Source organism: Xenopus laevis, chromosome 8S (genome assembly GCF_017654675.1).
Source record: "Xenopus laevis strain J_2021 chromosome 8S, Xenopus_laevis_v10.1, whole genome shotgun sequence".
In the NCBI taxonomy this organism is placed as follows: Eukaryota; Metazoa; Chordata; class Amphibia; order Anura; family Pipidae; genus Xenopus; species Xenopus laevis.
In genome coordinates, this window is record NC_054386.1 from 84,203,405 (window position 1) to 84,347,583 (window position 144,179).

Below are 144,179 nucleotides of genomic sequence, written 5' to 3' on the forward strand. Positions count from 1 at the left end.
AAAATATGCTGGTGAATTTTCACAGAATATTTACAGCAACAAAATTTCAGCACTAGGCTTGGGCAAATTTAACCCGCTGCGTTTCGCCGAAAAATCACCTCCGGCGAAATGTCCCCGACACCCATTAAAGTCTATGGGGTATATTTATCAAAGAGTGAAGTTAATAGTGAAGTTCCGCCACTAGAGTGAAATTCCGCCACTCTCCATTCATTTCTATGGGATTTTTATAGGCGTATTTATCAAAGGGTGAACTTTCACTTTCACCCATAGATAAATATGACTTTCAAAATCCCATAGAAATGAATGGAGAGTGGCGGAATTTCACTCCAGTGGCGGAACTTCACTCTTTGATAAATTTACCCCTATGGACATCAAAATATATTTGACGCGCGTCATTTTTTTTGGACGCACAACGAGATACAAGTCTATGGGCATAATTTCCGTGGTGAAGCAAGGGGAAAAATTTGGCCATCCCTATTCAGCACATTATGCTAATGTAGGAGTCTGGTAAATTAGCCACCCTTGATCATATTGGCAGACAAATTCCCGGTGTTATAGATGCCTAATGGGGGACCTATTTCATTATTCTGCCTAGAGCTATGCCTCTTGGTTTCCAAACAGTGACCAGTAGGTGGCACTGTGCTATAGTATAATGGTCTGGGTAACCATGTGCTCAGGGTCCATTGCTTTAGCCCTTACCAAGCAGGCAGGAAGGGAATGGGTAGTGGAACCTAGGTACATTAGGCCTAGTAAAGGATAAGCTATACTCTGTAATAGGTCACTCTAAGAGTGACAGACAGGTTATTTAGTTGAGCAGCCTAAAGCCCAGAAGAGGAGAGTCAGAGGGATTAAGATCCTGGGTACTAATTGCTCAGAAGAGGGGACTATACAGAAGTGTACTAAGGGATTTAGAGATTCCCCTGGATTCCACTTAGGGAAAAGGCTGAAAGCTGACTGTACCTTCAATTGCTGCTGTGCATGTTCCCTTGCCTGTAGGGACTAAGCTTATCATTTGTGCTTGTGAGTATATGCTATCCTCTGTTGCTCTATGTTCTTGATGATTTCTGTGAATTCCTATGTCGAAGAAGTTGTTGAATAAACTATGTTCTCTGCAATTATTGTGCATAGCACTTTTTTACAGTTCCACTACACCCTGCCTCTACACTGTTGTGAGGGCTTCACCCTGAGAGAAAGGTAATATATATTGCTAAACTCTTAGTAGAAACAGTGCCACTCATTTTACTATGGCGCAACACTAGCAACAGCATCCTTTCAATCTTGAGTAAATATGCAGTCATTGTAAAAATTTCCCTGAAGTAGTAAGGCAAGCTTTGGCGGAGCTAGATGAGGAGTAACTGTGCCCCTAAGGCTCAATTTATCAATGGTCATTTCAAAATATATATAGGGTTTTTACTAAATGTGTCCCAAGGAAATTATAGACAGGTAAAGTGTGCTGTTAGTTATCATTGTACCGCCTATGGAACCATGGGCAACTTAGTGATTTTAGGAAGAATAGGATATTGTATTATGATAAGGAAAATATATTAATTCAACCACAGCAGAGCAATATTAATGACAAAGTCCTATTTGACCACACAAGAGCATAACTTAGTGATATCAGGGAATAGAGCACAGTTTAGTAATACAAGTCCGTTATATCTCTGGGTTAATGAGTTATAATGTAGGACTGTGGACTCATGATATATTTTTAAATGACTCAGGGTTAGAATACTGCACTGCTCTTGTTATCTCACAGGGCCAAGATGATAAATTGTCTGGCCACACTTGCATTATTGGAAGGCATTTTGATGGGGTTCCTCATTGGGTTTATTTAGATCTCCAGAGAAATCAAAGGCAAAGAATGAGATGAGAAAGAAAGTGAAGTAAACATTAGAGCTGTAGATGGTTGGGAAGGTCATTGAGTAAAAGCCATAGACCAGAGCAGAAAATAAACAGCCTGACAGTCCTCTGTTTTATTTTGACATTAGAACAGGTTTTTTTCTTTTAGTTAGACCTCTGCTCTTCTTTTCAGAGTGAAGGACATGGCCCATCTTTGACCAATAACTTTCGATTGAAACATATAGCATACTCCATATTGTGATGATGTGGATGAGCACTTCAGTGAAGTTCATCACAATGGCACAGGATGGCACCCTCTGTGATTAAGATGGAACCTATGTGTACATAGCACCTTCAGGCCAGCTAATCTTAGTCCAGTCTTATGTTCTAGATTGAAAATGCATAAATCAGACATTGCATGGATGGGTTAAATGAAACGTTTTATTTGAAATATAATTATTCATTAATGACTTATCATATGGTTGGGTGAGAAGAGGGATATGCTGGGTGGGTGGCACAAGTGGGATCTTTGCCTTGTGCCCACTAACACAAATGTGGAATTATTACTAGGGCAATAAGGCCCACACACCTTTACACCTTTACCTTTATGTTTAGTTTCTCAGTTACAGTAATATTATGTTTCAGGAAATATATATATATATATTTACATAGTTAAATTGGGTTTAAAAAAATTCAAAGTCCATCAGGTTCAACCCCTCCAAATAAAAACCCAGCATCCATACACACACCTCTCCATACTTTCATGTAAATTCTATATACCCATACCTATACTAACTATAGAGTTTAGTATCACAATAGCATTTGATATTATGTCTGTCCAAGAAATCATCCAAGTCATTCTTATAGTCATTAACTGAATCAGAATCTCAATAATTTCTCCAAGACATGCTATTCAATAAAAAATATATATTTTATTCACATCAGTAGTTAAAAAACATGTATAGTATTCCCTCTAATGCCTAACGCGTTTCATGCTTACCCAGCACTTAGTCATAGGCAGATTCTGCTCATTAATAGTATTTACTGATTCTGCTCCCAATTTGATTTAAATAATTAACTGAATCAGCATCACAACATCACCCGGCAGTGCATTCCACAACCTCACTGTCCTGACTGTGAAGAACCCCCTACGTTGCTTCAAATGAAAGTTCTTTTCTTCTAGTCTAAAGGGGAGGCCTCTGGTACGGTGATCCACTTTATGGGTAAAAAGGTCCCCTGCTATTTGTCTATAATGTCCTCCAGGGACCCCCTTACAAGTTTAAAAAAATTGGGGCCCTAAAGAATATTTTTAAAAAAAAACATTAGTGGCAGGGGCCAATAGAATATTAAAATAATACACTGGTGGCCAGGGGATTAAAAAAACATAAATTGGTGTTCAGTAGAATTGAACTCATGACTTCATGATTTCAACTTCCTTGGGTCTTTTCGCCACTTCAGAACTTCAATTTTGCCTCCTTTCGTGACTTTGGGTCTTTTCGGCACTTCGGCAGTTTGGCTTCAGCTATTTTCGTGGCTTCGGGTCTTTTCGCCACTTCGGGAGTTCGGCTTCGACTGTTTTCGTGACTTCGGGTCTTTTCGCCGCTTCGGGACTTTGGCTGTTCAGCTTTTCGGCACTTCCGCATTTCAGCTGTTGGGGACTTTGGAAATGGCCGCACGGCTACGGCGCTGTCAGGGGGGGCCCGGCTCTTTTGAAAGTGCAGCACTGCCGGGCCCCCCTTCAGGCCAGGGCCCGGGACACTTGTACCCCCTGTCCCCCCTGATGGCGGCCCTGTATATATATATATATATATATATATATATATATATATATATATATATATATATATTGGCTTAATGGTGCACACCATTAACTCTGTATTCGCCAGGGTGTTCGCAAGAAAATGTATAGGATATGCAAGAAGATTACGGCACCGCAGGGTCTTTTCAAAGAAAGCAAGAAGTTTTTTTATTAGCTCAATGTTTCGAACCCCCAGAACTCTGTATCCTTTTCTGGCAACAGTGTAGGAGATCAAAGAGAAACTCTGGACTTTTTAATAAAAAGCCAGGACTGCGGGCTGAACCTCCAAAATTGTGACTATCCTGCAGAAAACAGGACAGTTGAGAGGTGTCTAGGTTGGTTAGGGCCCTGCAAATCACTATATTTAGAGCATGCCTGGCTGCATGTATTTTCTTGTATAATACATATGTAATGCACAGAGCCATTGTTTTCACATAGTTGTTAATGGCAGATCACAAGCAAGGTTATTACCATATAAAGTCTTGCTGACAATCAGGGTTCTTTTGTTTCTTAAAGGGAAAAGAATGTGGGGTCAGCTACAACCAAGTCCTTTTATACATATGTTTTCAATCAAATGCATTCCTACAGCTCCCTCTACTGGTCAAAAAAATTTATGTCTGGCGCAACAGACTAAAATGTGCACATATATTTCACCTGGAAAAGGCAGTGGAAGAGTTGAGTCTTTTTACACAGACAAATATCAAAAGCTTGTTCTAGAACAGTGATCCCCAACCAGTAGCTCGTGAGCAACATGTTGCTCTTTGACCCCTTGGATGTTGCTCCCAGTGGCCTCCAAGCAGGTTCTTCTTTTTGAATTCATGGCTTAAAGGCAAACTTTAGTTGCATAAACAACATGTATAATGCCAAACAGAACCTCTTGTTGGCTGCAAATCCACATAGGGGCTACCAATACACAATCACAGCACTGGAAGCCCCAGGATCTTATTGCATGCTTCTGTTGCTCTCCAACATTATTTTATACTTGAGTGTGGCTCATGGGTCAAAAAGGTCGGGGATCACTGTTTTAGAAGATACATGGTAAATCTTAAGCCTTCTTTGAAATGAATGGAAAGGTATTTTGAAAAAGAAAAAAGTTATTTGTAAATGTTACTGAGGGCAATATCTGCCAATCCTTTTCTATTCGCACTGGTGGTTCAGATTAGATGCAAGGGAAACAGAATTTGGAAGGGTTCATGGGAAATGGAGTGAATTGACTGAAGGAAACTGACTTTTGCTAACTTCAGTTCACTTAAGAGAGAAGGAAAGTGAAATCACTGGAGGGGTGCCTTACTGTACTGTGCTGTCTGTAGATATTAACAAAGTACTTGAAAATAATAATCCATCAATGTTACAATACTTAAAAATACATAAATTATGTAATTAACCCTCTTATCTTGTCATTTTATACTTGTACGGCCTACTATCTCTTTCTCTCTCTCTCTCTCTCTCTATGGGGCAAATTCACTAAGATTCGTAGTTGCGCCAGCGTCCGATTCGCCGCACTTCGCCAGGTGAATTTTCACCAGGGCTATGCAAATTCACTAAAATCCGAAGTTGCGCTCAGGGGAAACGAAAGGTTGCGAAGTTGCACTAGCGTTAAATCGGCAGGCAAAGCGAAGTTACGCTAGCAATGCTTAATTTGCATACGGCGCCAAATTGAATTTACAATGGAAGTATACGTAGCAGCACTACACAAGCCTGGGAAACCTTCAAAACATCAAATAACATTTTTATTTTGCCCTACACATGTGCCCACTGTATAGTTAAGGTGCCATGAGTTAGGAAATGTAGGGGGGAAGGAGGGGAGCCCCAAAAAAAAATTCGATCTTTTTCAGCCTATCACCCCTAAAAAAAGAAAAAACGCCAACTTTTTTTGAACCAATCCCTATTTACTCTGTTGCACTTCGCCTGGTCTGAGGTGGCGAAGGAAGTCTAGCATAAAGGTAGCGTTCAGAAAAATGAGCGCGGCAGTGAATTTGCGTAGTTACGTCCATTGCGCAAATTCGCCAGGCGTAAGGGTGCGAAGTAACACTAGCGAATTTACGCCAGTGTCCGTTAGTGAATCGACGAATTAACGAAAATGCGCTACGCTAGTGAATTAACGCAAGCGTTAGGCGCTTCGTCCTTTAGTGAATTTGCCCCAGAGAGAGAGAGAGAGATTGTTTTACCTTAATGCGGTTATTTTTCCTTAATGAACTAACCTCTATGCGGGAGCCTTGATGCTGAGTGAGCACTTGATATATTTCTGAAAAATATCATTGTGTCTTTTATTTGCAACAGAGAAAAAGAGAAGCCCCTGAATTACAGTTATTCTTATATGCCGTCTGTCTTCTCTGTGCCAGTGTAGGATCTTGTAACCTAATGTGAGACAGAAGTGCTTTAAATCTGCTCACAATATGATGATCCAAATTACCGAAAGATCCGTTATCCGCAAAACAGGATCTCAATGTGTATAGAGCTGTTCTGGAGATTCAGTGTAGATTTACAGCAGGACAGAATATGACTGAGCTCCCACTGGGCAATGAATAACAGCCAGAGGAAAAAAACATTTTTACATTTCTAAATTAAGATGAGAGCTTCAATGTCCCCTTTAGGGCAATGACACATGGAGCTACTTGTCATGGCTACAAAACACCAGGAACTCCCCTGCCATAGACAATACTCAGAATTGTCTGTGCTAAAACACATTAAACCCCATATATTATAAAGGGCACTAAGTTTGCGCAAGACTAGAAACCAATATCAACCAATAGGTTGTTCACTTGTAAACAGGTGACTTGTAAATTCTGCCTCCTGATGTACAACTTGCAAATTTATTCTGTAATTCTGCCAGTGTCCAAAATCGACAGAGAATCCCCCAGCAGTAACTGTACATAGATAACAGTTTGTTTTTAGATTTATTTTTTTATTAAGCTTTATTAAGGTTTATAGAAAATTTCAAAATCAACAAATCACAGGTGGAGCTCACAGCAGTAGATGGATGGCGCTGCTTAAAATCAACTGTAAGGACTGATAACATGCAGGTTCATTTAATGGAACTGATCTGGTAGTCAGGGCACCATCCTACATGTGTTGTACAAAGTCCTAGAGGTGAACTAATTAATAATATCTGTAGTAGTATACAAGAGCGAGAGTCTGAGTATATAGCTATCAGGGTGTATGTGACTACCCTGAACAAAAGTGTTTTACTCCACAACATCCACATTTTACATTAAACTCCAGTTTGTTGAGCATTGAATGGCTTGGTGATTCGATGAGAACCATAGGGTGAAGAACGTGACATTGATCTTTTCCCATTAGTCAGATAAAACGGAGAGCAGCCCTTATAAAAGCTGCACTGGGTCCATATATAAATTGCAGTGCAATATAGGTCTGAACAGTTTGTACATACATTTACAAAAGGTCCTCTGAACACGTGTGCGCCTGAGCCTAGTTATCAGCTTTGATCAACAGTTTGCTCCAATGAAAAGTCCCTTTACCAATTTTCTGTACTGCAGTTCCCTCAGTTTGTACAGGTATGGGACCTATTAGCCTAAAACACGTTATCCAGCAAGCTCAAATTACGGAAAGGTTGTCTCCCATAGACTCCATTTTATCCAAATAATTCAAATTTTTAAAAATTACATTTTTCTCTGTAATAAAAGAACAGTACCTTGTGCTTGTTCCAAACTAAGATATAATTAATCCTTATTGGAGGCAAAACCAGCCTATTGGGTTTATTTAATGCTTACATGATTTTTTAGTAGGCTTGAGGTATGAAGATCCAAATTACAGAAAGATCTGTTATCACCAGGTCCTGAGCATTCTGTATAACAGGTCCCATACCTGTATTTTCAAATCCTCTACCATAAACTCTCTCCACCCAGAGAATTGCATAGGTTACCCCTGCTTGTTAGCACTAACAGATACACTTTTCACCGCAGATCTAAAAGATACACTTTTCTTTCCACGAACTTAAAGCGTTAAATGCCAGGCTGTAATTTGAATTCCAGTCTCTTTCAAACACGGCTTGTAATTGCATTTGGATAGTGTCTGAAGTGCCAGCAGATTGTGTCTGGTTCACTACCAACGCTGACCCGGCTGTGTGTATGAAATAGTTTCCAGACCAATTAGATGTACCTAAAAAACACAATAAATCAAAATGCTTGTGTTATTAAATAATATAATCGTTGGCTCTCTGCTGCAAAAGGTTTTTTTCTGCAGTCCTTTCTTTGTACACCTTACACAAGTAAAATAATACATACAACCACTCACATTAAACTCTCAGCTTACACAGCAAGTGCTTTCCTTCTTTCTCTCTACGTATTCAGCAAATGCAGACAATCCTATCTAAGGGTTAGTTTACACGAGGAGATTCGGGGAGATTTTGTCGCCTGGCAACTAATCGCCTCTTCTTCTAGGCGACAATCTCCCCGAACTGCCTCCGCGTGTCTTCCCTTCCACTATAATGAAGACTTCAGAAAACGCAGCGCCGCGTTTGCTTTCGCGCAGGCGACTAGGGGAAGTTTTAAAGAATTACAGTTTATTTAATTTACCAATATAAGCCACTCTGTCTGTCACCATGTACTTATTGTGATTCACTCTGGCATAGGGAATCTTCTTTTGTGCCTCAGTTGCTGGGACCACAAATATTTTCTGGGGAAAAAAAGGTGAGTCTATAAGTCTATAATTATAGACAAGCTTCTTGTATTGTAAATGCACTAGATTTGCAACGTTTATCCGCGCTTTCCAGTAATACTTATAATCTTACCACTTCAATGTTATAATTGCTTTTGTTACTATACAAAGCGGCCAGCGACCTCAGGAACGTGAACATGGAAGGTCGGGAGCTTTGCCAGCAGCTGATCAGCAAACAGACATGAACATTCCTTTCATAGATGGCTTTCCTCAAATGGTTGTCAATGTCAGGCCAATATCTGTACAAAAAGAAATAGGGTTTCTGGTGATACAGAATAACTGACAAACAGAATAAGGGAATCCAAAAACAAAACTCCGGTATAATGTCATTTGTACATCAGTACTCCCTCTTTTTAGAACAAACACATACCACTGCCTTCACCTTGAAAAAGGAACATAAGATCTGCTGCTTTTGTGGGTTGCAGGAAATGATTTTAATTCACCTCCAGCTAAAGCTCAGATATTAGCAGATAGCAGTAAATAAAGCTAATTTGCTGTTGGACTTAGTCTACATCTGTTTTCTTTTTACATATAATTTCCTTATCACTGACATGGCATCTTGTTGAAGCTGGTGAACTTGCTGGTCAGCATACATAGTAAAAATATATTCTAATCACATTCTTTATTCATATATTGTCCATTTACATAGAAATGTCCAGACCGATTAACATCAGTCACTTTTGCAGGTGGAGTTTACATTCTAATGTCCCTACTGTCCATACAAACACTATGGTGAAATGTATCAGCTGTCAATTAACGTCTGTATAATTTTGGGAGTAGGACAAGGGTAGAACAAACGCCTGCATTTATTGCCCTAGTGAGAATCTCAGGACCTTAGCAGTCAGCAATGCTAACCCTGCTTCACCTTGCTGTCCCTAGAGAACAAAAATAGTTTAAAACCTATAAATAAGATAAATTTTCAAAGTTTGCAGATAAACGTCATTTGAAAATAAAGGTTTATGGGCAGAGACACATGCTCAGATTCGGGGAGATTAGTCGCCCATCGATAAATTTCCTCTTCTTCTGGGCGACTAATGTCCCCGAACTGCCTCCCACCAGCTAGAATGTAAATCGCCGGCGGGATGGCAATCAGTGCGATTCGTTCTCCGAAGTTGCCTAACGAGGAAACTTGGGCGACTTCGGAAAATGAAGCTCTCCGAGTTAGAGTCCTGCAGAAGGTCGGTCCCCCGCGGGTTACCCGCAAAAACCTGCGGGTTACCCGCAAAAACCTGCGGGTTGCGGGTAGATGTTCCAGGTGCGGGTATAGACGGGGGTCGGCGGTTCTGCGGGTCGGGGGTCTTCTCAATAGTGATTTTTACTCCTTTTTTTCTGATCATGCCTACTTCCGATGATGTCACTTCCGGTTTACAATGACAGCACTTCCTGATTCTTGATGGTCAGCAGGTCGCGGGTCTGGGTTGTGGATAAGGTACTTGCGAGTTGGGTATCGGTTCCAAGCGGGTAAGAATGTGGGTTGCGGGTCCGAGTTGCGGATTGCAGGTTGCGGGTACAGGTCAGGTTCCAAACAATGGACCCCCACAGGACTCTGCTCCAAGTGCCATCCTGACGGCGATTTACATTCTAACCGGCGGCAGGCAGTTCGGGAATCTCCCCAAATCTGACCATGTGTCTCTGCCCTAAAGGTTAACTTTTATCCTAATCTGGTGAAAAATAGGTCAGGATCCTATATAATGCAAGAGTCTAACGGTTGGCAAAATTATGAAACATGCTGGCATCATGTAGACATAAATCCCCACAAGCAATAACACTTTGCAGTCAGAAACATCAGTTCACAAATATAATATATGGCACAATATTAGTATACAGCCTTTTCCCATTTGCAGACCACATTACCTCAATGGATGGGAAAATTCCACTGTGGGAGAGTAGTCCATAACAGAAATATATACAAATTGCTTGGCATCATCTATAATGTTAATAATGGACTGGAGATCATCGGTCCTCCCAGCCGCTAAGAGAGGAGGTGGTGAGCTCTGGAAAGACAAACATTCTTATTTTAGCTTCCTCTGGAAGAAAAAAATACTTTTACTGCACTGATCTGCACAGTTGGGCTTGATACCTACTGAAAGATAAACCTCTGATGCTGTGCTGTTCAGATTCACTTGCATTGGTGTATCCTTGTTGTATGGTGTTGAATAATTTACCGGCCATGGGGATGGCAAGGTAGCATTGGGTAACCCAAGGATCCAATATGCTTCAAAGATTTTCTTCAAATCCTGGGCTAGGCAGCTGCAGTTATATATGGTGGCACCAAGTTCTTTCACCTGTTATTGATATCTGCAGTTAGTGTCAATGCTTCACAGACCTCTGACTTTTATCATGTATCATAATTAGTCCATCTTTAGAAACATATCGCATGGGTAATGGCCATCAAGTAAATGATGGTACTTTTCCAACTTGTTTTTTTTTAGTAACCCAAATGAAGGCCAAAATGCCCTTTGCACAGGCCACAATAACAGTTGCTTGCTGAAGATCTTGTCAGGCAACAATCACCTGAAAAAGCTCTTAACTAGTGCATTCAGGAGAGCTGGCAAGTTTGTGCATTTTGGCCCCACATATTTGAGCTACAAAAACAAAGTGGGCTTAGTGGACCTGTCACCCAGATATAAAAAGATGTACAATAAAAGTCATTTTTAAATTGAACATGAAATCCAAATTTTTTACTAAAGGGGACCTGTTACCTGAAAAAAATATTCCAAATCCTATTTTATCACATTAGTCAAGCAAAAATGAACTTTAATTAAACTATATCAATTATTTAAATCTTGTTTCCTTCAGTCTGGGAATTCATAATTATAACAAGCAGGCAGGAGCCATTTTGTGGACACTGTTATTAAGGCAAGTCTTGTATCATCTCAGAATCTTGTTTGTGCACCAGAATGGGGGACCTGATGTCCATCCCCATGTACTGGCTACACAATTAAATGGTAAAGAGAGATAGCAATGTGGGGAGTGACATCTAGTAAGTGCTGAATGGAAAGTGAAAGTAATTGCCTACTTTGCCTAAGGCATAGAGGAGGGGCAGACAATATTTGATTGACAGCTGAGATTTTTAAACAAGTTTACAACAGCTATGAATGCTTTAATAAAAATAGAATTTTGGATTTCATATTTAATTTGAAAATGACTTTTATTAAACGGATTTTTATGTCGGGGTGACAGGTCCACTTTAAGGGATTAATGTTAAAGTGTTTGTTAAAGTAGTTTATAAAATGCTTAAATGCAATTACAATAACTAATCTCCCCGAACTGCCTCCCGCCAGCTAGAATGTAAATCGCCGGCGGGATGGCACTTGGAGTGGTTCGTTTTCCGAAGTCACCATCCCACCGGCAATTTACATTCTAGCCGGTGGGAGGCAGTTCGGGGAGAGTAGTCGCACCCAGAAGAGGAGATTTGTCGCCGGCCGACTAATTTCCCCGAATCTGAGCGTGTGCCTTGACCCTTAATGGTTAGGACATGCCTCCTTTTGGCATTTTCTTGTGGGAACACAAATAGAAGGCACAAGGCTGTAGAATTTTATTTGGATATCTGTAAGCTTTTAACAAGCAGTGGGGAGTCCAAATTATAAAAAGAAGGATGAACCACAGTAGTACAAACCAGGAAATGAATCAAAATAATAGATGTCCAAAGTTGCAGTCTGTGAGCATTTTGTCTCACACAAGTCCCACCAACAAAACACCTAATAGCTGTCTCTTAGCAAAATTAGTGGAAAACTAGTTGGCATGGGTAAATAAATTGTAATCAGCTGTATTTTGCTTCTCCCCTTTCCCCTCCTCGTGTAAAGATCATATTAGTTTCAGTGACTGAAGACATCCTTTTACCATTTTTGCCTCATTAATGCTAAACAATCAGTTAATCTTCCGTCCATTTCCTTATTGCCTAGAGAAACTTACCTGTGTTAGAGATCTCCAGTCCATATTAGCACTGCCAATGTAAAAATGTTCATTGTCAACAACCCAAAATTTAGTATGCAAAACACCATCTGTTAGCTTTGGCAAGTCTACCACACGCACATCTGCTCCTAAAAAAATGGAACCGAATTATAACAGATGAGGTATAGAACTGTACTGAATGTTCATTTTAACAAATCAAAAACACAGAAAATGGCAAAGGGCAGGGACAAAACATCAACTACAGCTTAGCTTAATAGTTATTGTTTACTAGCTAATCATTAAAGGAACAGGTCAGTGTAAAAATAAAAACTGGGTAAATAGGCTGTGCAAAATAAAAAATGTTTCTAATATAGTTAGTTAGCCAAAAATGTAATGTATAAAGGCTGGAGTGACTGGATGTCTAACATAATAGCCAGAACACACTACTTCCTGCTTTTCAGCTCTCTAACTCTGAGTTAGTCAGCGACTTGAAGGGGGGCCACATGGGACATAACTGTTCATTGAGTTTGCAATTGATCCTCAGCATTCAGCTCAGATTCAAAAGCAACAGTTATGGCCATGTGGCCCCCCTCAAGTCTCTGATTGGTTACTGTCTGGTAAACAGAGTAACCAATCAGTGTAAACCAAGAGAGCTGAAAAGCAGGAAGTAGTGTTCTGGCTTCCAGTCTTTATATATTACATTTTTTGGCTAACTAACTATGTTAGAAACATTTTTTATTTTGCACAGCCTGTCTATTTACCCAGTTTTTATTTTTACACTGAACAATTCTTTAAGTGTGTTATTTGCTTAAGTCCGATTTTTTTCTGGTCGGAGTTTTAAAGGGGGAAAACACCATTTATTCGTAGAACAAAAACTCAATTTTTTTGAGATTTATTAAACCCGAGGCTACTAAAAGCTTGAATAAAAAAGTACTCCATCTCAAACCTGCCTAGTTCATGTAGAAGTCAATGGCAGATGTCCCTTTTACAGTTGGAAGATATCCTGATCTGTGCAGGGTTTCATACAATAATAAAAATAATTTGTCGTTTTCGGGTGTTAATCCAAAAAAGTCAGAGTTTTCAAATTAAATCCGAAAAATTATAAATAAATTATATATAAATTTCACAATTTGATCAAGAGTTAAGATTTTGATAAATAAATTAATAACATGGATGGGAGTTTAGTCGAAAGCTGTGTTATGCACAGGGGAGGAGGAGGCATAAGGATTAAAGTGTATGTTGGTTTAAAAACACAGAGTGGTCAACAGTGGCTTCCATTATTGGCCCTCCACCACGTGGACCAGAATATAAATGTCATCTCCATAAAAGCACTATGGAATAATCTCAGCACAGTACAAAGGAGGATGCATCTGGTGAAAAGAGGTTCAGACAATAGTTTTCCATACTTCTGGCTCTTCGTATTGTCTTCGGGCCTCTTTGTCTACACGAAGCCTGAGGGAACATGCATAGTTGGGCCAAGTCAGGAATCGGCTTCAACTGCGCAAATCGGTGTTGAGACCCCAAGACAATACGAAGAGCCGGAAGATGGTGACCGGGAGCTCCACTGTGCTACTCTGCATTTAAGATTTTTTAAAGGTTTTTTTTAGTAACTAATGCACACCGTGGGGGGGGGGAGGTGGGGGACAGTGCCAGATAGTTGGGAGGGGGGGTTTAGTTCTCCTTTGAATATTAAAACATTTAATAAAACAAACCAATATGAAAGTGTAGACGTGTTTCTCTTACCACTGTCTTTTAGAGCAGAAATGTCTCTGGACCTAAGCGGGGAGTTTGGAGGGTTCACGGCAACTCTTAAAGTCACTCCTCTCTGCTTTAGCTTCAGAAGCTCCTCAAGGATCAATTCTCCCTAATTGAAGTATTACAGTTACTTCATATTGTATTCATTAAGGCACGTGTCTAGCAATACAGTACCAATCTTACCAGAAAAATAACACCACAAAAATCTCAGGCAGTGCAAATTAGGGATGCACCGAATCTGCCCAGCCGAATCCTAATTTGCATATGCAAATTAGGGGCAGGGAATCACGTGATTTTTTGTCACAAAACAAGGAAGTAAAAAATGTTTTTCCCTTCCCACCCCTAACTTGCATATGCAAATTCAGATTTGGTTCGGTATTCGGCCGAATCTTTCATGAAGGATTCGGGTGTTTGGCAGGATCAAAAATAGTGGATTCGGTGCATACCTAGTGCAAATAGCTTTTTGACAGGAGACTATTTCTAAAATTGTTAATTCCACAATGTGGTGGTATTCCAATGCTTACAGTTTCAGGATCACATTGTGGAATTAACAGCAGAATGCAACATTAATTTCGAACAGTAAAATACACTTTTTGGGGTGTTTCGCTAGACTCCATATCTATTTGTCTTGAAATACTTTTTAAAAATAATACTCTGGCTGGCTATGATAAAAATGAGATACACTAGTGAACAGAAATTGTATAGCACCTACAATGACTCTACCACCCTGTTGTGTTAAAGGAGAAGGAAAAGTTATAATCACTGGGGGGTGCCAAATGTTAAGCACCTCCTGGTAATTAGAATTGTTTACCAGATACCCTGACCTGGTGGCCCTGTTAATAGAAAACTGCACCAGACCAGGTTATATTTGCACAAGCACCACAGAGCCACCATCTTCTTTTCTTGAGCCATGCACAGAAGCGTGAAAAGTTGAACAACAAGCAAAAACCAATATGGAAGATGACAATGGAACAGAGGAAGATGATTGCTCTATGCTGCTCATACAGAAGTGCATTGGCCTGGGGTATTAAATAAGCTATTATAATACACAAAAGCCATGAATATCTTGTAAATTATATCCTTATAAACGGTGACTAGTGAGGTCATCAGTTATAAACGGTGAGTAGTGATGTCATTTTTGTCACATGACTCACTAAACCTTGTGTATTATAATAAATAAAGTACCCCTTGTTGGAAAATATGAGAATATTAGAAGTAACCTCAGAGTTCCATGAACAATTAAATTAGATGAGTGAGGAGAGCAATCCAAACAGCAGAATACCTGCTACAATGTGGTTTATTTGTAACTACAAACACAACATCTTTCGGGCCACATACGCCCTTTATCAAGAGTTCCATGACCTGTATAAAAGCACTCGGCCTTCGGCCTCATAATTTTATATGGTCATGAAACTCCTCGGTGACTTATAATATCCTTATATTTTACAATAGGGGGTACTTTATACACTATATATTATAAATAATCACTAAGATCATGGACATTGAAGCAATACCAATATTCAAGCAGTTTGTGATGTACTTACCACAATTTGTTCAATAACATTAACAATATGATAAATGAGAGAAACCCCAAAACTCCTATGTTTCTCATTACCTGATGTGCCGAGGGCTCCTGAGTTTGTGTGTCCTCATTGGTCAGAGTCCAGTAAAAGGATGCAATGTCAACACTGCTTTTAGCATTAGTAAGAATGTTCAGCCATGATTTGAAAATTGAAGGGTTTATTGTAGAGTTGGCGTCGTAAACCAATCCCTCAGGGATGCTCTCGACCAGAACAAACCTATGCAGATAGATAAGGAGATGAAAAGAACCCAAAAATACAATATTGCTTTTTACAGAAGAGCATTACGATAAATTATATGAGGACAGTGAATTTTGTTCACTAAAAAACAACTAATTGCAGCACTTTTTGATATTAAAAGTCATTAAACATGTCCTCATATAATTTATTTATTTTCTATCTCAAGTCACTAAACGTCAGCTTAACAAACATCTGTGAGGTCCAAAAGATTTCATGCTGTGACCTGGTGCAATGAACATTTATGTTTCCTAACCAGGAGTGAGTGCTGCAACATGTTTGATATTGATTGACTGAAATGTTTGAGAATATCCAGTTTGTTAATATATTTAAAAAGAGGCTGCCCCAACACACTCACTAATTACAATGAATATTTACGGGGAGATATATCCAGGGTCGAATTTCGAATTCATGGGAGTTTTTTAAAATTCCCATAAACTTGAAATTCGACCAATTGAAATTGATTAAAAAAAAATCTCATTTTCAAAACTCGGGTGAATAGGATAGACCCAAAAAATCTTATAGAATTCGATTAGAGTTTTAAAAACTTTGAGTTTTTTCTCCGAATGTCAGGAAGGCTGCAAACAACTCCAAATTGATCTTCTATTGACTAAAACAGCAATTCGGCAGGTTTTAGGTGGCAAATAGTGGAATTTGAGTTCTTAAAGGGCTAGTGTATGATACAATTTGAAAATCAAATTCAAATTAGAATTTTAATCATTCCCTAGTCTAATTTCACAGTTTTGACCATAAAAAAACTCGAAAATTTTAATTTTCACTTCAACCCTTGATAAATCTTCCCAGCAGTATTTAAATAGTTTAAGTACAAAACTAGAGTTTATTTTACAATATGAAGTGGTCATTAGCACAGCCCAATGTGGCTATAACATATGACAGATGATAGTGCTGGTGGTACTATTCATGGGATGTCCCTGTATGCCACACAATATGTACCCCTCACTATTGCCTTAAAGGGGAACGATCACGAAAATGAAAATTTAATATAAGCTTCATCATATTGAAATAAGAAATTTTCTAAATACAATCAATTAAAATTTCTGTACCATTCTGAAATAATCAAGTTTATCTTCACTATCCCTCTCTCAGCATCTGTTTCTCTTCATTCTCTTTTCATGCAGCAGTTGGGTGTCAGATAATAATTGACAGTTAGATCCAATATATCTTATAGGGGGGCTCCTTTTGCCTAGAAGTTGTATTAGAGCTCAATCTATTAAAATCACCAGACATTGTGGAGTAAATTTATCAAAGAGTGAAGTTCCGCCACTAGAGTGAAATTCCGCAGCTCTCAATTAATTTCTATGGGATTTTGAAAGGCGTATTTATCAATGGGTGAAGTGAAAGTTCACCTTTTGATAAATACGTCTATAAAAATCCCATAGAAATGAATGGAGAGCTGCGGAATTTCACTCTAGTGGTGGAACGTCACTATTAACTTCACTCTTTGATAAATATACCCGTGTCTCTCAACATGCAAAATTTGTGCAAAAGGCAGTTATTTTGTTAGATTTTGTTTATACTGGAATCGGTTATTTGAGTGAGCTCTAATACATCTTCTAGGCAAAAGGAGCCCCCCTATAAGATATATTGGATCATTCATCTGACACCCAACTGCTGAATGAAGACGGAATGAAGAGAAACATTCACTGAGAGAGGAATAGTGAAGATAAACTTGATTATTTCAGAAACAATACAGAATATTTAATTGGTTGTATTTATAAAGTTTCTTATTTCAGTATTACATTACATTACATAGTTCCCCTTTACGTATTGCCCTCCCTCCATGAACTGCTCTCACCCGACTTGTGGACTCTCACAAACATACTGCAAATTACCTGCACTGATCATCACATCTGATGTCCTTGTTTAGCACAGTCTCAGTGATTGTTTGAGATGTAACGAACAAAAAGGGAAAGAGAAGAAGCTGAGAAGCCAAGACACAGAGAAGGAGGGCGATAATAATGGCGATAGAAAGTGCACATCGGTAGTACTGCAATAAGAGAAACAACAGATAACATATTTAAAAACAGTCATTTTATTTTTCTGTGTAATTTTGTAATGCATGGCGCCACATGTGCTAGGGGCTGATGTATACAGTTGGGCAATATGGTTAAAATCAGCCAAGTTGTATAAACAAATCTGAACATATATGGACATATTTACTCTGTGTCTCAATTGATCCTTTTAAATGAGAATTCTGTAATATTGTACCAGCAGAGTTGCAGTGTGTATGGGACATTAAGGAGCTATATTTTGTGTAGAGAAAAGTGAAAAATAAACTTGCAGGAGCAGTTTTTGGTCAATTAAGCGTTAAAGGGGATGTAAAGGCAAATATATCCAATATACTTTAATTAAAAAATGTGTACCGTTTTTAAAAGAAACCTGACTGAGCAGTGAAATTCCCCCTTTGATTTACTTGCTCTGACTGCTGTGGATCGGATACTTCAGATGGTCCCTAGCTGCTCTGCAGGAAAACGATCAAACAGCAGGGACTTACCAGAAGTCGAGCAGCTTTGTTTGTTTCCCTGTAGAGCAGTCGGCAACCGTGTAGAGATTCGTATTGGATATTATTTTTGCCTTTACATCCCCTTTAATGTTTCTAACTCCAGTGGCAGGGACAAAGATCATGGAGCCAGATTTAAACAGATAAACTGGGATTCTCATTGACGGATTATTTTGCTACAGTCACTGGTTCTGGAGAGTTGGAAAAAGTTTGTATTAAATAAAACGAAAACTATAAAACCCACATTTAGTGATGGGTGAATTTATTCGCCAGACGTGAATTTGCGGCGAATTTGCGCGATTCGCCTGCCAGCGAATAAATTCGTGAAATGCCCGTGCAAATTCGTCCGGAAAAATTTGCCGGCATCGAAAACAAGACGCTGGCGCCGTTTCGTGAATTTTTCGCCGTTTCACGAATTTTCCGAATTGTTCGGCGAAGCGAAATGGCGCAAATTCGCCCATCACTACCCACATTAGACACCGGACCCAGTGCAGTCTGCATATTCTGATTATTAATTAGTCTTGCTGTATCAGCTTCTATGGCAGATATTATTTGACATGTGCTGTTTTGATAACGTACGACGATCCCTAAGCTTAACCTCCCAAATGAAGCCCAGACCACACTGAGCATGTCCATGGTCTTAGTCTTGCAAAGATGTTTATCAAACAGGCCTGGATTTGTGTAAAGGCCACATAGGCCCGGGCCTAGGGCGGCAGGATTTTAGGGGGGCTGCATGCTGCCTAACCACACCCACATTCGTTTAAAAACACAGGGGATGCACTGGAGATACAATCATTTTTTAAATTTCCTGTGCTCCAATCCCCATTGCTCCAGTCCAGATGATGAAATTTTGCACGAATAAAGGGGAGGGGACAGGGGTGACGAACGGCAGTGGGCCTAGGGGCTCCCACTATGTAAATCCAGCCCTGTTAACAAAGTAACAAGATGATGACCCCCTGTGGCCTACTTTGAAAACCTAAATCATTTGTTTTATTAGGCTTCTGGTGCAGTAAGTTCATGTTTATGTTTAGTATACAAAATACAGCACTTCTAGCATTATTCTATTTTAGACTTTAGTTCCCCTTTAACACACCTTGCAAGCTTTCTCTTGGTGATGCTCATTCTGGAGAACACGCTTTTCTGCTTCGTCATGAGGGTGTATCTGCAGGAGCCAAACAACTGAGAACTAAAAAGAGCACTGATCATTTCTAAATACATTCCAATGTGTGTTCAATGTGTGTCTACATTGGATCCAGTTATTTCTACTGTATACCCAGAAGCAAAAGAATTGGATCAGCTGGAGTTGACCATATCAGGCCAAGATGTAATGTTTTGGTTTTATGTGTATTGCAATCAGCACACAGAGACACAAATCTGTTCAGTCTGCTTTACTCTCCTACTTCCTTGTTCCGGAACTACATTCAACAATCACATATCCATGTGCTAAGTGGAGTGATATCATGACATCTTCCATTGGTGTGTTTATCCAGTTCATGAGCGACAGAGAAGGGTCTGTTCCATCTTCTTGGCTTTTTTAAGCTCTATATGCTGCAAGATCCTTTTCATATTTCTCCTTCAGCTTGGCAGCTTTTCGTTCATAAGGCAGTTTGTCATCTGTAGCAGTGTTATTCCACATCTCTCCCAGTTTTTTTGCTATATCTCCAATAGTCGAACCTGGGTGCTCCCCTATTATTTTTGGACGGAAGTCAGAGCAGAACAAGAAGAATGCTGAAGGTGGTCTCTTTAGTGCATTAGGGTCTTTGAAACTCTTTTTTGTTTCTCCTTTTGGTGGAATATAACTTTTCATTTCCCTCTCATAGCGAACTTTGTCAGCTTTTGCTACATCTTCAAACTTTGTCTTTTCCTTAGACATAGTCCTCCACCTTTCTGAGCATTTCTTAGAAAACTCTGCAAAATTTACAGAGGCATCAGGGTGCTTTTTCTTGTGCTCTTCTCTGCATGTTTCCACAAAGTAAGCATATGAGGACATTTTTCCTCGTGGCTTCTTAGGATCACCTTTACCCATCTTGAATTAGTTTCTAATGATGTGTCTATGGAGTCCAATGTACTGCAATCAGCAAACAGAGACACTTGGCACTTGGGTCGGTTCATTTTCCGAGGTCGTCCGGAGTTGCCTCACAAGGAAACTTCGGGCGACTTTGGAAAGCCAAAGCGATCCACATTCTAGCCGGCGGGAAGACATTTGGGGAGATTAGTCGCCCGAAGATGAGGAGATTAGTCGCTGGCCGACTAATCTCCCTGAATCGCTATGTGTGCCACCAGTCTTACAAATAAATAGAAATGCTACAGCTTTTGTTTTGGGCTACTGCACCAAAAAGACCTTTAACAGTATATACTGTATATGTGCTTCTGAAGGTATGGTTGCTCACCATCTTCTGTTTTGCAGTTTCACAGCACATATTCTATGCTGCTAAGTTACCAGAGTGTAGAAACGGATTCACAATATACAGTAGATGTACATTATAACATTTACAATACACGGCTACACAATCATTCATATTCATATTACTTAACAGCACAGAGAACTATGAATTCTGCACCAGAACTTAATAAAATAATAATGTAACGTCATTCTGCTAATGTGTTTATGATTTCCCACAACAAGTGTAGCAACAGCAGCCCAGAGCACACAGAGCATAGACAGTGTCACTGACATGTAGAAGATGGAATAACAAAATGGAATAAACAAAACAAAGGACAGAACACTGCTTGGATACATGACTAGGGTACAAATGCAATCAAAGCTACATTTTGGGATAAAAAAAAACAAAAAACAAGTACTTTCTTTTATCAATCCAGATGCATCATGATACAAGAACTAGGTACTTACTGGTTTATATTCAAATTTGGGATTCATCTCCAGATATGTTTCAATCACTTCTTAACGTCTTAACTCTACGAATGAAAAGATGAAAGCTGTGTGTGTAGTGGTATATCCCTGTGCCAGAAAGTCTGTGTAATCAGTTTCAGTGTAGAAAATAAGCTTACATACCCAAACTGGAAGCTATCAGGTGACTAGACAAAGATCAGCTGACTCATTTTGGTTAGGGACAAAAAAAGTGAACCAAGGGACTTGCTACATTTCTCTTCTGTTAGTCACGAGACCAGTTTAGCAACAGAAGCAGCAAAATGTTTTCATTTTTTGAGACCCCATTATGGGGAATATTTGTCAAAGGACAGAAAACTGAAAACAATATTGATAGCTAATGCATATTCATAAATGTAGGGGGTCTCTGAGCATTTTGTGAAAAAAATCTTGGAACCATGTACCATTGTCTTTAGAAACCATGAAGTTGTTAGAAACGTACTAAGCATTGGGGTAAACAAAAAACTGAATGTCTTCTTTGATTGCAGCTTGGAGGGTGGGGTTCCGAGGTTAAAGAGGAGACAGGATTGTTAGAACTTTACTGGGCCTGGCCCATCTGCCCATAGACCCTGGCCCTTCTGTCCGTCGCTAATTAAAATTTGAGCCCTGAAAACTTTAAAGGGGAACTCCAGCTTCCAATCCAAAATTTGATAAAGAGGCCCACATAACATAGAAACCCCTAATATACCCATCACAGTTACCTGTTTCTTCAAAAAGTATGAATGCCATTTTCTATGCTGAAATCCAGCTGTTTAACAGTTCTTCTCTTTCTGCATCATTTGAAATCCTGGCAGGGAAGGAGGGACTGAACACTGATGTTCTGTTCCTTAATGAAATCACATGTACGGAATGCATTTTAGGACATCATCAGGAGAACACACGCTCTTGCATTCGCTCTCGTAAATAAGAAGTATGCAGACTCGTCTCTTATTCTACTCACTTATCTGAAGAAATTGTGCTGCCCACATTTGCTGTTGCAATCTCCCCCCTCATGGCTCATTCCTCAGCACTTCCTCCTTGGTCCTCAGACCTCCCTCCTTTATCCTCAGCCCCTCATTACAAAAGCCCTCCGTCCTCAGCACTCTGTGCTCAGACCCATGCTCGTAATCGAGGCTGATAGCTGAGAAGGGAGGGCTTTTGGGACCGAGGAGGGAGGTCTGAGGACCGAGGAGGGAGGGCTGAGGAATGAACCATGAGGGGGGAGACTGGAACAGCAAATGTGGGCAGCATGGAGGTGTGACTGCAGTTTCTTCAGATAAGTGAGTAGAATAAGAGATGAGTCTGCATACTTCTTCTTTATGAGAGTGCATGCAGGAGCGTGTGTTTTCCTGATGGTGTCCTAAAATGTGTTCTGTACAGCTGGCTGCTGATACAAAGTAACAGTAGTCAGACAGCTCAGCAAAGTAGTCAAAGAGACCAGCAGGAGATCAGGGGGGTAGGCTTAGGGAACTGTTGGAAACCATTAAAAATCATGAAAAGGGGGGGGGAAAGGGGTTAAGAATGGAACATGCAGGGGAGCAATGTTCAATGGAGGACTGAGAGGTGCAGAGGAGGAACAAATGTTAGGAATTATATAAAAAGCAGGAAAGTAAAAGAAAAGCCCAGGGAAAGTAGAGGAGAAAAAAAATCAAGAACACAGAAGAGAATAAAGTGGAGCTATAGGGGTTGAAGGTAAAGATTGTTAAAAAAACTGCTTTATTTATATACAGTGAAACTTCAATTTCACATCCCCCAGATTTACATATTCCAGCATCCTACAAAATTTCTTTAGTCCCACCAATTTACAATACCTTTTAAATGGGTGCATTTTCCTGATTGTCCCGATGTTCCTAAAACTGGTCTGCGCCTTATACAACTATGCACCATCACTTTAGGGTGTACAGGTAACCCCCCCACACCGCTACTTTATTGCTGCAAAGTTTAACCCTTGCCATTAACACAATAAATCTTTTATTTTAAATTGAAACTAAGTCTGTGCGTACAGTATATTGTTTCAGTATTTAAAGTTAATTGAACAAATTTTACATATTTTTTAGATAGGCTGTTACAGACCTTTGCTATATTATGGGCTTGTGATGGGCTACTTGGGCTCAAGTGTACCTGAAATGCAGGGCCTATTTTAAATCCCAGTCTACACGTAGTCAGCACACACCCTTTTAGCTATATAATACAATTCCTGTGCACACAGCTTCACACTAAATAATGTGCTTGGGTGTAGGACCCTCTACTCATTGTATAATATGATGGGTTTTGCTAATACCCTGCTGTCTAACATGCTAATAACAGGCTGGAGATTACACTGACAGTGTAGACCAGCTGTCTTTCAGTGAGTGCTACCAGAACATACTACATGTCACTTGTGTTATATAACACTATGCATATTGTGTGTACTTTAATGCAGCATTCCTTATTTACATGCCATAGAAGTGTACACTCTATCAGGTGCCACTGAGCAATTCTCACCCCTGGAAGTGTATACTTTTCAGGCCTCAGTGTTGGAAATATAGGAAATGGCAACCAACTACACAGCCATCTGCACTTAAAATAATCTTAAAAGAGAAGGAAAGCTAAAAATCCGTATTTTAGAAAATCAGTTTATTGTGGGGTTATTAGACAGGTTATTAGACTAGGAGCAGTGTTTGCTATCTCTACATTGCCCCTTAAAGATTTAAAGGGTGAGGCTTTAAAGTGACCGTGCCATTTGAAAATGGGTGTGGCTTCTTATTTTACCACGGCAGGATCCCTGCGCTGCATTTTATCTCTTTCTTGGCCCACCCTAGCAAAACCAGCAGAGGAACGCAGAGATGAATTAGAGCTTTGCAGAAAATGGGAATAGAGAATAGGCAATATAAATAAGTGGGGGAAGCTGGGCAATATGTACAAACTACTGCAAAATGGGTTTTCATATGCCTTTTGGCCCTATGGCATTTCAGCTAGAGGCCCCACCAAAATGGTTCCATTAGGGCCCAGCGGTTGATAATCCCTGTGACCCTAAATTGTGAAAAATCTGGCCCTGGATTGGCAGTATATATTTTATGTTCCCTGGTACAGATTGAAACTCTGAAAAGAGACCAAAAAACCTAATACATTTTGGTTAACTATCTGGGTGCAGAAGCCTTATAAGAAAAGGTATTGCTGTTTTTTTACCAAGTGCCTGCTTTTACCCTGGCACTTGAACAGGAAAATGTAATAATCGTGAGCAAACACCCTAAGCTCTCCGTCTCTAGCTCAAACAATGCATTAATAACCTTCATGACACTAACATACAACAGCTTGTTACTGCCCCAGGACGAGTACATACAGCGTGACATTACATTCCCAAGAGATCAGACTTGGATTCGATGAACGGCAGAAATCAAGAAGCTAACGTTTATATTATAGTGCAGTGGGACATTTAATCAGTGACCCGGGACTGCGGCTGTGTTAAGAAAAAGCAGCACTTTTGGGCAGCATGTTACTCACCTACTATTTATAGGGCAGTGAGACACCTTAAAGGGATACTGTCATGGGAAAAAATTTTTTTTTCAAAATGAATCAGTTAATAGTGCTACTCCAGCAGAATTCTGCACTGAAATCCATTTCTCAAAAGAGCAAACAGATTTTTTTATATTCAATTTTGAAATCTGACATGGGGCTAGACATATTGTCAATTTCCCAGTTGCCCCAAGTCATGTGAAACAAACAAAAAAACAAGTAAGTATGAGCAAATTCACACACAGCATCCTCTTAAAAACACTGCCCTGCCCCACGCTCCTCCTCTGCTTCCTCCCCCAACCCGCCCACTTTTTCCCCGCCGTGGCTAGCCCCTTCCTTTGTTCTACCTGAGGGGCTAGCTGGGAAGGGTTGGGGGAGGCTAACCACAAGCACCTTAGTGGGAAGGGGGGCCTGGCATAACTCTATTCAGACCTATACGGTCTTCATTCCCCCTTAGTCGCCCAAAGAAGAGGAGATTGTCGATGAGGGACTAATCTCCAAGAAACTTAGCGTGTGTCTCTGCCCTAAAATACTATGCACATTGTTAATGAATATGTGTTATCTAAAGATCCACAGAACGCAGTAACTAGGGATGGGACTTAGTTTAGATAACAGATAAAAGGTGGCTCAACACATAGGCCCTGCATATGGGGTACACTGAGCCCAAGTCGCCCATCATAAGCCCATAATATGGCAAATATCTGTGGAAATTTGTAACAGCCTATCTAGCATTTGTAAGAGCATCCAGATTGCTACTCTGGGTCTGGTACTGGCAACCTCAGGACACTGTATTGTGTAAAGCCATTGGAATCGACACCTTACCCAGATTACAGTAAATAGTAAGAGGCTGGCATTATATAGTAGGCAGCCACAAGAATGTATACAATGAGAGTTACAGCAGTGGGTACCACATTCAAAGTACATTATATACTGAGACAGAGGTTACTACAGGTATGGGACCTGTTATCCAGAATGCTCGGGACCTGGGGTTTTCCGGATAACGGATCTTTCCGTAATTTGGGTCTTCATGCCTTAAGTCTACTAGAAATTAATTTAAACATTAAATAAACCCAATAGGCTGGGTTTGCTTCCAATAAGGATTAATTATATCTTAGTTGGGATCAAGTACAAGCTACTGTTTTATTATTAAAGAGAAAAAGGTAATCATTTTTAAAAATTTGGATTATTTGGATAAAATGGAGTCTATGGGAGACAGCCATTCCGTAATTCAGCGCTTTCTGGATATCGGGTTTCCGGATAAGGGATCCTATACCTGTAGGACATTAGGTACAGTGAAATGCAGTGACTATTGACAACAAAAGCACATTGTATATAGTGATATGCAGCTGATACTGACAACCCAAGCATATGAGAATCACTGGATAATTCCCTCAGTCACATTAAACATTGATAAACAGTGGTTACAGACACCCACAGTGTATACAGAGGGTAGTTGATACTGGCACCGCAAGCACATTATACAGTTATACATTATACAGAAGCAGTGGCCACTACCACCTCAAGTATTACTTGAACCCCAACCCAAAAGGCAAGATACTGTTATCAGTCCTGTTACTTCTCTAACAAGTGACATGGCAGCTGACTGCAGGGATTAGATGGGAAATTGGAATTGCTGTGATTACACATAGGTCATCATTCTACCAATTAGACAGCACATTACTGCTAGATTATTATATACACAGGCCCACAATAAGTAAATGATACTGCAGATGTTCATCATTTGTGCATCAATTTACTCAAATTTCCCTTTGCTGTTCTGTGCTCTCTGCTTTTTTATTTACCTCCACTTTCAAACCTCTTCTCTCCTTCATTCCTCGATTTGTCTTTTTTCCTTCAGCTGCCATTTTTGTTCTTTTCCATGCTTTTTTCACTTTTTGAAAAATTTGTGTTTTTTTAGTATAAAATCCGAATTTTTAGTGGAAAAAACCCCACAAATTTTACTGGATTCATTATACCAGAGGATGTAAAAAGTCAGAATCCGAAAATCTGTATTTATGTGGTTGTGCTACATTAATATAAGGAAATAAAAAAAGAGCCGAAAAGGAGCAAGAAAAAGTGCAAACAGTCCTATTGCTTTAGTCACTTAACTGGCAACTTAAAGTAAATTGGGTTCAATACACTCACGATTAGTTGAAATTGGAAGTTTTTCTTGGCGGTGCTATCTACGTGAAAATCGACAGGAGTAGGGGAAAAAAGAAGATGCACTCATCCGGTTCAATACGGTGTACTCAAGGTACCTCCAATGTTTTATTGGTGCAGAAAAATCTATTTTTCCGCACCAATAAAGCATTGGAGGTACCTTGAGTACACTTAACTGACAACTAGCCAGAACTGCAATTGAAAATAATATTAGCAATGTAAAACTGTTAATAACACAAAACTAAAGAGAAGGAAAAAATAGTCACTTGCAGAAATGTTTTACTTTTAAATACACAAGGATAAATAATGTGGGCAGAAATGTACCGCACAGAAAGCTTCAGCAATGTGCACAGGGATATTTAGCATACTAGTAAAGAGAATATTACAATAAGTCCACAGTGTATAAATCTGTGGGTGTGAGAGAGTTAAATTGATGAGCTCAGTTAGTACAGCCTTCCTCTGGAGGAGGAGCCTGATGAGGGTTTTGTAAGTCAAAGAGCTTGGGGACAAAGATTTTAGTTGTCACAGACATGATGGCACCTAAAATAATTGCCATTTCTGGGGCTACCGGAATGGCTGGTTCTGTGACATTGGCACAAGCTTTGAACTGATTCTGGTTACATTAATGATATGACATTTATGATCCTGTGCAGACTGGCAGTGTAGTACATTCTGTAACTTGAAGCATTGGACGCCAAGAGTTGGTTGCCCTTTCCCTGCAGAGCTTATAGTTGAACGTAGACCCCTGATTTCAATTCTTGTTTGTGCTTGAAGACTACAATGTGCATTAATTCATTCATGAATAGACGCAACGTTAATGCAATAACATTTATGCCATAGAAAATTAGAAGATACTGAGGCCCAAAATCATTTACGACACACCTGAAACGTTGGGAATACGATTTATTTAACTGCTTATCAGTCAGTGGCCTTTATTGCCCCCCTATACCTACTACCACCCCCAAGTAGTCACACATCAGAAACTATTTTTGATCACTAGAATTGTAGTTTTATAGGAGAATATCTATGGCAGTGTAAGCAATGTGGACACTCTTCCTCACATGCATATAAAAGAATAAAACAAAAAGTTTTCGTTTACAGAATACAATAATAGAACTTTTTTTTTTTTTTTGGTTACAGGATACAATGTAAGAGTTCTGGTGAGGGACCCAGACCACCTCCAATCTGGGCAAAAACCAAGCACAGTCATAGTTGGAGATGTAGTGAATAGAAATGATGTTCTAAAGGCATTTGAGGGAGAGGAAACTGTAGTGATTGTTTTGGGAACAAGGAACGATCTGGGTAATATCACGAGGGTCCTCTACTTACTTCCAGTTTGAACCCTTTTCTATATGTCTGGAAATTTTATGTTAGATATTTGTTTATGAATATACTACTACTATATTCATCCTCTTACATAGGAAAGGAGGCTGATACTGGTTAACGGATTTTATTGCACCAAGAGTAGTATATTAAAGGGGACCTGTCACCCAGACATAAAAAGCTGTATAATGAAAGTACTTTTTAAATGAAACATTAAACCAAAAATCCTTTTTTAATTCAAGCATCCATAAATGTTATAAACGCTTTTAAGATTCGCAGCTGTCAATCATACATTGCCTATCCCTCCTCTATGCCTTAGGCATAGGGGCGGGGCAGGAAATTACTTTCACTTTCCATTCTGCTCTTCCTAGATGTCACTGCTCTCCCCACATTCCCCCTCCCTTCTCACCATCTTATTATTTAGCCAGAGCATGAGCTGGGGCATGGCCGCCATCAGGGGGGCACAGGGGGTACTACTGTATCGGGCCCGACCCATTGGGTTTTTTTCATGGTGTCCCACTGGGCCAGTCTGACCCTACTTATGCGTGGACACCCATGGGGGCCCGGCTGTGCTGCACTTTTTTAAATAGCAGGGACCCCCTTGTAGCCCTGCCACTTCTTCCGTCTGAAAAGCCGAACAGCTGAAGTCCCGAAATCTGCGAAATGACCCAAAGTCCCGAAATGGCAAAAAGACCCGAAGTCACGAAAGAAGGCAAAGTTGAAGTCACAAGTTCAATACTGAACACCAATTTTTTTTTTTTAAATAGCCTGCCCACCCATGTGTCATTGTAAAACTCTATAGGCCCCTGCCACCAATGTTTTTTTTTTTTAAATATTCTCTGGGGCCCCAATTTTTTTTTAATTTGTAAGGGGGGCCCTGGCGCCAATGTTTTTTTTTAAAAAAAATATTCTCTGGGGCCCCAATTTTTTTTAACTTGCGCCAATGTTTTTTTTAAAAAATATTCTCTGGGGCACTATTTTTTTTTACTTGTAAGGGGGGCCTAATGTTTTTTTTAAAAAACTTTTATGGGGGCCCTGGCGCCAATTTTTTTTTAACTTATACAGGGGGCCCTGGTCACCAATTATAAACTTTTATGGGGGCCTGCCCACCCATGTGTCATTGTAAAACTCTATAGGCCCCTGCCACCAATGTTTTTTTTTTTTAAATATTCTCTGGGGCCCCAATTTTTTTTTAATTTGTAAGGGGGGCCCTGGCGCCAATGTTTTTTTTAAAAAAAAATATTCTCTGGGGCCCCAATTTTTTTTAACTTGCGCCAATGTTTTTTTTTAAAAATATTCTCTGGGGCACTATTTTTTTTTTACTTGTAAGGGGGGCCTAATGTTTTTTTTAAAAAACTTTTATACTTACTTATACAGGGGGCCCTGGTCACCAATTATAAACTTTTATGGGGGCCCTGGTGCCACAGTTTTTTTTAAACTTATAAAAAGGGGCCCTGACCATCAATAGCTTTTTATAACTTGTGTGTGTGTGTGTGTGGGGGGGGGGTTACCTGTTTTAGCGCTGATGTCTGTGTGATGAAGTGGGTGGGATCTTTGTTGTACGGGGCCTGTGATTTCTAATGGCGGCCCTGGGCTTGGGTATCAGACCCCCCATTCTGGCACATAAACAATTTTTTGGCATGATGCAAAGCTTGCTTTAATAAAATTATTCACAAAATGGCTGCTGCCCGCTTGCTGTGATTATGAACTCCAAGACTAAAAAAAACCCAAAATGTAAATCATTTTTATAGTATAAGTGAAGTTTATTTTTCTTGACCAACATCATAAAATAGGATTTGAAATTATTTCTTAAGGTGACAGGTCCCCCCTGAATATGTGCTCTTGGGGCAAAACTTCCTTAGTTGTAAAACATGCTGACTTATTGTTTATTTATTATTAATAGAAAAAGGTGTATTTTGTGGTGATCAGCTAGAGGTAGTTGACTTATTGCAGAAAAGGCTACAAGGTAAATAAATATATTATTTGAGGCAGCAAATTGCCTTGTCATTTTGCAGCATTTGTTTCAAAGCCTCACAACATGGGGAAGATGGGAATGCGTCTCACTATTCTGCACAAGCAGAAACACACTAGTGAAACATACAAAGTTGTCTTTTCCCTGCAAGAGCAAGAACCAGAGCATATTGGGTATTGTAGTCTTTACATTAAACTTGGCAGTAGGGAAAGTGTTAAACAAAAACTACATTACCCAGCATGCACTGGGAGACGAAGGCTTTGGCTGGTTTCCAAAGTACAAACCAGCCAAGGGCCCGAAAAGTAGCTGAAATCTGTATCCTGGCTAGTTTGTACTTTCAAAACCAGCCCGGGCTTTACATTAGTAGCCCAATTTAGCTGGAAACCCGCCAACGCTCAGTACAGCGAGCAACTAGTGTTTTACGCCTTGCAACATACTCAATCTTGATTGTCCACTCGAAGCCTATGACAGCGTGTAGCGTCACCGCGCTCATGCAAGTTTGTGTGACGTCACACTCTCGCGAAGTTAGACGGGATGTGTGTTTTCACTGTCCGGAAGTAGCCGTGGAGCGTAACTGCGCTGTTTATCTTTGAAACAACGATCTGGGACTGAGCGCTGTTAAGAACTGTCCCGGGAAAACAAAGCCGGTCTGTTGGGCGGTAAGTTCTGAAAGGGAGGCGTTTGTGACGTGTGAGGTGATCCATTGCTGAAATGAACTTGTTATCGAGCCTTGTGTCTATCTCCACCTATTGTGTTGCTACTGTATGAATTAACTTCCTGTAACACCTCCCAGCATTGTAGGATATTAGTTGGTTATGTTCGAGGCCGGAGAAACTCGTATCGCTAGTGGCAGCTCTGCTTCCGGTTCCATTGGATCTCACAGACAGTACGAGGGGGAACAGTCCCAGTGATGCTGATGTTATACATAGTCTAGTGTTTCACATCACTGTCCAGTCAGGGATCAGATCCTCTTCCCACCCTCTCATTCCCTTCAGCATCCTTTGTTTTGTCAGTGCTTTGTATTTATGATTATTATTACCTGTTATACAGCTTGAAACGCAGAACTCTACAGACATTTTCATCTTCACATCAGTTCCTGCCCCGTGGAGCTTACAAACTCAAGTCCCAGTCACATTCTGTCATGTGACGATCAGTTGTGTCGAGAACCAACTCATCTAATGGTTTAAAGGAGAAGGAAACTCTTCTTCCACTTGGGGGTACCAAATGTTAGGCACCAGGACCGCCATCAGAAATCGCAGGGCCCCATATGACAACATTTCCTGGGCCCCGCCTACAGGTCCGCCCTCCCCACCACACAGTAAAAAAACAAAATAAATATTGGTGGCTAGGGTTCCCACATGTTAATAAAAAATATTGGTGGTCAGGGCCCCCATAAAAAACATTTGTGGCCAGGGCCCCCCCCATTAAAAAATATTGGTGGCTAGGAGCCCACATGAGAAAAAAGAATTGGTGGCCAGAGCCCCCTCCCCCCACATTTTAAGAAAATTGGTGGCCAGGGCCCCTTAAACATCCATGCCTTGCCGAAGTCTGCAGCTCTCAGAAAGATGGGGGGCCCGGCTAATCAAGTAAGTGTGGCGTGGCCGGGCCCCCTTACCCTCGCGGCCCCCTACAACTCTCCCCCCCTGTCCCCCCCTGATGGCTGCCCTGTTGAATGTATTTACTTGATAGGGATGCACAGAATCTACTATTTTGGATTTGGCCGAACCCACGAATCCTTCTCTAAAGATTCGGCCGTATACCAAACCGAATCCTAATTTACATATGCAAATTAAGGATGGGAAGGGGACAGTTTTTTACTTCCTTTCCCTTCCCACCCCTAATTTTAATATGCAAATTAGGATTTGGATTCGGTTTGGCCTTGCAGGATGATTCGACCGAATCCTGCCAAAAAAAGGCCAAATCCCGAACCGAATCCTGGATTCCATGCATCCTTAAATGGCATGTAAAGGGAAAAAAATAAAATCCCATTGTTACTTTCTTTAATGAAAAAGAAACCTATCTCCAATTTACTGTAATTAAAAAATGTGTACCGTTTTTATAAGAAACCTGACTGTATGCAATGAAATTCTCTCTTCATTTACTGCTGTGGATAGGACTTGTCAGACGGTCCCTAACTGCTGAGCAGGGAAACAATCATACTTATGAACAGCAGGGGGAGCCCCCGCCTTACTTCCCAGCCATGCAGAACTCAAGCAGCTTTGTTTATGACGATCCCTAAGCAGCCCAGACCACACTGAGCATGTGCACAGTCTTAGGGGCACATTTACAAAGCTCGAGTGAAGGATTCGAATTAAAAAAACTTCGAATTTCGAAGTGTTTTTTTGGCTACTTCGACCATCGAATGGGCTACTTCGACCTTCGACTACTACTTCGACTTCAAATCGAACGATTCGAACTAAAAATCGTTCAACTATTCGACCATTCGATAATCGAAGTACTGTCTCTTTCAGAAAAACTTCGACCCCCTACTTCGGCAGCTAAAAGCTACCGAAGTCAATGTTAGCCTATGGGGAAGGTCCCCATAGGCTTGCCAACGTTTTTTTGATCGAAGGATATTCCTTCAATCGTTGTATTAAAATCCTTTGAATCGTTCGATTCGAAGGATTTAATCGTTCGATCGAACGAATAATCCTTCGATCGTAGGATTAGCGCTAAATCGTTCGACTTCGATATTCGAAGTCGAACGATTTTAGTTCCTAGTCGAATATCGAGGGTTAATTAACCCTCGATATTCGACCCTTAGTAAATCTGCCCCTTAGTCTTGCAAAGATTTTTAACAAAGTTACAAGATGGTGACCCCCTGTGGCCAACTTTGAAAGCATAAATCATTTGTTTGATAAGGCTTGTGGTGCAGTAAGTTCATGTTTATGTTTAGTATACAAAAAAACAGTATGTCTAGCCTTATTCTATTTTAGACTTTACATGCCCTTTAATTTGCTTACCTGAAACCCCAGGCCGGTGCTCCTATCAGCAGAAAACTGCACCGGCCTGGGGTTATACCAGTGAGCACCACAGATCGATCTTCTTCCGGCTTCTTCTTTCTTCAAATTCCCAGGGGCAGACGCATGCGCAGTAGAATAGCTGACTTTTTAGTTAAGGTTCGGCTTTTCACTCTAATGCGAATGCGCAGCCACAAGAAGAAAGAAGAAGCCGTAAGAGGATCACTTTATTCTCTTCATAAAACCTGTGAGTGCAAGCTTTTTTCCTTATATATATTTATTATATGTATGACTATTTAGATTATCAGCTCTAGGGCTAGGAATGCATTTCACTTGCGTGTTAACACGTACATCTTAATGTAATTGATATTTTTATATATATTTATGTTGTTCACAGTCTGTTCTATCTATGTATTATTTTATTGCACTGCATATAAAGGCAACACTATAAAATATATATCAGGATTCATGAGGGAAGTGAGGGTTGCCAACCTATTGAAAAATGCCAGTGAATGATTGAACTGTAGTATAAATAAAAGTAGACTGAATGCTACTCCTAATTACGGTAATTGTATTTTAGATGCAAAGGCAAGTTATTCAGCAATGGGTAATTTAGGGAGCATCCATTTTAAGGGTTTCCTGTCCAATGTCAAAATCATTAGTAGCTTGCTGATGTATCTCCCACATAGGAATGTGAACTTCTGCCCATAAATAGACTCAACAGCGCTGGGGTTGAATTCAGTCATCGTCTATTTATGATCTTCAGCTGCTATTATGTTCAGACTACCGTATATACTCGAGTATAAGCCGAGGTACCTAATTTTACCTACGAAAACTGGGAAAATTTATTTACTCGAGTATAAGCCTAGACACAACTACAGCCCTGTCTCCCAGCACCGCACATTCCGCCAAAGCGACCCCCCCAGCGATCAACCGGACTTCTTTGCAAAGTTGATGGTGAGAGAGAATTGCCAAACGGATTACTGTGTGCATTGTCCCACTGTCCCATTAACATGTGCAGAGGGTGCTGTGTGATATTGCCATCACTGTTAATCCTTCATATAACCAACAGAGGGCGCTGTGTGATATTGCAATCACTGTTTTTCTTTCATATAACCAACAGAGGGCGCACTGTTATTCTTTCATATAACCAACAGAGGGCACTGTGTGATATTGCAGTCACTGTTATTCTTACATATAACCAACAGAGGGCGCACTGTTATTCTTTCATATAACCAACAGAGGGCACTGTGTGATATTGCAATCACTGTTTTTCTTTCATATAACCAACAGAGGGCGCACTGTTATTCTTTCATATAACCAACAGAGGGCGCTGTGTGATATTGCAGTCTCTCCCCAAGTGAACTGTTGCTATAGGAATGATTAAAAGTGACTGCAATCTTAGCTACTGCCCGTTGACTCGAGTATAAGCCGAGGTAGACTTTTTCAGCACATTTTGGATGCTGAAAAACTCGGCTTATACTCAAGTATATACAGTACGTTCCATAACAAAGATATCAGCCTGATGCAAACGTAGGATAAGCATGGTAAATCTTACGCTTTCTAGAAAATGATGTGTGATTTCATTTCAGATTTCAGTCCTGTGAAAACAACATGACATCTGTGACTTTAGGTAAGGAGTGCAAAGAGGCATTTTATCTATGGGGAAATTCTGCAGCCAAGCATGCAAGCACATCTTTCTTTCAGTACTCACCTAATAACAGATAAAGGGTGGAGAACATTTGCATTTGTAAAAGAAAAAAAATCTGGTCTTGCAACCTCATTATTCTGTTGCTCGGTTCTATTATTTATATTTTTACCATATGTTTTGTGTGTTTTTGTCCCCCAGCCACATCTGAGTGGATCAGTTTCTTTAAGGAGGCTGGAATCCCCGCAGGGCCAGCTGTTAACTATGCAGTGACATTTGTGGATAACAGGTGAGAACACATTTGCTGGTGCGAAACTCTTAAGGGGGCAGGATGTTTCACTTTTCTCCATGTAGATTGATTGTACAGCTGTTTATCGTTCTTAATTGCATTATTGATTTTGATATGCACTCTATGTACTTTTGTTTGCAACAATAGTTAAATCATATAGTAAGCTGCCTTTATTTTGTATTTTTGTCCCTGATAAAGACCGCTTTTGGTCGAAACACGTAGGGCAATGTTCAGTTACTATTAGGGTTGCCACCTTTTAATAAAAGTTCCACTGGCGGGTGCGGAAACAAAGGGCGGGTCGCGACTTGAAAGGGGTGGGCCGTGATGGCAAATGGGGCGGAGCCACGGCGTGTGATTGGCTGGGGAGGATCGTGACATCAAGGGGGGCAGAGCCTCGGCGCTGCGATTGACAAGAAGCCTGGTAAAATACCGGCCTGGTGGCAACCCTAGTTACTATATGATGTAACTATTGTTGCAAAAAAGTGTTTTCTTTTCATTATAGGGTGTGCAATCCTTTTTCTTCATTTTGAGCAGTACCATAATGGGCAGCCTCTTTAGGATTGGCACCTCACAATTAACTTTTTGGAGTGTGCGCCTTCTAACAATTTTTTATTGATCTAGGGTGCTTCTAAGAAGTTCATTGTTTGCTGTTTCACATTTTCCTGCTTAATTCTGTAGCACATTACTTGCATTGTTTTCTATGATATATTTAAATAGTTCATGATCTATTTCATTGTGAAGCAGAGCATGCAAATAATATCGAACTTTTGTGCTCTTCTGAAACAGCTTGCTCTGCGCTTTCTGTCCAATAAGTTGGCTTTGCTAAATTGATCAGTGGAATCAACCATTCACTTTGAATGATGCTACTTTTAAAACAATTGTTTTGGATTGGGGGGGGTCGATTTTAATATATGTACTTTTTTTGGGGAAGTTGTGTTGATGAATATCATGTTATGTTTGTTCCAGTTATTAATAAGTTTTGTGTGAAATTGAATGCAATTCCTAAACTTTGCAGGATTCAAAAAAGCATGCTGATGGATCTAAACAAAGAAATCATGCACGAATTAGGTATATCGGCTGTGGGAGATGTTATCGCAATCTTGAAACATGCAAAAGTAGTCCATAGACAGGTAAGTGCAGTCAGATTATGATTGTATAGGTTGTGTATCCTTATAGTTGGTATTCCGTCTGCTACCCTATGCTTCACTGATTTTTAATTACTAACCTGAAGTTCTTCAACCCCTTATGTACTAACTTTGCAAGCATTGTGTGCGTTTGCCGAAGAACGAAGGAAGAGGCCCATTTGCACTGCCCTGAGCCTCAGCAAACAATAATTTTGTACAGCAGGCACTCGAATAAAGGCAATCTTAAACCAGGCAGTAGATGTAGGTAAAATTAAAATCATTTATTATGCACATGTATAGCCTTTCATGTTACAAACACTTGCTATATCTAAGTGTTTGTAACACTAAACGCGTAAGGCTATATATGTCATATAATAAATAATTTTACCTACATCTAGTGCCTGGTGGAAGATTGCCTTTATTCGAGTGCCTGTTCTACAAAATTCTGGTTTGATCAGATTGCTTGTTCACTGTCTTGGCAAAGAAGGCTGGACTGCTGAAATCGTTCAAGCGACTGCTGGAAATTGCCATGCAGCTAGGTTCACATTCAATTTTAGGTTAATACTGATTCACATGCATAGGGGCTGATTCACTAAAGCTCGATAAAGTTAGTATTATTTATAGCATGGCGTAAAAGTTTTATCACTTCTTATATTTTTAGAATTAACGATCGATTCATTAAAGGTTTACTTCTCTAACTTAAGAAGTGATATTTTTACGTTCATTTTAGCTGAACTATGTGCATTATTTTGTGCGATATTTTGGAGCATTTGATATAGTCACACGTTATTCGCGCAATCTATAGCACCTAAGACATTCTAGATACCACTGGCAGTGTAGAGGGTTCTTTTTACAGTATTCTAGTCATTCCTTTCCCTGGGAAACTTAATATAATTTCATGACACAGAACGTAGTGCATTCTGGACCTGCCCACAGTATCATGAAAATGTGTTAGTGGTGGTAGGTAAGGCTCCAGCTCCACATAAAGGTCTTTAATTGCTGCCCTAAAGCTCCATCACTACATCTTCCTCTATTAATCCATCTGATGTTGTTTAGTAACACCTACTCCTAGGAAGTTTTAAATTTCACAGTAATTATCGCACTATTTTATGCTTTTATCGCTTAAAAGATGTTGGAGAATAATGCGTTAGGATTAATTCTATCCTATAAGAATCACAATGCGATTAGAATCCTGCTGTGCAGAAATGTAGAATTAACGATTGCGGTATGTCTATGATGAATCATTTCTTAAATAACGTTAAGGAATAACGACTTTTAGTGCATCGGCCCCATAGTCTTTAGGGCACTACTAGTTTGTATTCCTATGTAAATAAGAATCTCATAAAGCAAAGCAGGGCTGCTGGGAGTTGTTAGTCAGGGAACAGAAACCGTCAAGAGTACAAAAAAATATATTTTTTGTAAGCACAAAAAGTACTTAACATTTCTTTAGCATTACAGTCAATATTTTTTCAGACCAACACTACTTTACATAATATTATGTCTTATTTTCAAGAATAAATAAGTACTTTTTGTTTTGAGAACAGTTTCTGAAGACAAAACTCTCATGTAGCTTTGGGTAGGGGGGTAAACAAAAGTTTTCAGTATATGTGATATGTGTGTGTCTCCTCCAGGACTTGTGTAAAGCTCTGACAGAACAGCCAAGCCGGACTAATACCCAGACAGAGCTTCGAAAGGGTGCCAACAGTCGTAAGTTTTTACACAGATTTTCTGTGAGCACGTACATATCCCTGATGGAAGAGGAAAGCTGGTGCTGCCAGATTCTACTGATATTTGTGTGACAATCATTATAGCCATATGAGTAGATTACTAAATTGTGTTGATAATATTGATTGGCCTTTCAAAACGTGATGAAAATTGTGATATTAATATTACAATAACCAATGATGAATTGTACTTCGTCAACTACTGGATTCTTGCAAACACAAAATGTTTTTGGTCTTAAAAAAACTGTCTTGTGAGCACAGATGCAATTGATATCTGCTCCTTCACACTAGCTAATTTATGCTGCTGCTGTTGGATTTTCTATGGTTGAAAGAAAGGAGTCTTTTTAGTTTACAAGACCTATCAACGTGCAGGACAGCAGCATTGTTAAAGAAACGGTAACACCAAAAAATGTAAGTGTTTTAAAGTAATGAAAATATAATGTACTGTACAACTGATGTGTTTGCTTCAGAAACACTTCTATAATTTATATAAACAAGCTGCTGTGTAGCCATGGGGGCAGCCCTTCAAAGCTGAAAAAGGAGAAAAGGCACAGGATACACAGCAGATAACCAATAAACTCTCAGAACTTATCTGCTATCTACTGTGTACCCTGTGCTTGAATGGCTGTCCCCATGGCTACACAGCAGCTTGTTTATATAAACTATAGTAGTACTTATCTGTTATCTACTGTGTATCCTGTGCTTGAATGGCTGTCCCCATGGCTACACAGCAGCTTGTTTATATAAACTATAGTAGTACTTATCTGTTATCTACTGTGTATCCTGTGCTTGAATGACTGCCCCCATGGCTACACAGCAGCTTGTTTATATAGACCATAGTTGTGTTTTTATAGCAAACACACCAGTTTTACCAGTAGAGGGTAACACTACATTATATTGTGTTCCTTTAAAACACTTTCATTATGTGGTGTTACTGTTCCTCTAATCAAGCAATTCCCAGCATCCCACAGAAAGGCTGTCCTAGTTGCTGGGATTTGTAGGTCAACATCTGGGGTGCTTCACAGCTGGGGGGCTCACACTGTGCACTTTCTATAATGTCTGTTTCTTGCAGCGGCTACAAGGATGATCGCCAACAGTCTGAACAGAGACTCTCCACCATCCACTCCTGTACACAGGCCTGATACAAGCACCTCCAAAATTTCTGTTACTGTTTCTAACAAAATGGCACTAAAGGATTCCCAAGCAGGTAATAAACAGGATGTATTTCTATAATTTGCATAGCAGTTTATTTTTAAATACTTTATTTATCTGCCTCTTAATACCACTGGCCTTAATTCCTAAGAAAGGCATGCAGTCATTCTTAAAAGAAATATCCTTGTTACAAGTACAACAGGGAGAGCATTCCAGCTTGTTCTTCTTCTGCAAAGTCATCGTTTTGAATTTTTATAGTATGCTGCTGTGGTTTATTGTGTGAGCACTGTGTGCATGAAGGAGGTGTGAGTGAATTATTTCCCAGCTGTTTGTAGCTGTTCTTGTTTCCCTCAAGTCCTAACTATTTTGCTTCAGTAAACTGAATAATCTTTATCCTACTGGAGTCTTGCAGTATGTCAGGTACACATGAGTACCCTAGGACCACAGAAGCTGGACAAGATCTCCCAGCATTAAACTACTATTAAAGAGTAAAAATATGTTGGTGTTGTAATCCAGCAACATTTAGAGACACATTAAAGGAGAAGGAAAGCTACTGAAGCAGTTTATTGCCAATAGATTATCCACAATAGTGCAAGCTATAAGACTATATTTATTCTATAAAATCCTTTACTATACCTGAGTAACAGCTCTAGAAACTCTGTTTGTTTAGGATAGCAGCTGCCATATTAGCCTGGTGTGACATCACTTCCTGCCTGAGTCTCTCCCTGCTCACTCATAGCTCTGGACTCAGATTGGAGGGGGGAATGGGTGGGGGAAAAGGAAAGAGGAGCAAACTGAGCATGCTCAAGCCCTAGCCCTGGAAACAGGAAGTCTGATACAGAAGTCCATATGTACACAATAGAAGGACAGAAATGCAATGTTTCTTTTGACAGAGGACTCAGAGCAGCATTACTTTGAGGATTTACTGGTGTATTTATATAGAACTTTATGAAAAAGCTTACGCCTTTCCTTCTCCTTTAAAAAAAAAATACAGGGTTGATTAACTTCTTTGACTCACTTTTTCCCTCCTGCCTGCCCTCGGATGACGCCTCTTCTGATTTTATGATATAACTTCTGGGGTTTATAGTTTTTGTTTTTATTTCTTTTTGTTGCTTCAAATATCTTACTTCTGACATTTTTCAATTAAAGCTTCGTCCAAACTGCCAGAAGGCAACCCAGATGTGCCAGTTAAACGGCGTAGAGTAACTTCAGAGATGGAAGGAAAATACATTAACATGCCTAAAGGAACTACTCCAACAACTAAGAAAATCCTGGAGGAGCAGGCAACAAAAGGTCGGTTTGCATCCTTAATTTAAAGTGGAACTATTGCGAAAATGAGAATTTAATATTGGCTCAGCATACTGAAATAAGAAACTTTATAAATACAATCAATTAAAAATTCTGAAATAATCAACTTCCTCTCTCAGCATCTGTTTCTTTTCATTCTGCCTTTATTCAGGAGTTGGGTGTCAGAGGAATGATCCAATATATCCATATAGGGAGGCTCCTTTTGCCTAGAGGATGTATTAGAGCTCACTTTATTTAAATCACCATTAATCCTGTCTCTCTACATGCAGAATTTGTGCAAAAGGCAGTTTTCTGTATTTGAGTTTATTTTTTATTGAACCATATAAGCAAATTAATGGCAAAGTGTTGCTGTAAATCTTGTTTTAATGTTTTTCAATCAAATGTTTTGCTTTAAAGTCAAAGTATCTATCGAAAGTGATGCTTCCATTGCTGTGAATCTGTCAAGTTTTCTTTTGGTCGTGCATTTGATTTTTTTTGTTGGTAAAATGTTGCAGGCGTGGCCAGAACATCCGTCTTTGACAGACTGGGAGCAGAAAGCAAAGTAGACGCTACACCAGGAAGTAAGGTGAGTGCTAATCAATAATAATTAGGAGACTGTTCCCAATACATCACAATGCATTTAGGGGAGAGTTTGTGGTATGCTGTAGATTGATGACCATTTTTTTTTTTTTTTTTATATTTTGTTTTGTAGCTCACTGGAGTTTTCAGTCGGTTAGGAGATTCATGTGAGGAAGACAGGGCACATGCGAGTGATGATGAGGGGTCTGTACTTCAGTATGCCGGTGTCTTAAAGAGGAAAAGGATCCCTACGGTCCAGGACAGGCTAGGAGCTGGGGTAACCATTAAAGCTAAAGCTACCAGCTCAGAGCAGAAACCTGCCGTCACCACACTCAGAAGACTTGCCAGCACACCACCAGCTAGTGCTCCCCGCAAAATCTCCACCTCTAAGATCAGCATGGCACAGAGGTTGGGTACAGTTCAGCAAAGTGACCCAGAGGAAATTGTCAAAAGGAAAACACTTTCAGCAAAGTTAATCCAGCGGCTGGGAAAGCCACAGGCAGCTCCTCAGGACAGCAAGGTTAGTAGCTCAAAACTACCAACTGGGCCATTCAGAGTCACCATCAAGAGGACTTTGGGGAAAACCAAAGTGAGCAGCACAAGCGATAACAGCAGTGCCCAGATGGACAATACAAGGATCGTCAGTGTCTTCAATAGGCTCGGCAGGAAATCTGTCTAAGAACATTTTTGTATTTGAATCTTCACTTCCTTCTCCAAGGGAGGGCAAAATGGATATTACTAAAGTTTGGATGGAAAGTCAACTTCCTGTGAAGCTTTGCCAGATGTCATGTTGTATCATGTACCTTCAGACAACATATCCAGGCACAGAGGGAAGTTTTATATGTTTTATAGTGAGACTCAAGTAGTAATTTAAAAAAAAAAAAAAGCCTTCAAGTGGACCTGTCACCCAGACATAAAAATCTGTATAATAAAAGTCCATTTCAAATTAAACATGAAATCCAATTTCTATTTTTTTATTAAAGCATTCATAGCTGTTGTAAGCGCATTTAAAAATCGCAGCTGTCAATCAAATATTGCCTGCCCCTCCTCTATGCATAGAGGCGGGGCAGACAGTTACTTTCACTTTCCATTCAGCACTTCCTAGATGTCACTGCTCTCCCCACATTCCCCCGTTCTCTTCACCATTTAATAGTGTAGCCAGTACATGGGGATGGACATCAGGTCCCCCATTCTGGTGCACAAACAAGATTCTGAGATGATACAAGGCTTGTCTTAATAACAGTGTCCACAAAATGGCTCCTGCTTGCCTGTTATAATTATGAATTCTCAGACTGAAGGAAACAAGATTCAAATAATTTATATAGTTTAATTAAAGTTCATTTTGCTTGACTAATGTGATAAAGTAGGATTTTGAATAATTGTTTTTGGATGACGGGTCCCCTTTCAGCTGAATTATGCAGCAGGTATGACCTGAGCTTATAAATTAAGTGGATTTGCTCTGTCGACATTTTTTTTTTTTAAATTAAATATTTTGCAAATGCACAGTTTGTGTGTGTGTGTGTTTGTAGCAATCACAAAATGAGTGCAGTAGGAACCGCCAGTATGCAGGTAATTGCATAGGTGAACACCTTACAGCCGAAAAGCTGTATTTCTTGCCTATGGTCTCTCTAGCATTTTGTAGCAGGTACCATGTTGAAGGGGTTGTTCACCTTTAAGGTAACTTTTAGTATGCTATAGAATGGCCAATTCTAAGCAACTTTTCAATTGGTTTTCATTATTTATTTTTTATAGTTATTTGCCTTTTAGTTCTCGCTCTTTGCAGCTTTCAAATGGGCGGCGCTGACCCCTTCTAAAAAACAAATGATCTGTTAGGCTACAAATGAATTGTTATAGCTTCCAGATTGCTTGACAACTTGCTTAACAGTACCAAGCACGTGTTTATTGGACTGGCCTGCCAGAAAGCAGTTCCATCCTAAAGTGCTGCAAGTTGGAGTGATATCACCCCTCTCCCTTCCCCCCCCCCAGCAGCCTAACAACAGAACAATAGGAAGGTAACCAGATAGCAGCTCCCTAACACAAGATAACAGCTGCCTGGTAGATCTAAGAACAACACTCAATAGTAAAATCCAGGTCCCATTGTGACACATTCAGTTACATTGAGTAGGAAAAACAACAGACTGCCAGAAAGCAGTTCCATCCTAAAGTGCTGGCTCTTTCTGAAAGCACATGACCAGGCAAAATGACCTGAGATGCACCTACACACCAATATTACAACTAAAAAATACACTTGCTGGTTCAGAAATGACTATTGTAGAGTGAATTATTTGCAGTGTTAACAGTGTAATTTAGAAATAAAAACATCATAAAAATCATGACCGTATCCCTTTAATGATAAAGATTTTTCATTACGGACCATCGACCTCTCCTTTCTCAAGAGACACTTTGCATTCGTTTACAAGGATAATCTGAGCTGTAACTGGAATTTGCTGCAATAACAAAACATTGTCACACTTGGTAATTTTATAAAGCAAAAAAATGCCAATGAAACATTACGATAGAAAATCCATGCAGATTTCTCCACTCACACAGAAGTAGATTTGCCCTAAATAATTATAAGATTAAATACATAGGCAAGGATGTTGCATTATGCTACGTGCATAATAATAATAGGATCCTTGATATCACATTTTAATGTCCTTTTTTTATGTGCCCGCGTTCATTGCTTCCCCCCCCCCCGAGTTGTCATTATATGCGCTAATGCGTGTTATTTAGTGACGGGCGAATTTCTCCCATTTCGCTTAGTCGAAAAACGTGCGAATTCCCCGCTGGTGAATTTTCACTGAAGTTTCACGAATGTATTCTTCGTCTGGGAAATGCAGAAATTAGCTAGGCGAATTTATTCGCTCATCACTAGTGTTATTGCCTGTACAAATGCAAGTTCTTACATGAACCTGATAACGAGGCTAAATAGCTGGAGTAGACATCAGGGGGCAGATTTACTAAGCTCGAGTGAAGGATTCGAATGAAAAAAAAAATTGAATTTCTAAGTATTTTTTTGGGTACCTCGACCATCGAATGGGTCGAATTCGATCGAATCGAATGATTCGAACGGTTCGAAGTAAAAACCATTCGACTATTTGACCATTTGATAGTCGAAGTACTGTCTCTTTAAAAAAATACTTCGACTACATAATTTGCCACTTTAAACCTACCGAGGTTCAATGTAAGCCTATGGGGACCTTCCCCAGCACTTTTCTAAGTTTTTTATGACCGAATCGTTCGTTCGATCAATTAAAAGCGTTTGACTCAAAGGATTTTATCGTTCGATCGAAGGATTTTTAGTCGATCGTTTGACCGAAAGTATTTGCGCTAAAATCCTTCGAATTCGAAGGATTTTACTTCGAGGGTGGAATTCGAGGGTTTATTAACCCTTGAAATTCGACCCTTGCTAAATCTGCCCCTTGGTCTCTGTGGTGGGAAGGTGGAAGAACTGAATTAACGATGGGTAATATATACATTTATCAAATATATTAATTATTATAAAAATAAAAATGATAAATTCATAATATATAACAACATGCTACATAATAAACACATGGCGTTTTTACACCATGTCAAGGATTTTTAAAAAGCAGATGTGTGACACAGCCCCTGCACTTTACTAAAAGGTCTACTTTTCCCTTGCTCTTTCTTATTCTGTTTATCCCAAAGGTTTAGTGGGAAATTTACTAAAGGGCGAAGTGGCTAACGATTCGCCAGCATGACGTCATTTCAGCACTTTGACGGTTTACTAACGGGCGCTGGCGTAATTACGCTAGCGAAGGAGATAGACTCTAGCGCAACTTCGCACTCTAACGCCAGGCGTATTTTCGCTCTGGCGAAAGAGCGTTACTACGCAAATTCACTATGTTTTTACTGAACGTTACCTTTATCGCCAGACTTGCCTTCGCCACCTCAGACCAGGTGAAGTGTAATAGAGTAGATAGGACTTGGTCCAAAAATTTTTTTTCTAAGTCCCAAAAAACACTGGCGTCTTTTCCTTTTTACAGGGTGATAGGCTGAAAAAGATCGTACATTTTTTATGGGGTACCCTCCCCCCCCCTACATTTCCTAACATATGGCACATAAACTGGGCTCATGTGTAGGGCAATATACAGTAACAACTTTATTTTCTTTTATTAAGCTTCCCTGGGCTTGTGTAATGTAATGTATTTGCTGCAACATATACGTCCATTTAACTTTAACTTCCCGCCGTATGTAAATTATCTAACACTAGCGCAACTTCACTACACCTGCCGTAGTAATGCTAGCGCAACTTTGCAAACATTTGGCCCTGGCGACGAAACTTCACAACTTCATGAATTTGCGTTGTCTGTGGGAAGTTGGGTGTGGTGAAGGCGGCGAAGCCGTCGCTGGCGAATTTTCGCCCGTTACTGAATTTCCCCCTTAGTGTTTTTGGGTGGTTCACCTTTGAGATAACTTTTAGTATGATGTAGGGTAGGGTGCAGATTCCCCTAGCAACCATGCACTGATTTGAATAAGAGACTGGAATATAAATAGGAGAGGCCTGAATAGAAAGATCAGGAATATTAAGTAACAATAACAATACATTCGTAGCCTTACTGAGCATTTGTTTTTTTAGAAGGGAGTCAGCGACGCTCATTTGAAAGCTGGAAAGAGTCAGAAGAAAAAGGCAAATAACTATAAAACAAAAATAATGAAAACCAATTGAAAAGTTGCTTAGCATTGGCCATGCTATAACATACTAAAAGTTGCCTTAAAGGTGAACCACCCCTTTAAAGCAGTGCCTTGGATCTGCAACTGAAGGCTTTGCAGCTGTTGCTGAACTACAACTTTCAGAGCCACAGAACAGCCAAAGGCAATACTTTAACAGTGGCTTAAAACCACAGTTTGAAGGGATGCTGTCATGATTTTTATGGTGTAGTTTCGAATCGTCACGTGTGATTAGCGCCGGCAGTTTTTCATTTTAGCCGGCGCAGAGTGAGGGAAGGCGTTTGGGGAGATTGATCTACGCAAAAACGAGGCAATTAAAACCTCCTCAAAACGCCCAGTGTGGCCTGACCCTAAGACATGCCTATCTGAGCCAAAACTGGTTTTATTTATTGTATATATAACACTCACTGTTCTGACTCAAACTCAGTGTCTGCTTTTATTGGAGCGTTGTACAAGCACCAAATATGAAGTTGAATAATATTGATCCTTATTCAGACCTCACATGTATGCCGCACTAGATTCATATATAGTCAAGCTAAATAGTCTTGTATAGATTGCAGCCTAATTTTGGTGGATAAGTTACATGGATATAAAATAACTTGCCCAACGGCACAATGGGCAAGAACAGCCATTGATTCTGGTGCCAAGCCAACGTACAATGATCTGGACTCCCCGTGAGCTTGATCTGACCTAAGCATATGATTTTTTTCTTTCTTTTAAGCAATGCAGAATTATTTTAGCCTCGGGTTCATTATTCATTGTTACTTAATTAGATTCCCATTACTTTCCAACAAAGCTGCCAACATGTACAATATGGGGGGTTATTTACTAAACTCCAAATGCAAAAATAACGAAAAATTTGTGAATTTTTTTTTTAATAAAATCGGACTTTTCGAAATTCACAAATTTTTCAGAATTTATTAATCCCCGAGGATGGAATCTGAAAATCTAGAATCTCAGACCTGTTGAGGTTGCAAATAAGTCAATGGGAGAAGTCCCAATGATTTTTTGATGTGCGCTGGGTTTCCTGCAATACCCCGAAGTTTTACAGCGTTTTTGGGCAAAAAGCATTCAAAATTTTAGGTTTTGGGTGAAAAATCTAAAAAAATCCTGAAAATCAGATGAAAAATTTGAAAAAATCGGGACAAATTCATAAGTCAATCAGCAAGCTCTTATAGAGTCATAACACATTTTAGGGCACAGGTCATGGGTCTGCACTCGGGCGATTTGAGCCCCATAGCCGGGAAAATCGGCTTTTTTTTTGCTACCCCTGTTAACTTGCGGGGAAAGATTTTCACCTTTCCTCATGACTCAGCATTGTAATAAAAACATTTACAGCGCCGTGTGCTAATACAGGTACCTCTTATTCCTGAAAAGCGATATCCAGAAAGGTCTGAAGTACTGGAAGGCCATTTCCCATAGAAACTATTTTAAGCAAGGAATTCTAATTCTTAAAAATGTTCTTTCGTCTCTGTAATAATAAAAGTACCTTGTTCTTGATCCTAATTAAACTGCAGGAATACCTATTGGTGGCAAAACAATACTAATGTGTTTATAATGTTAAATGTTTTTAGTAGACTTGAGGTATGGTGATCCAAATGATTGCAAAACCCAATCATACACTTGAAAAAGGGTATAAGGCTCCTGAAGTGACCCCAAGAAATTTGTAGTGCTACCCTCAAGCATGTGAACTTAAAGGAGAACTAAACCCTAAAGTTAAAAAATCCCTACCTCCCTACCCAAGATGGGGCGATCCTGGCCCTTCCACCGCCTGAGGCAGCTTGGTGTTGCTGCAGCCCCCCCCCCTTCCCCGGTTTGCTCACCTTTTTGTTCCGGGGGGGGGGTCCATAAGAGCATAATTGCGTTCTCTGCACTAGAAGAGCAGAATTTCCTGGAAACCTAGTGGGGCGCTGCCTGCATAGACCCTCTCCTCCCCCCCAGCCTTATTGATACCCTGGGCAAACGTTTTACTTACCCCTCGGTGCAGATTCAGGCATCAGATTTCATGGACGCCATATTTTTCTCTTCGGTAATCTTCAGAATGAGACCAGCGCTCTGGCAAATTTTGTGAGTTTCGGCACGCTCGCAGTTGTCGCAAGACAGAAAATTGTTCCAATTGCGCATGCGCTGTCACGCATTTCTCATTCCGAAGATTTCCAAAGAGAAGAAGATGCTGCCCATGAACTCCGATGCCTGAATCTGCACCGAGGGGTAAGTAAAGACTTAGGGGCATTTGCCCGGGGTAACACTTAGGCTGGGGGAGGAGGGAGGGGGGTCTATGTAGGGTAGCATTTTTTTAACGTTAGGTTTGAATTTTCCTTTAAATATCACAAGGCATGCAATATAGATCTGTGCTAATGGAAGAAGTGCAAGCCAGCAACTACGAAAGCAAATGAACCGTAATACCAAAGTAAGAATACAACTTCTCCACTAAAGTTAAGGATTTTTTTTAAAGGGGTGGTGTACCTTTAAGTTAACTGTTAGTATGTTATAGAATGGCTAATTCCAAGCAACTTTTCAATTGTCCTTCATTTTTTATTTTTTTCGGAGATAAACACCAGCCAATCTGCAAATACTGAGCTGCAAATGGTATATTTTTTATAAAGCCCTTTGCAGTACATTGTACTCACACAATAACTATTCCCCTATTCACACCTCAGACAAACTGTAGGAGCAGCACTGACATTGTGTCACTGTGCATAGTACAGTACATACTGTTAATTTCAGAGTGGTCCTGAGAGGTTTCCCTGTCTCCTGCCCTGCTCTGTCTGTGCCCAACCTACTCTACCTGTATGTACCATACTCTGCCTGTGTGTATCATATTCTGTCTGCCCTACTCTACCTGTGTGTGCCATACTCTGCCTGTCCTATGCTCCCTATGTGTGCTATACTCTATCTGCCCTATGCTGCCTCCTTGTGTGTGTGCCATACTCTGCCTGCCCAATGCTCCCTGTGTGTGCCATACTCTGTCTCAGTGTCGGACTGGCCCACAGGGATACCAGGAAAACTCCCGGTGGGCCCAGGTGTCAGTGGCCCCTCATGCTGCTAAGCTTTTGGCCTATTTTATGGCCATTCCCTATTTCTATGAGAACAAAGAGGCTAAATAGATGGAATAGTTGATTACAGTTACAGATGACAGAAAATAGAATAGGAGAATAGAGGTTGATTGAGGAGATGAAGAATATTAGTACCGGCATGTAGTGACGCACTGCTCTCTCTTATGTCTTTAGTTTACTGTACTGGCACGTCAGTACGTCTATTGCGCCTTCAGCCCTAAAAAGTATGCGAGAGCGGTGCATCACGTACGTGTCTATTACTAACACCTTCAGCACACAGGCAGCAGAATAGACCAAGTGGCAGATCTTTTTACTAATCATGTGCCCAAATATTACTGCTACGGCTACGCAATTCCTGATCGCACTGTGCTGCGGCCACATAATTATTAATTTCATGATGGAGGCCAGTGTAAATTTGAAAAAGGGCCGCAATTTGGACTTTGGACATGCCTGATGTAATCCATACTGTTCGCATGATTGTGTATAATTTAACCTGTAAAATATAAATATTAAAACCAGAATTAAAAGCAAAACTTTAGAAAATAGTCTGTAAATCGTATTCTTTGTTTCCAGGCGGTGGATCCAGTACGCTTCCTTTTTTAGGAGTTTCTTTACTCTATCATCGCCTCGTCTGGGGCGGGGTACAGTTTCCACCACCCGGAATCGTAACTGTTGTACCCCATGGCCCATCTCTACAAAGTGCCCCGCTACAGCTTGCTCGATCTTTTAAGTTTTAATGGCCGATTTATGTTCCCGTATCCTTTCCCTCACTTGGCGGGTAGTTTGTCCTATGTAAAGAAACCCACATGGGCATTTTATTACATAAACTGCATATGTGGTCAGACAGGTGTGGTACCCTTTGATTTTAATCGGGGTTGCTTTACGGGCTGATAAATATTTGGACCTTACGACAGGCTTCCCCGATTGATATCTGGCCCGAAAGTCGGGCAGATGTGGATCGGACAGGACTAAAAATCCCATCGGATTGCGGACCACATCTGTTCATTGACGTGGTCCTGCGATCCGACTGCCCGTTTACCCTTCGTTATGATCCGATCGTTCGGATCAGTCCAATATCGCCCACCTCAAGGTGAGCATAACGGGGAGAGATCCTCTCGTTTGGTGACATCGGGAAATGAGCGGATCTTTTAGTGTATGGCCACCTTTAGGCTAGGACAGACACAGCGCCAGTCCATCTGAAGCCAGGCCCGGACTGGCAATCTGTGGGTTCTGGCAAATGCCAGAGGGGCTTCTCTAAGGTCCCATAGAAAGTCAGTATTTTGTGGGCTGGTTGGAGCTGTTTGGGCTTCTTTCTGGGCTGATGTGGGCAATGTGTGTACCTGAAATGCCAGGGCCTATTTTAATTCTCAGTCCAGACCTGTCTGAAGCTACACCGAGGGGCAAATTCATCAAGGGTTGAATATCGAGGGTTTTAACCCTCGATATTCGACTGGGAATGAATATCCTTCGACTTCGAATATCGAAGTCGAAGGATTTTGCACAAATAGTTTGATCGAACGATAGAAGGAATAAACGATTAATAAACGTTAGTTTCGAAGGATTTAAACAATTAAATCCTTCGAATCGACCGATTCGAATGATTTTAATCCAACGATCGAAGGATTATCCTTCGACCAAAAAAACGTAGCCAAGCCTATGGGGACCTTCCCCATAGGCTAACATTGGGTTCAGTAGCTTTTAGGTGGCGAACTAGGGGGTCGAAGTTTTTTCTTAAAGAGACAGTACTTCGACTATCGAATGGTCGAATAGTCGAACGATTTTTAGTTCGAATCCTTCGATTCGAAGTCGTAGTCGAAGGTCGAAGTAGCCCATTCGATGGTCGAAGTAGCCAAAAAAACACTTCGAAATTCGAAGTTTTTTTACTTCGAATCCTTCACTCGAGCTTGGTGAATGGGCCCCTGAGTGTATAAGCATTTGGAAACACGAAGTATGTATTTTTATGGTGATATCTGCTCAGTGTAGCTGCTCACAGACTGAAGCCATGCCTGTTAATGGAGCTGCAGGGAGAAGCACATGACAACAGTTCCGCTTTTCTAAGCCTGCATATAAAACGAAGGCAGAGGAAAGTGGATGATCCATGCGCCTTCGAAGGATTTTAATCCAACGATCAAAGGATTATCCTTTGACCAAAAAATTTAGCCAAGCCTATGGGGACCTTCCCCATAGGCTAACATTGGGTTCGGGAACTTTTAGGTGGCGAACTAGGGGGTCGAAGTTTTTTCTTAAAGAGACAGTACTTCGACTATCGAATAGTTGAACGATTTTTAGTTCGAATCCTTCAATTCAAAGTCGTAGTCGAAGGTCGAAGTAGCCCATTCAATGGTTGAAGTAGCCAAAAAAAACACTTCTAAATTCAAAGTTTTTTTACTTCGAATCCTTCACTCGAGCTTGGTGAATGGGCCCCTGAGTGTATAAGCATTTGGAAACACGAAGTATGTATTTTTATGGTGATATCTGCTCAGTGTAGCTGCTCACAGACTGAAGCCATGCCTGTTAATGGAGCTGCAGGGAGAAGCACATGACAACAGTTCCGCTTTTCTAAGCCTGCATATAAAACGAAGGCAGAGGAAAGTGGATGATCCATGCGCCTTAGCTGTGTTCTGTTCATGTCAAATAAGTAAGTCCTAATGGGGGGAATCAGAACAGATCTTCCTACCTAAATTTGTAGCCCTGTGGGACACCAATATATGTGGGTTCTGAGAAGTTGCCCTATTTGGATCCATAAAAAGCTGTGAGTAAGCAGAAATAAAGAGAAGAAACAATAAGAATACAAGTAATCACATTATGTTTAAAGATAAAGAAGCAAATGAAGTGTCCGTATGAGACATTGTCTTTGCTATTTGTTAGAAGAAAGCAGTGATCTCTCACAAGGACAACTAATTGTCAGTAGGAATCCCAGGTCTACACATTTCCATTATTCTAACTGAGGGGGCTGAATATGTAGCCTGGGGGATTTTGACCCTGCTGTAAAAATGCATTGGTCAGCTAAACAATAGGCTCACACACACAATGCTGATGGAATCTGAGCTTTATAAAGGGACAATGGCTATGTATTCTAATTATGTCTTAGAATTAAAGCCATTAAGTTTTAATACAATGAAGCCACTGTTTTAGCATTCCCAAATTCCATTTAAAAAAATATTTAGTCTTCACCTGTAAACAGTGTGCCATCAACTAATTTGATTTTATGTTATTACAATTGCGATTACTTTTAAAGTTATAGTATATCTCTAGTTGTTGCGAAGCACGTTTCAAAAAGGTAGGCAAGCATGTTACTGATGGCAATGTTCCAAAAATAAAATGAATGTGTTGAATACAGGGTGTACCTTAAAGTAGTTTTATGCTGGCTACAATTCAGCTGAATGCACAGTTTTGATTTGCCAAATGACACATTGTTTATAAATGCTGCTGCTGAACCAATCAGATCACTGTGACCCATGCAGCCACTGATCAATAAGAAGCTCTCGTCATTGGCCAGACATATTTATCATTTATATAGATATCCATAAACCTGGCTGGTATTACAATGTTACAATTACAATAACCTTAACAAAAGTCCTTGCCCTCCGGTAAAAACGTACATTTTCTTCGGCTTCTGGTGACGTGACCCCGCCCCTTTTGCAGACACGGCTCCGTCCCTTTTTACATCACGGCCTGACCCTTTAGTTCCCGCCCCCCACCATGGCCCGTACATTTTTTTTTAAAAAGGTGACAACCCTAGTTTCACCCTCAATACATGTACAGATTGACCACTCAATAACTGGGTTTAGCCCCGTGGCAATTTGTGCCAAAATGACATTTTTATATTGAAATAGCAACTTGATTTGAAGAATAAAGATACCATGAACATGGTGTTTATGTTTTATTTTATACACTGGTGGCTGTGTTTGATGTTGCTCAAATGTATTAGGTTTGTGGTAATTATGCCCATGGATGTACCAACCCAACAAGGGTGAGTTGCTGAAAATGTTTCTGATTTAGAAATGTTGCCAACTGTTTATTCCACTCGACAGAAATTGCAGAAACCAGTTGATTTGAACTGGTAAATTACCAAAATCCTATACACACTCTGTAACCACAACCAGCCCTTCAGCCAGGGACACGTAAATGTCTTAAAGTGATACTGACACTAAAAATTTTCTTTTCTAAATGTTAATCTACCTTAAAAGTTACCTATAGGTCACGTTGATCATTTTTCGCTTATAGTTCTGCTTTGTAAGTAATTGTTACTTGAAGTTCCTAAACCTGACTGTTTTGCCAACCTGTCTGTCTCTTCTCAACCTATCAGTTAGAGTTTCTAATGCTATCAGACTCTTGAAGCTCAAATATAACAGCCCCTTCATAGAGGAAAAGGGTAGCAAGAAAGGTAATGTAAAAGCATCAGGCAAATACGTTTATGGCAAAATTATAAATATTCAAAGACAATGTTATTTTATTTAGAAAATAAAAAAGGTTATTTTCTGATGTCTCTGATCTGTCCCCGATATGCCCACATTGAGGTGGGCAATATCAGGCTGATCTTAGGGCCCAACGATCGGATCATAAAATAGTTGATACAACGAATACATGCGGCCGAGATCCCCCGGGATTTTTAACCCTGCCCGACCAACATCGGCCAGATATCGTTTGGGAAAGCCCGTCGAAGGACATCGGGAAAAAAGTTGTCATGTCCTCCCCATTTGTCCATGTTTTTTTTTAAAGGTACAAACAAGTTAATTGACTCCTGATGTTTGTTTTGTGTGAATGTGAACAGGGTGGCCCCTGCTTTTGTGGGCCTAGGCCCCCCAGGCCAACCCTGAAAGAGATTGCAAGCTCCCCTAGGTTGGGACTGACATAATAATGAATAATTTCTATGAGAACTACCTAACATGGTTTTATGTAATAGATAGGAATATTAATGGCATCTTTACATCTCACTGCTCATAAAATCCTAGTGGGTTAGTGCAGAGACACATGTTGCTATTTCAGGAGATTAGTCGCCCAGCAACAAATCGCTTCTTCTTCAGGCAACTAATCTCCCCAAACTGCCTTCCAGCTGGCTAGAATGTAAATCGCAGGCGGGAATGCGCTCAGATCGTTTCGTCTTTCTGAAGTCGCCCAAAATTTCCTGGTGAGGCAACTTTGGGCGACTACGAGTGCCACCCCGCCATCGATTTACATTCTAGCCAGCGGGAAGGCAGTTCGGGGAGATTAGTCGCCCGAAGAAGAAGCGATTTGTTGCTGGTCGACTAATCTCCCGAAATAGCAGCGTGTGGCACTGCCCTTAGCTCTGAATTCTATATTCAGTGCTCTGCGTGGAAATGTTTCTTAAGACTTTGTTGCAAACAGATTTTAATTAAAGAAGAGCAAAACAATGTTCCAAGCAAACTTTTTTATTTATTAAAGGGGCAAACTCATTGTGTAATCTTTTAAATAGGATTATTTAAAACAAACGAAAACATAAATAGTTAAAAAAAAGAACTGAATGAGTGAGCTGTTTCTAACTTGCACAATTAGGCATGCTGTGCATGAGAAACCTTTTTTTGGGGGGTGGGGGAGGGGGAAAACACCACAAAGGATGTGCCGGTATTGGCTTTAAACAAGCACTATTAGCCCCCTCCCTGTAGTTATCTATAGGAAACTGGGAATGACTCACAAACACAATATAAAAAGCCGTGGGTGATTGGGGTGTTTTTCATTGTGCCTGTGGCTGCTTAGAATGGCTCTCAGTGGCTGGCTCTGATGTGCTGTGAAGTCTGGAGCAGAGGAGCTTCATTTGGGTCTGGTCTCAGAGGTAAATGTGCTTGTTCAGATTTGTCAGTGTGATGTTGGGGAGTTGTACGTTTGTGTGCATTAGGGGCATGTTTTAATGTTCAACTATGTGATGTGAGTTTGTGGCTGTGTGCTGAGTCTGTACATTGGAGAGCCTCATTGCTGTCTCTGTAAGTAAGAATAGGCTGCTGTTAGGGTTGCCACCTGGCCGGTAAAAATGATGGTTGATCCCAATTTTATTTATAGGGAAAAAAGATATATAAGAAGGCTGGTATTTTTTTCCAGAAAAGGTGGCAACCCTAGCTGTACCGGGTTGTACAATTTTAATGTAACCAAAGTTATGTTACAGTTTACTCCATTTTGCTTGCCGTAACAAGATCAGATTCAGAAAGATAGAGTTAAGTTTTCAGTAACTTTGCTACTCACACTTTTTGGAAAAAAACACATTTTTTGTCATGTGTTGTAGTAATAAATAAAATGCAGTTGACAGATAATTGCAGTACTGTATAATATCCATAAAAGCCAGTCCAGCATTGGCCATTTTGCTTTGCTAAAGGGAGTAGTTCAGACATTCAGAGTTCAGAAGTGGATTAAGCTCTTTTGAAAGGGGGAGTAGTAGAAAGATGGGGTAATCGATTTGGGATTTGTTTTTTACTCTACATATACGTAGGTTTTAAATTGTTTTTTGCTGTGTAGATATTTGACCCTGGTATTTTGTAGTGTGTGTATAGCTATATGATCCGGGCAGCATGGGTAAATTAAAAGGATTCGGAAGTAAAATAAAAATGTGCTATTTACAGTGCAAGATTCTGGCACTCATCACTGTGCTCAGTTTTAAAAACTAGATCAGTGGTCTCCAACCAGTAGCCCGTAAGCAACATGTTGCTCCTCAACCCCTTGGATGTTGCTCTCAGTGTCCTCAAACCAGGTGCTAATTTCTGAATTCCATGCTTGGAAGCAAGTTTTGCATAAAAAGTAAGTCTAGTACCAAGCAAAGTCTCCTGTAGGCTGCCAGTCCACATAGGGGCTACCAAATAGCCAATCACAGCCCTTATTTGGCACCCCAAAGGACTTTTTCATGCTTGTGTTGCTCCCCAACTCTTTTTACATTTGAATGTGGCTCACGGGTAAAAAAAGGTTGGGGACCTCTGCACTAGATGTTTCAATGCACCATTAGGGTTCGGTCCATATCTTGAAGAGCTTACATTCTCTTAGAACACACTAGGCATCTATCATTTAGGGACATTTTTGTAAAATGGCCATTGAGATAATTAAATGTTACTGGGCTACAGCAAAATCCTTTACTGGGCATGTCACTATCCAAACATTTGGGCAGATGATGTATATACACCAGGCCCTGACTGGGTCTTTTTTTACTTTGGCCTTGTGTTATTACTGCAACGAAATTCTATAATTGGATAAATCTAAAGGTAGCCATACATGGGCCGATATTAACTGCCAATGGGCTTCCCTGATTGATATCTGCCCAAAATCAGCCAGATGTCGATCAGCCAGGTTTAAAAATTGTGCCGGATCAAGGACCACATAGGTTAGTTGATTCAATCTTCAACCCGAACGCCTTTATTTTCATAGTTGTGATCAGCCTGGGCATATTGGGGAGACATCTGCTCATCTGGCGACATTGCCAAACGAGAGGATCTCTGCATGTATGGCCACCTTAAAGGGATACTGTCATGGGAAAACATGTTTTTTTTCAAAGCACATCACTTAATAGTGCTGCTCCAGCAGAATTCTGCACTGATTCCGTTTCTCAAAAGAGCAAATGTTTTTATATTTAATTTTGAAATCTGACATGGGGCTAGACATATTGTCAGTTTTGCAGCTGCCCACAGTCATGTGACTTGTGCTTTGATAAACTTCAGTCACTCTTTACTGCTGTACTGCAAGTTGGAGTGATATCACCCCCCCCAGCAGCCTAACAACAGAACAATGGGAAGGTAACCAGATAGCAGCTCCCTAACACAAGATAACAGCTGCCTGGTAGATCTAAGAACAGCACTCAATAGTAAAATCCAGGTCCCACTGAGACACATTCAGTTACAGTGAGTAGAAGAAACAGCCTGCCAGAAAGCAGTTCTATCCTAAAGTGCTGGCTCTTTCTGAAAGCACATGACCAGGGAAAATGACCTGAGATGCACCTACACACCAATATTACAACTAAATACACTTGCTGGTTCAGAAATGAAATGTTATATTGTAGAGTGAATTATATGCAGTGTAAACAGTGTAATTTAGAAATAAAAACTACATCATAAAAGAATCATGACAACATCTCTTTAACAACATGAAAAATACAGCAGGAAGTGATAAGTGTGGGTAGAAAGATCAACTTAAAGGAACAGTAACTCCAAAAAATAAGTGTCTTAAACGAATGAAAATATAATGTACTGTTGTGCTGCGCTGGTGAAACTGATGTGTTTGCTTCAGAAACGCAACTGTTGTTTATGTAAACAAGCTGCTGTGTTGACACGGGGGCAGCCATTCAAAGCTGAAAAAGGAGAAAAGGCATAGGATATACAGCAGATAATGGGATTCTTGTCTGTTATCTGTGTATCCTGAGCTTGAATGGCTGCCCCCATGGCTACACAGCAGCTTGTTTATATAAACTATAGTAGTACTTATCTGTTATCTACTGTGTATCCTGTGCTTGAATGTCTGCCCCCATGGCTACACAGCAGCTTGTTTATATAAACTATAGTTGTGTTTCTGAAGCAAAAACACCAGTTTTACCAATACAACTCAACAGTATATTATATTGTCATTCCTTTAAAACTCATTTTTTGGTGTTACTGTTCCTTTAACACATGGGGGGCTTTTCAATAGATACAGTGGAATGAAAAATAATGCATGGAAATTGTACTTTCGGCCCAGTCTGCATGAATATCTCTCTCTCGGCATGCAGTGTGCTGAGCTCTAGAATGTCACCCTTACCTTTATAACCACATGAAAGGCACAGCAAATGCTGACTAAGTGGATTTAATGTTTATAGGGTTTTTGTTTAAGACAGGATCAATGGGTTTGCTTTTCTGGGAATATAAAAGCCTATGATGGGAACAATAAAGAGATTTGTCTTTTTGCAGATTGGCCAATGCACTTACCATTGAGCTGATTTATTCACTTGTTTGTTTTGAAGCAATGACAATTTGAAGCTGTTTCCTATTCTTCCATGCACAGTTAATAAAAGTTAGTACAGGTATGGGACCTGTTATCCAGAATGCTCAGGACCTGGGGCTTTCTGAATAACAGATCTTTCCATAATATGGATCTTCATACCTTTGGTCTAATAGAAAAACCTGTAAACATTAAAATAAACCCAATTGGCTGGTTTTGCCTCCAATAAGGATTAAATAATAATATTTTAGGGATCAAGTACAATGTACTGTTTTATTGTTGTAGAGAAAAAGGAAATCATTTTTAAAGATGTGGATTATTTGATTATAATGGCGTCTAGGGGAGATAGCCTTTCTGTAATTCCAATTTTCTGGATAACGGTTTTCCGGATAATGCATCCCATACCTGTACTATGTTATTATAGAATTTCTTTTTCTTTTTTTTTTTTTTTCTTTTTTTTTTTTTTTAACACAGTGAGGAATTTTCCTGTCTGGCCTTAGTGACACATTATGTAAGTAGCAGCGATCAGTTCCTTCTCAGTATTTACCCACTCGCCACAAAATTATATTTCTACCAAATTGTCAGTGCTTTTTGTGCATTAACAGGAAGAGAGAGATTCTTGGCCCTCTTCATTTTAAAGCTTCTCTTGCTGTTTGGCTTGTAGAGAGACAGCAACTTAGTTTTAACACCTAGTAACATCAGGCAAACAAAGTAGGTGAAGGAAATGAAATTCTGTCCAACAGTGGTATATAATCAGGTGTAAAGAGCAGGCCTAGCGTTTGTTTTGTGCCCTTTGTTTCCTCTGTGCTTTTGACATTGAATTTCCTCAGGGATCCTGGATGAGGCGAGAACCAAGAGGAAATTAGGTTCATTCATTTTAAAATGCAGGATGTTTGTTTTTATCTATACGCCATTGGCTGTAGCTACTGTACTGTTAAGGGCAGAGATACAAGCTGCTATTTCGGGAGATTAGTCGCCCAGCGTCATATAGCTTCTTCTTCGGGCAACTAAGCTCCCCGAACTGCCGGCCGCCGGCTAGAATGTAAATCGCCGGTGGGATGGCACTCGATTAATTTTCTGAAGTCGCCCGAAGAGGAAACTTTGGGTAACTTCAGAAAGCCGAAGCGATGCGAGTGCCATCCCGCCGGCGATTTACATTCTAGCCGGCGGGGCGCCAGTTCGGAGAGCTTAGTTGCCTGAACAAAAAGCGATATGACGCTGGGCGACTAATCTCCCGAAATAGCAGCGTGTGTCTCTGCCTTTAAAATAAAGCTTTTCTTGCATGTCCAGGGACACCAGAGATCACATGTTTGAGAAGTAAACGTAGAAAGTCATATTTTATTTCTTGTCGTTTGCCAGGAACTGAAGTGCAGCTGTTCCCACTGGAAGAATGTGTAACCAGAGCGTGTCGTGTTCATTCTCTGACAATTATGAAGCCGTCTTATTCCCCATAATCTACAGCAGTGTCTTTATAGTTGGTTTGCCGAGTAACCTAATAGCTATTGGAGTTATTGTTCAACTAATCAAGAAGGGAAACATCTTGGGCATCTACCTGGCCAACCTTTGTGTATCAGACCTCATGTACATAAGTACACTTCCTGTCTGGATTGTTTACACCGCAAAGGAGGACTGGCTATTTGGTACCCTCAGCTGCAAAATTGTGGGCTTTTTCTTCAATGCCAATCTTTACTCGACTATTTCCTTTCTTAGCTGTATAGCTACAGACCGGTTTGTTGCCATGGTTTTCCCACTCCGTTCAAGGATCATCCGGAGCATGAAAACTGCTGCTGTGATTTGTGTGATAGTTTGGCTGATCATTTTGGGCTCGCATTTTTATTTTTTAACCAGGGACGATGTTTTTACTTCTATCCAGAATGTGGAACTTTGTTATGAGAAATATCCCATGGAAAGATGGATGGCTCATCTGAATTACTTCCGGATTCTTGTGGTTTTTCTTATCCCATTGTTTCTCTTGTTATTTTCCTACTGCTCCATAATTCGAGTCATCTATCGAGCAGCCACGTTGGAAACAGATCAGAAGAGGAAGATCACTGGGCTGCTCATGTCTATGACTGCAATATTTGTGGTCTGCTACTTGCCGTATCATGTAGTCCTTTTTATCCGTTCCTATGTGAGTGACTTTGACTACTGCAGCTGTACAATAGAGGAGCGTATTCGCCCTGCCTACCGGATCTCCTTTGCTCTCACCAGTCTGAGCAGTGCCCTTGACCCTTTCCTAAATATCTTTGTGAGTGAAGGAGTAAAGCGGGAATTGATGGTGAAAATAAGGGCTCTTTGGTTTTACCTGGTATTCCGGCGAAAAGAAAAGAGCAAAATTAGATGTCTTAATGATTTATGTGAAGGTAATGTTCAGAGGAACAGTGGCCTCCTGTGTACACACCAAACCAAAATACAGTCTAGGTTGTAGGTAGTTTTTGGGACTAGAAATTTTCTGATTCTGTTAATGGACATTGGACTATACTCCTGAAAGGCTGACCTCAAATGTATTAGTGTTCCCCAAGGAATTAAACATCTTTCAGAAATGGAATGTGCAGCAATGACCAACACATGCAACCCAAACCCTTGAGCTTCAGCTTTGATCAACTTGCTCGCACCTTCTTTGAGTTGAGTTATGGAAACAATGGCCTTGGACCTCAATAAGGATAAACAAAATTGGAAAATGTGGATGGGCACAGGCCTTAAACTTGGATTTTCTATTCACAAAGAGAACTGATCCTGCTGTGCGGGAAAATTATATTATTTAGTATTAACATTAGTATGGAAATAATAAGAATATACCAAATAGTATGTTGTATAATAAATTGTTGTATTGATAACAAAGTACTTTGGTCAACACTGTCCTGATTCCTGCACCAACTGCAATGCTTCCTTCATTTTTTTCTGGTTATTATTTCTCTGAACACACAAACAGCCAAGTAGCAACATGAAGTATTTCATTCCAATGGATCTTCATAGGCCCTTTATATGATATGATCATTGGCCTGGTATAAATGATGGATCAGTCATATGTAGCCTGCCAAATAGATGGACAAGTCAGGCAAAAAGCCACTCATTTATCAACCTTGCTTTTGTAAGGAGGTTTATCTGTGTATGGCCAGTTTTAGGGTAATTGCACATGGGGCAGTTGGTAGTGCATTTCTTGCCCCAGCTTTTTTTTACTTCCATTACTAACCCTCAAAATCGGCACTCCAATTCATTTGAGTTGAAAACACACAGTGCAGTTTAATTAGGGATGCACCGAATCCAGGATTCGGTTCAGGATTCGGCCTTTTTCAGCAGGATTCGGATTCGGTCGAATCCTTCTGCCAGGCCGAACCGAATCCGAATCGGGCGGGGAGGGAAATCGCGTGACTTTTTATCACAAAACAAGGAAGTAAAAAGTGTTTTCCCTTTCCCACCCCTAATTTACATATGCAAATTAGGATTCGGTCCGGTATTCGGCCGAATCCAAAATTGTGGATTCGGTGCATCCCTAAGTGATTATTGCTCAAATTAATGTCTTGGTTTTAAACCATAATCGACTTGAAGCGGATGTAAAGGGAAAATATACCCCCTTTTTGCCATGAGCTCATTTAGTTGGGTATATAAAAAAAAAAAGCATAAATGCTACGTGAACTTCCAGATATAAATATAAACTGTTTTTTGGTTTTTTTTCTGCACAGACTGAAATTAAACCATGGTAGTCTTTCTGTTTGCAGGGACCACTTTTCCACCCTACTTTACAGGTTCACATATTGGGATGTCACCTAGTTGGTAAAAACGTTGCATGATGACAATTTCATTAATAGAGAGAAACCATAAAAATATAGAAAGGCCAGATTTTCTTTCCAGAAAATGTGGAAACCCTATTAACAATGTAATGCACCCCCTACCTTACCTTGTTTCTTTGGAAGTCTTGCTTTCCAAAGAATGTGTGCATCATCTATTGTGGAAACAGAGGGATTTCAATTTCCATACTACAATGTGCAATTTGGAGTGTCTTGTTCAGCGCTGCTATTCGCACACAGGCAGGCGCAATACTGTGCTAATGCGATTTACTTACCGTTCTTGCATAGGAGCAGGTCCAGGGGGGGCCACATTGGTAGCGCAGAGAGCGCAATTGTTCTCTTTGCACTAGAAGAGCCGATTTTCCAGTTTAAAACTTTAAGAAACAATACAAGTGAAAATTTCCCTAAACACTTTTATGACTTGGCATCTAATGCAAAAAAAGTAATTATCCTAAAGTTTTCCCAGTTTCCTTAAATAATAAAGCTGCAGAGACAAAACCATAATACTTTTGTGCCATAATACTAAGGGACAGATTTATCAAGGGTGGAATTGAAAATTTTAAATTTGAATTTTTTTTTTTTTATGTTTGTAACTGTCAATTCGACTAAGGAGTGTTTTTTTTTTTTTTTTTTTTTTTTAAAAATTTAATTCTATTTTTGAGATTTATCATACTCTGGCCCCTTAAGGACTCAAAATCAACTATTCGCCACCTAAAACCTGCCTAATGGCGGTTTAAGTCGATGGGAGAGATCCAGGGATCAATTTGGAGTTGTTTGCAGCCTTCCTGACATTCACATTTTTTTGGAGAAAAAACTCCAATCGAGTTTTTAAAATTCGAATCAAATTCGAGTTTTTGGGTCTATTTTAATTCATCTGAGATTAAAAAAATTAGATTTTACCAATACATTTCAACTGGTCGAATTTATGGGAGTTTTTAAAAACGTACATAAATTTGACATTTGATGTGCCTCGGGGCAGTGTTCTGGCTTTCGGGTTTTATTTTCAACTTTTCTCAGAAGAAAACACTGCTAAGATTTGAATCTGGGAAATAATCCCAAAGCCTGAGCTGTAATAGAATCAAATTGGGATTCCCCAGCCAATAGCAGGAATGGCCCTATCAGCAGAGTGTGATCGGAAATGGATAAATGGCTATGGGTTTCCAGTAAATCTGTGTGACTGTTGGTCTATTGGGAAGGGCTGCAGCCACAGGTATTTTTTAATATGAGACTGTTCGTATATTGGGTAGGGCTGCAGCCACAAGTATTTTTAATTGGAACATAGAGAATATTTTGCCAAGAGAGTAGTTTATATTACTATTTTATTTGATCATAAAAAGGTGCTCTCTCTTATTACTGGTTAAACCATGTGACTGTATGTGCCAAATAATAATTAAAATGGGAAGTAGATAAAATGTAGTTACTGCACAGCTGAATGCTTTAAATATAAGTTCCTGTGCAGGATTGACCACATTTTGTTGCAATATCAAGTTTATCTTGTGCCAGCACTGTATATCCTCAGGCTTACATTGAAGTCAATAGGAAACCACACAGAGGTCTCTGTGTATGGCTGCTTCTTTTTAATTATTTTTTTCCCTGACTTGCTGGCTGATTGGCTGGGATATGATATCACACACTTTACTGAATTTTATAATTTGGCTAAATTTGACACTTTTTCTTAGTCCACATCTAGCACACTAATACATACACGCCTTTGTTAACTGCATATAAACACATACTGCATTTATTTCATTGTTATTCTGTGGCCAGTGTGTCTAGTATCTGAGAACTTTATTTGAGTTTTTATTGCTTGTTCCCATAACATTTTCACAGGACCGCAAAACTACTGAAACCACCACTGACTAGGCAAAAATAAAGATGATTGATTTTATTGAATTTGTGGTTTTATTGCATTGTTCTTGTACGCAACGGAAAGAGGGACAAAAAAAAAATCTGCAGCGCACAGTGCCATTTTTTTTGACCATGCCTAGTTTGTGACCTCACCCCCTAAATACCATGTCCATTTTACAAAATCTGGCAGATTATGGAACATTTAAACACATTTCTGGGGGTTTTAGGGTAATTTTTTGTGTTATTACAGTTTGTTGATGAAGGTGAATTGCCCTTTAAGATGCTAGTCTCAGTTCTCACAAGAGACCTGCATATCTTAAATAGTTACAATTGTATCTCGATGCAGGTGCTCTGTTTTCTGGGCTCACTGCCAAGAACCTTTATTTAAAGGGAAAACTGCCCCCTACAATGTAATACTTAAGCAACAATTTTTATCAAATTAAGTGGCATATTAGAGTCTTACCAAACTAGGGTTGCCACCTGGCCGGTAAAAATGATGCTTGATGCAAATGTTAATAATAGGAAAAAACGGCAAGAATCTAGGAAGGTCGGTATTTCTTTCTAGAAAAGGTGGCAACCCTATACTAAACTGGTATGTGTGTGTGTATATGTGTATATGTGTATATGTGTATATGTGTATATATATATATATATATATATATATATATATATATGTGTGTGTAAATATAGGGCATCAGAGTTCACAGGCGTCATATTCTTCTCTTCGGTAATCTTCGGGTCTTCTTCCGGTGATTTCCGTCAATATTGTCGCATGCGCACCTGAAGACTGCTCCAACTGCGCATGTGCCGATACGGCACTTCCCGAAAAAGACCGAAGAAAAGAAGATGGCGCCCGTGAACTCTGATGCCCTGAATCTGCACAGAGGGGTGAGTAAAGAGTTAGGGGCATATACCAGGGGTAACAGCCAGAGGATGTAGGGTACGGAGGTAGGGGTTTTGTAAATGAAGGGTTTAGTTCTCTTTTAACATGTTTGGTATGTTTGTGTGCACTAAGAATCATAGGATCCCAGGGGCGACCCTTATTTTTTAAAATAGTTAGAATTTCCCAATGGCACATACTACTAAAAAAAAGTATGTTGTTATGAAAAGGGTTTATTTACATGAACCAGAGTTTTACATATGAGCTGTTTTATGCAATATCTTTTTATAGAGACCTACATTGTTCGTTGGCAATGATGGGCGAATTTATTCGCCAGGCGCAAATTTACGCATTTCGCTGGCGGCAAATAAATTTGCGAATTTGACAAATTTGCCCATTTTGATGCCGGCGAATTGTCAAAATCATGACTGTCCCACAAAAAATGGGATAGTTGGGAGGTATAGGGTCCCTATAATATTATTAATATATAATCCACAGAGGAGTACACCAACTCATGTAAATAACTGCTGCCTAAGTGCAAGAAAATTAAATATAAGGCAAAAAGCAAGTTCTACTCTCACAGGTCTTTGGCAAATTAGGAAAACAAAAAAATATAAATATAACTGACTTCATGTAACTGAAGTCCTACATTAACCTTTTATTAAAATAGCCGGTCTTTCCTATACTGACAAACTGCAAAAAGATCATGAGCATCAGATTCTCTGGCTCTTTCCAGCAGCAGCCGGAAGCTTGTCTCTTGCTCATTGTGAGCCGCAAACTGGTCACATGATGATGATTTGAGAGTTGATAGGTTGAGAGACTGGTTTGGTGTCAGTGTGGGTGAGAATTCTGTGTTGGGAGAGAGACAGAGGAGGAATCGTGCATGTGTGAGTGTTTATTATTGTACATTGATTGGGGGCTTTGCTACCTGTGGCTGTCACACCAAAGGGAACCCACCAAACCTGTTTGAGTTTCTCTTTATATATATATATATATATATATATATATATATATATATATATATATATTCTCTTGGGAGAAGCCAGGTGTTGCTGTGTGTATATCACACTCGTATGTTTGGGCGTAGTTTCCCCATTGACTGGCGGTTTTGTTCCTGTTTACTAGTGCTGCTTCGAAACAAAGTAAATAAGCTTACAATCTAACACACAGAGCTTACTATATAGAATACGCTGTTGTTCCTGATGAAAGAAAATGTCCTCCTAATTCAATTTTTCCAATGATTTGGTAACTGCAGTTCAAAGCAATGTTCACTTATTTCTGTTCTCTAGTTGTGAGCCTTGAAATAATGCAACAGAAATCGGTTTTCTTCCAGGTCTGTTATCCGGCTGACTTCTGCTACATGGTTTTAGGAATCAGATCCAGCAGCGAACAGAATATAAACCGCCAGACAAGCTGAAAGCATTGACAGTTGTTCATTTATGTACATTGGAAAGTTGCTTAAAGGGGTGGTTCACCTTTAAAGGGATACTGTCATGGGAAAACATGTTTAGATTCTAAAGTGCAGGCACAAGTCACATAACTGAGGCAGCTGGGAAACTGACAATATGTCAAGCCCCATGTCAGATTTCAAAATTGAATATAAAAAAAGTCTGTTTGCTCTTTTGAGAAATGGATTTCAGTGCAGAATTCTGCTGGAGTAGCACTATTAACTGGTGTGTTTTGGAAAAAACGGTTTTCCATGACAGTATCCCTTTAAAGGGATACTGTCATGGGAAAAGTTTTACTTCTTTGTTTTGTGAGAAAAAGTCACGCAATTTTCCTCCCTGCCCTTAATTTGCATAAGCATATGCAAATTAGGATTCGGATTAGGTTTGGCCGGGTGGAAGGATTCGGCCGAATCCCAATCCTGCTGAAAAAGACCAAATCCTGAATTCGGTGCACCCCTACTAAATAGTGACTGTCTATGGCAGCCCCACTTGCAACATCACTTTCTGCAAATATTTTGATTATTGTCCACGCAGGGCTACGGCACATTTGTTGCCCGGGATAAATCTGCTCTCCAGCAGGTGACAAATGCTTTCCCAATAATGTAAATCACTAGTGATGGGCGAATTTATTTATATTCGACAGGTGTGAATTCGCTGTGAATTCCCGCGATTCGCGAAAATTCGCTGGTGTAAAAAAAATTTATGCCGCAGTCTGTTTTTTTGGACGCCGGCATCAAAAATGAGACATCGGTGCTGTTTTGTGAATTTTTGGGCGTTTTGCTAATTTTGCGGGAAATTCGCTAATTTCCTCGTCTAAGCAAAACGCCCCAGATTCGCCAATCACTATAAATCACAGGTGGGACAAAAAAAGGTGTTGTTTTTCCAAAGTAACAACTGTTATACTAATATACCAAATTTTCTATCTTGTAGAACACTTTTTGCTTTCAAACACATCTGATTAAAGAGAAAGATTGCTGAAGGATTAGCTTTTACTCGTCACCTGTTTTAAAGTAAAAATCTTAGTGGTTGCTGTGGGTTACTGGCAGTCTGTGCCTTTTATTACATATGGGTTAAGCTTCTTAAAGGATAAGTAAACCTTTAAAATAAGTGAATGTAAAATTGATGAAGCTGCTATTCTAAGCACTTTTGTAATTTATATTCATTGTTTATTTTGTTTCTATTCCAAGATATAAAGTGATACATGTGCTGTTAATATAAATTCATTTTGTTCCAACAGCGCCACCTGGTCAGTTTCCCACCAGTCTGACCACCAAGTAATCAAGGAAGTTGTCAGGAGAAAGAAAGAGGCTGCTCTGATGTTCTTCTGCTTAGGAAAGATGTGAGAAAGGTTTCTGTTTTTAATTTGCTAAGCAGAAGAACATCAGAGCAGCCTCTTTCTTTCTCCTGACAACTTCCTTGACTACTTGGTGGTCAGACTGGTGGAAAATGACCAGCAGGTGGCGCTGTTGTAACAAAATTCATTCATATTAACAGTACATGTATCCCTGTATATCTTGGAATAAAAACAAAATAAATAATGAATGTCAATTACAAAAGTGCTTAGAATAGCACACTCGTCAATTTTACATTTACTTATTTTAAAGGTTAACTGATACGGTCATGGGAAAAAAATGCATCAGTTAATAGTACTGCTAGAGCAGAATCTGCTACCTCCCTTATCATGTGGTGCTCTTCATCCGCTCTTATATCTGTGATAAAGACATGTGCACCTGCCCCCTGGAAGCCAAAGTCCATCCAGCCTATCGCATCTCCTTTAGCTTGACCAGCCTCAGCTGTGCCTTGGATCCATTTATTAACATGTTCGTTAGTGACAGCATCAGGCAGGATCCACTGAAGGAAATTAGGGCATTGTGGTCTGGGTTTAGGGCTCTTACTCACGCGTGTTTTTATCTGCGCTCCCCTGCGTTCCGTTTTTCAGCGTTCAGCCGCAGGGGAGCGCAGGAATAGACGCATTTCATTATTTCAAATGGGGCTGTACTCACACAGGCACATGTAGGCGCCAAACGCAGGTTGAGACGCAACATGCTGCATTTTTCCTGCGTTTGGCGCCTACACGCGCCTGTGTGAGTACAGCCCCATTTGAAATGGGTCTATTCCTGCGCTCCCCTGCGGCTGAACGCCGAAAAACGGAACGCAGGGGAGCGCAGGTAAAAACGCGCCTGAGTAAGAGCCCTTAGGATTTTACATCACCCACGGGATTCTTTAAGGAGGAGGTCATTAAAAAGTACAGGTTATAACTCGGTGTCCCATAATATGGAAAATGACAATCGTTTGATTGAAGAAACTGTTTTGTGAACAGACTTACAAAAATGTGAGTCCTCTTCAATTTAGTAATATTCAGCGTTGGCCACTACGTTATAGGTACCACACTCAGCATTTTCCTCAACTGTGATACGATACAATCTCTTTTTAAATGTTCAATTATGCATTAAAAAAAATCATCATACTTTTGTAAAGAAGCAGAGATAAGCAGTTATACAATGACTTTCCTCTTTTTATTTTTCACAAAGGTATAAAGGCAAGTTGTTGCTTGTAGACCTCTGGTAATGTGCAGTCGTTTTCTTTGAACTCATGATATCTGCAAAGGGTACATACGGTTTTCACCCTAATATCTGCATTTTCTATCCAATAAAATACATGTTACTCAATGATTTAGAAAACCATGTACAGAGGTGGGAACTCTTACCCAGTTTGAGAGGACGTCAGCTACTCATGCATGAACATTACTTTCTGTTCCCTAAAGCATGCATTCCTTCCATCAGCCGGATAGCCAAACTGAGCAGAACAAACAGTGCCCAGGCTTTCTGAAATCTATTACAAAAGCACCCAAAATGAACAATTTCAAATTAAAAGGGCTTTACTAAAAATAGCTGTTTATTTTTATGGTGTCCGATTGCTCCCTGGGCTTAAATGGCTTTGAAGAACAATACTATTATTATGAAGCTTCAGCTGCAAAACCGTCTGCAATAAAAGCAATGTGTAAATGATGCAAGAAGCGCAGGCATGGGGCAGCCTTTATGTACTGCTCATGTGCTACTCAGTAGCTTGTCTGCTAATGGTACTGGCACACAGGTTGTTTTGTTGCCCATAGTAAACTGTTCTACCAAGGACAAATGCAGTCCCTAGAATGCTCCCTACCAGAAAATTGAAATCACCTGCAGCTCAAAGCTGCTTCAAGAAGCAACTTCAGGCTATTTAAAGGGGTGGTTCACCTTCAAACAACTAGTGGTTTTCAGATAGATCACCAGAAATAACGACTCTTTCCAATTACTTGCTATTTTCTATGTGTCACCGTTTTTCTAATATTGAAGTGTAAAGTGTGATTTTTAACCTTCTAAAGCAACTCAGGGAGGTCGCCGACCCTGTAAACTGTTCTAAATTGATACATTTAGTTGATACATTTCTTAGTTTTGTCCCTGCTGAGCAGAATCTCTGGGTTTCATTACAGGCAGCTGTTAGAATTGATACAATAGTTGCTAATACTCCAGAGATGCTGCTGAGAAATGGATCAACTCAATGTTGCAAAATTGTAACAGTTCAGAGTCTGCACCTGAATTGCTGAGCTGCCAGACTCAAACACCAGAGACAGGGACATTCAACTTTAAGGATGGAACCAACACACAATATTACAGGGGTTGTGCATTGATATGTGCATATAGTTGCATATAGGTAAATGACAGCTGTGAATAACTCTTCACTTATTGTAGAATGAGATATATCCTGCTACATTAAATGGGATTTACACTGTGTAAACTATGTTCCTATTGACGTTATAGCATTCTGCCAAACTATTAGCTACTGATAAACACAAGAGCTGAGCGCTGCAAAGTAACAGTCACCTGACCCTCTCTTCTAGCCCTTTATTTACTAACATGGGTTAAAGGGATTCTGTCATGATTTGTATGATGTCGTTTTTATTTCTAAATGACACTGTTTACACTGCAAATAATTCACTCTACAATATAAAATTTCATTCCTGAACCAACAAGTGTATTTATTTTAGTTGTAATATTGGTGTGTAGGCGCATCTCAGGTCATTTTGCCTGGTCATGTGATTTCAGAAAGAGCCAGCACTTTAGGATGGAACTGCTTTCTGGCAGGCTGTTGTTTCTCCTATGTGTCTCAGAGGGACCTGGATTTTACTATTGAGTGTTGTTCTTAGATCTACCAGGCAGCTGTTATCTTGTGTTAGGGAGCTGCTATCAGGTTACCTTCCCATTGTTCTGTTGTTAGGCTGCTGGGGGAAAGGAGGGGGGGGTGATATCACTCTAACTTGCAGTACAGCAGTAAAGAGTGACTGAAGTTTATCAGAGCACAAGTCACATGACTGGGGGCAGCTGGGAAACTGACAACATGTCTAGCCCCATGTCAGATTTCAAAATGAAAAATCTGCTTGCTCTTTTGAAAAACGGATTTCTGTGCAGAAGTCTGTTGGAGCTGCACTATTAACTGCCCAAGTGCAGTAAGCCATCACTTGTCTAACTAGCTGGTTCACTACAATAGTGCACATTTTCACCTCTGCAAGTAATTTATGTAATTTATCACACAGGATTGTTTATCTTGTGTTTTCTCTGGGTTTCCCAAACTTGGGTCTACATTTGTTAAGATTCTGGAAAAAACCTGGTGATGGTGAACATACTGATTAACAAAGAACAAAATGCAGATTTGTTTTGAGTAGTTAGCTATTTACTAATCTTGGTTTAGGGAATGTCTGCCTTCTATGTTCTCTCTCTAAAATGGACCTACACTTGCATTTCTACAAAAGCAACCATTGTTATCTGTAGGGTGATGTCTTCAGTATGGATTTGCAGCTATTGGGTATGTTATTGGGAACAGCAAGAAACTCAAAACCAGATTAAATCTTTAAGAACCAGCCAATGTGCAGTCTAAATGAGCTACATTGCACTCAGATGAGAGGGTTCAGATACAGCCATACTGCAAACCTTTTAGTCATCAGTGAAATCTCGCTGATGTTTAGTGTACCAGACACTTAAAAATTGCACTTAAAAAGCTTATAGCCTATTCAATACACCTTAACAATAATATCTGTCTTCAGAAAAACCCTATTTACAAACAGGCATTAATATTAATTTCCCTGACCTTGCCTTTTAAATGAGTGTATGTGCTTTATTTTCCCAATTCCCAAACAATAATTTCTTTAAAGGGATACTGTCATGGGAAAACACGCATCAGTTAATAGTGCCGCTCCAGCAGAATTCTGCACTGAAATCCATTTCTCAAAAGAGCAAACAGATTTTTTTATATTCAATTTTGAAATCTGACATGGGGCTAGACATATTGTCAATTTCCCAGCTGCCCCAGTCATGTGACTTGTGCTTAGATAAACTTCAATCACTCTTTACTGCTGTACTGCAAGTTGCTGTACTGCACTCCCCCCCCCCCAGAAGCCTAACAAAAGAACAATGGGAAGGTAACGAGATAACAGCTCCCTAACACAAGATAACCGCTGCCTGGAAGATCTAAGAACAGCACTTAATAGTATAAGCCAAGTCCCACTGAGACTGATTCGTTACATTAAGTAGGAGAAATAACAGTTTGCCAGAAAGTAATTCCATCCTAAAGTGCAGGCACAAGTCACATAACTGGGGCAGCTGGGAAACTGACAAAATGTCTAGCCCCATGTCAGATTTCAAAATTGAATATAAAAAAATCTGTTTGCTCTTTTGAGAAATGGATTTCAGTGCAGAATTCTGCTGGAGCAGCAGTATTAACTGATGTGTTTTGGGAAAAAAACATGTTTTTCCATGACAGTATCCCTTTAAAGGAGAACCAAACCATTTATATTAAAATCCCCTACCCCTACCCCCTACCCTAGCTAGACCCCCTCCCTGCTCCCCCTAGCCTAGGTGTCACCATGGCCCTAACTCTTTACTTACCCTTAGATTCAGCGCATCGGAGTTCACGGACGCCATCTTCTTCTCTTTGGTAATCTCCGGTTCTTGTTCTCCGGCGATTTGGCAATTTCTGTGACTTTCGGTGCATGCGCAGTTGTTACTAAAAACCATCAGACTGCTCCAACTGCGCATGCACCAATACAGTGCGTACTTCACGAAGATTACTGAAGAGAAGAAGTTGCCGCCCGTGAACTCTGAAGCGCTGAATCTGCAACAAGGGGTAAATAAAGAGTTAGGGGCATTTACCAAGTGTAACACCTAGACTGGGGGAGGAGCAGGGAGGGGGTCTATGTAGGGTAGGGGATTTTAATATAAAGGGTTTGGTTCTCCTTTAAAATAATTTGTTGCCACTCAAAGACTTAATGCAACATCTGGAAGATTCAGCTCACTGTAATGGTTTTCAAACGGGTGTTCCCACCTAAGTCTGGTTTCCAATGCATGGCTAATTGTATTGTAATTATGTATATAAAAATGTGGCTGTAGATATGATATGCATGTTCATCAGATCCATCTAGAGTACTGAATATATCTGCCCCTGTATGGCCAAGATTGAACAAGAATGGAAGTTTACTGATGAAAGGGCAACCATTTGTAAACCCTTAGACTTGAAGTTGCAGGATAAAATAATCCAGGCAATGCATAGACATAAAGGTTTAGTCCCAAATGATGGCAGAAATCTAGCTGTCCGTGTGTGGAAAAGATTCATTCTGCTTGTTTTCTTCTCCAGCTCTCACCACAGGCAGAAGGAATAGCAGTGGAACGTTCCTTGCTTCCCCGTTGTTTTCACTTTTTCCGACCCCCTCCACTGGGTCTGCGGTCAGTCTCCTGCTTTATGTTACTTTCGTCGGTGGAGGAGGTAGTGACAAGACTATGGCTCCACCGGGCAATCTCTCCATGTTGTGAGATACATGTGGTTAGCGCAGTGACCCAGGTTTTCATCTCCTCCTGCAAATACACAATTGGAAAGAGAAATCTAAAGTATATATAAATGTCAGGGAACAGCATTCAAAATGTAATTTAAAGCTTTTGGTGAATATATCGGGCAACTTTCAGACCAGCACTAGACTGGAAACATGCTGAAACAAATAACTAATTTAAATTAGGGATGCACCTGATCCAGGATTCGGCCCAATCAGTCTGCCAGGCCAAATCCTAATTTGCATATGCAAAGTAGGGGCGGAGAGGGAAATTGGGTGACTATTTGTCACAAAACAAGGAAGTAAAAAATGTTTTCCCCTTCCCACCCATAATTTGCATAAGATTCAGCCGCATTCCGAATTGAATCTGAATCCTAATTTGCATAAGCAAATTAGGATTCAGATTTGGTTCGGTATGCGGCTGAATCTTTCACGAAGGATTCAGGGGTTCGGCCGAATCCAAAATAATGGATCTGGTGCATCCCTAGATATCCTATTACTATGCATTTCAGCCCACCATAGTAAAATGGAAAAATCCGAATCTTTCACAAAGGATTCGGGGGTCCGGTTTTGCATAAATGCAGAGAAGGTGGTCGTTTTGTTGTAGCGGATATTTATTTACCTCATCTTTTGCTTGAAAGAGGAATTCCCTACCATCTGTTGACCTACAATAGTAAGAAGACAGGCTGTTAGCGGATTGATGCCACTGTACCTGCTGCAACACATCTGATGACAGGTCCCTTACCTGAGTTTGAACACAAATTTCTTCTTTTTGTATTCACTGGCTATCTCACAGGAGGATCCAAGCAGGTTCAGTAGGTGCTCACCACCGTGTGTCCCCCCGGAGCTCTGACTCTTTGCATCCTTGTAGACCCCAAGATCTCCTTTGCTTAATACACAGTAAAGATTTATCCATGACCTGTGTGCATAAGAGAATATATAACTTTAGAAACATGGATCACAATGCAGCCAAATACATCCCAGAGAGACAAATAATACATCGTTTATGTAGTACTCGGTGGAATAGCATATATCTAACAATTATTTACTGTATTGTTTCATGGTTTTTGCTGATAGCGGATGAGTGACTTATTTTGTTGCAAGACCCAAGGTGGCTGCTTATATCGCATAAATAATCATTATTTTGAAGACTTGTGAGTAAACCTCTTTTCTATTTAAAAACAAGAAAACTCTTTGTTTCAGGTGGGGGAAGCATAAAGAATAGCGCTACAGTATGGAGGCTAAATAGTACTGAGGATCAACATTGTATATTTTTGAAAGCTGATAATTAGGGATGCACCGAATTCAGCTGAATACCGAATATGCAAATTAGGGCAGGAAAGGAAAAATGGAAAAAAATTTTTTTACTTCTTTGTTTTGTGATGAAAAGTTACGTGATTTAACTTTCCATACTTAATTTACATATGCAAATTAGGATTTGGATTAGCCAGGCACAAGGATTTGGCCGAATTCGAATCCTGCTGAAGAACGCCAAATCCCGAACCAAATCATGGATTCTGTGCATCCTTAATGATAATGTAAGAAGTACCAGGCCTTTAATTATAGATAAGCACTTTTTTCTGTACCCAAAAAGGTCCCTTTCTTTTTTTGTGAAGAGATGTTTAAGTCAAGTATCTGTAATTCTAGCTTGTGCAGCAGTTAAATCTCTAATCTCTAATGCAGTGATCCCCAAACAGTAGCCTATGAGCAACATGTTCTCACTGACCCCTTGGATGTTGCACCCATTGGCCTCAAAGCAGGTGCTTATTTTTGAATTCCTGGCTTGGAGGCAAGTTTTGGTTGCATAAAACATAGGTTTACTGACAAGCAGAGTCTCCTGTAGGCTGCCAGTCCACATAGGGGCTATCAAATAGCCAATCACGACCTATAATTAGCACTCCCAGGAATTTTTGCATGCTTGTGTTGCTCCCCAACTGTTTTTTACATTTGAATGTGACTCATGGGTAACAAAGGTTTGGGATCCCTGCTCTAATCTAATGTATGGTTTGGTGCAGTGGTTTGCACTATACTAGAGGCCCACAGAAGCCGTGAAAGTGATCACAAAAAGTTGTCAATGTTGCAGACAAGCACTGCTGGTGTTTGCACATTACAGACCTATTTGAAGCCTTTTTACTTGGCCCATCAAGCTCATGTTTCCTGAACAGATATCCTTCTTGTTGAACGGTGTGGGTGGGAGGTGGTAGAGGAGGAGCGCTGCTCTGTGCTGGGGCTGAACGAGACCTTCGTGCCTCACCAGGAGGTTGGTTAGGATCTTTGGGTCGAGGTCTTCTCCTTGGCTTTGGACGATCTCTGGCACGTGGACGATCTGGTCTAGTTGTTCTTTCAGGAAGTTTGTCTACCCCATTGGGTAAACGGGCAGGAGAATCTTGGCCCTTAAAAAAAAAATGGCATTACTTACAAACTAAGTTTTCTTTTTAGGCTAGAAAATATAAGATATGGATGGTGGCCTGCAGGAAACACTTAGAGAAATATTGACAAGATCTCATTCAGTTGGGCTTATGTGAAAAAGATTAAACAGTATCTGAAATCCCATAAATATATATATATATATATATATATATATATATATATATATATATATATATATATATATATATATATTTATATTTATATATATTTTTTACATTATTCCACAGATTGAAGGAAACCATGATACTCCGACAAGTTATTTTCCAAGATCCGTTATGCTGACAGTGTAATGCAACCCCTTCCTTCACCTTGTTCCATTGTGAAGTGATGGATTCTGGCACTTGAAGTTCTCCGATTTCCACAGTGCATGGATTCTCTGGAAAGCAGAGAGACTTCAAGTTCCAGAATATACCATTTCACAAAGCAGATGAGGCAGGGGTTACATTACAGAGAGAGTACCTCCCAACATTCGAAAAGAGGGACAAAAACATCAGCCGTGCTGTTTTGACCACCCTCATTTTATGGCCACAACCATAATTACCATGTTCACTTTACAGCATTGGGCAGGTTATGAAAGTTTGAACACATTTCTGGGAATTTTAGGGCCATGTTTTATGTGTTATACCAGTTTTGCTAATGAAGATAAAATTGCCCTTTAAGCTGTGAGTCACAGTTCTCCCAAGAGACTTGCTTATCTTAAATCTATACATTTAAACAATTTAAGACAAGCAAAGATAAAATTGTGACTAAATTGTGATCTTTTTCTGGCGTCAGTCCAGTAGATCAATGAGAAACTCTGGACATTTCGATTAGAAACCTGGGACTGTGGGCTTCAGCTGTCCCGCAGAAAACGAGACAGTTGGGAGGTATGGGACTGGCAAACACACAAAGTAGCATCTGTTTGAACATCTGTGTAAAAATAAAGTAATGTATTTCTTTCTGGAGGTTCAAATAATGTTTATGCACTATTTCAAAATAGCTCGCTGAGCTCATGTGAAAATGGTGGGTATAGTTTCAACAAGTGATACTTTACAGTGCTAAAATTATACAGAGGCACATTTTAATTAGATGTTTTTCTGCTATAAATTAATGTGAGGACACAAAGACTAAACGGAAAGAAAATCTCTTTGGCATGGCTAACATACAAAACTAAATAAACATTGGAACCATGAAAGACTGAACAATAAATTGAGCACAGGGTCATGCTGGGAAAATTGTGAATGAAGACAAAAAAAACAGCCCATTACTCATGGAGCTCAGGACAGTAGCCTGAGGGGATCATAAACTGACCAAACCCTCTTTGGGTAGGGTACAAAAAACAAATGATTTTGCCAAAACACGAAGGGGCACATTTACTAAGCTTGAGTGAAGGATTCGAATGAAAAAAATGTCGAATTTCGAAGTATTTTTTTGGGTACTTCGACCATCGAATGGGCTACTACGACCTTCGACTACGACTTTGATTCGAACGATTCGAAGTAAAAATCGTTCGACTATTCGACCATTCGATAGTCGAAGTACTGTCTCTTTAAAAAAAACTTCGACTACATACTTCGGCAGTTTAAACCTACCGAGGTACAATGTTAGCCTATGGGGACCTTCGTTCGATTCAAAGAATTTCATCGTTCGATCGAACAATTTTTCCTTTGATCGTTCGATCGTAGGATTTGCGGTTAATCCTTCGAATACGATATTCAAATTCGTAGGATTTTACTCTGAGGGTCGAATTCGAGAGTTTATTATGCCTCGATATTCAACCCTTAGTAAATATGCCCCTTAGGGTCAGGGCAAACAGGCATATTCGGGGAGATTAGTCGCCCTGGCGACAAATCTCCTCTTCTTCAGGGCGACAATCTCCCCGAACTGCCTTCCCCTAACTTCCGGCCCGCTAGAATGAAAAATCGTGGTTCATGATTCGTTTTCCGAAGTTGACTCACAAGGAAAACGAAGTGCCACGAGTGCCATCACGCTCGTAATTTTTTATTCTAGCCGGTGGGAAGGTAGGGGAAGGCAGTTCGAGGAGATTGTCGCCCCCAAGAAGAGATTTGTCACTGGGGCAACTAATCTCCCTGAATCTGCTTGTGTGCCCTTACCCTTATCTGTGCCCCACAGTGGTTGCATTAGCATTTAAAAAAAATGTTACTTAGCCCTATACATTTAAACGGAGCACTGTCCCCATTACTAGCCATGGCGCTGTTCAAAAATAACTCTAGTGCTTTGGAATCATTGTGGATTATTTGGAGAGTTCTAAAGATTAGAGAACATTATGGGGTATGAGTGCAGGAAATACAAATTACTTGTCTTACTGCAAATCATAGCAATGTGATATGGTAATAGCTCCCTCTACTGGCTATAAGATATAGCCGCAGTCACAAAATCATAAACATATCCTTCTCTAAAGGAAACAAACTTGATGGTAAATACACAGTTTTCTAAAAACAAGATGCTTGGCCTCATGCAGATATATCGATAAAGACTATTCTGTAAGGTGTTTCTATTGTTTTTAGACAGTTTTAAGAAATACACCAGATTTTGCTATTAAGATGAGATGTTCTCTCCTCCCACAGTTTCTACGTCGACTCTGTGTACATTAAAGGAAACTTTAAATATGTTTTAGAATAGAGAGAACACATTTCTGCCGTTTGATCCACTGTGGGGTTCAGTGGGATTCAGAGCTTCAGTTTTTTGAAACTTTATTAAAATGATTTGCTCTTACATCAGGGCTGTTCTGTAAAGCTTCTTTCTCTTGTAGCTGCTCCACAATATCTGCCAAAGTAGCTTTTCTAAAGAAGCAAATAAAACAAGTTACAAGATAACATTCTGACCTAAAACCCAAGAAAATTTGAGTAGGTGGGCCTTGATTGCTTCTGTCATTTCTAACTGGAAATTAAGCTTATTTTTTTTTAATATACTGTCCTACTTAAAAATTCCATTTATATTTGTTTTTACAGTGCTAGTATCAAAATGTTGCTGCTGTCATAGGCAAAGCGCTTACAAATTCACTAATTCAACGATGAAGCCCCATCTAGATTATTACAAGGTCTTTACTAGCGATGGGCGATTTCACGGTGAATTCCCGCGATTCAACGCAGGCAAATAAATTTGCAAAACCGCCGGCGAATAAATTCACAGGCGTCAAAAACGAGACAGCCGCAAATTTTTCACCGTTTCGCAAATTTATCGGCAAAGCGAAATGCCCCAAATTCGCCCATCACTAGTCTTTACCCAGTTCCCTCTCTGTACTTTACTCTGTCCTACATGCTGCTGCTGTCACATGCACCAGTCCTAATTCCTTTACGGTTAGCTAAACTGATCTTAAACTCTAAGGATTTGGCCAAATCCTGCAAATAAAGGTATGACTTGCACAAGCCAAATATTGGATTTGGTGCCTCCTTACTTTTAGTACACCCAGTACTCCTGTTTTCCTTATAAACAGGCTTCATTCTCAACTAATAAGCAGGCACCACAAATTCCTTACCAATTGGGTTTCTTGGTTTTTCCGCACCTTCTAACCACCCATCACCACTGTTTAGAAGGCTGACAGCTCTTAAAAATGAACATGAAGTTTGTACCAAAAAGAAAGGAACTGCAAAGAAGAGCTAACGAGGTTGCACAGCCTTCGTTAATAAATATAATTAGATTGTGTGTGTAACTTGGAAACCATAGAAGAAATAATTAATGCCTTAAAAAATTTTTTTGATAAGTGCAAGTGAATTCATTCAAAATAAATTCATTGTGTCCACACTTTGATAGGTTGTCATTATTGTATCTTGTAATAAATCAATTAAGTGCAATAGTGCAAGGAGTGCTAATTACGTAAGCAACAGTTCGCTTTCCACTAGTCTGTAGAAGAAGGAATCACCCAATAAAACATAACATTTAATAATAGTTCATTTAAAATCAAAAGAGGGAATTGATAAAATAGAAAAACACTTAAAATTATGATGTATCCCGATCTGGTTTCACAGTTGTAAGGATTGCAGTATATCTGAGTGTTGAAAATACTGGTCCCACCTAGATCATTATATCAGCCCATATGTAGTTATTGGCTAATTTGGGGCGTTTCGCCCAAAAATTTGTGAAATGGCGACGGCATCTAGTTTTTTGACGTCTGCGAATTTTCGCAGCCGTTTTGCAAATTTATTAGCCGGCGGCAAATCGTGGGAATTTGCCGCAAAATTGCGCCTGGCGAATAGATTCGCCTATCACTACCCTCTAGTAGTAGTATGAATTGGGGGTGGGGATCAGGGAAAAACAATGGACAAACCAACACCTTGTATGCTGGACCTTGAAGTATCGCACAAGTGTTAATTCCAAAATGATGTGCAAGGAGAGTAAACTGACACTTTGTCCTCTCAGAGGCACCTAAATAGGTATGGCCTATTCCTTATGTCTTATGTTAAAGCAACATGGTTGTCCGTTGTTTTTCCCACAATGGGAGCTACCTAATTTCTTTTACTATAGACTCCCTCCTGATCCCCACCCCAATTCATACTACTACTCAGGGGCAATCCGTGGGCTGCTGCCACCTGAGGCAGCAACCCCGATGCCGCCCCCCCTCTCCCGCTCTGCGATTAAAAGTTTTGTGTCGGAGTGGGTCAAAGGGTCTGCATCGCTAGTGCAGAAGCACGTACTGCGCTTTCTGCACTAGCAGAGCCGAATTTCCGGTTTAAAAACTTAAATTTACAGGAGGCGGCTTTTTGCCTGGGCTGATGTAATGATCTAGGTGGGACCAGTATTTTCATCACTCAGATATACTGCAATCCTTACAACAGTGAAACCAGATCGGGATACATCATGATTTTAAGTGTTTTTATATTTTATTAATTCCCTCTTTTGATTTTAAATGAACTATTATTAAATGTTATGTTTTATTGGGTGATTCCTTCTTCTACAGACTAGTGGAAAGCGAACTGTTGCTTACGTAATTAGCACTCCTTACACTATTGCACTGTATTAATTTATTACTCTTAATTGTGTATCACAAGATACAATAATGACAACATATCAAAGTGTGGACACAATGAATTTATTTTGAATGAATTTACTTGCACTTATCAAAAATTATTTTTTAAGGCATTAATTATTCCTTCTATGGTTTCCAAGTTACACACACAATCGAATTATATTTATTAACAAGGCTGTGCAACCTCGTTAGCTCTTCTTTGCAGTTCCTTTCTTTTTGGTACAAATTTCAGCACATATTTCTTACCCTCCTTGCTTCTCAGGTTCAGTCCTTGGATTGTCTTGTTCAATTGTATCCTGTCTTTCTGTTCTCCTCTCATGCCTGTCTCTTCTCCTCTCAGACTGCTCTTGTTTAGGGGTTTCCTGCTCACTGGATCCCTGCCGCTCCAATCGTTTCTCATGACGATCTCGCCTTCTCTCTGGTGGCTCATGTTTTGGGGTCTCCTGCTCACTAGACTCTTGCCATTCCAATCTCCTTTCATGCCTGTCCCTCCTCCTCTCTTGGTGACGACTTCCCTTGATTTCTGGTTTTTCCACAGTCAAGGTCGCCATTCTTTGTGCAACTTTGACTTCAGACTTCTCTACCTTTTCTACTTCATGTGCTGCCAGTGTTTTATCTACTACTTTTGTATCCACATGGTTCATCTTTGGCTGTAGATGTTCTGGCTTTAAATCCTGTCGAACATATCCCACCCTTGTCTCTCCCTTTGCCCTTCGGATCTCTTGCTGGCCTCCATCAGGGATGGGAAGAGCTTCTTTTTGATCCAATTTTGTCTCCGAATTTTCATAGATGGTTTGCCGCGAAAGAGGGGAAGGGTGAGTAGAATAATCAGTTGTGTCTGGAAAGACTTTCCGGCCAAGAAGAGGTGTTGCAGGTTGCTCTGCTTTTTGTTTTTCCAGCTGACAGCATACATAAAAATATGAGGTTACATTCGAATACAGAGATACTTTTTATATTTGGAAAACTTTTTTTTTTGAGATGTATTAAAAATCAGATATTTGAACTCTTACTGTAGTCACGCGTCTCAGTGAACTGAACCTCTCCTCCCAAGCTGCAGCTGTCTTACGGAAGGCCTCGTGTCTGCGTATGAGCTGCTCCACCTCATCTACACTGCTGCCAAGCTCAGGGCTTTTAACAACAGGTTCTTGAGCTGTCAGCCAGGCATCTGCTACTCCAGCTTCTTGGCCAAACTGGTGAACCTCCAACACTATATAGAGAAGATGAAGATTTTGTCAGTGGGAATATACAGAATTATACAGGCAAAAATGTACCCCTTGTTGTAAGGATATTGGTAGTCACTGAAAGTTAATACTTTGAGGGTAGATTGTTATTAATACAATACATATTTTCAATAAGTCAAAGCTGCGCCAGGTATTATTTGTGCCCAAGGCAATAGTGCTTGGCCTAGAATCTCACACTCACTATCTATTATATTCAACCACTCCTCTAGTTCCCTGTCTATTGTTCCTCACCACCACTTGCCCAAACCCCACTGGATACTCATTGCAAGTTCATTCACAAACAGAAGCAGAAAGAGCGGAGAAAGCAGCTAGGAATAACGTTTCTACCCTACTGTGTGGCGTCCATAATAGAATTCCAGTTCTGCTGTACTTTGTACTTTGCACCAGGACATCACACATATAATAGATTTTAGAATCCCCACCAGAGCTCTGCATTGATGCTCACTGTAAAGCAATTAGCCACATGCGATATGCTACAGATGTATGTGACATGGCTGCACACGGATCACAGAGCAAACGTGTCAGACCGGGAATGTATTCGTATTAATCTACAATTTGTGTAAGGAAACATGGTTGCATTTTACATAGCTGGAGATAATGGCATCTATTAATTTCCATATATAATATTCCAAATAATAAGGAAGGTGCTTGTATTTGTTACCAGTTCTGCCCCTGCTACATATGTATCTTGCATCACCCCCGCATGCATCACGGAAGCATGTGTGGGAGCTGTTATGGTTTCCATGGCAATTCTAATTAATGCTTTGTTGGATGACATGGGGGTGCCTGCTCATACTCTGCCTTCTGTCAGGTTTGAGATGTAATTATATATTCAGGGGATTAATATTTTAGAAAGGCACAATAGCAATAAACTACTCGTGTCCTTATGCACTAATGTAGCATACAGAGTACTTACTTTGTTGAAGCCACTCCCAATGTTTGTCCCATTTTTCCAACATTTCCTTTTTCTTTGCCATTAACCTGTCCAAGCTCTGTTTAATCTAAAAATGCAGAATATGTCAAGTGAGCCAAATAAGAAGTGTAGTAGAATATTATAATTCTAAGGTAGTGTTTCTCCTACTTCTTGGGTTCATGCCTCTCTTTAGTAGTCCGTAGAAAGGAACCAGCAGCACACTGTGTTCAAGTTGCAAAGCGTTTCGGGCCCACCTGGCCCTTTATCAAGCTTGATAAAGAGCCAGGTGGGCACGAAACGTTGCCTAATTGTATGATGTGGGCTTAATAAATTTTGGTGCACTTTTGCAACTTGAACACAGTGTGCTGCTGGTTCCTTTCTACATGTTATTATGACCCAGTGACAGGAGTGGGTCCTCCAGTTACAGCACCTGACACTACAAGAAGTGTGTATCAGTAAGGTGAGCGCTCCACGTTTACAGGTCTCTTTAGTAGTCCAGCCTTGATTAAGAGTGGCCATTTATAAACAAATTTGGGCTCTGCTGGTTGAATACTCTTTCTAAATGACTAAATTAGGGTGGCTAATGGGAATTATTTTTATAATATTAAATGAAACTTAAAAATCACCTCATCTGGTCTCTTGCTCAGGACCAGGGTCTTTCCCAGCTCCACACAGTCTGCAATCCTCTTGCTCCGTGCCTCAATCTCACTCTTTAGCCCTTGATGGTAACCCATTAAGACTTCCACAGATGACACATCTCTGCCAGAAAAAAACAAATTGCCATTAGTGATTCGCAGGTGTTAGCAATTACAGGAGCCACAATGCAACCCACAGCACATAGTAAAAAAATATTAAAGGGATACTGTCATGGGAAAATTTTTTTTTTCAAAATGAATCAGTTAATAGCGCTGCTCCAGCAGAATTCTGCTCTGAAATCCATTTCTCAAAAGAGCAAACCGATTTTTTTATATTCAATTTTGAATTCTGACATGGGGCTAGACATTTTGTCAATTTCCCAGCTGCCCCTAGTCATGTGACTTGTGCTTGCACTTTAGGAGAGAAATGCTTTCTGGCAGGCTGCTGTTTTTCCTTCTCAATGTAACTAAATGTGTCTCAGTGGGACATGGGTTTTTACTATTGAGTGCTGTTCTTAGATCTACCAGGCAGCTGTTATCTTGTGTTAGGGAGCTGTTATCTGGTTACCTTCCCATTGTTCTTTTGTTTGGCTACTGGGGGGGAAAAGGGAGGGGTTGATATCACTCCAACTTGCAGTACAGCAGTAAAGAGTGATTGAAGTTTATCAGAGCACAAGTCACATGACTTGGGGCAGCTGGGAAATTGACAATATGTCTAGCCCCTTGTCAGATATATATAATATATATATATATATATATATATATATATATATATATATATATATATATATATATATATATATATATATATATATATATATATATATATATATATAAAAATCTGTTTGCTCTTTTGAGAAATGGATTTCAGTGCAGAATTCTGCTGGAGCAGCACTATTAACTGATTCATTTAAAAAAAATGTTTTTCCCATGACAGTACCCCTTTAAGTATAGAATAATAAAAGATTCAGAAGGTATAATACTGTGTATGTTTGGGTATCTTATAAAGAAAACAATCAGTCCTTAAATCTTCAGTTAGATTTACATTCATATAAGATTTACTAATCCCATGACATTGGTAAATTACATCATATATGCTATAAATTTATAAATCTTCCTAAAACAACAATAGAAAGCAATGGAAGAACTGGGGATTATACTGCAAGTTGGGCAATGTTAAATATATTGCAAGTTACAATTCAAAGAAAAGGCCTTCCCTTTTTCCCCCCTTTTATTAAGGTGGACTGAAATGCACAGTAATAGGATATTATGAAGAAATTGGAGTTAGGCTTGCTGTATAGAGCTTATCTACATGTGAGGCACATGCATACTTTCAAAGGACAGAGGGAGAGAGTGATGATACACTAAATATGAAAGGCTACCTGGGTTTTTCTCCTGTGCTAATCTGGCAAGTAACGCTCTCCATCCAGGAAATCAGGTCTCTCACAAGATTGAGGAATTTAATTCGATCGGTGGTACTAGTGATTTGCAGTCTGCAGTCCTCGCAAGATGTCAGAAGCTCTTTCCATGCTCGCATTACTTCCTGCTCACTAGTCACAATTGCAGCGGCATTTTCACCAGCATAAACAGTGCGCAGTTGAGCTGCATTCTCCTGCAGCTGACGTACCTATCCCATTGACAGATGTTAATGCGTCAGTCTATTGATCCACATGTTCATGCAGTAAATACTGTAACTCACTGGTGTACAGAATGCTCGTGACCTGGTGCTTTCTGGATAATGGATCTTTCCATAATTTGGATCTTCTGGAAAATCATTTAAACATTAAATAACCCCAACAGGCTGGTTCTGGCTTGAATAAGGATTAATTACATTTTAGTTTGGATCAAGTACAAGGTACTGTTTTATTATTACAGGAAAAAAATTGATTATTTGGATAAATTGGAGTCTATGGGGCAAATTCACTAAGATTCGTAGTGCGCCAGCAACCGCTTCGCCGCACTTCGCCAGGCGAATTTTCGCCAGCGCTACGCAAATTCACTAAAATCCGAAGTTGCGCTCAGGTTGCGAAGTTGCACTATCGTTAATTCGCCAGGCAAAGCGAAGTTACGCTAGCGATGCTTAATTTGCATACGGCGCCACATTGAATTTACAATGGAAGCACTACACAAGCCTGGGAAACCTTCAAAACATCAAATAAAATTTTTACTTTGCCTTACACATGTGCCCACTGTATAGTTATGGTGCCATGAGTTAGGAAATGTAGGGGGGAAGGAGGGTAGCCCCAAAAAAATTCGATCTTTTTCAGCCTATCACCCATAAAAAAAGAAAAAACGCCAGCGTTTTTTGGGACTTTGAAAAAATTTCCATTCCCTATCTACTCTATTGCACTTCGCCTGGTCTGAGGTGGCAAAGGAAGCCTGGCATAAAAGGTAGCGTTCAGAAAAATACGCGCGTCAGTGAATTTGCGAAGTTACATCCATTGCGCAAATTCGCCAGGCGTAAGGGTGCGAAGTAACACTAGCCAATTTACGGCAGTGTCCGTTAGTGAATTGGCGAATTAACGAAAATGCGCTACACTAGCGTTAGGCGCTTCGTCCTTTAGTGAATTTGCCCCTATGGGAGACAGCCTTTCCGTAATTCTGAATTTTCTGGAAACGGATCCCATACCTGTATTTTTTTTTCCATATTTTGAAGAACGTGGATAAAGGCTATCAGGATCAATTTCCAGAATGACCAGAAAGCTAAGCACAGCAAAAGTAACTCTCATCTAGCAATGCAGATTTGTTTATTAAACTTACCTGAGTAACAAGAACTTGAATATCATGTTCAAAAGAACCAAGTATCCTTTGCAAGGATGCAGCTGATAGCTTGGCTTCTTGGGCCTTCACTTCAGGCAACCTCTGCTTCTTCTCCTCAACGTGATTTAACACTTCTTTGCAGTTATTAAAAAACTTGTGAAGCTCATGAGAAGCAGCCAACATCTGAGATCTGGTTTCCATCAATTCCAGCAAATCAGCCCAAGCCTCATTGACACCATCTTTCCATTCTGCAATAATGGCTGCATCTGAATGGCCAAAGTCAATGAGCTCATCCACCATTTGATTCACTGCAGAGATGCGTTCTTGTCCAACATTGCCTGTTTCAGTGGCAAACTGTGTGAATTTCTCCTGAAGAAGCTAAGGGGGTATATGAACAGTGCAAGCATTTACTTAACGATGCATGATTTAACGAGAACTTGACTTTTTTTTATTGATTTAATAACAACAAACATAAAACAAACAAATAACAATACAGTGTCTAGCAACATGACATGTGAGTGATGTCAGGTCAAGCTCAGGCTTATACTGACAGGAGGATCCTATCGATGAATGAAGTGATTCTGCAGGCGACTATAGGTAACATTATAAAGTAGGTCACATCAAATTTAAAGGGACCAATTATCTGTCCACAGAGTCCTGGTCGCACCAGTACCCCCAGATTTGGTCAAACATGTCATGTGCCCCCTTCATTTCACAAGTTAATTTTAAAAGGGGAAGAGCTCCATCCACCAGGTGTCTCCAGAAGGTTAAGGAGGGGAGAGTTCCTCTCATCCAATGCATGATCACAGCTTTTTTAGCATACAACATGAGTGTCCATAACTGAACTCTGGCCACATTGGTGGGTAGTACCTCGTCTATTACTCCTAGCAAGCAGATTGCTGGGTCCACTATCTGTGGGGTCCATGTATGGGGGGGGGGCATGACCAGGCCATATGGATAAAATTGGCCCCAAGAGATTTGCATCGAGAACAAAGATCGTACTGTCTCCTGCCAAGTCTCTTTAACTTGAGGGGCATTATGTAGGTTTGGTGGAAGAATTTATATTGTATAAGCCTGTCATTTATCAATATTAGGAAGTTGTAGGCATAGTCCGTGGCTTCCTCCGATTGTTTGTATTCAAGTCCTGGAATGGTCTGTGTCCAAAGAGGGTAAGCTTGGTGAAAGGATGGCTTAACTGTTCCCATAATTTCTCTATAGAGCTTGGATATGAATTTGGCTGGGTATGAGGAATAGAGGGTATCTTTTGGGGCTACTGTGGTCACTTTAGGGGAGAGAGTATGGAACTGTGCATGAAAGGCATGCCTGAGTTGGAGGTATATATAAAGTTGCACCTGTTGGCCGGGGACTCTTTCTAGCAATTCTTGGTGCGTGGGAAACGGACAACCAGGTATAAAGTCAGAAAGCTTTTTAAAACCCAGCTGTGGCCAGTAAACAAACTTTTATAGGTCATATAGATTTTGTAGGAGAGAGTTGACCCAGAGTGGAAGGTGAGGCGAGAGAATGGTGCCCATGCTTTGTGTGGAGTTAATAGAGTGTCCAGCAAGGTGGTCATGTCTGAGTGGTGTCTGTAAGGGTAGGTTCTCAGGTCTTTTAATGGAGGGTGCAGAGTAGTGCAGTATTAGGATTATAGAGATTGGGAGAAAGGCAACAGTGTAGGTAGTAGATTTGGGGGGCTAATTAATAAAAGTAGAAGTGTGGAAGGGCCAGGCCCCCTTTTCAATAGCTGCTGTTAGTCTTTCCCAGGATATATGAGGAGTACCGTTATCCCAGATAAATGGAACTATGATTTTATTTAATTTTTTTTAAAGAAAACTCAAGGTATAGTGCATGGAGTGCTATGGATATGGAGACAAAGCTAAAAATGTAGAGCTATTCTGTTACAGTTCCTGAAGGGATCCTTTGCAAATATGGCATCTAAGCTAGTGGTATGCACTTTTGGGTTAACAGCCGACCTTTAGCTAAAATCTGTATCTGATTCCTAACCAGATATATATATATACATATAAAACAGTGTCCTTTCTTAGACTTCTAGCGTAACACAAAGGTGATGCATTATTTAATTTAACAAATGTAGCATTCACATATTTCATTTATTCCTTGCAGAAGATGTATCCAGAAAGAAGCCATTGTTAGTGCCTGAAAAACCTTAGATAAGTGTGCCGTTAAACAACATCCTTGTTTGCAGAGCCACTTTACTAATGCTGCACCATGGATTATCTCCACTTACCGACACATGCTCATAGTCCTGTCCAAGCTCTTGAGATCCTGCCACCACTTCTTTCTCTGCTATCCACTGTTCCAGCTCATCCACCTCACGACTTAACTGGAAGAGCCAATACTGTTGCTCCAGGCGTCCCTTCCGCTCATCCACCAGGTCCTTCAGAGACACGTAGAGCCGATCAATCTGAGACTGACGCCTACTTATCTGCTCGCTGTGCAAGGACAGCAGTCAGTGCATTAGTTAGGAACACTGTCTAGGAAGAGATGTGCATACATATAGTATGTACTAACAGCACTTTGCCTGTACAAAAAGCCAGTTGTAAGGACAAATGTGTTGGTTTTCTAAGATTTGTCCCTGAACAATGGAGAGCAACCCCCCTATGTACCAATGGATTCTCCCAATGTCTACATCAAAATACGTTAGCTTATAAAGATATAACTTCCTAAAACACCTAACCCTACAGGTTTCAATCAGAAGGAAAGTATGATCCAGAAAAGCCACTTTATTTCGATAAGACCTCACTATGAATATTGTTTTTGTTTCATGTATTTGATATTATTTGACATTTTTACTGGGATCTTAAGGTCAAGAAGCAGAATTTTGCTATGTGTAGTGCAAGAAAGAACAAAAACCACAGATATTAATTAGAACAATCGGCAAAACATATTCAGCACCAGCCCTTCTTTCTAAAAATCAATTAAGAAATACTATGAAAAATAATTCTGAAACAATCAGTTGCTTGTTTCAGTGGCACAAGAACACAACAGCCGATTGTATGTTAGGTAATTACCACAGTATCCCTTAATATCTTGGAACAAATAAATAATGAATGTACATTGCAAAATTTCTTAGAATAGCACCCTCATCAATTTTAAATTCACTTATTTTAAAGGTTTACTTATCCTTTAAATGGTTATTTGAGGACCATTTAAAGGAATCTTTCTGTAATTTGGATCTCCATAATTTAAGGCTACTAAAAAGAATTTAAACATTAAATACACCAAATTGTTTTGCTTCCAGTAAAAGCAAGTAAAATGTTTTGTTTTTTATTATAGTGAAAAAGGAGATATGTTATACAATTTCAAAATATATGATTAAAATGGAGACTATGGGAGATGGTCAGAGCTTTCTGGATAAAGCATTTCCATATTGAAAAGAACAGGGAAAGGAAAACATTTTCAATGAAATATAAGCTGCTATGTGCTGTTTGACATATAGGAATGTAATATGTGGGAATTCATGCTATGATTTTACTGAAGTGTTTTGTAATGAAAGCACCAACATTATTTACTATCGCAAACAATTGTGTATAATATTTAGGGGATTGGCCTTTGCTTTTCCGGCACTGCACTAAATTATGTGCTGCTGCTAAACTGCAATACATCATCCAACAGTATATGTGTATATACAGTCATATGAAAAAGTTTGGGAACCCCTCTTAATTCTTTGGAGTTTTGGTTATCATTGGATGAGATTTCAAAGTAGCAACTTCTTTTTAATATATAACATGCCTTAAGGAAACAGTAGTATTTCAGCAGTGCCATAAAGTTTATTGGATTAACAGAAAATATGCAATATGCATCATAACACAATTAGACAGGTGCATTAATTTGGGCACCACAACAGAGATATTACATCAATACTTAGTTGAGCCTCATTTTGCAAATGTAACAGCCTCTAGTCACCTCCTATAGCCTTTGATGAGTGTCTGGATTCTGGATGGCGGTATTTTTGACCATTCGTCCATACAAAATCTCTCCAGTTCAGTTAAATTTGATGGCTGCCGAGCATGGACAGCCTGCTTCAAATCATCCCATAGATTTTCCATGATATTCAAGTTGGGGGATGTGACAGCCATTCCATAATATCCAACCCCTGCGTAACTTCAACTTTGTAAATGATGCTTGAACATTATCCTGAAGAATTTGTTGATATTGGGTTGAATTCATCCGACCCTCGACTTTAACAAGGGCCCCAGTCCCTGAACTAGCCACACAGCCCCACAGCATGATGGAACCTCCACCAAATTTGACAGTAGGTAGCAGGTGTTTTTCTTGGAATGCGATGTTCTTCTTCCGCTATGCAAAAGTTCTTTTTGTTATGACCATATAACTCAATTTTTATCTCATCAGTCCAAAGCACTTTGGTCCAAAATGACTGTGACTTGTCTAAATGAGCTTTTGCATACAACAAACGACTCTGTTTGTGGCGTGAGTGCAGAACGGGCTTCTTTCTCATCACCCTGCCATACAGATATTCTTTGTGCAAATTGCACTGAATTGTAGAACGATGTACAGATACACCATCTGCAGAAAGATGTTCTTGCAGGTCTTTGGAGGTGATCTTTGGGTTGTCAGTAACCATTCTCACAATCCTCCACATATGCCGCTCCTGTATTTTTCTTGGCCTGCCAGACCGGGGTTTTACAGCAACTAAACCTGTGGCCTTCCATTTCCTGATTACATTCCTTACAGTTGAAACTGACAGTTTAAACTTCTGAGACAGCTTTTTGTTGCCTTCCCTAAACCATGATACTGAACAATCTTTGTTTTCAGATCTTTTGAGAGTTGCTTTGAGGATCCCATGCTGTCACTCTACAGAGGAGAGTCAAACAGAAGCACAACTTGCAATTGGCCACCTTAAATACCTTTTCTCGGGATTGAACACACCTGTCTATGATGTTCAAGGCTTAACGAGCTAATCCAACCGAATTTGGTGTTGCCAGTAATCAGTATTGAGCAGTTACATGCATTCAAATAAGCAAAATTATAAGGGTGCCCAAATTTTTGCACTGCCAGGTTTTTACATTTGATTTAAATTCATACAACTGATTACTGCTTCACTAAAAATCTTTGTACAGAAAACACCCCAATACTCAGATGTTCCTGGGAAATGAAAGACATACCACTGATATCTTTTTTTGTTGAAAGTGGAGTAAAGTATTATGCAGGCTGAGAGGGGTTCCCAAACTTTTTTATATGACTGTACATATAAATATAGTATTATGCACCTATTGCTCCAGTTGGCTTTATACATTTGGGTTGTCCATCGCAACTTTGAACAATGTTTCACTTAGATACCATTCTCCTAAAATGCAAATTAGGAGGGGGAGGAAAACTGCGCGACTTTTGTCTTAAAACAAGGAAGTAAAAATGTTTTCCCCCTTCCCACCCCTAATTTGCATATGCAAATTAGGATTCCGATTCAGTTTGGTATTCGGCCGAATCTTTCGCTAAGGATTCGTGGGTTTGGATGAATCCAAAATAGTGGATTCGGTGCATCCCTACAATATACATGCCTTAAACCACTTTAAATCGAGGCATTCCTTGAGAACTGCATATTGCCCTTCTAAGAAACCAATAGGTCATAAAGTATGTGCCTAGAAGTCTGCAGTTTGGGCATATATAACAAAATAAAGTCTGAGACTATGAACACAACACGGTGCATCAGCAATTAAAATGTTCTGACCTGCCCAAGCTGGTGTTTAAACCAAATGACAATCTTTGGCAGTAAATGTAGGGCCAGCTTAATAGGAATATTTGAATCGTTCTCAGAAGGAAGCAACAATTCATGGTAAATTGGTAGAACAGTAAATGGGAAGACAAAAAATGAAAGAAGATCAAAAGTGGATGAGTAAAAAGAATAGAAGTGGGGTAAAGTAGGTCTACATTAAAACATGACATCAGAACTGTACTGAAAAAACAAAAATGTGGTACTGTATATGCTGTACCAGTATGTAAATGGAAGACAGTGGCTTTGTTTAACATCTAAATCAATAAAAAGGCCATCTTCTTTAAGAAGCACTGCTATAATTTACCCCTACTGAGTTAGTGAGGTGAAGTACAAATAAAAGGTAAGACCTTGATGTAAAGGTAGGGTTAATGTTTTAGATAGTATAAGGGTGCTATTCATTAATCTTCTTGCATCTAAAGCTATCCTTGTACTTGTGCTTTTTGACATTAAAGGGATCCTGTCATCGGAAAACATGTTTTTTTTCCAAAATGCATCAGTTAATAGTGCTACTCTAGCAGAATTCTGCACTGAAATCCATTTCTCAAAAGAGCAAACAGATTTTTTCATATTCAATTTTGAAATCTGACATGGGGCTAGACATTTTGAAAATTTTCCAGCTTCCCCTGGTCATGTGACTTGTGCCTGCACTTTAGGAGAGAAATGCTTTCTGGCAGGCTGCTGTTTTTCCTTCTCAATGTAACTGAATGTGTCTTAGTGGGACATGGGTTTTTACTATTGAGTGTTGTTCTTAGATCTACCAGGCAGCTGTTATCTTGTGTTAGGGAGCTGCTATCTGGTTACCTTCCTATTGTTCTTTTGTTTGGCTGCTGGGGGGGGGGGAGGGGGGTGATATCACACCAATTTGCAGTACAGCAGTAAAGAGTGATTGAAGTCTATCAGAGCACAAGTCACATGACTTGGGGCAGCTGGGAAATTGACAAAATGTCTAGCCCCATGTCAGATTTCAAAATTGAATATAAAAAAATCTATTTTCTCTTTTGAGAAATGGATTTCAGTGCAGAATTCTGCTGGAGTAGCACTATTAACTGATTCATTTTGAATTTTTTTTTCCCCATGACAGTATCCCTTTAAGCGACAATGTGCCCAGCCAGTCTGTTCAGATGTTCAGCACTATGATTTCCAATTTGTTTCAAAACACAATTTAAAACATTTTAGTGCATCGGATGACACTGCAGCAAGCACAACCCTCGTGGCCACAATTATGATGGGATTATGGAGGAAAACACTGCATTGTGGGCAGAAAAACATGTTGCCTTGCACCTGAAATTACACTTTGCACTTGTGGATGAGCCCTATAATTTATTGGGAACAAAAGGCAAAAGCTTTTTATAACCTAATCCATATAAAATTAATCCTGAAAGAGACTTGATTACATACAAAATATGCACTATTTTACAGCTCTCTTGGAGGATACTCTGGATATTCACTCAGAAATTTGGGCCCCTTGGGTCTCCTATAAATCTGATACAGTAGCTCCGATAGATTAAGGTCCTACAATGATACTGTGTTCTTACACTAGTTAGTCTTGTGTTAGACAATATTCTGCAATGCTTGTGATTTCTTATCCTCTATGAGATAAAACAAAAAAGAAACGGGATACATTTCCTAACCATTCTCCGACCCATTATTGTGATTTCTGTACTTTTTGGCTTTTTTCTTTGTTTTCTTTGGATTTACTTATGATTTTGCTTCAATTGTATTTTTGTTTTGTTTTGTTGAAAAACAATCATAAATAAAGAGATTTTAAAAAAAACGTTAATCCTGAACTGTCACATGTATATACAAGAGTTTTCTTGCACTAACAGCATTTTCAAAAAAAAATTATATTTAACTTTATATTCTTCTTTGCATAAAAGTTATTGCCGAGAAAGAGCAGGGACCATTCTTCTCTACCCAAGGCATCAGATTCCAGCCAGCCAATTATCTAGAAGTTACATAAATATATTTGCTATTTAGATAATTGAAAAGGGGATTATTTGAAGAACTCACAGCATCAAATGTGATGCTACCAACTTTTCAGCTTCAAAATCTAAGGAACAGGTTTAATGTTTTCCGAGCCCTGTAGCCCACAGTATAACAAAGTATGGAGACCCCGAGGCCCAACAGTGGCTCAGGTACATTATTTTAAAAAGCTTTTTTCTTACCTGTGTGGGTGCCCTAGGTCCAGAAGGGTACGGCATTGTCTAGAGAGCTGAGCTATTGTCTCCTCATAATTCTCAATAGTCTGTTCCAGCATCAGGTGTTTCTTCAGGAGCTGCAGAGTGCTCTGTTCATCCTGGTGAGCATGTAAAGAAATGATATCAACAGATACGAAATGTTAATGATATTTTCATGATTTTAGGTCAGTGCCTTCAAGACATTTTTGAACGAATTTCATTTATGAATTAGGTAGAGGTGCATATTGAGGCTCACAATATGGCTTGTCCCAGGACTTAAGTAGCTATTAGTTGAAAAAACACATAAGCAACCACTGAGCAGTTTGAAATCAAAACAAAAGTTGAATAACAGATAAAAAAAAAAAGGGAAATAAATATAACAGACCCATCAGACCAGGTTTTCACACCATTCTCACCTTCCCTTTCTCATCATTCATCATAAGAAGTTCCTGCTCGCTCAGCCAGGTCTCCACTTCTCCTACATCAAAATAATACTGCTGCACCTGGTAGGTAATGTCGAGTAGCTGCTGCCTTCTTTCTGTCTCCTCTCGTAGCACATTCCACATCTCTTGGAGGCTCTCGTACCCAAGACGCACTCCATCTGCCTCTGGACTTCGGATGCTGGCAATAGCCCCCGCCCTTTCTAGAATATCTTCTACCCTAGGGGAGTGAACCTGGATCTCCCTTCGCAGGTTCTGAAAAACAATAAAATGTGTAAAATATTGACAAATACATAAATGAAGAAATGAAGCAAACCCCAAATATAGCAGCTCAAAATACAATGCCATTATTGTAATTCTTCCAGGGCTCAATTGAAAATGCAGACTGCTCTGTCCATGTTTTACCCACCATCCTTCCTTTATTCTTCCAGAATGCCAAGCAGTAGGTGGCTGCAGAGGAAATGTGTAGGCAAACACAAAAGCAGGATGTTTAGATCACTGTGCATTGCTCAGTCTGCTGCATCAGGGGGTTGTAAAAAGAGTCTCCTGCTTCACTATAGATTTTAGACAGTATTCCACCAGCAAAAAGCTTATATTCATTCTGGCAAAAAGTCACTGAAAGCTTTACCAAGCTAAAATTGTGCAGAAATTTCATATTTTAATAAAGATGTTTAATGCCATCTTTAATTACAATGACATCATGCATTAAAGGACAATACGAATCCAAATTCAGTAAGAAACAAAACATACACAATATCATCTAAGAAGGCCTGTGGCACACTGTTTTTTTTTCTCCGCCTGCATAGAAATCAAGGTGGAGAAAAGGCAGAGACGTTTTGTTCTGCTGTGTGTTCTCCGAGCATTGGCAGGCACAGTATAAACCTGTCAGCACACATGGAGCAGAGTTATAGGACTCTAATAGTGTACTCTAAACAAAAAGAAACTATTTTTTATTTTTCTCTTTCTCTTGTTTACCAAATAGCTGTTATCCGGAAAACCCAAGGTCCCAATCATTCTGGATAACAAGTCACATACCTGTACTATCCAAATTGTATGGTAAATTGGATGTCCCAACATACAAAGTAGCTTAAAAGTAAACTCTGGAGAACCACAGCGATTACAGTGTATTTTTATTTCTCACAACATGTTTCGGATATAAATATCCTTCATAAGGTGCTTGCTTCACCCAATGAAGGATATTTATATCCGAAACATATTGTGAGAAATAAAAATACACTGAAATTGCTGTGGTTCTCCAGAGTTTACTTTTAAGCGGATTTGGAAGTTTCGTGGCTGGATGGGGCTGCTACTCTGTTGGAGATACCCTGAAATACATGGAGTGAGGGACCACCAAAAATTTAAAGCAACATAGAAAGTACATTGTATTTAAAGGGCCAATATATTTTGTGTGTTTAGAATAATAGCAGTGTGTTTAAAACGTGAATAAACTCAAAATCCTTATAATAGCTTAATTTCCATACACACAAATGCATTGGGAACACTGCACATTCTATTCCAGATCAAAACATGAATCAAATTTGTGTTATTCCTTTACAGAAAGTGAAGAAAAGGAAATATTAGGCTGTTCCAAAAAATAGTGTGTGCATTCTTCTTTACAAACTCAAACATTCACTGTATAAACTGAAAAATGTTTCAAGATTTTGCTTTCCTTTGAATCACTAAACTCATATTTAGTTGTACAATCAATGTTTCTGAGAACTGCTGCACATCTGTGTTGCATGGAGTCCACCAACTTCTGGCATCTGTTATATTCCACTATTTCTGCATTTCTTGGTTTTGCCTCAGAAACAGCATTTTTGATGCCACCCCACAAGTTTTCTATTGGATTAAGGTCCAGGGATTGGGCTGGACTCCATAACGTCAACCTTGTTGGTCTGGAACCAAGATGTTGCTTGTTTACTGGTGTGTTTGGGGTCGTTGTCTTGTTAAAACCCACATTTCAAGGACATTTCCTCTTTGGCATAAGGCAACATGACCTCTTCAAGTATTTTGATGTATTGAAACTGATCCATGATCCCTGGTATCTGATAAATAGGCCCAACACCATAGTATGAGAAACATCCTCATATCATGATGCTTCACTTTCTTCACTATGTACTGTGACTTGAATTCAGTGTTTGGGGGTCGTCTGACAAACAGTCTGCGGACCTTAGACCCAAAAAGAACAATCTTGCTTTCATCAGTCCACAAAATGTTGTGTCATTTCTCTCTCCAGTCAATGTGGCAAATTGTAACCTCTTCAGCATGTCTTTTTTTCAACAATAGGACTTTGTTGGAGCTTCTTGCCAATAGCTTGTCTTCACAGGTTCTTCTAATTCTAACAGTATCACAGGTAACTTTAGACCTTCTTTGATCTTACTGGAGCTGATCATTGGCTGAGTCTTTGCCATTTTTGGCTATTTTGCTATCCTTTCGAATGGTAGTTTTCCATTTTCTTCCATGTCTTTCAGGTTTTGTTTGGCATTTTAAAGCATTATAACCAGCATGCACAATATTTGCTCCTTCCTTCTTTAAACAAGGGCTGTAATTGACACCCGTTTTTTTCACAGAATGAATGACCTCACTAATTGAACGCCACACAGCTATTATTTTGAACAAGCCTCAGTTAATGATCCAATTATACAGAATCAGCAGCATGTATGTCATGACTGTTTGGTCTGTTGGATTTCTATCAATCTACTGCACCTACTAGTAAATTATTTGCCATGTAAAAATATAATTTCCACCAAAAACAGTAATTGATCAGGTAAATGATGTCAGACTGCTATTACTCTGAACACAACTGTATCTATATAAATGTTTGCTAAACACGAGCACACTAAATAGGACTTGTTTTTGAGTATTCTATTTTTTAATTTCTTGCCATTATAAAACACTCATGGAAATTTGTTTTGTTTTAGGGTAAGGACAAACAGGCAGATTCAGGGAGATTAGTCGTCCTGGTGACAAATCGCCTCTTCTTCGGGATGGCAATCTCCCCGAACTGCTTTCCCCTACCTTCCCGCCTGCTATAATGAAAAATCGGCAGCGGGATGGCACTAGCGGCGTTTCATTTTCCGAAGTCCTGAATTTGCCTCACGAGTGCCATTGAGCTCATGTTGAAAAAGGGGGTACACTGCTCCTTAAAGAGCTCTGAAAAAGGATCTGGACACTAAAATAGTATAACAAAACATATTTGTGTCTTTTTCTTTTTAAGATTGAAATAATTGCTGCTTTTGATTTGGAATTGTCATGTCTAGAAAGGTTGACTTCACACACCAAAATGAACTCGCACCTGGTTTTTCTTGATTAGTTGCTGCACAATTTGAAGATTGCTCCCATGTTCCTTGGAAGTAGCAAGAGGCAGTCGCTCTTGCACCCAGAACTGTCAAAAATAAAGGTTGCATAAGATTAAAGCAGATATTGCCCACAGTATCACCATAAGTTTTTATACAAATATCAATTTGTTTTTAACACGAAAACTTAAAGGGATACTGTCATGGGAAAACATGTTTTTTTCCCCAAAATGCATCAGTTAATAGTGCTGCTCCAGCAGAATTCTGCACTGAAATCCATTTTTCAAAAGAGCAAACAGATTTTGTTATATTAAATTTTGAAATCTGACATGTCAGTTTCCCAGCTGCGCCCAATCACGTGACTTGTGCTCTGATAAACTTCAATCACTCTTTACTGCTGAACTGCAAGTTGGAGTGAAATCACCCCCTCCCTTCCCCCCCCCCAGCAGCCTAACAACAGAACAATGGGAAGGTAATGAGATAGCAGTTCCCTAACACAAGATAATAGCTCCCTGGAAGATCTAAGAACGTGCTGTTCTTAGATCTTCCAGGGAGCTATTATCTTGTGTTAGGGAGCTGCTATCTCGGTAAAAACCAAGTCCCACTGAGACACATTCAGTTACATTAAGTAGGAGAAATAACAGCCTGCCAGAAAGTAGTTCCATCCTAAAGTGCAGGCACAAATCACATGACTGGGGCAGCTGGGAAACTGATAAAATGTCTAGCCCCAGATTTCAAAATTGAATATAAAAAAAATCTGTTTTCTCTTTTGAGAAATGGATTTCAGTGCAGAATTCTGCTGGAGCAGCACTATTAACTGACGTGTTTTGGAAAAAACATGTTTTTCCATGACAGTATCCCTTTAAATTTTAGCTAGAACTTGACTCATACTCACAATTTCATCCTCCAGGTCTCGTGTAACCTGATGCACCTCTTTAGAAGCCAAAAGAATCCTTCTCCTCTCCTTGAGTGGCTCAATCAGGCGCACAATTGTGGTTCCCACCTCATTCTGCTTCTCTTCCACTGCCTTTTGACTTGCAACTTCCAGAGGAAGAGAGGCAATCTGTGCTTGCAGTTTTCCAACTTCTTTGTACCACTCTTCCATCTGTGATTCCATTGTCTGCAGCGAGGGAACAATTTACAGAGCGAAGAATGCTTGGAATTTACATTTTAGACGGTGGGAAGGCAGTTCGGGGAAATTAGTCGCCCAAAGAAGACGCGATTTGTCGCTGGGCGACTAATCTCCCGAAATAGCAGCATTTGTTTCTGCTCTTATAGGCCTTTGGACTGAGGACTGCATTAATGACAGGGTTTTTAAACCAGTATGATCATTATCTGGCTGATTTTCAGCCAGATATTATTCAGGGAAGCCTGTCTAACTCGACGCATTGGCAGCTTTTATCAGCCATGTAGGATCACCTTAACTGATTAATTGATGATTGTTTTGGTGCTGTTTGGTAACAGCATTGTTACCATTTACCATTTAAGCCCCAGTGTTTAGAAAAGGAATAAAATCATTCAAACATTCAAATCACATATTCTACATGGAATTAGCATGGTTCCATAATAAGAAAACTGCAACACAATTAAAAGCAATATCTACGTGGTGAAAATAAGAAAGAACACATGAACTTAAAAGCATATTCACAGATATGCAGACCCTGCAGTTCATCTGGAGTGAGGGGGAAATGTTGACTTTAACCCTGCCATTAATCCAATATATGTAATAAATCTGCACACAGGATACACAACAAATATTCAGTTATCTGCTTGGAAACATACACCGTTTATAAAATATAAACAACGCTGAATGATGTCTCATAAGAAAGAAGAAAGTGGAAATGAAAGATGAAGGGAGAAAGAAAAACAAAACAAACTACTATACCCCGATGCAGGCAAGCAGTTTGGGCTGTGAGACAAACTGCATTGTGGTGTTGGAAGGAATGCACGGCTCTTAGCTGCGACATGCTGTTAAAAGGGAGTATGGATCATTGTTGGATGACAAGCACAGAGGATGAAACTTTTTGTACCACTAGCTAGAGTCACTTCCATCCCAATGTTCATGGCATGTAAAGCAAAGGAAGATACCAATGGCATGGAACAGACAGATGGGATTTTTTTTAATGGCTAGTTTCATTTTAACTCATTTTCTAATTTAAAAAATGCAATTAAAAAAGAGAGCAGGAAATACCCAACAGATGGAAAGAATCAAGCGCGTACTGTAAAGCAACATATGCAGACTTCCTAATTTTCAGAGATGTTACTATATTTTTTTTTGCATATACAACCTTTCAATAATATAATATCTTTGTGTCTTGATCTACTTCTCCTATAAATCAAAAAAACATTTTTCTTTAGATGAAACCCACATGAATTCCGGCAAGGAAATTACTTATTCAGCATTTGAATATTAGAATTAAGTATCTTCCTTTAATAACTGCAATGTCGGACTGGCCCGGCTGGCCCCCGCCGGGCCAGACCCCCTCTCTCCCGACATTCGGATTTGTACAAAAAAAATTGTGGCTCCACGCCATGTCTGCGCATGCACACAGAGCGGCGCAGTTCGCACATGCGAGTAGCGTTCATGAATGCAGGCTGAGCAGCGCATCACAGTAGGGGGATCAAAAGGGGGGCCCTGGGCCACCCAGTCCGACCCTGAGTAACTTTTTTGTATTGGATGCAAATTCAAATCATACTGGACCACTCTTGAGGGGTTAATAATAGGTCCAATACGTAGAACTTTACTGCAAAACTCAAGTGCTTTAATGTGTCACAACATGTTTCAAGCTGGGCTCTTTCTCAAGTCATCACTTGAAAAAGAGCCCAGCTCGAAACATGTCTTTATTGTTTGATTACATTGCTTCACTGGACGGAAGCCGTGGTTATAGGTTTAACTAGTGAATCTATTGTTACTTGGTGTTGCACTCTTGAGGGGTTATGTAATAAAAGGCACTAAGTTTATTCAGGAGCAGTAACACAGTAACCAAGAACCAAGCAGCAGGTACAATTAACTGGTCTTACACTTGAAAAAGGGCCTGTGATGCCTGAAACATGTCGCGTGGATCGCAATAAAATTGCACTGTGGCAGTAATTCTGCATCCTGTCCCTTTGTCCCGCTCATCTACGTTACCTGTTTAATTTACTGGTCAACTGGTGGGCCACATTGGGCTGATCCCTTTGTACCTTGGGTCAGTGACCAGATCCTAATATTGACTGTTTAGATCCATTGGGTCCTCGCCCAATGTGGACCCCACAATAGGAATTTCTATCATGCCCGAGAGATATACAGTAAAACCCCCATTTTATGTTTTTCAGGGGACCAGAAAAAAATGGTGTAAAATCCAGGAAAATATAAAATCAGGGAAATGTATTATGCATAATATATAGGTGGGACCACAAAATAACAATGTAAAATGAGGGAAAACTTAAAATCAGGGGTTGTAAAATTGAGGTTCTACTGTATGTCCAATTTTTAGACAGATAATGGTGAGACATTAGGGTCAATAGGCCCCTATACACAGAATAACCTTCCAAATTGGTCTGGAGAGGCCAGCAGCTTTTATTGTGGCAATTTACTGTGGCAATGTACTTGTATGTAAAGCACTAGTCACATAGACTAGGAGGACGCCTTTAATTATTTACAATTGAACTTTTCTCCAAAGAAAACTCACGGCTGAAAGCCTACTATACCTTAAACTAAAACAGCTATTAAGGGGATCCTGTCATCGGAAAACATGTTTTTTCCAAAACGCATCAGTTAATAGTGCTACTCCAGCAGAATTCTGCACTGAAACCCATTTCTCAAAAGAGCGTTTTTTTTATATTCGATTTTGAAATCTGACATGGGGCTAGACATTTTGTCAATTTCCCAGCTGCCCCTGGTCATGTGACTTGTGCCTGCACTTTAGGAGAGAAATGCTTTCTGGCAGGCTGCTGCTTTTTCCTTCTCAATGTAACTGAATGTCTCAGTGGGACATGGGTTTTTACTATTGAGTGTTGTTCTTAGATCTACAAGGCAGCTGTTATCTTGTGTTAAGGAGCTGTTATCTTGTGTTAGGGAGCTGCTATCTGGCTACCTTCTCATTGTTCTTTTGTTTGGCTGCTGGGGGGGGGGAAGGGAGGGGGGTGATATCACTCCAACTTGCAGTTCAGCAGTAAAGAGTGGTTGAAGTTTATCAGAGCACAAGTCACATGACTTGGGGCAGCTGGGAAATTGACAATATGTCTAGCCCCATGTCAGATTTCAAAATTTGATATAAAAAAGAAATGAATTTCAGTGCAGAATTCTGCTGGAGCAACACTAACTGATTAATTTTTTTCCCATGACAGTATCTGGGCTACTGCTCTAAACAGCAGAGAAATGAGACTTCACTGGAAAGATGAGAGTGGTAATTGAATAGCAGCTGGGTAGGCATGAAGCAACTGATATTCATAATGAAATGGGAAAAAAAAACATCTGCCAAAATAGTTGTGCTTCTGTTTAAGTAATCTAATATACATATATGTACTTTAAAGTAACATCATTCTTTGACAGAAAATCAATGACACTGGATTTTGCACAGCTGTACTCACCTCAAGCTTTTTGAGTTCAGTGTGAACACTGGAAACATTAGGTAGTGGATCCACTGGCTGTAACTGTTCCTGTAAATGGTATGACCTTTTGCCAAGTTCTGAGTAGTTCTGCACCACCTGGTCTGCCTTTGTGGCTTGAAAGAGTTGCTGAGCCTTGGCCTGGGTACTTGACTCCAGTTCAACCCAACATTGTCGAATTTCCTCAAGCTTCTTTTTTACCACTCCAGCCAATTCTGGCTTTTCTTGGATTAGCTGTTGACCTTCCTATGAAAACCAAATGCAAGGCAATGTGTCTCACTTATAAAATCCTAGTTTCAAATAATGCTCACAATAAACAAAGTGGCACGGGTTGTGCTGAATGCGGAACATTGGCAGTCTATGCTTGCAAAGAAAGCACAGTGAAGGCTTGCAATTTAAAGTAAAAACTTAAGCAGCAACAAAGCTATATATCATCATCTATAACTGTTAATTTTCACATAGCCCTCTCCAGTTGTGTGTGTGCTCCTGGAGTTGGTGAAATGCTACACAATCTACCACCCACCATAATTGAAAATAAATACATGGGGCAGAAGAGATCATTTTATGTTTGTCAGTGTGTATGTAATAATTATAATGGCTCATATATGACCATGTGATGTTATGGATACAATAAACTGTTGCAAAGTCACACACACAGAATGACTAATATCCCCAAATATGATTTGCAATAATTGTCAAAGCATTTGCTCTCTCTCTCTCTCTACCAAAAAATACCCTAGGCAGAACTATGGCGGCTGCACTGAGGAAGACAGTGGCCACTTAGTATTAAAGGAACAGTAAGTAACCAAAAGTGTTTTAAATAATGAAAATATAATGTAGTGTTGCTCTGCACTGGTAAAACTGATGTGTTTGCTTCAGAAACGCTACTATAGTTCATATAAACAAGCTGCTGTGCAGCAATGGCGGAAACTGAAAAAAAGGTTATATGGCACAGGTTAAATCGTGGATAACAGAGAACATTATTATGCTGTTTCTCGTTTGAATGGCTGCCCCCAATGCTACACAGCAGCTTATTTATATAAACCAGAAGTGCCCCAACTTTACTAATGTGAGGTCTACTTTTAGTGAGGTCGTCCTATTATGGCCTACATCCATAAAAGCATTGTTAGCATTTTTGAAAATATTACTTAAATTTTGATTTATGAGAAAATGTATATTGCTATATTTAACAAACAAATATTTATTATGCTATCTTAACATAATAAATATGTGAATGAAAAGCATGAAACAGGAGGGTGATTTAGACAAGCTGTTTGCTGACAATGTCTTGAGATCTACTGATCATCAGCTTAAGGTCTACTGGTAGATCCCGATCTATCATTTGGCAACCCCTGATATAAACAATAGTAGTGTTTCCGAAGGAAACCTACCAGTTTTACCAGTGCAGGGCAACACTGCATTATATTTTTATTACTTTAAAACACTTTAATTTTTTGATGTTGCTGTTCCTTTAAGTAAGGCACTGTATTCAGATAAATCGAAGAAGAAATCGTCAAGCAATCCATGCGTTACTCATTGTATAAGAGACAACTTGATTTCAGTAAATTAAAAACGTCTATGACTACGTATCTTTGATACGAAATGCGTGAGGACTTTGATATTTTTAATTTACTGAAATAAAGTCATCTCTCATACAAAGAGTGGTGCACGGAGTGCTTGCCATTTTCTTCTTCGATTGCACTTCACCTCCTTCTACGGATTCAGGGCGATGCATCCGGGTCGCTCGACTAATTTGGTGAGTGCATTTTCCCTTCAAGATTAATGCAGTATTAAGGAGCTTGTAAACCCATGAGTGCAGGACCTGGGGTCAGAGAATTAACAGGGTGAGCGCAGTGGCGTAATTATATGTCACTGGGCCCCACAGCAGATTCAATTTAGGGCCCCAAAATATTGATAAGGTGGCCTGTTCTACCCAGACATATTAAAATTGGCTATTAATTAGGGCCTCACTGGGCCCCCTATTCTACTGGGCCCCCCTGCAAGCGCAGGGTCTGCTTCCTCTGTAGTTACACCCCTGGGTGAGTGCCTACAGTTTAGGTGTTTTATCGCTACTTAAGTCTATAGACAAATATTTAAAAGATTTAATTTAATTGTAGCTTTTAGTTTTTTGTTAATGGATTTAATACCTGAGCTGTACTGATCGATGCTTTATTCAGATCACTGTCAACGAACGTCCTGTATTTCTTATTTTGGTTATAGAATGGTTCTAAGGCTTTATATTTTATTCTTCCCATAAGAAAGTTATTTTTTTTAAAGATGATATAATAGGATTAAATGCAAATTACAGCCTGGGTACTCTGGAGACAGATAGATAAGGAGCTGCTTGCATTGGATGAAATCAGCTATAGGACCTGCTTTTGTAATAAGTGGGTCAATCTGATTCCATTCTACTGGTTTCAAAGCTATAAGACTATGCAGTGTGATTTATTACTACAGATTTCATTAAGAACTCGAGTAATTATTGACACAGGGATAACAAAACTGGCAAAATATGTTGGTAACTGGTATCATTAGTAACCCAATCATTGGAGCTTGTATATTAAGGGTAGAGACACCTGGTCAGATTGGGGGAGATTAGTCGCCCGGCGACAAATCTCCTCTTTTTCGCGGCAACTAATCTCCCCGAACTGCCTTCCCACTGGCTAGAATGGAAATTGCCGGTTTTGTTTTCCGAAGTTGCCCGAAGTTTCCTCGTGAGTCAACTTCTAGCGAATTCTGAAATTGAAGCACTCCAAGTGCCATCCCACAGGCGATTTACATTCTAAGCGGCAGGAAGGTTGGTTGTTGGTTGTAAGCTCTAGGGCAGGGGTCCCCAACCTTTTTTAACCGTGAGCCACATTCAAATGAAAAAAGAGTTGGGGAGCAACACAAGCATGAAAAAGTCCCCTGGGGTGCCAAATAAGGGCTATGAATGGTTATTTGGTAGCCCCTATGTGGACTGGCAGGCTACAAGAGGCTCTACTTAGCACTATACTTAGTTTTTATGCAATTAAAACTTGCTTTCAAGCTTGGATCTTTCCCCGATATGCCATTAATGAGCATGGCCGAAGGATCTGATTACGATGTGCAATGGGCTCCAGCGGGATCGGTCGGGTCAAAATCAAACCTGAACGATCGACCAAACTACCGATTTCCGCCAGACGAAAGCTGTCTGCACTCTCCACACACGATCCGAAAATCGTACGAATCCTCGATTAGTACATTAAGACAACATACAGTCCAGGTTATTGCTGTAAATATCAGTGAACAGTTTTAAAGTATGTCCCTGAGGACATTAAAGACAAATAGCAGGGGACCTTTTTACCCATAAAGTGGATCACCGTACCAGAGGCCTCCCCTTTAGACTAGAAGAAAAGAACTTTCATTTGAAGCAACGTAGGGGGTTCTTCACAGTCAGGACAGTGAGGTTGTGGAATGCACTGCCGGGTGATGTTGTGATGGCTGATTCAGTTAATGCCTTCTTGGACAAGCATAATATTAAAGGCTATTGTGATACTAAAATCTATAATTAGTGTATGAGTATATATATATATATATATATATATATATATATATATATATATATATATATATATATATATATATATATATATATATATATAGTGTATGTGAGTGTATGGAGGGGTCAGTGTGTATATGGCTGGGTTTCATTTGGAGGGGTTGAACTTGATGGATCTCTAATCAGGGTTCATTTCAATATAGTGTTTCCTCCTACAGAAAACTGCCAGAATAACAAAAGGAAATGTTTGAAACATCTAGACTTCTCTGCATCTCTGCATTATTTATTATGTTAGAGTATATATTTCTGAAACGGTAAATTCATGGTACATGTTCCAGTCTGTGAAATATTGATTTCCTCTGAAATTTCATTTTCCTTTCCACTTTCCACTAATTTGTTACTCTACTATTGTAAAAACAAGGTGGGTGAAGAAAATGTGTCCTTCAGATTCAGAAGCCCTGAAAAAACTTGCGTTGTGAAAATAACAACCAGATTTATGCAAGCTGTTTTTTGAGGATTTATCAAAACTTCCCTGACTGCTAGGGAACTAATCTAACTACATTAACTTTTTTTAACTAATTGACACATATAAAAACGGATAACTGTGTCAATTTATCTACATGTATCCATTTCTAGTGCTCAGTACAGCTCAGAAGAGAACTAATACCCATCCAAATTGCATGGTAGCATTAATAATTCAGACATATTGGATCATCGCTTTTGTGAGCTTTTTGCGTAAGTATCACTTGTAAAAAGATAATGACAGTTAAGTGGCACTGGATAGGTGCAATATATTAACAATATCTTAACAAGGCCTCAATTTAACCCCTCCCCCCCAATTCAGTCACTGTTACAAGTACATGTTAAGGTTAGTTTAAGTTCAACTTTGGCTCCCGCACACCCTTTGCTAATTAATGAAACGATACCTGGTGCACAAAGGTAGAGCATCGGCCGCCTCACAAACAGTCTAGCAGAAAGAATCCCAAGGCACACAGGATAAATGCAAGCAAGCTGTCTTGTGTGTTTATTGCGAAATGCAACGTTTCGGGGTCACGCCCCTTTTTCAAGCATGCTTGAGAAAGGGGCGTGACCCCGAAACGTTGCACTCCGCAATAAACACGCAAGGCAGCTTGCTTGCATTTATCCTGTGTGCCTTGGGATTCTTTCTGCTAGAAGGTTAGTTTAAGGACATTAGGGGTCATTTATCAGAGATGCATATTGCCAATAAGGGGTGCAAATTTGCAGTTAGCAGCATTTTTTTCTGGACAATTCATCAATCTCAAGAATGCTGCAGATCTGTGCTTGGGGTAGGTACAAAGTGATGTATACTGGGCAAAGAGTATGTTTAAAGGGATTCTGTCATGACTTTTATTATGTAATTTTTATTTCTAATTGACACTGTTTATAGTGCAAATAATTCACTATACAATATAAAATTTCATTCTTGAACCAGCAAGTGTATTTTTTTTAGTTTAGTAACATTGGTGTGTAGGTGCATCTCAGGTAATTTTGCCTGGTCCTGTGCTTTCAGAAAGAGCCAGCACTTTAGAATGGAACTGCTTTCTGGCAGGCTGTTGTTTCTTCTACTCAATGTAACTGAATGTGTCACAGTGGGACCTGGATTTTACTATTGAGTGCTGTTCTTAGATCTACCAGGCAGCTGTTATCTTGTGTTAGGGAGCTGTTTTCTGTTTACTTTCCCATTGTTCTGTTGTTTGGCTGCTGGGGGGAAAAGGGAGGGGGTGATATCACTCCAACTTGCAGTACAGCAGTAAAGAGTGACTGAATTTTATCAAAGCACAAGTCACATGACTGGGGGCATCTGGGAAACTGACAATATGTCTAGCCCCATATCAGATTTCCAAATTAAATATAAAAAATCTGTTTGCTCTTTTGAGAAACGGATTTCAGTGCAGAATTCTGCGGGAGCAGCACTATCAACTGATGCGTTTTTTTAAAAAAAAAACGTTTCCCCATGACAGTATCCCTTTAAGGGACTATGAGAAAACCAAACCTTGTTGGTAAAATATAACTGAAACAAGTACTGGTGCCAGAGTTCTTAAGTCATAACTAAAGTTAGGTAACATAGGCTTAGATAGTTTGGGGGAAGAGGGCCTATGTCCAGAAAATAGGATTACTGCGATATGCACAACAACACACTTTATGAGCAGCTCATCATTAGACCAGCTCTTTGTCTTTCCTCCCTCTCACCATGTTGGCTAGCCTGTGTGCATACAAACAGCTATCATTGCCTTGGGTGCCAAAGCTCCTTGGCTTGAAACAGCTTGTATTAACCAGGAGCCAAATACGAACATACTGCGAGCTCAGCAACCAAAGCACAGGGCCATGGGCATAAGGATCTATCTATATTACAATGCTGCGAAATATCTTGGTGCTATATAAATACATTTTATTAAATAAATAAATTATAAAACATACAGTTAATTATTTTAGTTAATGAGAACCAGTGCTTTAGAACTAGTTCTAGTAGTAATCAGACTGTTTCTACGCACGCAAATTAAAAAAAAATTATCATTTTAGTGCAAGTAGAGGGTCAGCCATCTATAAGGAATGAACTTCTCTTACCTTTTCTATCTTCTCAAGCCAACCTTTATTCTGTGAGAGCTCAGCCATGAATGCCTGGTGCTTTAGCCATTTCTTATGTAGTTTCTGAGACAGATCCTGTGAGTTTTCTCGAGCCATCAGCGTTTTGTCATGGACCCAGGCGTCCAGCTGAAGGGAATAGAGACCAGGCTGAGGTAAGAGATTCCCATGACTTGGTGCATAGGAAACCTTGTCCAATGTAGCAGTTGGGTTACTTGAGCTCAGTGGACAATAAAGGGTTTTAAACTCTCCTCAGTATCCTTAACACAATATAAAAGGTTGTTGAGTCGGAGGGTAGTCAGGAGAAGCAGTGAAATGGAAAGAAAGAAAAATGAATAAAATAAGATCAGAGATATTAAGATGGGGGACAAACAGACAAGCAAGAAATGTAGAAAAGAAATAAGCAAATGTGCATGAAGGACCACTGAGCTTGTGAGATTAAGCAAGGAGGGAGGAGTGTAAATAAGAGTGAATAATGAATAAAGAAGTATAAGCAGAGACGCAGTGCCTGAGGATTCCTGTGTATTGGCTGCTTATCCTATAGCAGCAGCATGCTGTCAGTGCAGAATTGTGTGCAGGGCTGTTTGGTGCAGTGAGCTGCTTCTGCATCCGTGGAAGGGGAGGGCTGCCTGATCACACTTCTTTCCAACACACACAGATCTGAACTGACTGAGATAATCAGGCCCTGCTTTAAATTGACACATGCTCACTGCCTGCTGCTCTGTCCCCAGTGAACAGGTAAGGTGGGATAGTGGAATTACCCCACTGCAGTGAATGGGCAGAGAGGGGGGAGGACCAAAGGTGGCATGCGTCATTTTGCTTTCTCCCTCCCCCCTCACTCACTCTACCCTCCCTTCCCTTATGTCTCATTTATTTCTTCTGTCATTCACTCCTGTACCCTTCTGCCACTATCTTCTATCATCTGTCAATCATCTGTCTCCTTCTCTACCCGCCTCTTTTATTCTTTCTCCACTTTTTAACTCTTTCTTTCCCTGCATCTTCTTTGGCTCTATTTTAACGTTCGTAACTTTCCCTTTCCTCCACTGCTTTCACATTTATTCCATGTAAATTTTTCTTCCTCATTTCCCTCTCAATTTTCTTACCTATTTGCCTACACTTCTTTCTATTCAATGACTTAGTTTTTCCTTTCCTATAAGTCATCTTTCCCCGACTTTCCATTTTCACCCTCATCTTAACATGCCTCTTCTCCCCTTCACTTTCCTTCCCTATATTTTATTGTTTCTATGCCTCTAACTGTAAATGTATTTTCCAAATCTTCCTTGCCTCCATGCTTGCTTAATACCTCTATTCCTTTATTTTATTTTTTTTAAAAGACACACACTTGGGTCTGCTTAGAACTGCTCACAATAACAAAGGATTCTTTCTTTTCACCTAAAGTAACTTCCATATACCTATTATTTTCCTGTATCTCTTCTTCCTTGCACCTTGCATCCTTATCACTCTTCTTTCCCCGCATCTATCTCTCTCTCTTTCCTTCCGCTCAAAACACTTTTTCCTGCTACCTCTCCATTGCAGGGACACTGTCATCTTTACACAAGTTTCTTTCCTGCGTTTCCTCTTTACAACATTCCTTTCCCGCATTTCTTCACACACTTTTCTCCTCAATACTTCTTTGGCACCTTCCATTCGTATAAATCTTTCTCTTCTTTTCTCCACCTTCTCACTATGCTGTTCTATATTTCTTTTCTGTGCCCCTCTTACCTTGTTTACCTTATACATTTTATTTACTCTGTCTCTACTACAACAAATTATTTAGTAGCTAAAAATGGCTCTTCTCTCCTTTCTGTTTTATTATTTTATTTGTCCCATACCAGTTCCTACTAGTGTCTTTTCATCTTTATTTCTCCACAAAAATTGACTGAAAAGCATGTTGCTGATTTAAGTTAATAGGAGGTCATCTTTTAAGTATTGAAATATTTAAGTCTTTCCAGGTGCTACAGACATTATTATTCACTACCTTTCTTATCACGAGCATTCTTGTCCTCTTTTCACTCTGTATTCTCTGTTTGTCCTAATGCCCTGCATATTTGGTTTTGGAACAGAGAGGACCCTGGCTCTAAAGACTACACAATGCAGCAATGCTTTAAAGAAGACAGGTATTCAGACTAATTAATCTGAAACATGCACAACTAGATAATCAAACTGACAACAAGCCCTGAAAAATGAAGACATGTGAAACTTCAAGTTTATAACTCCTTTACCTCTAAACAAGAGAAACCATATACATTTAGGAAAAGATACAAAGTTGTTATTTTAATAATTCTGAACCAATGGTTTAATCAGGACACTGTATATTGCACTCAGAGGTGTTCACAACAAAACAAAAGTGTTTTTTTTTTGTGATTGAAAATCCCAAATAAATCCACATGAAGTGACTTCCTCAGGGACAAAAACAGACGAGCAAAATATGGATTCCTTAAAAGTGCAAAAAATGGTGCCAAAATTAGAAAGAACCCCCCCCCCAAATAAATGTTCTGGTATCCTGCAATGCAATCTCTATGGTATAGCATCACTTAATTGCATCTCTACTGTACCAGACAAATCTTTCTGAACTTTCTCAGTCAACTTAGATGCACTCTACCCCATTGCTATCTATATTTACAATGTAAGATTAGCGGTCCACCAGGGGAACTGGTGTCCTTGATTTTCCTGGCAGTATTGTGGACTTTTTGTCATAGCTCCCAACTGTCCCTTTTTCTGTGGGACAGTCCTGATTTTGACAGCTCAGCCCAAAGTCTCAGGTTTCTTACTGAAATGTCTGGAGTTTTTCTTTGATCTCCTGCGCTGACACCAGAAAAAGAAACAATGTTTCTAAATCTTAATTAATATAAAGATTTTTAGAATAGAGTCCAGAACACTAAACAGCTGCGCTTCGATACATTTGTAACAATTTAAGATAAGCAATGATACAATTATAACTATTTAAAATCAACAAGTCTCTTTGGGAAACTGACTCAGCTTAAAGGGCAATTTCTGTTATAACACAACACATTGCCCTAAAACTCCCAGACGTGTTCAAACTTTACTAACCTGCAACATTTTGGGGCACATTTACTTAGGGTCGAATATCGAGGGTTAATTAACCATCGATATTCGACTGTCAAAGTTAAATCCTTCGACTTCGAATATCGAAGTCGAAGGATTTAGCGCTATTTGTTCAAAGGATTTTAATCCATCGATCAAATGATTTTCCTTCGATCACAAATTTACTAGAAAGCCTATGGGGACCTAGCCAATAGTGAACTCCCAAAGTTCCCAATAGTGAAGTGAACTCCCAAAGTTGGATGATGTGACAGATCTAAGAGTATGGTGTTTTTCTCGTATTTTACACCAGTGAGTTATTATGTGACTACACTGGCAGATTTTACAAATGTATTCCGGCTTACCATTTACCAAAACATCTCCACCTATATGTGACTATCATCTGGGCCAGTCACTTAAAGACCTACTAATGGTGACCTATTTGCGAACAGAAACTGCTGGTACTTAGTTGAAAGTAAATAAATTGAGGTGTTACAGACATGGAGGATGTAAGACTTGTGGATGTTTGCTGGTTGGAGATACTTTCTCCCATCCTTATAATACTAAGTTTGTGACCTCTTTCCGCATTTACAAGAATAATCACAGGTCCGCAATACATTTGGCAAAATCTGATGTTCCCCTGGCCAGACATTTTCTGGCTTGCAGGCATCCTTTGCTGTCTTTAATTGTACTCCTAATTGACCATATCCACAACTGTCTAGAGGTGGGGACAGCAAATTTATTATTACAAAGAGAGGCTATATAGATAAAGACTCCTGATACAATTGCCCCTAGATGGCTTAATGAAACTTACTTTCTATCATGCTATTTATGAATTGACCTCTTTTGATAAATTATGATATTAACTATGTATTTGCTATCATGCTTATTATAATCTGTTTTACCTGATAAATTATGCTATGTATTATTTTAGATGCTTTTTAGAGTAATTTAGACACTGTTCGCACATAATATATGGTGTTCTCACTTATTTCAGTTTGAATTTAAAATTTACACTTTAAATAATAATGACCCTGGATCTACTTGGGTTTATGTTGAGTATTTTGGATGGAATACTTGGTTGGAATGCCACCAGCACATTGATTTATTCATGTTTATGAATGGTTTATAGCTATAGATGTCTCTTACCTTAGATTCTTTTAATAACTATGTGCTTCATGTCTAAGGTATAGATATGCCATATGGTTTTTAGTGTATAAGTTACTGGTGTATATGGTGATTCAACGAAGACTAGTTATTCTGTGGACATTATAGGCAAATTACTAATTACTAGAATGTTTTTACTTTATATTTTGTTGCAGGGGTGGAACCTCCCCCTTGTTTCAGTGACTGTGTGAATGAGCAAGTTTTTTATGAGTTATCTAGAGTTAAGTTTAACACGCTACAAGTATGAGGATGTTAATAGTTGTGATGTTTTAATTTATACTGGTGTTCACTTTAATGTTTTAATGATAGGGATTATGGCACATTAAAACAAGTGAAATGTTAATATAGGCAGCTCTTATGTGGGTGATGTATTAATTGACTCTGTACACTGATTTTATGTTAGGTGTTGAATATTTGTTCACTTCCTTTCACTATTCTGATGACGATCCCATGAAGATCAAAAAGCTTGGATACACCATGCAACTATAAAGATTTATTAAAGAATGGTTGTATTCAGCTGCCGTGAGTGCTCTCTGTGATCGGAATACACATCTATCTATCTATCATCTATACATCCATCCATCTATCTATTAGTATGGCATCTATATACCAGATCCTAACGGATCCTAACCTAGATCAGCATAACTAAAGTCTAATACATTATTTAAACATTTAATAAGTCCAATATAGATTCATGCAGCTTAGTTATAAAGTATTAATATATATATTAGCCTTTAAAATAACTTTTCATTCAACTTTTCTATACAAGTTTAGAGCCGGCCCAGGCCGACCAGGCGCCCTAGGCAACCTGGGCGATCGCGCCACCAGCTGGTCGCAATGTGCATGCGCAAAATGAAGGCTGGGGTGGTCATGCGCAAAATGCTGGTTGCGACACACATGTGCGCAAGCGCAAATAGATGCGCAAATATAAAAGACAGTAGGAGAGAGGGGACCGGACATGAGGTAGGCGACAGAGAAGGTACGTGCCTGGTGCCCCCCAGCTTTTGCACCCTAGGCAAGTGCCTACTCTGCATACCACTAGTTCTGGCCCTGTATAAGCTCTTGCCTGGAAAAAGAGGCCCTAAATGAGCAGCAGTGCCCCAGTCCTGACTTCTTAAGGAAGAATGTCAATCCCATACAGCATGTTGTAGTTTTTCAAAAGCTAGATGAACATCCCTTAATATCCAGTATAAACAAGCAGAAAAAAGGATCCTCTGTTGTAATAGGTTAGCTTGGTTGAGTTCAAGGGCTTTGAAAGCCAACCTTTTTTTCAGGTTTTGTAATTTTATCTTTGTTCACAGAGAAATAAGATATCAGTCTATTAAACTGCACAGCACAACACTACAATTACCTTGCCACTGAACTCTAAGGCATTAGCATCAACATAATACAAATAAAACAAGAGGGCCACCACAATTTGTGTAACTTGTACTTACTTCCTATATTTTCAGAGCATTGGGAAATGGCTTGATTTCAAACAGGAACCTCTGAGTGGGAATACCAGTAAACGTTTCTGCTGTTTTTAGAGAGATACAAATAGCATTACCCAAAGTATCACTAAGTGGCACACGGTTGCATTGTTAGCATCCGTGTGCCCTTTGGGGGAAGACATACCATTTTGTATGATCCTGTGTGTGCAAGGAACCAGCACAGTATCATGCATGTCCTTTACGGCAACTCTCCCAAGGTATGTAATTAAGCTTTTACTCCTAGTTTTCCTGCTGGGTGCTCATATCTATCACTAAGTGGCACATGCGTGCGTTTTTAGCAGTACAGATTGTTTTTCTGTGTATAATGTATTTGGCGTGTCCATACACTCTGTCTTTAACTGTATAATGTATTTAGTATGTGGCGAAATTGTTCTTGGAAGTCACTGTACCATTATGTACAAGTGCATATATTGCCTTTACAGTACCTACTGATTCAGTGTGAGAATAATAGTATATGGAGTCAATTTTTCAACAGTGTAATTTAGCTGGCTGAGGAAGACACCCATGCTGCTTCTTATTAAAGTAAACAAAATCTGCCTGACACAGCAAGTACAGACTGTTCTCGGCCTGAATATGAGCATTACAGAAATTTAAGCACCGGCCTGTAAGAACCGACCTATGGCACACAGGGCATTTAACCTCTTAGTCAGCAAAGATTAAATTGCCTTATTACCATTCCTGATGATATTAAATGAAAAGCACCTTGAATGACAAACATGGAGCAGAACAGTGAACCATTCCTGTCATTACACAGTGGGGCATATTTATCAAGGGTCGAATTTCGAATTGAAAAAACTTCAAAATTCAAAAAGACCAACCGAAATTAAGTTGAAGGTTTTTTTGGGCGAATAGGTCAGTTTTCGATCGAATAGGTCCTTATTCGGCCGGATTCCAATTATACGAATTGAAGGAACGGCGCATTCGATCGAATTCGAGTTTTCCCCAGAAAAACCAATTGACTCCAAATAGGTTCTAGGAGGTAATTGTTATTGTCGTTGTAATTGTTATTACTCATCTCTCTATTCAGGCCCTCTCCCATTCATATTCTAGTCTCTAACTGAAATCAATGCAAATGGAGAGCTGCTAAACAACTCAAAACCCACAAATACAAAAAAAAATGAAAACCAAATGCAAATTGTCTCAGGACATCACTTACGATGTCATACTAAAAGGTGAACAACCTCTTTAAGGGGCAATATTAACTTGTGTTCAACTCCAATATAATAAAGGAAAAACAAAACAACATACACTACTAAATTACAGTGGAAATTATATGGATAGTTTAATTAGAAGGAAGAAGCCATATTTTCGGCTAATAAAAGCGTATACAACCTTTTTAAAGGACAAGGATAGTCCAATAAACATACTGTCTTACTAACAACTAACAACTAACTGCAAGCTGTTATTAAGTGTTTTGGCACTGACTTTCATGCAGCAGAAGCTTTTCTGAAAAAATAGCACAAACTAGTAAATTCTGAAATACCCATACAGCAGTGTACTAAGACTGAGGGGTATATTTATCAAAAAGTGAAGTTGGAGATCGCCACAGTCCTCTAGAGTGAAATTCCGACACTCTCCATTCATTTCTATGGGATTTTGAAAGTGTTGAAAGCGCCTAAGGCATAGAGGAGGGGCAGGCATTATTTGATTGACAGCTGATATTTTTAATGAGTTTACAACAGTTATGAATGCTCAAATGAAAAAAATTATTTGGGTTTCATGTTTAATTTGAAAAGGACATTTATTATACAGTTTTTTATGTTGGATGACAGGTCCACTTTAAGCTAGTATTACCTGGTTCTACTGCATGGCTACAACTTTAACATCTAATCTCAGGAAAAACTAAACAGGCATAGTGAGTTGTGTCAGTGTACTGTATTTAAATGAACTTGGCCAAATAAATACTAATTTGTGTATAGTTACATAATAATAATAATAATAATAATAATATAACAGATTTCAGGCTTGTAGTATAGTCCATGCCATGACAAATACAATACAGTCAGTCTGTGTTGAAATGAAATGTTCCCATTTGTTGTTATCTGTGGGTTATCAGGATTCACTTTACGGGCAGAGACGCACGCCGCTATTTCGGGAGATCAGTCGCCCAGCAACAAATCACTTCTTCTTTGGGCTACTAATCTCCTCAAACTGCCTTCCCACCGGCTAGAATGTAAATCGCAAGCTGGATGGCACTCGGATTGCTTCGGCTTTCCGAAGTCGCCCGATGTTTCCTAATGAGGCAACTTCGGGCGACTTCGGAAAATAGAGCGTTCTGAGTGCCATCCCGCTGTTGATTTACATTCTAGCTGGCGGGAAGGCAGTTTAGGGAGATTAGTCGCCCGAAGAAGTGATTTGTCGCTTGTCACTGCCCTACAGCATGTGGGAATAAGGGAATTAATACACATTTTCACTGTGAAGTATTTGATTACAAGCATTTAACCCAGAACTCCTCTCAATATAGAAACTGGAAGGTCTAAGTGAAGCTGCATTCTGTTTTTTCCCCTAGGACTATAATACAACTTGTGTGGCTTTGTAGCAGAGCTTGACATAAAGCACCATATTAATGAACCCAAATAAAAGGCTTTACAATGTCAGCCCACATCCCTTCCCATTATTTACCACAGTTCCACAGTTCCGCTTCTCCCGGAGCAGTGCATCTCGCTGTTTAAAAGTCCCGCAGCACCGTAAATGTCTAGTTTCTTGACTCCTGCCGGACAGTGAATGAGCAGGGATGTGGTGTGTAGCTGTCTGGGGGAGGGATGAGATGGGATGGAGGGGGTTGTTTTCTATACAAGGATACGCTGTTCGTAAAAAGCGGGTTATTTGTACTAGGTTGGGCCCTGGTAATCCAGTCACAATTTGTATTTGCTCTGCTCGCTTTTCTTACATTTATCAGGAACAGGGGTAAGCAACCCACGGCTCTGGAGCCTCATGCGGCTCTTCATTCTGCTTGCTGCGGCTCGGTCTTGCAACTTTGCCTGTCACGTCATCTATACAGCCCTCGCACCTGCTGGCGGCTTCTTGAGTGTATGACCGTGGCAAACTAATGGTTAGCTTACCACGGTCACACACTAAGGAGGTGTGAGGACTGTATAGAAGTCCCAGGAGTGATAGGCAACACCAAGCAAGATGATACATCATGGTCCTTACTGTGGTCGCACACTCAAGACAAGAGAGAAGCCTCCAGAGTCCAGCTGTAGCAGATGTGAGGGCAATAGACGTTCATGTGACACATGTTTTAATGACGTCTATAGCCCTCGCCTTTACCTGCTGGCGGCTTCTTGAGTGCTCTTGGTGCTCTCTCACTTCCCCTCCCTGAGAGAGTTCAAAGAAAAGAACAATCACATCATACATGGAGTGACATTCCTGACACATATATGAACATGAAAAAGTATGCATTTGGAGTCCTGTCCATTTGTGGCTCAACATACTTATGCAAGCAAGTTTTCTCGAACACGAACTTCATAAAATCCAAATATCACTCCCGCCGCACAAATGTCCGGTGTGAAGATCAAAGTCACATCTTACAGCCCCGGCATACGGAAGATCAACATGGAGCATCAGAAACAGAAGTCACATTAAACAGATGAGAACACTAGCATTTAATAGGGCTATTCAGTGTTTAATTTATTTCAAAGTAGGCCTACACATACACACTGCACTTCTGTTTGTTGTATTCTGTTGTTGTAACAGTTAAAATTAAAAAAACTTTTAAAAGTTTATAAGCTGTGTTATGTTTTGCGGCTCTAGACTATTTTTCTTTAGTGGAAGAGGGGGCAAAATGGCTCTTTTGATAGTAAAGGTTGCTGACCCCTGATCGGGAAGAAAACAAGTTTTTTCCTTTGGTTGCCTACATAGTAGGGATGCACTGAATCCAGGATTTGGCTTGGTGCTATATGTGTCCCTAGGGCTCAGTTTTACTTACAGCAGATTGTCTACTAAGTTAATTTTTTATCATTATTTTTGTCATCTAGCATTAGTCCCAGTCCTGTCACCCAGTGCCATGAATCTGTCCCCTTTGGATATGAAAACACAACTGTGGTGGCAGACCAGTCAGTATTTATTATAAAGAACATATTGACACATTTTATATTTTGTTATTCTGAACTCATAGGAATATGGAAGTGTTTGTGCCACAGGCATTAACTCTAACTTGATCTCTTACTGGATCCTGAATAAAAAAAAACAACATATTTTTAGTTACAGGTTACAATGTAAATGCTCTGGTGATTGACCCAGACCACCTCTCTTCTGGACAAAAAAATGAAAACAGACATAGTTGGAGATGTACTCAATAAAGATGATGTTCTGAAGACACTTGAGGGACAGGAAGCTGTGGTCATTATTTTGGGAACTGGGAGTGACCTAGGTAGTATCTCTGAGGGTCCTCTATTTACACCTAGTCTGATGGTAGACATATATAGAGTATATGTGTGTGTGCATAAAGAAATGGAGTGCTGGTCCTTCTGGAAAGCTTTGTTTGCACTGAAACTCACTCAAATTGAGTCAAATCAAAAATAAAAGATAATCAGAGATCAGCACACCACCTTGTGTGTATGTATATATATATATATATATAGTAGTTTAGAAAGTACCCACACTCAGTGTCGGACTGGGACACCAATCTTAGACCAGGGGCCCACTCTCAGTACTATTATTATTCCTCTCCTCACTCAACCTCTATTCTCCTAGTCTCTTTTCTTTAAATACTATAATCTATTATTCCATCTATTTAGCCACTTTGTTCTCATAGAAATAGGAAATGGCCATTAAATAGGCCACATGTCTAGCAGCATAAGGGCCCACTGACACCTTGACCCACCGGGACTTTTCCAGGTATCCCAGTGGGCCAGTCCGACACTGCCCACACTCTTACTCTCGGATTTAACTGTGGGTGCTCAGTCCAAAGTATTGTATAAAGTTCAAAATGGACTAGCACTCCATCATTACTTGAAACACACAATTTATTCAATCACCTGTGCATCCAACGTTTCGGCCCCCTATATATAGAGTTATACTGGTTATAGAAATGCGTTTATGACATACAGCATATTTATTAAAAGTCAAAGCAGTTATCAGCAGCACACCGTAGATTTGCACAGACATGGAATTTATTGTATCAAAACATTTCAAACAGGGCAATGTTTCGGGCCACCCGGGCCCTTTATACAGCATATTTTATTAAAAGGACAGGATATGCACACAACATAGCCTTATGTTACAGAAGGCTACAAAGTACATTTGTAAAACATTTGAACTTGAAATATTTGCAGCATTTGTTTTAATTAGCCACTAGATGGTGCCATGGTTCAGGCCTTCTGGCTACTTAAAAGACAAAAAAAAAGTTGCGTATGTAAAAAATTGTCACGTGTTCAAAACAATTTGTCACCTATTGAATTCAATGCATTTTGCAAATTTTACTAAAAAGTAGGACATATATATATATATATTGTTATAGTTATACAGGAGCAGTGACCAGCTCCATGTTGTAGTCAAATCAGTAACGGTGCCACACTTACACTGAATCGCCTTTTGAAGCGTCGGGTGCACAGCTGTGTTCCTCTCTGCCAAGGAATATATCCACAGTAAAGCAATAAATCCAGAAGCACTCCGATATGTGAATCAATAATTTATTCATGCAATTAGCAGAGCGACGTTTCGGGCTATTCCAGCCCTTTATCAGCTCCATGTTGTAGCTCCCACCCTTCCCAGCTATAGTCAGGTGATCCCACTGGTGTCTAATAAAAGGGCAGCCAAGTATGGAGGTTTACTTTGAAAGCAGCGAGTAGGTTGCAGGTAAAACTTAGTCCCTTTGTAAAATGTATAATGAAGCAATAGAATTCTTGATGAATCAGATGAAAATTGAGCATAGGACTGGCCAGATATGGGATGACTTTGACGTAGTTGGCCAGCTTAAATATATTGCAATATATGGACAAACAATCCCTGTTTTGTTTAAAGGGTAAGGCATTTTTCAGTAGCAGTATGCACAAAATGTCTCTGTCTTAAATATATTGATAATGGGTTGAGTGCAGAGGACTCTTATATATGTCTATATATATATGTATATATATATATATATATATATATATATATATATATATATATATACATAAATACTGAATCATCCATGAAGGATTTAAAAAAACAGAAACACCAAAAAATTTAAATGTATTAAAGTAATGAAGATATAATATACAGTTTGTACTGCAAGTGTATTTGCTTCAGAAACTCTATAATAGTTTATGTAAACAGCCGGTTGTGTGTTGCTGGCATGTGGTAATTGGAGTTTGTTGGTGTTGTTTCATTTTTCTCCACTTGTTGAGGAGTCTGAATGGTAAAAACTTGAAAAATTCCATAAAATCCGATTTTTTTGTGAAAAAAGAAACAAAAACTTTTCGAGATTTATTATACCCCGAGGCTGCAAAAAGTTCAAATTCGAAAATACTCAGTCTTCAACCTGTTGAGGCCCTGTAGAAGTCAATGGGCAATGGCAGAGGTCCTATTTGCAATTTGAAGATATTATTGTCTGCGCTGGGTTTCGTATGATAATCAGAACATTTCGGGCCTTTCCACCGATTTCACCAAAAATTCTGACTTTTTCGACAGCAAACCCCAAAAATTCAGATGTTTCGCGCAACAATCAAAAAAAATTGCAGTTTTTGTGATAAAAAAAGGGTAAATCGTGGATTCTTAAATGGTCAGACGTTTTTTATTGAAAAAATCAGAAACATTCGAATTTATATAATACAGGTTTAGACAAGGTTTAAATAAGACAGGTTCCTCCAAGCACAACAATGTTCTATTCATTTGCACCTGATCTGCTTCACCAGATTCTAATTTTAGGTCAGTATTTGAGCAAGTGATAAATGTAGCAGTGCACTTATTTTCCACATGTGAATGCCACATTTACGTTTATTTAAATATAACACCTGTGGTTTTGTGAACAATCGGTTATGTCCCTTTTTTTTTCTTCGAATATATTAGGAGAAAACAAAACCCCTCATCTGATAAAAAAAAAAAAACTTGGCTGCCACTGTACTTGACTAAAAAGATTGTAGATTAGAGTTAATCGTTGAAACTGTATATATTTATCACATATCCATGGAAGTTCCAAGCTACATACATTCCAAAAATATAATAGTAGGTTGGTTAATCTCCTACTACCTATCTGCTACCTATCTGCTGAGTTAAAGGGAATACTGTATAAAGTTACTCACAGGGATCAGGTTTACAGGCACTCTCTATCTTTCTTTTTTAAGGGCAAGGATGCATGGAGCATAGGCTCTGCTGCTCTCGGCTTGCATGTTTTTTGCAGGCTGAGAGAAGTAGTGGATACGCTGTGTGCCCCCAGCTGCATTCATCTGAACTGTTTCCATTTGTGTGCAGTCACATGCAGCAGAGCTCGGCCCGGAAATATCTAGTTTATGGGTTGATCTCTGTACTGCTCTGTGTGACTGCATGCTAGCAGATCTTATTAAAATGAATCGAGTTGAGGCACAGAGCGCATCCCATCTCTCAGCCTGAAAAAAATACTCAGTCTGAGAGCAGAGGAGCCTAAGATCTATATGCCTTTGCCCCAAGTTTTATGGCACCCAAGGTGTATTCTTGTGAATGTAGAAGCACCTGTGGCTAGGAAACAAGGAACACCACTGATACTGAGCATTTTCTGGCTGAAAAGCAACAGTGCCAGAGCTGTCAGACATTTATTTTTGAGTTCTTTGCTGGCGAAAGTAACCAATATGACCAGTGTGCCAAAGCCCTTAGGACTGGTCCAGATGAGAGCTTTAACCTGCACTCCCCTGCATTTCCTTTTAAAGCACTCAGCTACAAAAGAGCAGGAAGGAACGCAGTCAACCATTCCTTAATGGGCACGTACTGACACAGGCACATGTAATTGCCGAATTGCGTTCCACCTGCATTTGGCGCATTCATGTGCCTGTGTCAGTACGTGCCCCTTTAAAAGGGACCTGTCACCCAAAAGAAATATTCCAAATCCTATTTTATCACGTTAGTCAAGCAAAATGAACTTTAATTACACTATATAAATTATTTGAATATTGTTTTATTTTCAGTCTGGGAATTCATAATTATAGCAAGCAGGCAGGAGCATTTTTGTGGACACTGTTATTAAGACAAGTCTTCCATCATCTCAAAATATAGTTTGTGCACCAGAATGGGGGAGCTGATGGCCATCCCCATACACTGGTTACACAATTAAATGGAGAAGAGAGAGGGGAAGAATATGGGGAGTGCGGTAACATCTAGCTGAATGGAAAGTGAAAGTAATTGCTTGCCCCGCCCCTATCCCTAAGGCATAGAGGATGGGCAGGCAATATCTGATTTAAAGCTGAGAATTTTAAATGAATTTGCAACAGCTATGAATACTTTAATAAAAAAAAAGAATTTGGATTTCATATTTAATTTGAAAAGGACTTTTATAATACAGCTTTTTATGTCTGGGTAACAGGTCCCCTTTAAATTAATCATCTGCATTCCTTCCTGCGCTTCTTTGTGGCGCAGGTTAAAATGGCCAATCACAGCACTTATTTGGCACCCCAAGAACATTTTTTCATGCTTGTGTTGCTCCCCAACTCCTTTTACTTGTGAATGTTGCTCACGGGTTCAAAAGATTGGGGATTCCTGAACTAAATAGCCCCTACTGAGTCGACTATGGTAAAGTCCATGATACATGATGATTAACATGCTATAACCAAATAAGAGCATGCCCCTTAGTGCTCATTGAGGCAGCTCTGGCCCCATCAGTCTGTCTTCATTCTGCACCGCGTCATACATAAACAAAGTCCAGGTCAAGGTGCACAGGTGGTGCAAGTCTGCCCTATTCTTACTGCCAAAAACATGGCACCATTATGGCTTGCATTGTCTGCTGCACCCTAACTTATGCATTTAAATGAAAAGCAGGTGGGAGGGTGGATGGTGCCTACATGCTTCCCCCCTCCATCCTTATGGATACTGTGCTCCCAAACAGAGCACAGACACCTATAGCAATTTAGGGACTAAAGAAAGTCCTATTGCTGGCACATTGTTTTCTGAAACGTAAATGACTTTATGACTATGTCTGCTGATAGCATTCTTACTTCCCTAACAGCACATATACCTGATCCTACCCTGTGAATGCATTGCCTCATCCATGTTTTGGAATCTAGTATTTTCTTTTGCAGGATATAAAAGAGCTTCACCAATGTATGGCAAGTCACTCAAATTCATAGTGGACTATTGTTTTGAAGAGGTAAAGGGCATAGAGATTTTGATATTCAGTGTAAAGTATTGTTTTTTTATAGATTCACATGAAAATGAAGCATTATTCTCTGGATGGTCAGCCTTGTTTTTCTTCATCGGTCCCAAAGGACAAGGAAAGTTAAACTAAAGAAGTAGCTAGAAATGTTGTACATTATGTTTTGGGTTTCTGTACCAACCCAAGTCAACCACAGCCCTTTAGCAGTAAAGATCTGTGTCTCCAAAGATGCCCCAGTAGCTCCCCATCTTCTTTTCTGCTGATCCACTGCACATGCTCTGTGCTGCTGTCACTTACTGAGCTTAGGGACCCACTCACAATATACAGTACACATAGAATAGAAATGTCACTGTATTAGGCTGATTATTAATTAATTAATACAGATAATTACTACATGGCAGCACAGAAACCAGTACAACTAGCATAAGAATTTAATAATCAGCCTTGTAGCCTCAGCTTACAGACAAACATCATTTTCTGCATGATAACTTGAGACGACCCCTAAGCTTAGCTTCTCAACTGCTGCTCAGAGCCCACTGAGCATGTGAGTGTCACAGACATTTTCCAAGATGGTGACCCCCTGTGACAAGTTTGAAGTCCTGGATCATTGCTGCTATTGACAAGCTGAAACTTTAGTTTAGTTTAGTATATAAAACATGGCAGTTTTAGCAATATTTATTCTTTAGGATTTAGTTCTCCTTGAAAGTATAAGAGAATACAAGGCTAATACGCCATCTCCCATTCCTCCCCTTTCCTTGCCCCACACTCCTGTGCTTTCTCCCATCATCTCACACCCACATACAAACACTGACATTTTCTTTCTCATTCCTTCAGCCTCCAGATTATGTCTCCCCCCCATGACAAACCCACATTTATTTCTTTCTTTCTCTTCTTTTCACTGGTACTGAAAATCCTATTCCCGCTCTGTCCCAACTACTCTGTCCCTTATTCAGTCAGACATTTTTAATGCTTATGTATTTCTTCCATTAACACAACACTGGCCTTTGAGCTTATTCCCTCTATAATCTGCTCTCTGCTGTGGCAGCTCTGTTTTAGAATATATTTCCTTGTATTTCTTACAAAACTAATTTTTACATTCTGTATCTCCTCCCCTCACCCACTGCCTTTCTCTCCTACAGCCCCCACCTCCTGCTCTCCAACACCTCCCCCATCTCTCCCTTCACTCTAGTCCCTGTAGGCTTTTAATGCATCATCCTCCAACTCCCCTTCCTCTTCACTAATGTGGCATTCAGTCTAAGTCACAAATTCTCTCCTGGCCCAGCAGTCATCATATCTGATATACAAGAGCAGGAGAAGAAAATTAATAACTGGCCGGTTATTCTGCTAATACGCCCCTTTCAGCAGCAAAGAGGAATATGTGTTCATAATCTCTACTATAAACGACATCAACAAAAATAGCTCTGATCTATGCTGAATTCATAGCTAGAGAAGCAATATCTGCAAAGCTGAAAGCCTACAGGAGAAGGAAAGTTGTTTCACACTTGGAGGTGCCAAATGTAAGGCACCCCCAAGTGAATGTATTTACTGACCTGAAACTCCGGCCGGTGCTCCTATCAGCAGAAAACTTCGCCGGCCCTCTTCCGGCTTCTTCTTTCTTCAAATTTCTTGGGGCAGACGCATGCACAGTAGAATGAAATAGCCGACTTTTTAGTTAAAGTTCAGCTTTTCATTCTAATGCACATGCGCAACCGCGAGAAGCAAGAAGAAGCCGGAAGAGGATCGCTCCGTGGTGCTCACTGGAATAACCCCTGGGCCGGTGCAGTTTTCTGCTGATAGGAGCACTGGCCCGGGGTTTCAGGTAAGTCAATACAATCACTTGGGGTGCCTAATATTTGGCACCCCCAAGTGTGAAATTACTTTCCTTCTCCTTTAAGGGCAATGGTACATGTGGAGATTAATCGCTCCCGATAAATCCCTCTACTGCAGGTGACTAATCTGCAAATTCTTTCCCACTGGCACTAATGTAAATCGCTGGTTGGAAAATATACCTGTCCCGTCCCGTGCCAGTGGGAAAGCATTTGCATAGGTTTAGTCGCCATTGGTAGAAGAGATTTATTGTGAGTGACTAATCTCTGTGTGTGCCATTGCCTTTAAGTTGCACAGTAACATCACAGCATAAAAATAGCAGTGTCTGATTTCTTCTTTACAAACTCAAACATTCACTGTATAAACTGAAAAATGTTTCATGATTTTGCTTTCATTTAAATCACTGAACTAATATTTAGTTGTATAATCAGTGTTTCTGAGAACTGCTGCACATCTGTGTTGCATGGAGTCCACCAACTTCTGGCACCTGTTACATTCCACTATTCTTCTGCATTTCTTGGTTTTGCTTCAGAAACAGCATTTTTGATGTCACCCCACATGTTTTCTATAAGATTAAGGTCCGGGGATTGGAGTAGCTACTCCATAATGTCAATCTTGTTGGTCTGGAACCAAGATTTTGCTCATTTACTGGTGTGTTTAGGGTCATTGTCTTGTTGATCGTCTTCCCCATTTCAAGGGTATTTCCTCTTTGGCATAAGGCAACATGACCTCTTCAATGTGTTCTTCGGCAAATTGTAACCTCTTCAGCATCTCTTTTTTTCAACAATGGGACTTTGCTTGTCGATAGTTTGGCTTCACATAGGCGTCTTCTAATTGTAACAGTATCACAGGTAACTTTAGACTCTTTCTGATCTTCCTGGAGCCGATCATTGGATTTGCAATTTTGGCTATTGTTTTTGGTTTTAGTTGCCATTTCAAAGCATTTGAGATCATTTTAGCGGAGCAGTCTATCATTTGCTGCACTTCTTTATATGTTTTCTCCTCCCCAATCAACTTTTGAATGAAAGTACATTGTGCAGAGAAATGCACTATAACCAGTATGCACATTTCCTGACCTTCCTATACTGTCATGGGAAAAAATTTTATTTTCAAAATGAATCAGTTAATAGTGCTGCTCCAGCAGAATTCTGCACTAAAATCCATTTCTCAAAAGAGCAAACAGATTTTTTTTATATTCAGTTTTGAAATCTGACATGGGGCTAGACATTTTGTCAATTTCCCAGCTGCCCCCAGTCATGTGACTTGTGCCTGCACTTTAGGAGAGAAATGCTTTCTGGCAGGCTGCTGTTTTTCCTTCTCAATGTAACTGAATGTGTCTCAGTGGGACATGGGTTTTTACTATTGAGTGCTGTTCTTAGATCTACCAGGCAGCTGTTATCTTGTGTTAGGGAGCTGTTATCTGGTTACCTTTCCATTGTTCTTTTGTTTGGCTGCTGGGGGGGAAAAGGGAGGGGGTGATATCACTCCGACTTGCAGTACAGCAGTAAAGTGTGACTGAAGTTTATCAGAGCACAAGTCACATGACTTGGGGCAGCTGGGAAATTGACAATATGTCTAGCCCCATGTCAGATTTCAAAATTGAATATAAAAAAATCTGTTTGCTCTTTTGAGAAATGGATTTCAGTGCAGAATTCTGCTGGAGCAGCACTATTGACTGATTCATTTTGAAAATTTCTTTTTTCCCATGACAGTATCCTTTTAAATAAGGGCTGTAATTGACACCTGTTTTTTCACAGACTGAAAGACCACACTAATTGAACTCCACACTGCTATTATTTGGAACACACATTATTATTTGGAACAAGCCTCAATGAATGATTCAGTTACACAGAATCAACAACATGTATGTCATGACGGTTGGGTCTGTTGGTTTTCTATTACTCTACTACACCTATTAGTAAATTATTTGGCATATAGAAATATAATTTCTACCAAAAACAGTGATCAGGTTAGTAATGTCGGACTGCTATTATTCTGAACACAATTGTATATATGTGTAAAGTACATACATTCTCTTGTTATGTTGAATTGAAAACTGTCTTTTACCAATGGTGATGCGTGCCATGAACCAAAAGAAATACTATGAAAAGGAACTGGGACAGCAGTGCCGTGTTTCTGAGCAATGGTTTACCTGTCACCACCAGGTCTGCCCCTTACAGGGCATTTCCTATACAAGCAGATAGTGGGATTTTGGCTGCCATTGTTTAATACACGAGAACAGCAGCAAAACAACTAGTGTACCCTTATCCTTAAAAATGTATACATTAAAGATGGCTGTGCATAATGTATAAGCACACCCCAAGACCTATTTGCTTGTATCATGCTCACTTAGCAAGAGGTCTTGGAACAGAATGTTCGGGATACTAGTCATATTGAGAGGCTGAAGAGGTAGAACTGGATATTCAAGTTTTTATTGCTAGGCTGCTTTGGGTTTGCAAGGTGTTTGTTTAGTTAACCCTTTGGAAGTTTCTAGAGCAAAGTATCAGATTACTCACCATTCTCCTCCACTGCATCCCTGTATAAGAATATGTTTCAAAGGACATTCACATGTAGAAGCAATAATTTGTAACCAGAGACTTTGATAAGAATTATTATTATATATATATATATTATTATATATATATATTATTATATATATATAGTCAATGTATGCACCCGGTGCTCCTCATTAAAGACATGTAGTAGAAGGTATTAAGAAGCACTCACGGATGTAATAATAAGTGAAATATATTGAAATTCACAACCCCCCCCCAGGATCCTGACGACGGTTCAAAGAGAACCAAAACGGGGGATTTTGTGAATTTTATATATAACATATTCTGCAGTGCTGTGCAATAGATGGGTATACAAAAAAACAACAGATAAAAGAGATACAGAGGTCCCTGCCCACAAGAGCTTACAAGGTAGAAAAAAATATTTTTATTGATAGGCTTTCATTAGTCAACAAATATAGTTGAGAGCAAAAATTTAGGAAACAATTTTTACAGGAATCAGTTTGTTAAAAACACCATATTTGTAAATGTTAATGCACAGTTACATTTTATTTGACCAACCTTATTTCATCATAGTCTTGGCATGTACAATATTCTGGCTCCATATCAAAAACTTTTTCTCTTCCCTACAAAATATAATTATATTTTATGAATGGTAGTAATTAAATCCTAATATAATTTCTTCCAGAATTGGACAGTGAGTTCTGTATACATGAGCCCCTCCCTTTTCTCAACTAGTGCCTGTATCTTTTTGATTTATGGATAAAGTGCAGTGTCGGACTGGGATGCCAGGGGCCCACCAGAAAACCTTAGGCTGAGGACCCACTTTCCAAATTATTATACCTCCTCTCCTCTCTCAACCTCTTTATTCTCCTAGTCTCTTTTCTCTACATACTATAATCCATTCTTCTATTATTAAGCCTATTTGTTCTCATAAAGAAATAGGGAATGACCATGAAATAGGCCAAATGTTTAGAAGAGACCCACTGACACCCGGGCCCACTGGAAGTTTTCTTGGTAGCCCAGTTCCAGTCCGACACTGATAAAGAGAAATCAATAATACAAAGGGTTATAATTTTAAGATCTACTAAACAACAGACTGGGATATCTAGAACCTAGAACTCAATCAAAGCCAGCAGCAATGCTACCCTCTGTGGCAGGGTTGGCCTGGACCAGTGGGATAAAGGCCAATGGCCCCGAGCCTGTTGGGCAATGCCACCTGCCCCGCAGCCAGCCACCAGAGCACACCATCAGAAAAGATTCAAACAAAAGTAAAGATGGGTGTGTTAAATGTGTTTTCCCCTGGAGGTGCAGCCTAATAGGCAGTAAAGTAAGAAAGTAGTAGCTGGGTGGTGGGCCCCAGGTACCCCAGTCCGACTCTGCTCTGTGGCAACGTGTTGCCCATAAATCTGGCCTATGGTAGCTTTTACTTTTATGGTGCTTTTACTTTCCCCTTCTTACACTGTGTAGTGCAACAAAAGCCATAGATCATTTTAATAAAACAGTATGCATTTCATAGATCTGGGGATTGGATTACTATTAAAAAATGTCAAATGCCCATGGAGATCTTTGCCTGGGGGGTGCATACATATCCCTTGGAAGGCTACATCTGGCCCACTGGGTCTACAGTTGAAATTTAAGGAATGCTGTGCAGTGGGTTTATTACAATTTCTTTCTGAGGTATTATTTCATTTTGACACAAAAAAAGAAAAACATACCTTTGAAAAAAGTTTGGAATAAGCTACTACAAAATGTGATCCCCCCCACTGTATTGTAAATGGATCAGACACATTGGTCTAAGAAGTCATCCTAAAAGGGGCAGTATACCATGTGTTCAACATTAATATATAGGGCATTTGTTGAACATCTTTCTTGCCTATTGTTATAATCATGGGAAACAACATACTGTTTTTGTTATTTCTTGAGCTAAGCAGGGCAAATGTGGAAACTGAAGCTACTCCATGTTTGCAAGGTAATTAGTGATTATTAAAACCCATTGCACAGATAACCCCCCTGTATAATAGACTCTTGCTAATAAAACAGCCACAACAAAAGGTGGAGGATGAGGTTTGTATAATCTAATTTTCTATTAAAAAAAATATAATTTTTTTTATTTCAGGAGTGGCTTCTCCAACAGCTTTCCTAAGGGTAAGGGCACACGGGCAGATTTAAGGAGATTAGTAGCCTCGGTGACAAATCGCCTCTTCTTCTGGACGACAATCTCCCCGAACTGCCTTCCCCTACCTTCGCCGCGAGTGTCTTACCACTGGTGATTTTTCATTATAGCCGGCGGGAAAGTAAGGGAAGGCGGTTCGGGGAGATTGTCGCCCAGAAGAAGATGGGCGACTAATCTCCCCGAATCTGCTCGTGTGCCCTTACCCTAATTCTTCCTCATATCAATGGGGTCCTCTCCATGTACATTTACATAGACTTTGATGACCACACAGAACATAATTGAACCATGACTATTTAGTTGTCATTTAACTACAGTTAAAAAATCATCATGAAAATGGCAGGAATATGAAGATATGTTTTAGATTCAACTATAAATCGGTGCTTTATTCCATGCGCCTTTATAGGATGACTCTTACACCTGCAATCACTATCATTTTTCATAAGATCAGCCTTTTTATCTACCCATGCCCCTGCTGGCCCCTCACAGTGAGCGATCTGTATAAAAATACTTTCACTCTTTGACCAAATCACATATAACTTTGTGAGCTGGCTGCTTAAAGTGGACCTGTCACCCAGACACAAAAATCTGTATAATAAACATCCTTTTCAAATTAATTTTGAAAACCAATTTCTATTTTTTATTACAGCATTCATAGCTGTTGTAAGCTCATTTAAAAATCTCGCCTGTCAATCAAATGCCTACCCCTACTCCAGGGGGGCAAATTCACTAAGGCGCGAATCGCCGAACGCAATAGTTAATTCGCTAGCGTTTGGCATTTTCGCTACTGCGCAAATTCACTAACGAACGCTGGCGTAGTTTCGCTAGTGTTACTTCGCAACCTTACGCCAGGCGAATCTTCGCTAGCGACGAAACTACGCAAATTCACTAACTTGCGCAGTGTAGCGAACGCTACCTTTTACGCTAGACTTCCTTCGCCACCTCAGACCCGAAGATAGGGATTGTTTCAAAAAAAGTCAAAATTTTTTCTAAGTCCCAAAAACGCTGGCGTGTTTTCTACATGATGGCTGATAGGCTGAAAAAGATCAAAATTTTTTTGGGGCTCCCCTTCCTCCCCCCTACATTTCCTGACTCATGGCAACTTACCTAGACAGTGGGCACATGTGTAGGGCAAAATAAAATTTTTATTTGCTGATTTGAAGGTTTTCTAGGCATTTGTAGTGCAGATACGTGTTCCTCCATTGAAATTTGAATTTCGCGCCGTATGCAAATTAGCCTTCGCTAGCGCAACTTCGCTTTATATAGCGAAACAACGCTAGCGCAACTTCGCAACCTTACGCTACCCCTGTGCGCAACTTCGGATTTTAGTGAATTTGCGGAGCCCTGGCGAAACTTCGCCTGGCGAAGTGCGGCGAAGTGAGGCGAAGTTGCGCCTGGCGCAACTTCGCATCTTAGTGAATTTGCCCTATGCCTTAGGCATAGAGGTGGGACAGACAATTACTTTCACTTTCCATTCAGCACTTCCTAGATGTCACTGCTCTCCACACATTCCCCCTCTCTCTTTACCATTTAATTGTGTAGCCAGGGCATGGGGATGGACATCAGGTCCCCCATTCTGGTGCACAAACAAGATTCTGAGATGATGCAAGGCTTGCCTTAATAACAGTGTGCACAAAATGGCTCCTGCCTGCTTGCTATAATTATGAATTCCCAGACTGAAGATTCAAATATTTTATATTGTGTAATTAAAGTTCATTTTGCTTGACTAATGTGATATAATAGGATTTTGAATCCTTTTTTTGGGTGATGGGTCCCCTTTAAAACCTTGTTCAAAAGCCACTGATTGGGTTACACCAAAATATTTTTCAAAGCAATGGAAAGAAGCTACAAGCTACACTCTGCTACTGTGCATTTCTGTATGCATGCAGTTCTGATGTGCTACAAATCTAAAAATGATAGATGATGCAGTTCTCTCCACATTGGAACAAGGAGAAGGGAGGGATCTCAGACCTGACATAATTCTGCTTTGGAGTAGTAATCCACGGCAACCAGTGAAATATTAGCACTGATTGGTCAACTGGATTTAGATTAATGAAAGCAAAAATCATATTACTTGCCATGGGTTATTGTGCACAAGTAACATTCACACACATTTACTCTTATTTTATAAATTGTCCTGTATGAACTTACATTTAAACATGTACCATACATGCCCTATATATATTTTAGAATTGTAAACATATCCTTTCACTCTAAATTGAGATAGTATGCGCAGTGAACAGTACAAAGTGGATATTCATTTGTATAAGGTAATGATCTGTAAAATATTATTTCCCAAAGGATGACTGGTATAATGATTGTGTAAGGAGGCTATTAATAGTGCGATTTATATAGGACAGGATATGATAGGATATTCATAAAGGATTTTTTATAATATACAGTTTATTATATACTGATACCTCCAAACATTTTGGAAACAGAAAGAGGGACAAAAACATTTGCTGCGTGTAGCGTGGCGAAACTTTTTTGACCACGCCCATTTTTTTACCACACCCCCTAATTACCATGTCCATTTTACGAAATTTGGCAGGTTATGAAAGTTTGAACACATTTCTGTGGTTTTTATGTGTTATTACAGTTTTGCTAATGAAGGTGAATTGCCCTTTAAGTTGTTTTAGTTCTTACCGTATATACCCGTGTATAAGCCGAGTTTTTCAGCATCCAAAATGTGCTGAAAAAGTCTATCTCGGCTTATACTCCGGTCAGCGGTACCCAACCCAAGTAGCTGAGATTGCAGTCACTTTTAATCATTCCTATACCAACAGTACAATTGGGGAGAGACTGCAATATCCCACAATGCCCTCTGTTGGTTATATGAAAGAATAACAGTGCGCCATCTGTTGGTTGTATGAAAGAATAACAGTGACTGCAATATCACACAGCGCCATCTGTTGGTTGTATGAAAGAATAACAGTGACTGCAATATCACACAGCGCCATCTGTTGGTTGTATGAAAGAATAACAGTGACTGCAATATCACACAGCGCCATCTGTTGGTTGTATGAAAGAATAACAGTGACTGCAATATCACAGCGCCCTCTGTTGGTTATATGAAAGATTAACAGTGACTGCAATATCACACAGCGCCCTCTGTTGGTTATATTAAAGAATAACAGTGACTGCAATATCACACAGCACCCTCTGTTGGTTATATGAAAGAATAACAGTGACTGCAATATCACACAGCGCCATCTGTTGGTTATATGGAAGAATAACAGTGACTGCAATATCACATAGCGCCCTCTGTTGGTTATACGAAAAATTAACAGTGATGGCAATATCAAACAGCACCCTCTGCACATGGTAGTGGGACAGTGGGACAATGCACACAGTAATCCGTTTGGCAATTCTCTGTCACCATCAACTTTGCAAAGAAGTCCGGTTGATCGCTGGGGGGGGGTCGCTTTGGCAGAATGTGCGCTGCTGGGAGGCAGGGCTGTAGTTGTGTCTAGGCTTATACTAGAGTCAATAAGTTTTCCCAGTTTTCGTAGGTAAAATTAGGTACCTCGGCTTATACTCGGGTCGGCTTATACTCGAGTATATACGGTATCTTATCTAAAACCGGTGCAAAAGTATGTTGAGCATGTATTCTGGGCTCTCTGCCAAGAGCCAATTAAGAAATTAGAAACTTTGTATCTTTTTCTGGCAGTTCAGTGCAGCAGAGCAAAGAGAAACTCGGGACATATCAGTACATATACGGGATTGCAGGTTGAGCTGTCAAAATCTCAAAATGGGACGGTTGGGAGGTATGTATACTGCACCTAGGGAGCTAGGGGAGGTTGAACCTACCCAACACTGGTCACATGAGTCCCATTTTGCCACCCACAAACAAAGCCAAATCGTCTCTCACCTTGCTTATTTCTGATCTTGCCCAATCCAACACATTGTGTCTCACTCCCTTCCCTTTAGATTGTAAGCTCTTTTGCACAGGGCCTTTCTCACCTTTTGTACCGGTACTGGTTGTTATGTATGTAACTCTGTATGTTATATGTATGTAATTCATGTGATTTCTTTGTACACGCACATTCATTTTACAGCACTGCGCAACATGTTGGCACTATAAAAATACATGTTAATAATAAAATAATGAAATCATTAGCCCCAAAAGGGCCTGTTGAGTCCTGTCATATGGAGACCTCATTGACACACTGATATACTCCTTGTTTGACAGGATTTTTAAACCTACCAGACTGATTTCCAATTTTAGGCTAGACAGTAATTGGGAAGAAGCTGCCATTTAAAGGGAGATTGTATCAACCCATGCATGGCCAGCTTAAGTATTCATTATTCTCAGCCTGTAGAGCAACATGTACATTTGTTAACATTTCCCTTTCAGTCACCCTCCCACACTGCTTAGAAATCTTATGGGACTATTTTACCATCCTTAGTGTAATAATGCCTATGCTGAAAACATAAAAAGCACTATATAATGCAATAATATAATACAGTACAGTTTTTCAGGGCACCAGAAGAAAATGGTGTAAAATCCAGGAAAATGTAAAATCAGGGAAATGTATTATGCATGATATATAGGTGGGACCACGAAACAACAATGTAAAATCAGGGAAAACTTTAACTCAGGGGATGTAAAATTGAGGTTTCACTGTAACAGTAACTCATTCCATTCTATTCTCAATTCTCTATTGTGCCCAGTGTTTCAAGATGGAATGTGCCGGAGCATTTGTCAAAATCTTTAAATAATTTGCACAATAATTCATTGCACAGGGTTCCTTGTAGAAATCAAGAGAAGAATGACATGTTTGTCAGTCATTCATAAGGAAGTTTGACTTCCTGCACAGAGCTCACAGGAAGCGTAGGCGTAAAACGCATGCAAGTATGACACTACAAGAGTTGGGGGACAAGTGGACTGCCTCCTGAGCATCCCAACAACCATGCATTGCTGAGAGAAAATGGAAGTTAAATTAACATTACAGTATTTTACAGTGATAAACCACACAAACATATTTTATGCAAAGTAGTTAAAACAGTAGTGTTATGACAGCAGATCAGAAGCTTCATTCGCACTGGCTACTCTGAAGAAGCATCTGATCAGTTCACTTGGTGTGATTTTAGGTTTTATGTTTACATAGCTGGTGCATCCTCACAACTACGCCATCATTAAAAAATACTGTATTCCTGTTTAGGCAGTCTTTAAAGGGATACTGTCATGGGAAAACATGTTTTTTTCAAAACGCATCAGTTAATAGTGCTGCTCCAGCAGAATTCTGCACTGAAATTTATTTTTCAAAAGAGCAAACAGATTTTGTGTCTTCTATGAAGATATTATTTTTAAATATTTATTTAGGTATCTTTGTCCTTTTTATATCCGTATATATCCGTATATAAATTTCTGACCATGACTTTCGGGAAGTCACAGCTTCCATTCCTCACTATGCACCATAATTCCTATACAGCTTACAAGAGTTTTTATTTATACCTTTATGTCATTATTTATTTCTTACAGGTTTTTTTTTTTTTTTTTTGCTCCAATGGTTCATGTGTCTGGTCTACTGAATTTTTATTTTAATGTTTCTGTGTCCTTGCCTTTGCAATAGTCAAGAGTTTATCTTAATGTTTTTCAGAACTGGAATATTCTGTTATTTGGATATCAGGTACCCTATGCTTTGGGGAATTAAAGGGATACTGTCATGGGAAAAATGTTTTTTTTTTTTTTCAAAATGCATCAGTTAATAGTGCTGCTCCAGCAGAATTCTGCACTGAAATCCGTTTCTTAAAAGAGCAAACAGATTTTTGTTATATTCAATTTTGAAATCTGACATGGGGCTAGTCATGTTGTCAATTTCCCAGCTGCCCCAAGTCATGTGACTGGTGCTTTGATAAACTTCAATCACTCTTTACTGCTGTACTGCAAGTTGGAGTGATATCACCCCCTCCCTTTTCCCCCCCAGGAGCCAAACAAAAGAACAATGTGAAGGTAACCAGATAGCAGCTCCCTAACACATAGGGATGCCACCTTTATGTCTGGCTGAGACCGGGCGGTGGACTGGTCTGTGACGTCAGTGGGCGGACCCATGATGTCAGTGGGCGGGGTTATGATGGCCCATGATGTCAGTGGAGTGGGCGGGGCTATGATGTGTCAATCAAGGGAATCCCGCCCGGTTTTCCTTATTTGGAAAACTAGGCAGGAAGTATAGACCCGGGCAGCCCCTCAAAATACCGGGCCAAAACCGGACAGGTGGCAACCCTACTAACACAAGATAACAGCTGCCTGGTAGATGTAAGAACAGCACTCAATAGTAAAAACCCATGTCCCACTGAGACACATTCAGTTACATTGAGAAGGAAAAACAGCAGCCTGCCGGAAAGCATTTCTCTCCTAAAGTGCAGGCACAAGTCACATGACTGCATTTTGAAAAAAAAAGAATTCCCATGACAGTATCCCTTTAAGTATTCATTTTAAGGGTATAGTTTTCATTTAATGGGCTGGAAGGGAGCTGTTAGGGCCTCTATGTATTTGAAATGCCTGGGCATATTTTAAATCTTAGGCCAGGGCTCCTCCAAACACTTGTTTTTACACTGGCAAAAGAAACAACCCACAAGTAGAGCAAATAAAAATGAGAACGTACCAATGCGTGCCATTGACATACAACTACATCTTGGTTGGCCACGCCCCTAAAGCGACTACGTGTAGCGTCACCGCGCTTATATATGTATGACGTGACGTCATGGTCTTGCGAGATGAGAGGTGCGGAACCTGGATTCGCTGTCCGGCGGGAGTCAAGGAGCTTTAGATTTAAGGCGATGCGGGACTTTTAAACATCGTTCGGGGACTGCGGGCTGTTTTTAAAAAGAAATCTGGACAGTCCCGGGAGAAGCGTGACTCTGGGGAGGTATGTGTCATAATAAGAGTCATTCACTCATTGTACGATTCGTGGCGGTAGCGAGTTGTTCACTTGCTGGCGATTTTCTTCCATGATTCCCATTAGCACCGGTTGTTTATCCGAGTTAGGGAACTGTGTATATTGAGAGCTGTGACTTTATTTGTATATCACTGCACCTTTCCTGCACTGACAGTATTTGCTTTTGCTTCTGCCAGTTTTGCCATAGACTGTACTTATTTTGTTTGCCCACAGTCCCAGCTGAGAAGCGGCAAAGGGGAGGAGCTAAGCTGGGAGGGTGGGGGAGGGGGCGCAACTGCAACAGGATCTTCCCCCTACTCGCTGGTCACACAGACTTCCCAATGGCTTTGCAAAGTGCTTTTTAAATGGATCCACTTGCACAAAACAGTTTCAACCACGCATGCTGCTAAACTGTCTTGCAGTGTAACTTCATCATATTGTGTTTTCTTTCAACTAAATAACATCAAACCAAAGTCTCGATAACCCCAATATACTGACTTTAAGGGCAGAGACACACGTAAAGATTCGGGAAGATTTAGTCACTTGGTGACAAATCGTCTCTTCTTCGGGCGACTAATCTCCCCGAACTGCCTTCCCGCTGGCTAGAATCTAAATTGCCGGCTGAATGGCACTTGGATCGCTTTGTTTTCTGAAGTTGCCTCACCAGGAAACTTCGGATGACTTTTTAAATTTAAGAGTGAGTGCCATTGCGCCGGCAATTTAGGTTTTAGCCTGCGGCACGGCAGTTTGGGCAGATTAGTCGCCCGAAGATGGTGGTTGTCGCTGGGCTGAAATCTTTGCGTGTGTCTCTGCCCTAAAATTTAGCTTGAGTGGATCCCCAACCTTTTGAAACCGAGAGCAACATACAGAAATAAAAGGAGTTGGGGAGCAACAAATGCATGAAAGAAGTTCCTGGGGTGCCAAATAAGGGCTGTGATTGGCCATTTAGTAGCCCCTATGTGGATTGTCAACCTACGTTGAAGCTCTGTTTGGTAGTGCACCTGGTTTTTATACAACCAAAAGTTTCCGCCAAGCCCGAAATTCAAAAATAAGCACCTGCTTTGAGGCCACAGGGGTTAGGGAGCAATATCCAAGTGGTTAGGGAGGAACATGTTGCTCACAGGCTACTGGTTGGGGATCACTGATGTCGAGAATGATATTCTGAGAAAATCTGCAATTGGTTTTCCATTTCTATTATTTATGGTTTGAGTTATTTAGCTTTCTATTCAGCAGCTCTCCAGGTTGCAGTTTCAGCAATCTGGTTGCTGTGGTCCAAATTCCCCCAGCAACCATCCACTGATTGGGAAAAAGAGACTGGAATATGAATAGGAGAGGCCTGAATAGAAGTACAAGTAATCAGAAGGAGCAATAAGTAAGGGCAGTGACTAATGTAAGATATTTTATTTTTTAAAGTTGTGGCGTCAAAAAAAAAAAATCGCCAAAACCTGCTTCTTGTTGCTGCTGCTGCAAATGTGATGAACACATTAAAAACAATTGCAAATTGACACAGAATAAAGCGTTCTACATTAAAATAAGTCGGCTCAAACAACCTCTTTAAGAAACTATGCGGTGCTATCCACAGAGCGACCAATCATTTTGTTTTGACTGACAGTCCTCGTCTTAAAGTTATCTGATATATTTTAATTGCGCAACACAATGAAATATGGGCTTTCATCTTAAAGCAACAATTCAGTGTACAAATAAAAACAGGATAAATCGGCTGTGCAAAATAAAAAAATGTTTCTCATATAGTTAATTAGCCAAACATGTAATGTATAAAGGCTGGAGTGACTGGATGTCTAACATAATAGCCAGAACACTACTTCTTTCTTTTCAGCTCTCTAACTCTGAGTTAGTCAGTTGCTTGAAGGGGGCCCACATGGGACATAATTGTTCAGTGAGTTTGCAAATGTTCCTCAGCATTCAGCTCAGATTCAAAAGCAACAGTTATGACCCATGTGCCCCCCCCCCATAATCAGTGGAAACCAAGAGAGCTGAAAAGCAGGAATTAGTGTTCTGTTAGACATCCAGTCACTCCAGCCTTTATACATTACATTTTTGGCTAACTATATTAGAAACATTTTTATTTTGCACAGCCTATTTACCCAGTTTTTATACTTAACAATTCCGTTAAGGTGGCCCATGACTTGGTCCCTCTAGGCTGAGTTAGCAGATCATTGACCCATGTATGGGGTCCTTCAGATGAGCTGGCTCTATGTTCTGCCTAACTTGAGAATTTTGCTTTGATTAATAAAAAAAATTGAGAAGCAAAAAGAGTTGTTTCAGAGCCCTGGCTCACTAAACATTACAACTATTACATTTAAAGGGGGGGTTCACCTTTAAGTTAACTTTTAGTATGTTCTAGAATGGCCAATTCTAAGCAACTTTTCATATGGCCTTAATTTTTTCTTTTTTATAGTTTTTTCAATTATTTGCCTTCCTCTTCTGACTCTTTCCAGCTTTCAAATGGGGGTCACTGTCCCCATGTAAAAAAACAAATGCTCTGTAAGGCTGCACACTCTATTGTTATTGCTACTTTTTATTACTCCTCTTTCTATTGAGGCCTCTCCTATTCATATTCCAGTCTCTTATTCAAACCAATGCATGGTTGCTAGGTGGAATTTGGTCCCTTGCAACTGGATTTCAGAAATGGCAAACTGGAGAGCTGCTGAATAAAAAGCTAAATAACTCACAAGCCACAAGTAATAAAAAATGAAAAATAAAAAATTTGCAAATCGTCTCAGAATAGCACTCTCTACATACTAAAAGTGAACTTAGAGGTGAACAACCCCTTTAAGTTGTAATGCGTAATTATTCAAGGAGGTTCAATACTTTTACACGCACACATAAACCTTGTGCCGGTATTATAAAGTGCACAGAAATATTATTTTCTGTTTCTGTCCCAGATGTTATAATACTCGGCCCACACTGTTTTGTCAGGAGTCAACTTGCCAGTATTTATGGAATGTGGGAATAAACTGGAATACCCAGATATAGTATTTACATGTTTTATTTATATATAAATATACACAGTGTTACTTTACTTGTAAACTGTTTGCAAACGTTTTTAAAAGTCAATATTGTGTATTTTTAGCTGGCCATGCCTACCCGGGGCATAAAAAGAAAACTTCCGGAATGGGAGGATATTGGCGTGGATGAGTTCTTGGCATTTCGTCCTGATTCCTATCCTTTTATTCGACAGTCTTTGCTAAACTTGTCACTGGAGAAATTCAACAAGGGTCGTATGATGGTGGAGCCAAGTCTCAGACGCTATGTCCTTATCGCTAACACTCTTCATGTTATCCAAGATGAGATCAGGAGGGAGAATGTCTACTCTTCTCCTGTTGCAGAGACAGGGGATACTGGTGCATATGAATATGGAGATGCAGTTGGGGTGAATGTAACGATGGAAAATCGCTTCCCGCTCCTAGCTGAGGAACTTGATAACATTTTACCGACTATGGATGATGACTTTTCTGTGTCTGCAGCCATTGCTAACATTCTGAAAGAGCTAGAGAATGTGCTGGATGAAGGTTGTCCTCAGAATCTCCAGCGTTTGTCACTCAGTCAGAACTTAGAGTCAAAAATAGCATTTGTCAACAGTATATGTCCCCCAAACCCCCAAAATGCACAGCATCAAAGCAGCTCCACTGAAACTGTGAAGGAAGTGTTAGGAAGAGAGGCAGTGTTTCATTCTAGCTCAGGGTGCAAAGAAGAGAATAAGGAAATAGAGTTGATAACAGAATTAGTGTTGTCTGCAGCTTGTTCTGAAACTATTCCAGAGCTCCCCATAGCTATGGACACATCGATGTTAGAGACGGCGTCTTCCAAAGACTTATCAAATTGTTCTCTGGGTGAGGCCCCTGTACCCGTAGACACTTCAGTCTCCAAAGACACGCCAACTGATTCTGAAATGCCTTTGCAATGTTTAAAACCCAAGGAATCTGTTTTCGGAAGCTTTGAAATTATGAGCTCAAGCTACCTCAAGGATGTTTCCTTTGATGACCCTTTTTCAGATATAGACACCTCGGGTTTTGAAAAAGAGATCCCTGCCATAGTTGGCTCCAGTAGCCGTCTCACTGCTTCAGAAGACTGCTGGCTTCCATCTGCCTGTAATAATCCATCTTTCAACTCCAACCAAGGTATCAGAGACTGCAATGACCTCGACAACATCATTGAGATCCTAGTAGGGTCCTGACACCTTATAAGCCTTATTTCTCCTCCGCATTAAGACACTGTGAATTGTTTCTGTACCTCTTCTAAAATCAAGCTAGCAATCTGTTTGCTGAGGAGGATTCTAAGCAATAGCAAATTTGCACATAGACCAATATCCCTTACTGGTCAACTTCTGTTCAAAGCAAGTGTGGTGCCTCCTGCCAGTGAAAGATGGTGTTCATGTTTACAAGAGCTTCTATGCATACTGTGGCTCGATGATGCTGATTTATGGCTAGCCATCACCTCCTTTTTATGTTTTGATTTACATGTCATTCTTTATTAGGGAGGTATTGCTGTTAATCTCTGAGCTATTCTACAGTGTCTTCTATGAAGATATTATTTTTAAATATTTATTTAGGTATCTGTCTTTTTATATCCGTATCTACTTTTAAAAGTGTTTTTCTGACCATGGCTTTCGGGAAGTCACAGCTTCCATTCCTCACTATGCACCATATTTCCTATACAGCTTACAAGAGTTTTTATTTATACCTTTATGTCATTATTTATTTTTTACAGGTTTTTTTTTTTTTGTTCCAATGGTTCATGTGTCTGGTCTACTGAATTTTTATTTTAATGTTTGTGTCCTTGCCTTTGCAAGAGTTTATCTTAATGCTGATCCAGAACTGGAATATTCTGTTATCTTTTGGGTATCAGGTACCCTATGCTTTGGGTTCTGTTTTATGTCCATTTTATATCTGCCAAAATTCTATCTTGGGTAATTAAAGGGATACTGTCATGGGAAAAATTATTTTTTTTTCAAAATGCATCAGTTAATAGTGCTGCTCCAGCAGAATTCTGCACTGAAATCTGTTTCTCAAATTTAATTTTGAAATCTGACATGGGGCTAGAAATATTCTCCATTTCCCAGCTGCCCCAGTCATGTGATGTGCTCTGATAAACTTCAGTCACTCTTTACCACTATACTGCAAACTGGAGTGATATCGCCCCCTCCCTTTCCTCCCCAGCAGCCTAACAAAAGAACAATGGGAAAGTTACCAGATGGCCGCTCCCTAACACAAGATAACAGCTGCCTGGTAGATCTAAGAACAGCACTCAATAGTAAAATCCAGGTCCCACTGAGACACATTCAGTTACATTGAGTAGGAGAAACAACAGCCTGCCAGAAAGCAGTTCCATCCTAAAGTGCTGGCTCTTTCTGAAACCACATGACCTGAGATGGTTGCCTACACACCAATATTACAACTAAAAAAAAATATACGCTTGTTTGTTCAGGAATTACATTTTATATTGTAGAGTGAATTATGTGCAGTATACACATTTAGAAATAAAAAAATTACATCACAAAAATCATGACAGAATCCATTTAAACATATAAAGCAAAAAATTCTGCCTGAAATCACTCTTTGGCAAGTGATGGTTGGATTATTTTGAGAGTTAATTAGTTTAAACAGAAGCTTGCTCAAAACTCAGTTTGCTTCCTCTTGTTTAGGATATTGCAATCTATCACAAGAGCTGTAACAGTCAGTGATTTGGCCAGGTTTACAACCACTAGCAGCCTTTCTATTTACTGGAAGATCTAGTTGTGCTGGTTGTTTGATCCACAAAGTGCTAGGTAAGTAGTTGCTGGGCTCCCTTTGGCTCTAATTGTGGCTGTATTTAGTGGCATTAATCTTCATGCATATGAGGAAGCTTCTAGCTATGGCAATCGGCCTTATTTTTTTTATATCATTTGTGCAAAGCCACCTTCAGATAATCTAAAATAGATGCGATTAAGCCAATGCATTTATGAATTCCTTTCTTTTGGGACCCATTGTCGATAAATCAGGTTTTAGTGCTGCCACACAGCCACTTCAGTGTTTTTCTTATGTATGTTAGTAGCCACTTTGGAACACATTTCTGACTGTAAGGCTGAATCCTTAGTGGAAATAAGTCTTTAAGGGCAATGGCACACAGGGATTTCAGGTGATCTGCCTGTTTTGTGTTTTTAGTATACAAGCACTAGATATCGGAAGCCTGAAATCATCCTCCATAGCCCTATATGAGGATCACCAAAAGCAGTGCATGTTCTTGTGCAAAATCACCTGATAAACTTTTGAACTACTAATTTCAAGTGATCCTCAGTGGAAAGTGGAGGCCAATTTCTGTCTAATTTTTGGGCTAGCGTTCAAACTGGCCCTGTGTGTCATTGCCATAAAAGTGTTATTTGACTTGTAATAAAATGTTCAAATCTATCTTAATTTAAATGTAATTTATATATAAGAACTGTGGGTTTTGCAATGTGAAAGCTCAATGACATACCTCAAGAAGCAACAGTTTCTAATCTGTAGTGGAAGATAAAGCCATGTTAAATCTTTTACACTGCTTGGGCACCTCAACTCTGGAGTCTTTTAAAGATCTCTCCCAAGCAAGACATTTTGTTTTCTTATGCACCATTGAAAAGCCAGAAGTATTGGGTCAAACTTACTTAAATGTTTCTGAATCCAAAGCCTCATGATGTCCAAAATGTTATTTTCATAATCTTAATTTACTGATCATTCCATATATACAGGTCATTTTTATTTCCTTTTAGTTTTGTTCAGTAAGATTTATTATATCATTTGCTGTGGTCTTGCAAATAAAGGTGGGAGTAAAGATGGCGAGGCATATATTGTGCTTTTAAAAAGTCGTAGAGAGTGTACCTGTGGTTTGTGAGCAATACAAAGATGGCAGCAAATGATCCTCAAAGGAGTTGTTCACCTTCAAACTACTAGTTGTTTTCAGATAGATCACCAGAAATGACAACTTTTTCCAATTACTTTCTATTTTGTATCTGTCACCGTTTTTCTAATATTGAAGTGTAAAGTGTCATTTTTCACCTTCTAAAGCATCTCTGGGTGTGGGTCGCCGACCCTGTAAACAGTTCTAAATTGATACATTTAATGGATACATCTCTTGTCTTTGTCCCTGCTGAGCAGAATCTCTGGGTTTCATTACAGGCAGCTGTTAGAATTGATACAATAGTTACTAATACTCCAGAGAGGCTGCTGAGAAATGGATCAACTAAATGTTGCCAAATTGTAACAGAGTCTGCACCTGAATTACTGAGCTGCCAGACTCCAACACCAGAGAACATTCAACTTTAAATTTGGGGAAAACTGGGAAACAACTGAACTGAAAAAAGTGTTTGGAAGGTGAACAACCCCTTTTAACTAAATTCCCACATCTTTTTTTTTTATAGACACATTACCTCAAAGATGCTATTACAACATGAGAATATGGTCCCTAATTGACTTTATTATTTGGAATGAGGCTTTAAAGAGTAGTTGCATCCTGTTTCAATTTGCACATTGTATAGGGAAATGTATTTTATTTCATTGTATGTCTTGTTTTTTTTGTTTGTTTTATGCAATATGTACAGATGGGTGGGTATTTTGTTATGTACTTTTGCTAACTTAACAAAATAAAAGGGAAAATCCCATTTGCTTTGTTTTCTTGCCGTCTTTACTTTGTCGTCAGTTTAGAGGAGAGCACAAGGGCATCCAAGAGCAAGGTGCAGCCTTCAAGAAGTTTAAAATTGATGTCTGATGAGCCAGTAATATAATTTTCCCCTTTTCTTCAATCTTATTCCTACATCTTTTGTATCCATTTTGCCACTGGGCTGTAGATGAGATTTACATGGTAAAACAGTTACAAAACAAAAAAAACTTGATTCCATGTTGCATACATCCTGCTTTTAGGTTCTCTGACTCTCCCCTTAGTCAGCGACTTTAAGGGGGCCCACATGGGACATAGCTGTTAAGTGAGTTTGCTTTTGATTCTACGCATGTACTGTAGGTCAGATTCAAAAGCAAACCATTATGACCCTCCTCCCCCCTAAGTCACTGATTGGTTACTGACTGGTAACCAATGAGTCAGCTGCAATTGTTCTGGCTATTGTGTTCAAATGGTCACACCAGCCTTTATACATTAAATTTTTGCCTAACTAATTATATT

General features: G+C 39.7%; 6 protein-coding genes across 13 annotated transcripts; 3 read left to right on the forward strand and 3 right to left on the reverse strand.

Annotated features, from left to right (window-relative positions):
* Window positions 1-7,387: 7,387 nt before the first annotated feature.
* On the reverse strand, window positions 7,388-21,931 carry pld3.S (phospholipase D family member 3 S homeolog). Of its 6 annotated transcripts, none has more exons than XM_018233303.2 (12): window positions 21,890-21,931; window positions 21,153-21,217; window positions 19,395-19,463; window positions 17,634-17,788; window positions 15,579-15,762; window positions 13,952-14,072; window positions 12,230-12,357; window positions 10,399-10,599; window positions 10,169-10,308; window positions 8,388-8,553; window positions 8,173-8,272; window positions 7,388-7,756 (listed from the first exon to the last, which is right to left on the reverse strand). In XM_018233303.2, exons 2-12 carry the CDS (start codon window positions 21,177-21,179, stop codon window positions 7,563-7,565), a joined length of 1,485 nt encoding a protein of 494 aa, XP_018088792.1. In that variant the 5' UTR covers window positions 21,180-21,217; window positions 21,890-21,931; the 3' UTR covers window positions 7,388-7,562. The 6 variants fall into 6 exon arrangements, with proteins under 6 accessions (XP_018088792.1, XP_018088790.1, XP_018088794.1 ...); XM_018233301.2 differs by having other exon boundaries at window positions 19,395-19,487; XM_018233305.2 differs by lacking the exon at window positions 19,395-19,463.
* Window positions 19,601-20,383, reverse strand: LOC108700261 (high mobility group protein B1). The gene has a single exon (XM_018233306.2). It carries the CDS (start codon window positions 20,325-20,327, stop codon window positions 19,836-19,838), a length of 492 nt encoding a protein of 163 aa, XP_018088795.1. The 5' UTR covers window positions 20,328-20,383; the 3' UTR covers window positions 19,601-19,835.
* An 8,695-nt stretch (window positions 21,932-30,626) lies between the features above and the next one.
* On the forward strand, window positions 30,627-41,838 carry c19orf47.S (chromosome 19 open reading frame 47 S homeolog). 2 transcript variants are annotated; one of them, XM_018232128.2, is made up of 10 exons: window positions 30,627-30,776; window positions 33,767-34,034; window positions 34,670-34,710; window positions 34,927-35,014; window positions 36,030-36,144; window positions 37,770-37,845; window positions 38,935-39,069; window positions 40,164-40,307; window positions 40,817-40,887; window positions 41,014-41,838. In XM_018232128.2, exons 3-10 carry the CDS (start codon window positions 34,692-34,694, stop codon window positions 41,557-41,559), a joined length of 1,194 nt encoding a protein of 397 aa, XP_018087617.1. In that variant the 5' UTR covers window positions 30,627-30,776; window positions 33,767-34,034; window positions 34,670-34,691; the 3' UTR covers window positions 41,560-41,838.
* Window positions 41,839-54,253: 12,415 nt separating this feature from the next.
* MGC69520.S (Novel 7 transmembrane receptor (rhodopsin family) protein S homeolog) lies at window positions 54,254-60,377 on the forward strand. 2 transcript variants are annotated; one of them, XM_018231943.2, is made up of 3 exons: window positions 54,254-54,425; window positions 58,010-58,046; window positions 58,895-60,377. In XM_018231943.2, exon 3 carries the CDS (start codon window positions 58,926-58,928, stop codon window positions 59,961-59,963), a length of 1,038 nt encoding a protein of 345 aa, XP_018087432.1. In that variant the 5' UTR covers window positions 54,254-54,425; window positions 58,010-58,046; window positions 58,895-58,925; the 3' UTR covers window positions 59,964-60,377.
* Window positions 60,378-71,707: 11,330 nt separating this feature from the next.
* Window positions 71,708-108,035, reverse strand: LOC108700575 (spectrin beta chain, non-erythrocytic 4-like). Its single transcript, XM_018233769.2, has 18 exons — window positions 107,662-108,035; window positions 101,538-101,801; window positions 97,861-98,085; window positions 96,965-97,054; window positions 93,646-93,924; window positions 93,218-93,348; window positions 87,546-87,750; window positions 85,298-85,675; window positions 83,920-84,164; window positions 82,529-82,661; window positions 81,906-81,990; window positions 80,759-80,955; window positions 79,995-80,647; window positions 77,499-77,565; window positions 74,468-74,745; window positions 73,098-73,271; window positions 72,975-73,017; window positions 71,708-72,380 (listed from the first exon to the last, which is right to left on the reverse strand). The coding sequence occupies exons 1-18, from the start codon at window positions 107,776-107,778 to the stop codon at window positions 72,219-72,221; spliced, it is 3,726 nt and encodes a 1,241-aa protein (XP_018089258.2). The 5' UTR covers window positions 107,779-108,035; the 3' UTR covers window positions 71,708-72,218.
* Window positions 108,036-135,605: 27,570 nt separating this feature from the next.
* On the forward strand, window positions 135,606-141,087 carry sertad3.S (SERTA domain containing 3 S homeolog). Its single transcript, XM_018233307.2, has 2 exons — window positions 135,606-136,022; window positions 139,126-141,087. The coding sequence occupies exon 2, from the start codon at window positions 139,132-139,134 to the stop codon at window positions 140,227-140,229; it is 1,098 nt and encodes a 365-aa protein (XP_018088796.1). The 5' UTR covers window positions 135,606-136,022; window positions 139,126-139,131; the 3' UTR covers window positions 140,230-141,087.
* Window positions 141,088-144,179: the final 3,092 nt, after the last annotated feature.

Coding starts and splice junctions, on each gene's coding strand:
- MGC69520.S (XM_018231943.2), top strand. CDS start 58,926: ATGTGTAACCAGAGCGTGTCGTGTTCATTCTCTGACAATTATGAAGCC.
- sertad3.S (XM_018233307.2), top strand. CDS start 139,132: ATGCCTACCCGGGGCATAAAAAGAAAACTTCCGGAATGGGAGGATATT.
- c19orf47.S (XM_018232128.2), top strand. Junction 39,070..40,163: donor ACTAAAGGATTCCCAAGCAG/GTAATAAACAGG, acceptor TTTCAATTAAAG/CTTCGTCCAAACTGCCAGAA. Junction 40,308..40,816: donor GGAGGAGCAGGCAACAAAAG/GTCGGTTTGCAT, acceptor AAAATGTTGCAG/GCGTGGCCAGAACATCCGTC.
- pld3.S (XM_018233301.2), bottom strand. CDS start 21,179: ATGAATCCCAAATTTGAATATAAACCA. Junction 10,309..10,398: donor CATCAGAGGTTTATCTTTCA/GTAGGTATCAAG, acceptor TTGTCTTTCCAG/AGCTCACCACCTCCTCTCTT. Junction 7,757..8,172: donor AGACAGAGTGGCTTATATTG/GTAAATTAAATA, acceptor TGTGTTTTTTAG/GTACATCTAATTGGTCTGGA.
- LOC108700575 (XM_018233769.2), bottom strand. CDS start 107,778: ATGGCTCGAGAAAACTCACAGGATCTGTCTCAGAAACTACATAAGAAA. Junction 93,925..96,964: donor AACTAATCAAGAAAAACCAG/GTGCGAGTTCAT, acceptor ATTGTTTTTCAG/AACCTGCGAAGGGAGATCCA. Junction 80,648..80,758: donor CACTGAGACGCGTGACTACA/GTAAGAGTTCAA, acceptor GTATGCTGTCAG/CTGGAAAAACAAAAAGCAGA.
- LOC108700261 (XM_018233306.2), bottom strand. CDS start 20,327: ATGGGTAAAGGTGATCCTAAGAAGCCACGAGGAAAAATGTCCTCATAT.